Raw genomic sequence first — 125,461 nt, forward strand, 5'->3', positions numbered from 1 at the left:
TACTTGTACTGTAACACTTAAAATGTATTTGCTTACAATTGTAAGTCGCCCTGGATAAGGGCGTCTGCTAAGAAATAAATAATGTAGCATTGCAATTTACTATTTAATTAATTAAATAATACAATATTAACATTAATTGTGAATGTATAGCGGGAATGTTTCCAATAACAACAATAATAATAATATAATAATATTTTCAATAACAACAAACACAGGATTCATTTATCTTACAGTTGAGTTCCCATAACAAACTGCATACTTAAGTACTGGATCCAGATTCAATGTAGACATAAAAATTAAATATTAGTTAATAATAACAGTTGATACTTTAAGTTTTTCCAAAAACAAAAGAATTAATTTATTGAAATTAAAACAGAATTTATTTTTCACTTAAGTCTCAGCAGGTTTGATGGACAGTGAACCTGAGAGAGTTGGACAGAGACCCTGATAGAGACAGCGAGACAAGAAGAGAAAGAGAGCTGGCAGAGACACACAGAGAGAGTATTGTGAATACTGTCACTTTTTTGTTCCCATGTCAAGCATCAATTATAAATTAGCAGATGCCTTTATCCAAGGCAACTTACAGAGCCTTTATCCAAGGTGACTTACAGAGACTAGGGTGTGTGAACTATGCATCAGCTGCAGAGTCACTTACAACTACGTCTCACCTGAAAGACAGAGCACAAGGAGGTTAAGTGACTTGCTCAGAGTCACACAATGAGTCAGTGGCTAAGGTGGGATTTGAACCAGGGACCTCCTGGTTACAAGCCATTTTCTTTAACCACTGGACCACAGAGCCTCCATGGATTTTAAACCCTAAACAAAATAAAATAAAATTATTGTCAGGTATAATTAATCGTGTATTGAAATCAGTGCAGTGCAATGGCACCCATCCCACCCTCACTGCAAAAAAAGACATCTTGTCATTTTTTTAAACTTAAGGCCCCTGAAAATGGAAATGAACAACCATTCTTGAAAAAGAACTGTGAAAATACTTCTGCAAGCACCAATGCCCTGCAGTCAACAGTAAAAGACAGACTTGCAGTGGCTCCTACCCCTATGGACATGACAGTGGCAGCAGCTCCCATCTGCACACCAAAGGAAGTCCTTTGTGCTCTGACATAACCAAAAGATTGTTACACAGGATTCACCTGTTCGTGATGGGAAAAAAACAGCATCTCCACAGCTGTAGATATTTTATTGTGCAAAGTGGAACAGCCAATCCAGCCTCAACTGGATTCATATCCTGCTACAAATGGTCACCGTTTCAACAGTAGATGGTTCTCATTGTACCCCTTTGTTGAATACTCAACTGTACAGGATTCTGTGTTTTATTTTCCATGCCGTCACTTTGCAACAGAAAGCACAATTGGACCAGGAGAACAATTAAACAACAGAGCATTCATTGAGCGTGGCTTTAAGAAATGGAAGGATTTTAAGAAAGTGTTACAACAACATGCACTCAGTACTAGGCACCAGAGGGCTTTCATTGCATGGCAAGACTATATGAAGACAAAGAGGACCAGTTCAGCATGTGTTGTAGACTAACTCATTTCCAGTCGACAGGCTGCCATAGCTGAAAATCGACGGCATGTTGAAACACTCTTAAAAATAACGATACTCATGCAAGACAGGGTATTGCTTTTAGAGGGCATGATGAAAAACAGGACTCCAGTAATAAAGGCAAGTGTACATTCAGTATTTGCTGCGTAAATAAATGAAAACATGAAAACTGTAAGACTAGCAGTGTATCGGACATCCCAAAAACATCTGTCCAAAATAATTGTATATTTTTCTAAAAACATGATCAACTTTATTCACACCCTGTAAATTGAAATGAAATGATTTTGGACAGATATGTTTTTGCAATATCCAGTACTGCTAGTCTTACAATTTTTATGTTTTCATTTTATGCAATAGTGAAAATATACTTGCATTTTTTTTTTTTTTTTTTTTTTGCTAAAACCAGCTTTCAGTTACATTGCATCTAGGGTATGAATAATTTTGGCTACTACTGTATATTATATCCTGAACAAATATGAATGTAAAAAAGCCTTTTTTCATTAGTGAGTCTGCATACCACACTTTAAAATTCGCTAGTTACTCCTGTGCTGGTAATTCATATTGTAATTAGTTTGGTGTGGTTTATATAACAAAAAACAGTACATTATCAGAGAAAATGCTTACGTAATAAGGGACACGCTGATTTGTCAAAATATTGCCAATGAGAAACTGGGAATAAGTAACCAACTTCCCGGTGGCACTGTGTTTTTAGAACTGTACTTTAATGTCAAAGCTGTCAAGTTTCTAAAATGAATGGGGATGCAGGTACATGTTGCAACAATTCTGTTTGCCAGTAAGAGAAGTAAATCACTGAAGGAACCTCCCTCAGGTCACAGTGTACTCCCATAACAGGCAGATAACTTCAGTGTGCAGGTAGCTCTGTTACCTTTACAGTATGAAGATGCAGAGGTTGGAGAAGAGATTTCTTGGTCTCATAGTCGTAGTTTTACTACTAATCGGAGCCTTTTTTTTTAAATATGAGGGAGATCTGGATTATCTAGACCGGTGAGTTACCTATGTGTGTGTGTGTGTGTATATATATATATATATATATATATATATATATATATATATATATATATATATATATATATAAACATTTAACAGTGATAAAGGCAGGAGCAGATTCATTTGTGTACTACCTATCTGTCTACTATCTGTTTTTTTTAGTTGTAATGATGATGTATAAACGAGATAAGAGTTCCTCACAATCCACTGTAGTGTGTGTGGCTGGGCTGGATCTAGACTGGATCTATCAGCACTATTTAATTTATGGGAGAAGGATACGTCACCTCAGTGTAGGGAGCAGAGCCTTTACTTTTGCTGTGAGGTGACGTTTTTTTCAGCGCGAGAAATATATTACTTTTAAAACGGGAAACATACAGAGGACTTGGATAATTAAAGACGGCGCTTTAAAGGCATACATATGTGGATGAGGCAGCGACAATCTTAATTTCACCACCATCAAAAATAAAACAAGGGAGCATATTAAATTATTTATGCAGGAGCCACTCTGCACAGCAAAGCAAACAACAAAACAAAAAAAAACTGACAAGTTTATTATTATTATTTATTTATTATTATTTATTATTATTGATTTCTTAGCAGACGCCCTTATCCAGGGCGACTTACAATCGCAAGCAAATACATTCAAGTGTTACAATACAAGTAATACAATAAGAGCAAGAAATACAATAATTTTTGTTCAAGTGTGACAAACCACAATTCAATAATACAGCAGATAATAGTGATAGTTACATCAGGATATGATTAAATAGTGATAGTTACATCAGGATATGATTAAGTACAAAATACTACAGGTTAAACACTTGGCAGATTACAATATTCTGAAGTACAGGATTAAATGCAGTAAAATAGGGGGCAGATAAGAGCAAAATAAAGCACATTTAAATGAAGGGTGATAGTGTCCCAGGATACAACAGAGGAGTTCTACAGGTGCTGTTTGAAGAGGTGAGTCTTAAGGAGGCGCCGGAATGTGGTCAGGGCAAGTGCGTGCCAGAGTGGAGATGTGCTGGGAATAAGAGAGGCAGGGGTCCAGGGTGACTCCAAGGAATCTTAGCGGAGGAAGAGGGAGAGAGTGTGGTAGATTCCAGAGGAACAGAGATAGAGAGATCAGAGGAGGGGGAGGAGGAGGGAAAGAAAAGGAGGTCAGATTTAAACGCAGTTTAAACGCAGTTAAAGTTTAAACGCAGTGGCTTTGATAAGCATACACAAAGACAGAACTAACACCGTGAATGCTGGAAAAAATATGGACATGTTTATAGCAAAGAATTAGCGCAGAGAAGCCGACTCTGGGTGTGCTAGCGAATGTTTCTACATTCGTCAGCTATAGAATAGCATAGCATAGCATTTGTTGCCATTTCATGCAATTTGTGTCCGAATCCGTAATTAACTGTCTGCAGATCTTATAAAACAGCTAGCCTTTAGGTAGGCTATTAAAGCTAAAGAAATACTTTATAGACAGCTGTTTAATATTCTTTATCAATAAATTATTTATCAATGTAAATGCTGTACATGGTCATTTTTCTTTTTGTTTTGTTTTACAAAACAAACACTCAAAGTGTTTTGAAGTAAAATAAACGATATTTGTGGGATCTCACATTCAGATAACAAGCTCGCTGTTATTATTATTATTATTATTATTATTATTATTATTATTATTAGTAGTAGTAGTAGTAGTAGTAGTAGTCGCAGTAGTAGTCGTAGTAGTCCTATTTAAGGGCCTAGTAGGCCGGACTACACCGACTGCCCAGTGGCAGCAGGTGCACCAGCCGCCCAAAGGCGGCCGGAGAAATAATTCAATTTAGCACCCCTAAAATAGGGGTGCCAACAAGGACTAGGCCTTAACTAATAAACAGAAAACCTGGTAAAAAGGACTGTAAATTAAATGTTTATAACAAAAGGGGAGGTGGAACAGAGCACGCCCCCCAGAGCCCACTGGTCCACAAAAGATGTCATGTCGCCAGCAGACTCCGCGTGGGCGTGCTCCAACTTAACCCGGGGTCGGGCGAGGGCCCTGAACATGGCCCCACAATCAAAGAGACCCTCCCCGATCATCTTACGCTTCCTGGTCTTGTAGATGGCGAGTCTAGCAAGAGCCAGGAGCAGATTCACGAGGAGGTCCCTCTTCTTGGTGGAGCCACGAACAGGGTGCCCGAAAATGAGGAGGGTTGGGGAGGAACAGATTCCTCAGCAGCAGGAAAAACGGCTGCAGCCTGGCGCACAGAAAATAAATATGAGCTACCGACTCGGACTAACCGCAGAAAGGGCATGCGGCGTCCGAGTCGGTAAAGTGACACAGGATCTCTCCTGACGCGAGCGCTCCGTGCAGGACCCTCCATCCCAAATCCCCAGCTCCCCTGGAGACCAGCAGGGAGTACAGGGCCTCCCACTGGGGAGTGACGCCCTCCGGTGGTCGGAGGGTCTCCCGCCAAGCGGTGTCTCGGCGGGAGTGGAGGGTGTGGAGCGTCATCGCGTACAGGATCCTCCTCAGGTTGTTCTCGAGGGGAGGCCGAGGGGGGGTTCGGGCCTTGGGTTCGATCAGCAGGACCGGAGAGCCGGGGGTAGGGGGGGGGGGATGGAAGATTTCTTAGCAGACTCCCTTATCCAGGGCGACTTACAATTGTTACAAGATATCACATTAGTTTTACATACAATTACATTATTTTTACATACAATTACCCATTTATAGAGTTGGGTTTTTACTGGAGCAATCTAAGTAAAGTACGTTGCTCAAGGGTATAGCAGCAGTGGGATTGAACCCACAACCCTCCGGTCAAGAGTCCAGAGCACTAACCACTACTCCACACTGCTATCTATCTATCTATCTATCTATCTATCTATCTATCTATCTATCTATCTATCTATCTATCTATCTATCATTGCTTTCGTATGACATAGAACATTGTCCTATAAAATTGTATATTAGAGGATAAACGACAAAGCTCTGCTGAATACAGTAACAACCAAGTGCTGATGGATCCATAACCCACAAAAGCAAATACTTCCTAAAATTAAATAAATAAAAAGTAGCTCCTACTTTTGTGATGTTCTAATTGTTTCCAAGTAACCTGACAAAGTTATCTGTGTTGCAGCTCTGGCCTCCCGTTTAACTTCAAGTGATTAAACCAGCATTTCATTTCAAAAGAGCAAGGAGTGTAAACAATACTTCAGAGTCGTTTTCAAGCAACAGCACAGACAGAAACAAATAAATGATATGGTACACAATAGGGCTGTCAATTAAGCCTCAAAATAGCAATCGATTAATTGGGCACACAAGTAAATATCGACGATTGTACCGCCCATATACATTTTGGCTCTCTCCCCGCGACGGTATTATTTTAATATCATTGCTGTTCAGTAAAAGCTTGTGCACAACAATTGAATACGAGAGGTAATTACGCGCTAGTAGCGTCAGGAGAGAAAAATAAAAAACAACAACACAAGTTAGAATTTTAGACCCGAATAGACACGTTTTCTTTGTTTTGACTCGGTACTGATCAAATAAATTCCTGGATGGGACAAATAACATGACAACGAACGTGTTGCAGATATGGACTTCATTAAAGAATGCTGGATGCCCTTGGGTCACTGAGTTTTGGGACTGTTTCTAATCGGTGTCCACAGCTGTATAACTTGGCAAAGCTTTGCCTTACACTTCGTTGCTTTTACCTATAAAACGCCAGGTCTGGCTGTATTCAGGAAAGGCTGCTTAGTTTCTTTATGGTCTGCTGTGTTTTCCGATCGGAGTTCCATCTGCGACTTGGTAAGTTGGCCGTGCCGCTTCACCCAGTGCAATTTAATTTATTTGCTTAATGGTTTGTTGATTGAACGTGCTTTTTAAGCTTTTTGCCTCCTGTTTGCTTTTTGCCTCCGTTTGTTTAGGACGGGCATGTCTGTCTGTGTGCACCGTCTGGAGGTATTCTTTGTGTTTGTGTGTGTCTCTCTCTATATAAACATTGTTAGTTATTAATCTTGAGGTTGATGTTTTTGATACTGTACACATTTTAAATGGCACGCATAATTGTGCTGAAGTGGAAAGTAAATATTAACGTGATAAACATTTACATTGCAGACTATTTTATATTATTTATAATGACTTTGCCGAATAGAAACCGAATACGAGTGTTTCCAAAGAGATTCCTAAATACTGTCTTTCAGCTATTCGTAGAAGTACTTGCCGACTGTCTTAATAAAACGAATTTTGTTTAAAACTAACGAAAGTCGTCCATATTGCTATTCATAAAATGATCTGAGAATACCGGCGACTGTCTCAACGCACTTTATGAATGGGTATCCATCATTAATGGTGAGAATAGTTATTTTATTATTATTATTTTCGTTTTGTTTTGCAACGCCTACAAACACATTTCCATAGGGACACATAACATTTCCATTCTTAACTGCAGGACCAAAAAATAAAATAAAATAAAATAAACAAAAACTAAACAAAAAGCACTGTAGGAGGACATTTGAATAATACTGTAATTCTCTAATAATAATAATGAGTATATATTTATATTAATACAGATTTGTTTTCAAAATAGGCAGTGTTAATCACGGGTATGTCAAACTGTATAACAGAGCAAGTGTAGTAATAAAATAGGTCTTTAAAAAAAACAGTCTGCCGAGGCTGTCGTTAGTTTAGACTTGACTATAGAAAGCGTTTAATAACTCCTAGTTATCGACAGCATTTTGCTGTCTTTCACTCTTATGAATAGCAGGTTGAAGCTCAGTACCGATGAACTATATGCTAATGAGGTAATCGTTAACCTTTCTCTCAGTTTGTTAAAAACATGTCTTCATAAACGAAAATCGCTGGGGCTTAACAATGCATCTGAATGATCTCTTATGAATAGCAACTGCCGTTAAATAGGTGGCTGTGGACGAAATCCGATCATGTACTCCTGTTTTCTCATTTCGACAGGCGTTGACCCTTTATGAATAGACTCCTTAATTTGGTGCATGCGTCCAAAGACAAGTAATTAAGTTTTAACAATGAATCTGTGGAAGGTGAGGAATTCACTGTCACATGAGACAGAAATTTGCAGTGCTAAACACCACTTGGGTGCACTATTTGTTTATGTCCACAAGGTGGCACTGCTGTCCTATTCCCAGCAATGATAGAAGACTTCACAGAGTACCTTGGGTACACACACAGGTGCACGAAACAATAATCAAAACAGAAGGTACATAGAAAAAGAGAAAATAAAACACTATTAACAAAACTACAAAATAAAGGTGCTGCACTATGCAGCGTTTCTCCAACTGTCGCTACCCGTACTGCCCGAGACTCCGTCCTACACTCCACAGTTCCCTCAACTGCTTCGCTTAAAACTATACTTTCGGGGGTCTGCTCAAGGTTTCCCCGCTACTACTATATTTCTTGTCTTTTCTTGTTTTGTTGTGTTACATGTGGCTGCACTGTTCTCCGTCCGTCCGCAAAGCTTCCACTGGCTCGTGTACGTCCTATAGGGGCAGATCTGAGGGAACAACAGAGCGTTATTTGTAGGTTCAGCAATACCCCAAGGCCCGCCTCTCAGCCACTCGGAGAGAGGGAAATCCAACACACCCTCTTCCCCACCTCTCCGTGTCATCGCCATGACTGACAGGCGGATCTTACGAGGCTGCTGCCCTCTTCCTGCAGCACCATGCATACGTCAGGCAGTCAGCACAGATCTCCCGTTACAGAATCCTATAGGTATTCTGTTTTAAAACAGCAGTTTGTCAGTCCCAGACTGTTGTGAAAAAGTATATTTATTGCAAAAGCATTTTATTGCAACTCTGATACCATTCAGTGAGTGAAAATTGTAGAAGGGGTACAGTTTTTTTTTTTTAAAAAGGTTGAAAACCCCTGCTCTAGATAACATTATTATCATGTAAAAACTACCAATTTTAATATATATATATATATCTACAGACGTGCTCAAATTTGTTGGTACCCTTACAGCTCATTGAAATAATGCTTCATTCCTCCTGAAAAGTGATGAAATTAAAAGCTATTTTATCATGTATACTTGAATGCCTTTGGTATGTCATAGAATAAAGCAAAGAAGCTGTGAAAAGAGATGAATTATTGCTTATTCTACAAAGATATTCTAAAATGGCCTGGACACATTTGTTGGTACCCCTTAGAAAAGATAATAAATAATTGGATTATAGTGATATTTCAAACTAATTAATTTCTTTAATTAGTATCACACATGTCTCCAATCTTGTAATCAGTCATTCAGCCTATTTAAATTGAGAAAAGTAGTCACTGTGCTGTTTGGTATCATTGTGTGCACTACACTGAACATGGACCAGAGAAAGCAAAGGAGAGAGTTGTCTGAGGAGATCAGAAAGAAAATAATAGACAAGCATGGTAAAGGTAAAGGCTACAAGACCATCTCCAAGCAGCTTGATGTTCCTGTGACAACAGTTGCAAATATTATTAAGAAGTTTAAGGTCCATGGAACTGTAGCCAACCTCCCTGGGCGCGGCCAAGAGGAAAGAGCTGAAACTTGCAGTCTGGAGAAGGCACCCATCAAACCTGAGACAGCTGGAGCAGTTTGCTCAGGAAGAGTGGGCCAGACTACCTGTTAACAGGTGCAGAAGTCTCATTGAGAGCTACAGAAAACGTTTGATTGCAGTGATTGGTTGTGCAACAAAATATTAGGTTAGGGGTCCCATCATTTTTTTTCATGCCATTTTCATTAGTTTTCTTATTTACAATATTATGTTGAATAAAAAATCAAAAGCAAAGTCTGATTTCTATTAAATATGGAAGAAACAATGGTGAATGCCAATTACTTTGGTCAGTTTCAAGTTATTTCAGAGAAAATTGTGCATTCTTCGTTTTTTGTGGAGGGGTACCAACAAATTTGCGCACGTCTGTATATATATAATACATATGCAGTATTTCTACAAATAAATGAATGCAATTTAACAACTACACCAACATATTGAAGCAGGATATATATTAGGGGTTTGAACACCCCCCTCCCCCCGAAATGAATTATTCAAGGACGTGGAGCAATAAACAATATCAGCCATGTGCAAAAATCTCGATCCCTCACCAGCACCCCTACCTTTGACTGAGGAACCATGTTCAGGATCCTTGTCACCAGGGAGGGTCTCTTTGACTGCGTAGTCCACTGGTGACATGATGGCTTTTGTTGACCAGTGCGCTCTAAGTGGCATGCTCTGTACCGTGTATTTTGGTTCATTATTACAGTTGAACATTTAATTTACAGTATGTAAACAGTGTTTTTGTTTTTAAATTAGTTAATGGACAGTCTTTGTTAGCACCCCCTTTTGTTTAGGAGGTGCTAAGTAGAATTATTTTTATCAGCTATGGCATTGGCCATACCACCTTGAATAAGCCTAATCTCGTCTGATCTCAGAAACTAAGCAAGGTTGGGCTTGGTAGTACTTGGATGGGAAATCACCTGGAACACCAGGTGCTGTAGAAAGCTGATATAGTCCCCCTACTGGACATTAAATAGGACTGTTCCACCAAGAAGAGGGACCTCCTGGTGAATCTGCTCCTGGCTCTTGCTAAACTAGCCATTTACAAGACCAGTAAGTGCAAGATCACCAGGGAGGGTCTCTTTGACTGCGGAGCCATGTTCAAGGCTGTGGCCCGGTCCTGGGTTAATTTAGAGCATGCCAATGTGGAGTCCACTGGCGACATGACTGCTTCTGTGGGCTCTAAATGGCGTGCTCTGCATAGTTACTTTTGGTTTATTTTTGAATTTATATATTTCATTTATAGTATTTAAACCATTTTTTCCCCCTTTAAAATTAGTTAGTTGCCAGTTTCGTTTAGGGGTGTGTGACAGCAAAAGAATGAACCTTGGTTATAAATGTCCTTCCTGGCCTGTGACGGCGCTGTCTAAAGGAAACAGAGTGCCCCGGACTGGGTGGTCTGACAGTTCATTCCAGGAAAAGGTGGAAGTCGGCTATCTAGAAAGGGAGTGGGGCTACGGTACACCAAGTCATCGCCCCAGAAGGGAAGTGATGTGGCAACCACGGATTGGAGGAGAACTGGTTAAATGGCACACAACCGCTCTAATTTCAGTGCTTGGGCACCGATGAAATGATCTCTTTTCTTTGTTGTGTCAAGGCAATAAGTCGTGGTGAAATCAAATATTTTTTTCTGCGTCTTCAAGCAGTGTTGCCAATTTAGCAAATTTCTCACCAAATCTAGTGACTTCCAATAATGACTTCCAAGTGAAATCCAATAATGCCCCATCCCATTTGAATACACAAGGAACTTCAATGCATCCTTTGCTTAGCAACGGGCTCAGCAACCACAAACCTGTTCCCAGTGGAGACCATATCGCCCCCCCCACCCCCCCCAGCATTCCTGTTCTTCCAGATTTAGGACTACACCACTGTCATGATATGGTTCTGTAACATGAACTCCCGCACACATGGCACAAACCTTGGCCACAAGGAGGTCCTCCAGCCTGCCATCACACTGGATTCCAGCAGATCCAATTATGTTTGTTATTTATTTATTTTTTAAACTGCAGTCCTGCTCTGGGTCACAAGGGGCACTATCACACTTCCAACACCACATGTGACATGGTAGCATCACGGCCCAGGCTGGCTACCGGCAAGAATTAGACCCAGCCACAGAAAGCGGCAGTTTTAAGCGCATGTTTATTTAACAAAATAACAGAAAACACAGGAACAAAAAAGACATGGCACAAGGGCCAAAATAAAAGGTTTAAACAAAATAATAACTATGTGTAGGCTGGGCATTAGCCTTCGCTACCACGTTCACAAACAATATAAAAATCACAGCACAAACACTCATCCAACAAACAAAGGGTTTCTGCATATTTTTATACATGTGGCCACACTTATGATTGCTGGCAGGGACAGATTTAACCCCATCCTAGCCAACCTTACATTCCCACACACACACTATTTACAGCAGGACTTCTGCTCTGCCACAATCGCATAAACTTTTTTGGGGTCGTTAGAAACTCCTCCATAGAACTCTAACTTGCATAAGCTGTACTCACATTGTGCCTTGTTGAGGGTGAGATTCCTTACCTGCAGTCTCTTAAATACAGCCTTCAAGCTCCTGTGTTGCTTTCTCTCTCTCTCTCAACACAACAGTTCATAACTGCCTAAAAAAGCTAATCTCATCTCGTCATTACTTTTTATAGTGCATGCATATGTTGTTTATGGAAATATTGTAAAATATTCATTTTAATTTCCCCTTTCCACCATTAAAATAGGTATGTCATGGTGGCTCCCATTTCAAAAAACCAAGACAAAACAACTTTAGGAGAAAAAGCAGCCGCTTCTTTAAGATCTACAGTGATGAGCCTGGAGCCCCCTCTCAAACCCACTGTGGAAAAGCAAGCCACGCCTGTGAATGTGCCCAAATCTATGACAAAGAAGTCTACCGTAGAAAAGCTAAGACCACAGACCCCAAAGAAGCCCTGGAGGATCGAGGACTTTATACTCTACCCCAAGTGGGACATAGAGGAGGACTACCACCGGGACCCTTCTGCAAAAAAGACAGTAAGAAAAGTGTTGGCTTGATGGTTCTTACAAATTCTTATTTCCAATGTAAAATACAGTGATGTTCTGTAAGGGTGATGGGTGTAAGGAAAATGCATAAGAAAAGCAGATAACTGTAAGATGATAACTGTAAGAAAAAAATCAGCACTCCTGTATGCTTGTTGGAGCTGGTGGCTTTTATTAACTGGTCATGGTGGTTTAAGAGCTGGTAAAGCTTGTTCAACACTGTCAAACAATCATTTAAAAATCCCTTTACTGTAAATCTCTAAAGGCAATCAATTGTTGTCTATACACCTTAAAGTGAGCATGTCAATGCGGTTAACATGCTCACTTTATACCAGCTGTTTATAAAAGTCACCAACTCAACAGTGTCTCAAGTGTCTACCGGTACTGATGTTTTATATATTAAAATAGGGGCTCCCTATTCATGAAATTGAACACTTAAAATGAGGGGTGTGCAGAGAAACCATTACTCATAATCGTACTCGGAAAGCAACACTACAGATGCTCTCATGATGTCACTAGGAGGAGTGACAGGGCCGAATGCAGGAAGAGCTATGAAATTTTCACTCTGACAGTGACTTGACAAGTTTGGTATGATTAATATTGTTCCACGAATCAAAAAGCATCATGAGATGGAAATACACATCCTAATCTCCTGTAATCCTGTTAAGTCTCGTGTTAATTATGCTTATCGCATAACTTCAGAACAAATAACGCAGAGCCAATGAAACTCATATAAGATAATGTAACAAAAGTGCACCACTCAAGGTTTGTTGCCCCTTTAAAAACAGACCCAGGACACAGGAAATGGAGGTTTAAAGCGCTATTGCGCTATTTTTTTAAATAATAACAAAAACAAAAATAAACAAAACAAACACCTAGCTCGTTCTTATTTATTTCTTAGCAGACACCCTTATCCAGGGCGACTTACAATTGTTACAAGATATCACATTATTTTTACATACAATTACCCATTTATACAGTTGGGTTTTTTTTACTGGAGCAATCCAGGTAAAGTACCTTGCTCAAGAGTACAGCAGCAGTGTTCCCCACCGGGGATTGAACCCCCGACCCTCCGGTCAAGAGTCCAGAGCCCTAACCACTACTCCACACTGCTGTTCTTGAGCACTAACGAAACACCACACAGGAACCTAACTATAAAACAGGACAGCTAAGCTGTTTACCTGTAACACAAAAACAAAAGATTCAAACAAAACAAAACCAGACAGGTTTCCACTACCTTTTCTTGTCATTCACTTGTGCACCCTAACAAGCAGACTTTCCACATAGCAGCCTCAAACAGACTGTCTGCTTTCTTTAAATACCCTGCACCTGATAGGCAGGTGCAGGGGATCATTACTAATTAAACAATTAACAAAATGAAATTAAACAATTAAACAAATGAAGGCTTTTCAGCCTGTGACCTTCTGGGAGATGCAGTCCTTTTGTTTCCCCCAGGACTACACTCTCACAATAAAAACAAAACAAAAACAATAACCAGGGCACAGAGTGATATCAATGCTTTTCCACAACTGTCAAAAGTATGTTATTAGGAATTTCACAACATACCTCTGAATTCTCAAAACAGGGGAATATGTTTTTACTGTACATTCTGTATAAATATAAATTACAAGTACAATGTGTTGAGATATACACATCTCCAGACTATCGCTGATAAAACCACTGAAATGTCAACATCAAGCAGAACTCTGTGTAGCTTATGGTGCTTAAGATTATAGAATAATATCCTGCTGCTGGAAAGTATTTTAATACAAAGGTACTTCTCTTATTATAATTATAGCAGCTACAACCTCTCTCTGAAAATGGCATTGATTTTGAGTTAAAAATGGTATATCTTTTACCAGACATACAGTATTTTGTTTTAAATTAAAGTTGTACAAATGTTGCTGAAGTTTTATTAATATTACAGTGAAACTAGTGATTCTGATGATCGCATTGTTTTTCCGAATGTATAATAAAATAGTCGGTTGTTTGTGTGCAAAAAATAGCAGGCTAAACAATACAAGTTTAGATGCCCTGAATGGCTTTCTCTTGTTTGTTCATTTTCTTATGTTCTTATATTCTAATATATAAATCACTGGATTTTTACATGGATTTTTTTCACAACAAACTGTTGCAAACTTTATTTTGGTGTAAAAGACCTTGATAATTCTATTCTGTGGGGTTTTGAAAATTAGTACATTTACTGGACAGAAGTATCTTAACACTTACACAGTTGACATTTTAGGAATTTCTCCTTTCCAACCTTATCTCACATCCCTAACCTGCTACATTTTCTCAATGTTTCTGTTACAGACCTGCCCAGAGTCTATAAGGTCCAGGTCTGCTGAAATTGATTGGTTTAAGCAGCTCTTCATCCCTGACATCAGCCTCTTCATGCACAAAGAGCACTTTAATGATGAGGAGTGGAAGAGGCTGGAACATTTCAACCCTCCGTATGGATGGATGGGGACTAATTACACAGGTGAGGAATGAGCTTGGAAATGGTTCCGTCACACCTAGGGCCTTCCTAGGGATGGTCTATAGTCATACTACCTTGATTTGCCCACTTGGTCTTGGTTAGTACGTTGATGGATGACCTGCATGAAATACCAGGATCTGCAATGCATGACGTTGTCACGATTCTGAGATTTCAGATTTCATATGTACTCTTTTTATTTGCTCAGCACACACTCTTAACTCAGGGGAGACTCTTAACTCAGGGGAGACGTTATGAGGACAGTGTTCATGCACTGGACCCACAATATATCCAGATAACTTTTAATAATCAAGAAATTCACACAGACTCATGTATTAAAATTTTTACGAATCAGAGTATAATTAGTACTCATTCAGTTTATTAACGGTTAAATATTGGGATTTCAAAATTCCCCCTAAATTGAAAGTAATTCACGTATAAATGAGCTCCACCTTTGCTGAGATTAATCCTGCTGTGGTGGAATTGCTTGGGCGCAGCAAACAATTCACACTGATCAGCCGCTTCTGATCAGATCTTAATGAACGAATAGCTAATTTATCGATAGAGCAACGAGATGATGATGCAATTGTATTTGTAGAATAATATGGGCGATTTAATTTCAACAAACAGAAAAAAATAGTGACTGGCTGCAATTCATTCTTAGTATAATACAATTATTTGACGCGCATGCCGGTATTTAAGCACCATTCTTAATTGTAGCTAAGGATGGTTCATTTACACTTTCATTTATTTCGATTTAGGGGCAAGTTTGAAATCCTGTTCTGTCTCACAGCGTCCGGTTAATCTGGAGCCACATGGTAACCCTACGTTATGTGTGCGTGCAAACACTATTTTTATATGTGTTATATATGAGAGATGTTTTTAATATGTGACATCATCTCTAATTGATTATATTTAAATTAAAAGTATGTGTTTCTCTTAACCCCATATTGTGTTTCAGTATGTTTTTAATGAGTCAGTTTTGATTCCGTATACTAATGTCTAACAGAGTATTTGACAAAAGATTGCCTCATACAATATTCAACTCAATTAGTTTCATTAGGTTTAAGTGGTTACTAATTTTCATTACAATTATTTATTTCTCAGCAGAAGCCCTTTACCAGGCTCTGACCTGTATCTGACTCTGAAAATCTGCTTCTGCAAGCAGTGCAAGAAGGCCCCCTCCTTTCTTTCATAGCCCTTACATCTTGATAAGAAAAGAGGCCCCCTTCTCAATGCTGGGCAGCAGTTTCTACCAAAGAACCACGTTACAATGACTCCATATACCAGCATTAATAACCTTAATACAGTGGATTAATAACAAGGTACATTATAGTATATTATTACAAACTAACACAAAGAACATAGCATAATACCTTTATATTGTGTAATTTAATGGATATTATAATGTCTAAATACTTAAAACATATTATTAATCCTATGAAATCAAATTGATATTTTTAGTTTCAAATATTGTTCTGTCTAAAAAAGGGTTAATCATTTATTTTACTAATTTGCAATACCTGGCCTTTGTGTCTAATTTCTATTTCCCTGACCATTATAAACTACAAACAGTGTCAGTTAGCACTTAACCTCTTTTAACTATAAATGGCATTATAAGATAGACTTTTAATTAATTCACTTCAGTTTAACAGTCGCTCCTAGAATTTATAATATCACTGTATTTCTTTGGTGATGCCCTCTAAGATTTGAATGGACGGTCCAGTTTATAAAATCCAAATACAGGCCAGTTTTAATTCATTAAACCTTTATGGTATTATAATGACTGAACTAAGTTTGACCCTGTCCTTTGTTCATACAAAATCCAGATGAAACAGGTTTTTCTTAGGACCTTGGCTGTTATGTTTTAACGTTGATTAATATGTTGCAAAGAATCCCTTTCTAATCTTGTCTTTGAAAACATAAATATAGGTGGGATTAACATCCACTTTTTTAGCCGAAATTGTGCCTTTTATCAAACATCATGCTTTCTGAAGATAAGACATACAAGCAGTAAATCGTTATTCTATATTTTCTTAAAAACTCCAAGGTTGTCTAAATACTTAATTGATGTCTTGACAAAACAACGATTGGACTGACCTATTTCATGGAGCAAGGGAGCCATCTACTGGCGATACAAGGATACTCTCTCTTTATCCTTCCTTCAAAAAAAAACCTAACCCTTTATTTTTTATATCAGAAAGTACATTTCATATTTGAAATCGTCTAGTACATGTCCAGCATATCCGCACGTTCCCAGCAGGATTCAAACTCTGTACCAGGTTCAGCTCTAGTTGGTTCTGCAAACACCATAACAGGTCCCTTGAGCCAAAGTCTCTCATCACAGGTGTGGATACTTAGACACGTTTAACTGTACATATTATTTCTATACATTTCATTTTGTTCACATGGAGTCACTTTGCAAGGTATGCCCTCCATCCAGAATACTGAAGGAGGGCAAAACTCACTGTTGTTCATATTTTCAGGCACCCAATTACTTATAACAGTATAGCAGCGTCTTTTGGAGAAATTATATTTATTAAGAATTAGGGCTGTAACGAAGTGTACCTTTTGACCTTCGAAGGTTCGGCACACATTACCGAAGGAAGGTTCAAACATTCGATGGTACTCATTTGCATAACTCACTGGTGACATCACCATAGCTTTTTGTTTATATTTGATTGAAAATCCTATTATTTTACAAGTAATCTATATAAATGGAATAAAACATTCCCATGTAGTTTAAAAATATGTTATATAGAACAGTAATCATGTTTTTATAATTTCAACAAAAATAAAAATACGCATTGTTTATTTACACGTAATTGAAGATGTTTGTGATACATACAGTAAGCTTAGATTGCACAACTGCAGTGGACTGAAGCAAAACAAAGCTTTATTTAACAGTCACCGTTCCAAGCAGGTTATCAGTCACATTTTACTACTGCTAAAAATATTAATACTACTACTAATAATATGAACTTACACTTGTCAAGTGACCTTAGAGAGAGATTAGTTATATCTCCAGGATACGAGTCGCTTGCACAGTTTTGCATTCAACTTTTTTTTTTGGTTGTCTGGGCATTTAACAAAAAAATCCCAAACAGCAGAGAGGTTTTGAGACATTTCTTTCAATACAGCTTACGCTAAACAATGCTTTGCTGTCATGTACACTAGATATTCAGTACATATTTTACTGAAGCACTACAACCGCTATAACTACAACCGCTATAACTATAACTACAACCGCTATAACTATAACAAGGAGGCTGTGTGGTCCAGTGGTTAAAGAAAAGGGCTTGTAACCAGGAGGTCCCCGGTTCAACTCCCACCTCACCCACTAACTCATTGTGTGACCCTGAGCAAGTCACTTTACCTCCTTGTGCTCCGTCTTTCGGGTGAGACGTAATTGTAAGTGACTCTGCAGCTGATGCATAATTCACACACCCTAGTCTGTAAGTCGCCTTGGATAAAGACGTCTGCTAAGTAAACAAATAATAATAATATTTAATGCTTAGCAACCTACACGTAGTTGTCCTATGTTTTTTCCGTTGGTCTTGCGTTTTTTCGTTTTATGTATCACTACAGACCCACATCTAAATCGATTATTTGGAAAAAGGAAGAAAACCCATTCACAGCAATTTTCTTTCTAAAATCAGGAAATCTCTGATGGTGGCCGCTCTATCCAAATCCAGCAGATGAAATGGCTAAAGAAATCCACCCGGTATCCTGTTTTATCCTACCGACATAGCGACTCTTCAATGTCGACCTTCCATATCAGCCGCAGCAGTACAGTACTCGATCGTGCAGCTACTGTATCCAGTATTCTGACTGCTAGAGAAATTTCCAGTGCGTCTTTGTAAAGATTGACAAGTTCACAGAATCCTGAAAACTGTTTGTAAAGGTATTTTCTTTTCTGTTGCAATCCAGTACTCAAGCAGCAGCAGTGCCGCTCCCCCAGCTGGTTCAAGCCGCCGACATTTTACTCTCAGTCTGCGTTACAAGATCCAGTAGCACAGATTAGCTTTCTCCTCTTTTATAATCAAAATAATCTTTATATCTGGTACCAGCTACTATCAAATCCGATTTGTCAGGAATTCAACACCAATGTCTATCACTTCTCCAACTATACTATCAATCCCAGTTGTTCGTCTCCTCTTGCGAGGAATTTACAAGTGCTCTCAGTTTCCACCTTCTCGCCTGGCTGTCTCTATAGTCATTCTAGGCAACTTGATTACTTCCTCCGTCAAGGCTGCTTTTCTCCATTTGACGATTTAACTATGGAAATCATATGCCTAACAGTATTTGGGGGTTTTGAGATGCTCCAAATATTTAGTTCCTTCTATTTCCAGCTTTCCTAGTCTACGTGTCCGCTGCAGTAACCTGAACCTCATTCAAGATTCCTATTTCATCTTATTCCTTCAAATTTCAAAAACGGATTGGCTGCACAAAGGAGAATGTTTAATGTTTTCTCTCTTTTCTTCTTTTCTACATGCATTTGTGGTTCTCCTTTTTTCTTCTCATAAACATCTTCAGTGGGGAACCGGGGGTCCATCCTTTCCACTTTCTCCAACCCTTTGTTAAGCATCGCTTCATTTACCTCATAGAGGAGGGTTCTCCGTGAGTCAGAGGGGACCCCCGGCCAAACCCCTCCTTTAACATGCATGATTCCTTATCGTCTTCTCTTCTCATATAATGTGTTAGCTTGGTTTATATGAATAATATGCTTTTCTTCAACATTTTAACAAGAATGATGTCAGCCTGCTAAAATTATTAAACATCCTGACCGGATCCTGCAATAGGTCATTTAGCAAAACTACACTTTGTGGTAATTCTTCAGAAGAACATCACCAGACCACAACTGTCTGCTCGTGATACTGCAGTTCCAGGCAACACCATGGTCTTCAGTTAACGGAAAGTCTGTTAAATGTTAATCTCGAAGCACAATCTTCTTATTTTAGCAGTTCCCAAAAAAATTCAATGTGTTGTTATTCTAAAAAAAACAGTTAGTTGGAAAGTACAGTGCAAAATTCAAAATTATGCAACTCACAATGTTGGGGAGAAATTTGTTTATGTGTTTAACTTCACTTAACTAATTCGCAAACAAGGTAAAATACTATTTGATGGGTGATTGAGTGTGTGAATGCTTGCAATCAGTCGAGATGGCATTTAGAAATTTTGTATTTTCTAATGCTGACAGAACAGCAGTCCAGTGCACTATTGCAGGAATGATTTATCTTGCAAGGTACTCCTTGTTCACCCAGACCTGTGTGCAGCAGCTGGTTAGTTGAGAGTTCATAATGCTGCAAAGATCACAAGACATCAGTGATGTGGCCGCCACAGGACCTGCACTATTGTTCTAAGGTGACCTCCTTTGGTCTGAAATCATGTTACTAGTCTTGAGTATTCATTTTCTGTGTCCTGTTCATTTTTCTTTAGAAGTCAAACAGGCTGTGGAATTGATACCTAGGCCAAAGGAACAGAAAGTCCTGCTCAGTCCCAAGAGGAATGACGGTTGTATCCGCTGTGCTGCTGTTGGGAATGGAGGGATCTTGAACGGCTCTCGGAAGGGTGCTGAAATCGACTCGCATGATTACATATTCCGGTACGAAGTGCTCTAAAAGCTCAACCAAGACTATATTATCTCATAGAACCATCAAAAACTTAATTATAAATCTTATTGATCACCTGAGCTTGTCAGCTTCCATGTGTTCATTGTTCCATTAGTAGATGCCCTCTAATGCTAAAAGGACTTAGACTCTTGAAGCTCACTTTAAACAGTGACTTAAATTATAAACTCTCTAAAGTAATCCTGTTCAGAATATAATGGGCCTTATTTCCAAAGCATTTACACCAGTCTTTAATTAACTGCTATTTTTTTTAAAGGAGAACAAGTCATGTTAATGTTACAAAATAGTTCTAAAAAAAGTATTTGAAAATTCTATTTAAAATTAAATAGAAAATGCTGCTTTGTAAATAGTTAAATATATTCCAGCCCATCCTTTATTAAAGGTTTGCATATGATTATGGTCTGTTTCATGAAAAATATCTTATATAACATAATACAAAAAAAAAAAAAAAAATAGAAAGACGTAGGTTTATTTATTTATTTATTTATTTATTTATTTTTAATTGTAATTAATTAAAGACTGGAGTAAATGCTTTGAAAATATGGTGCAATATGTCTTCATCCACAATGTGTGTTTTTTTTTTGTATCAGGTACCTTTTTTCATTCTGTGGATGTATGTTATGGTAGTCTGCATTTTCATGATGCTAGTGTCCATGACAGGGATGTACGTTACTGATATATACCTAAACAAGCTTAATATCCTATCAATCAGGAGAAAAGGAGCAACTTCCATAATGCCAAGCACAGCCTGGTTTATATATATGGGGTGGGGCACTCTAATAGGATAATAAATATTGGGGGAAAATGAACAAAACTAAAAGGGTTTAGAAAGACTTTTGCTGTAAATGATTTGAAATGCCTGCCAGTCATCTAATGTTCTAATGCAGAATAGAAACACAGTTGACGAGTGTTTAACAAAAGCACACTTGTCTCTCATTTATCAATCATGGATTTGTATTATTATGCAGACCAATTTTTGAAAATGTATTTTATTAATAGAATAACTCAATTTGTCCTTTTTAGCGTCACCTAGCACACACTGTTTATATTTATATAAATACGCATATAGACCGATGTGTTTGTGTTCCTGCAGTGTGAACGGGGCTGTTATCAAAGGCTTTGAAGATGATGTTGGAGTGAGAACCTCATTTTATGTCCACACAGCTCAAACCATGCTCTCGTCTCTCGGGGATTATAAGGAAGGTTTTACCAACGTACCCATGGATAAGGTAAAGATCGAGACTTGATACTAAAAACTTAAGGTCAGATATTCAAATGAGATGCGAGTTTCGTACAGGCGGAGTTTCAATCCAGTCTTGAGAAAAAGTTGTGCCTGAGAGTGAAATTTAAAACGGGCATTGCAGGAGAAAAAAATACTCTTGCTTTTTTTTCCTCAAGTCTGAAGGCTGCAGAGTTGAGAATAATTATGCAAGTCCACCTACAAGTGCAAAAGTCAAAAAATGCTTTCCACAAATCATAATGTTGGGGACAAATTGGTTGCACTTGTCTGACAAGTGTGATTGAGTGTGTGCATGTTTGTAATTGGTCAATATGGCATTTTGAAATGTGTTATTTTGAATGCTGACTGAACATCAGCAACAACAAAAAACTAAACTTTAAACCTAAAAAAAACTTTAAAATAAAAATAATGAAACCTGTGTGACAAGTTTGTTCTCATCCATGCAATAATGACATTTGAAAAATAAAACACTACTGCACTATCGTTGAGTTCACAAAGCTTTGTTTAAATAAAGTTGTTTAGAGCGAAAAAATGAAAATGCAAGCATAGTTGCTTAAAAGTTACATAAATTCGCAAAATCGTTGAATATCTGGACCAATAAACTTGACTTTCCGGATTTATATAATAAAAGGGTTCTATTTAAAAGCTTAAACTCATGGGTTATTTTAAGACTTTTTTTTAGGTCTAGTATTCATGAGAAAACATCAAGAATCTGAAACTATAATGTTGATGCCTTTGTGTGGGATATACCATTTATATATTGAGAGTGACATTGTGGGGGCTGGAGTTATCCTACAGGTCCAGCTTTTCATTATATGTCAGACAGAGGGAACCAAACCACCTTTTAAATCAGACTGAAAGAGCAGGCTGGTATGGGCATGCAATATGATCTGATGTTATCTGATGTATTTGTTTTGTTAATAATAGTTTAAAAGCATCCCTGTCACCTCAATACAGCTCAAGAATGATGTCTACTCCCACATATGTCTGGTCCTCCAGAGAGTCGTTATTAAGATGGCCCCCTGATTCTGGAAATAAAACTGCTATTCATGAATCGTGTCGAGGCTGTTAAGGAGTTTAAACAGTGATTTATAAAACTGTATTTCATACATAGACTCTCTTTAGTGAACCATTCTTTATTTAACTCAGAAGTTAAAGGTTAGGGTCTAGTTTAATATACCTTTCTGGGATATTCATGGCAAAGAGCAAAGACATAGTCATACGTTAACAAAACTGTCCGTTTTAACTGTGCTGGGAAATAACCCTGGATTGAGACTCTGTGAGCTATACTGAGGCCATAGGGGTTCATTAAACACAAGCGATAGCAGAACAATGATACAAGTAATCATCTGTAGAATGATGCTGAATGCTGCAATTGTGTGCTGCTTTAAAACAGACTCTGTTCACTTTGCCTTTTGTAGGAAATAAAATACATCATGGTTACAGAAGATATGAGGGATTACCAATGGCTAAGAGCATTACTGCTGAATACTACGGTTTCCAGAGGACCCTATCTTGAAATGAGGTAAGGTTATTATTGTTTCTTTATGAAAATAATATTTTTTAACCCTTTACACTCCAAGCATTTACATTAATTGGTTCCCCCCTTGTAAAAAAATGTTATGTCCTAGATGCATTATTGTTGTATAAAATCAAAAGACCAAAGTTTCCTTTCATATTATGAAAGTTATCTGGAATAAAAATGCTTCAGAGACTCTTACAGATATGAAAATGTGGAAAAAAATAAAAACACAGATGTTGGGATGTATACAAAATTTCAGTCCAATAGGACAAAAAAAAAAAGAAATACGAAAATAATGTGCGAACATTAGTGTTTTTCAGATTTTTACCAAAAAAGTGCCTTACAGAACATAAGTAACAAAGTAACTATATACAAGAAAGAAATCAGTATATATACATGTGTTTTGTAAAGGATAAAAACCTTATTTGTTGTGCCATTTAGAAAAACAGTTTCTGTCAACAGTTCTATACAGAGGCACAATCACAGCTTTTACACTTCCAAGGCGTTCTGATGTTCTTCGCTTCTGTTCTTCTGCAATAAGCACAGTTTTGTGAAGCAGTCTCACCTAACTCTGTAACTGGCTCTGGCAAGTGATGTATGTCATAGGCAAATACCTGTGATGCTGTCTGCATGGAATGCAGTTCAACTGCCAGTTCAAAACCCAAAGTTTCCAAAATAGCTCACAGATCTCTTTGTGTAGAATGAATCTATTTACAGTAACAATATCAACAAAATGAAACAACAATGTTTTGCAACATTTTTTGTAACATCGTATTACCCTGCTTGTTTGTGTTATCACAATTTCTTTGGACACTATCTGGAAAAAAAACAAATTGAAATAAATCAGAGTGGTCTTCACGGGTCTACCCAGACCCGAGGACTTGAGACCCGGGTCCAATTGTGTTTACTCAGTAATACACAAACTGTCGATTACACTTAAAGAGGCTCTCTTTGGTACTAAAAATAATTGTTTATAATTCCTGTTGCATGGATTGGCTTCCCCCAGTAGCACATGACATGGCTTGCAGAGCGCACCTGCAGTCACGTGACCCATATCGAAGGGGTTTCTTTTAGATCATTCTTAAAAGTCAGAGTAATGGATTTGTTGATGAAGGACGTGAAAGAGAAACTTAAGAAAAACGAATTCCATGAACAAAACCTCACAGAAAAATGCAAGTCTGCAGTGTGGGAATCATTCGTTGTTATTGTGGACAAAGAAGGGAAACAAGTTTTGCAAAACACAAATTTTACATCTCAATTCCATTTGCTCCTGTATTAAGTTTGTAATAAAAACACGCATTTACAAGATCGTTCATTTGATTTTCACATAACATATTTATCTTTGTAACTTTTGCACAAACATATTATATATTTAATGTTACAGTCCTCTGTGTAGGTTCATGATGGAATAAACAATGTCTGTAGTTCAGCCAGATTTCCAGGTTGACTGGATAAAAAACACAGCTTTAATACTGTATCTAGTCAGTGCATATACTAAGCTGGGGAAAGGAAAAGCGTTCCGCTGTTTTTTTTTGGGCCGGGTCAATAACAAGAATTTTATGTCGGGTTGGGTAAATAATTGTCAGTTCGTGTTCAGGCCGGGTTGATTAATTTTGACCCATGAAGACCTCCACTGTTGTTCCTCATAGCATCCAACTGGTCCAACAGGTATTTGCACACTGCCTGGGACTGTAGGTGTGGATGGGTCCTCTTCTACATTTCTCAGCTCCAGTCTGGGTCTCTGTAATTATATGTGTAAAACAATCACATTAGATAACTTATTACAAATTATTTTGGTTTTGTAACAATTGTATATTTACCAAGTACTATCCTGGGATTTACAAATTGAGATCCTGACATTTTTGGCAACACACAATTGTAACGTCATAATCATTATTTACTGTGGCAAATAAGTGCTAAGTAATAATAATATAATTAGAATTAAAATAGCACACCAATAGATAAAATAAAAAAAAAATGTTACTTAGAACTCTGATGAGACATTGATTCCCTGAGAAATGGCCTCCTCCTCTTCGTCAGATGATGGCAAATAATTGTCAAAATGATCCCTTTCTGACTGGTGAAAAAGCATTTCTGACACTTCTGCTTTAAATTCCTGTATTGAAGTACCAGCTTTTGTTTTCTGGGCTTGTTTTGAAGCCATATTTTTAAAATAACAAACTAAGTTCTCTCTCACTGAACCCTGTTGTTCGATTGCCTGTATATTCCTTATATGACAACCTGTGGTGTCTTGGTTAGGCTTGATGAATAGTGAAGCCTCGTCTTTCAAACAAGACCAGATCTGTCGATTTCCGATGTTCCAGCCTGAGCTATTGAAAGGAATGTAAATGGGTGCCGGAGGTCGCAGCTCAAAGGAATATCCACAAGAAACTTAGGGTTAGGGTTAAGTGCCGAGCTCAGGAAGTGAAAGGTGGGAGTGCATTGCAAGTGCCCTGGAATCATCTGATGCCCCGAGGACAGTATCTAGTGGATAGTCCTTTCCGCTGCCCAGCGGTCAAAATACAATGAGGTGGAAGTGGTTTGCTTGTGTAACTTTCTTCATGTGTTTTTTTTTTTTTGTTGCTTAGGCCAAGGTCGTATTTTGGGACGGATTTCACACCAGAAAACTATTTGGTTGCTCACCCTGATTTTAACAGATACATTAAAAACAGGTACATCTTTTTTGTCTTTATGTGTCTTTCTGATCTTGTGGTGACATACTTTTCAAAAACACTTTTTAACCACTATGTACCTGAAGATTTTAAAATGATTTTGTTCTGTTTTAATGATTAATATATATCATTACAAAAATGATATGTGTGTCTAAGTATGTTCTGTGAGAGAGACAGATAGAGAGGATACATCTCCAATGTTTACTGAGCGGTTATTTGAATGTGTGACTAGCCAAATATCACACAAGACCCAGAGCTACTATAGTGTTCTGTCCAAAATGATTTTAATAAACAGATTTGTAAATACAAACCACAATGGAATACAGAAAAATGACAATGGTGTATAGATACAATATTTGGCCTCTCTCCGGCTGGGCTTATCGCTCTATAGATATTTTGGGGTGATTGAAGACCCCCACATATATAACACTATGTAATTTTTGTTCCTGGGTAGTAAGTGTTATTTCCTAATTGCTTATGCCTCAAAAGTATAGAAAATGGCTATTATTCCCCACAAACTTTGCTTTTGTGACCAGGACAGTGATATTTTGAAATTTACCTATTTCCAATGAGAAAACGGGCGAATGTGTCTTTTCGTTCACATAAAGTCAGAAAAAAACAACATATGAATCCAAATTAACATGTATTTATACTAAAGTAATACAAAAATGACTACAAATGATTTAGAAGTGAGTAGTTTTTCGAGATTTACGATTATACTGTAAATCACTTTCACGAATCAGCCCCAAATGTAGTCTCCCATCATGTTCTCGTTATACTGTCCTTGGTAGCGGCGTTCAAAGTCCAGTATATCCTGGTGGAAGCGCTCGCCTTGCTCCTCCGAGTACGCTCCCATGTTCTCCTTGAATTTATCAAGATGAGTATCAAGGATATGGACTTTGAGGGACATCCTATAGCCCATTGTGCCGTAGTTCTTCACCAGAGTCTCAACCAGCTCCACATAGTTTTCGGCTTTGTGATTGCCCAGGAAGCCCCGAACCACTGCGACAAAGCTGTTCCAAGCCGCTTTCTCCTTACTAGTGAGCTTCTTGGGGAATTCATTGCACTCCAGGATCTTCTTTATCTGTGGTCCGACGAAGACACCGGCTTTGACCTTTGCCTCAGACAGCTTAGGGAAGAAGTCTTGAAGGTACTTGAAGGCTGCCGACTCCTTATCTAGAGCTCTAACAAATTGTTTCATAAGGCCCAATTTGATGTGCAGTGGTGGCACCAGCACCTTCCGGGGTTCCACCAGTGGCTCCCACTTGGTGTTGTTCCTCCCCACAGAGAACTCGGTCCGCTGTGGCCAGTCCCGCCTGTGGTAGTGTGCCTTGGTGTCCCTGCTGTCTCAAAGGCAAAGATAGCAGGGAAACTTGGTAAAACCGCCTTGGAGACCCATCAGGAATGCCACCATTTTTAAGTCTCCTATGACCTTGATGCCATCTCAGAAAAATGCAGATATGTATCCACTTAGGCAGCTGGAACTAAACTGAACTGGTGGGCTTAAGGCCCCTGTATTTATACTACTATTTATATTACTGGAAAGTTCTAGAAAGTTCTAGAAGTTACTCCAAGTTTACTCAGCACTGAATCTATCGGGAATGTTCTGGAAAATAGGTAAATTTCAAAATATCACTGTCCTGGTCATTTTCTATACTTTTGAGGCATAAGCAATTAGGAAATAACACTTACTACCCAGGAACCAAAAAAAAAAAAAAAAAATTGTTACACGGTGTAATCCTGGGGGCAGCTTTAAAGGCGGATAAGTGGGAGGTGAAGGGACTGGCTTTCATCCCAAACTATCCCTAACAAGCACCATATCTTTGCCTTTTTTCACTTGTTTAGTACAGTAAAACCTGTCTAATCCAGCCCCTCTGCATACCAGCACTGTCTAATCCAGCACAATATTCCGGTCCCAAGCAACGCTGGATTGGACAGGTTTTACTGTACTGTAAATGTTCATTGGCAATGGCATTTAAGTATTTTTTCACAGACCACAGCCAGCTTTGGACTCAAAATATCAGAATTATGATACAAACTATTCAGGATTAATAGGTAGCAGGATGTTGTAAGGAGGCATATGTTGGATATGTTGTGTGTAGATGTGTTGTGGTGTTTGCTGAGTAGCAAGTGAATGGTTTGGAAGTGTGGGAGATGGAGCTGCATTATTTTATAGGGACCCCCTGATATTTACTCACAGACCACAAAGGCTGGGAACCTCTGCTACTGTAGAAAGTGACTCAGAGCTGTTTCATCTGACTTGCAGGTTCTTGAAATCAAAAACTGTTGAAGGAATAGATTGGGCCATCTACAGACCAAGCACCGGAGCCTTCGCTCTGCTCCTGGCTCTGCACCTCTGTGATGTTGTAAGTACGATTGGGAATGGGGGATACCCTGGTTCCTTGGGTCTGCTGAGATACACAAACACAGACAGCTTAGTCATTGTATTATACACTATCCTCCAGAAAACTGGGACAGATAACCAAATGTAGAATTTACTTGTCCCTCGCCTTGCTTTCTAAAAATAGAACCCCAAAACACACATATACCAACTCGCTGTTCTGAACCATTTCTTTATTTATCTCTACAGGTCGATGCCTATGGATATATCACAGAAGACTATGCCAAATATCCAGACCACTACTATGACAAGACAAAGACAAAAACTGTGTTTTACGGCAATCACGACTATGCATTGGAAATCAAGGAGTGGAAGAAACTGCATGATACTAAAATCATGAACCTGTATCAAGGGAGATAGAGAACATTCCTATTGACATTTTATTAGATACGTGTTTATAAGGAAATCTGCTGTGGCAGGTATATCCATTACAGAAAACCATGTGTTTTTTGTTAGATGGTAGAAAACTGTTTTAAAGTTTGCAAAAAAACCTGCTCAAAGTGAATAACTAGTATTTACGTAGATTAACACTTGCTATTTTTTATAATAAAAAGTCACCCGTGACTTTTTGAGATATGAATACATGTACCATGCTGTGAAGTTATATAACACTAGAAGGTTTTAAAGTAAAATACATTTGTATGTCTTGTTAGAATTCATGTGAACTAAGCTTCAAATATCACTGTCATTGCTTTTTAATGGTCCACTTCCTTCATGGTGTTTACAATCATTGGGGTAGTTCTGGGTTCTGTTCCGATATTGAGTTATTACAATTTTTTTTGTATAAATTTAGAATCTCCAATTATTTTTACCCCCAATTTTCTCCCAATTTAGAATGCCCAATTATTATTATTTTTCTGCTTCACTGCGGCGATTCCCCATACGGCTCAGGGACCTGAGGCTCAGTGGGCGTCCTCCGATCCCACGAGCCAATCGCGTCTTTTTACACCCAGGAACTTGAGAGCGGATGTCCGCAGGCTACCGGCCTCTGGAGCACAAAGACCAGTCCAGAAAATCTCCGTCTGACTCAGATGAAGAAATTCTCTTGTCTTCTGGCCCTCTTCCTTCAACAAATAGTCCAGTGCCACTTTTTTTTTTTGGCCCATCGACAAACTTTTTCAAAGTCTTTTCAAAAAGGATTGCCCATTGAAGCAGGGTGTGATCATCCTGCTGTAATTTGTTTCATATTGCAATTCCATCAGACGAGCCTGTCTGTCCTCCTCAAAGACTCAGCAGAAATCCAAACTAGTCAGTTCACGTGCCGCCCCCGCTACTTTGCAAGCTTCTCTTCTCCATTTGTGTCTTTGTTTCTTTTTTCAGGTCGACATTGTCAATACCTTTTAGAATTTTGAATGCTTGAATCAGATCACCGCATAGTCTTCTTTGTTCAAGACTGAATAGATTCAATTCTTTTGGCCTGTCTGCATATGACATGCCTTTTAAACCCAGGATAATTCTGGTTGCTCTTCTTTGCACTCTTTCTAGAGCAGCAATATCCTTTTTGTAGCGAGGTGACCAGAACTGAACACAATATTCTAGATGAGGTCTTACTAATGCATTGTAAAGTTTTAACATTACTTCCCTTCATTTAAATTCAGCACTTTTCACTATATATCTGAGCATCTTGTTGGCCTTTCATTATATCCCATATGATATTTATAATGCACATTTTTATTGCCTGCGTGCAGTACCTTACACTTTTCTCTATTAAATGTCATTTGCCATGTGTCTGCCCAGTTCTGAATGCTGTGTAGATCATTTTGAATGACCTTTGCTGCTGCAACAGTGTTTACCACTCCTCCTATTTTTGTGTTGTCTGCAAATTTAACACGTTTGCTTACTATACCAGAATTTAAGATATTAATGCAGATTAGGAATAGCAGAGATCCCTGTGGCACTCCACTGGTTACCTCGCTCCATTTTGAGGTTTCTCCTCTAATCAGTACTTTCTGTTTTCTACATGTTAACCACTCCCTAATCCATGTGCATGCATTTCCTTGAATCCCTACTGCGTTCAGTTTGAGAATTAATCTTTTATGCGGGACTTTGTCAAAAACTTTCTGGAAATCTAAATGAACCTCTCTCTCTTCGGATCTATGCTGGCGGCCCCGCCCCACCGTGGGAAGAGAGCTGCTGCCTGTCTACTGAGAGCAGGGCACTTGTATGGCAAGGACTGGCCGACAGTCAGTGATAACCTTGCCTTAGCTCTATTTAAATCCGTCACAAAGCTTTGTCTGCTGAATCGGTCTTTACTCCTCGTCTGCAATCAGGCGCCCCTCCCCCACTCCCCACTCAGCACCCTCTCCCACAGAGCCAGCACAATTTACCGTTCCATCAGAAGATCCTATCCTGGATCTCCATCAGGTACGTTCAGCGTTTTAAAATACCTATCCAGCCCATTACAAAGTCCATTTCAACCAGTGGCGGCTCGTGATTTTGACTGGTCACAACATGCTCCAACGACACTTCTGTACTGCAACTCTTCCACCGACACGTCACAGACCATGGTTACCACAGCAACCATGTGGAGGCGAGTTCAACTCATCGAATTGTGACATCTAAATACTGCAGGCTCATCTTGTGGATCTACTTATTTATATACACAACTAACTGTTCTAAAAGATGTATTGAATATATTCATTATTCAAATCTAAAAAGAATATGCAAATGTTGTTATAATTAGACAAGGATTTTAATCACAATAACCAAATATATTCTACCCTGCTTCACTCAAGCCAATGGTTTTAATTCCAGTCACAACCTCTAGTTGGCAGTATAACACCACAAGTACTATGGTTTGCTATCACTGTGAAGCTCACACACTCCAAACTTTTCTATCCATTCCAGCAGTTCGTTGTGACTCTGAGGGATTCTCAGGAATTCCCCTCCTGCCTCAGCCTTTTGCCTACCGATATCAACTGACATTCTTCAGTTTCAATTCATTCCGAGTGCGTTGTTAAATTCATCAGTGCTCTGCATCACTTGGTGCTCATCGGTGCAGGGAATTTAACAACAGTTTGGTGAATCAACATAGCTGATAATAATAATAGAAAGGCTGCTGCTGCGGCATGCAAGGCTGTGGTTGACCTGTGTGAGCTGAAAGCTTATTGGGACGAAGGTTTAGTTATCTTTAACTGACTAATTAGGAGCTAGCTTGGTGTTACATTACAATATAGAAAGCAGCTAGCCTGCAACTGTAAATATTTATAAATATGAATATATTAATGGATACACTTTCAAATACAGTTCGCCCACTTTTTGCAACATTGTAACATATTTGAAGTATAAAAGGACAAATCCCCTTCGAGGACCTGGTCATGAAGCCACGTGCTTATCAGCTTTCTGAGATGCTCAGAATCTACCGTCACATTAACTTCTAGCTTCTCTGCAACAGGCATCCATTCCTGCGTCCTCTATCCTCTTCCCCCTATGGGTTTGCATCCGCATCCAAGAGGCCACAGTGGGTAGGTGTCACAAAGATGGCCAGAGTGGGTTGCGTCAGACCAGAAAGGAATTCAAACACAGACAGAGACGGTGGTGATGATGAGCTGAGTGCAATGGCTGCACTCAGCGTTTAATAACAAAATAAAAGGTTTAAACAACGGAATACAAAACAGGACACGGCACTTGCGCCAAAATAAACAGACATACAAAACGGACTAACACTAAACAAACGGTGCACGGACAGACAAACAAACACGGTGAGAACAAACACTTATATTTACGATCTTTACTTCTAATTACTCCTTTCTCTCTCACCCGTTCTCCTCTTCCGAACACCCAACCCCGACTGCATGCTACGTGTCTCTATATATACTGTTGTGCTGGGATTCAATTACTAATTAATTACTCACTTGAATCCCAGCACGTGAATTCATTACGTGAAACCCCGTGTTCACATATTATATTTAACCAGCACGTGAAGTGATTTGTGCTCTCCTCGTGCCTAAATACAAATCTACACTTTTTAAATACACGTGAAACACAGACCCGTTTATATCCCGTGTACCAATGACTATAAACCAACATTAACACACGCACGCAACATACAACACAGAACACACAAATGCACACAGGGGCGGGGCACTTTGCCACAGTAGGGGACTAACATTTTATGTTTTCCAGGTCTCAAGGGTCATCAAGAACAGCCTTCAGTCAGCAAGGTTCCTGAAAGCAAGACTGAGACTTGCTTTCCTATCATTCTTTCCCCCTTCAAAGTAAATGGCGCTCTTCGAACAGCTATAAATCATTTCCCCTCACGACTAACCAATGCACCCTGAATCTTCTCTCCACCTCCTTTTCTATAGTATATGATCGTTTGATGCACTTGATAACATCTCTCGCTTAGAAACGGCAGCCATTACATGCTAATCAGTAGAGCACCAGCTGCAGCGCTCGCCTCTCCCGCTGCTTCAGCCACGCCTGTTCTTGAGCAGCCAATCTTGACTTCAGGACACTCTGCTGTTTCAGTAGTTAATTGCAGTCTCTCTCTTCTCAACTGAGATGCAATATTATTGAAGGTAAAGATGTTAATTTGGTCTTGATTCTTATTGCATTTCTGGATCACAGGGTAGTTGACTGGAGATCTGTCTGTTACTCTAAAATCTCGGGATCCTTGGCTGTGTAAAAAATAAAATAAAAAAAAATAAAAAATTACTCTTGGAGAATTGTGCTTGTTTCTGTTTTCTCCTTTGTGAAGTTTGCGCTCACCGACAAAAAGAACTAGACTAGATATCTCTGTTAGATATGACGGTATAATTATCATACTTTTTATTTGTAGCATAAAGCTTTTTCAGCCAAAGCAGCTTCTCCGTTAGCATTGGACAATACACGGATTGACTGGTCTCAGCCTGATCATGATCTTTAATAGATTCTTCAGTAGTCTCTATTCTAACACTTGCGGTTTGTGCTTCCACCTCCCTTTCTACCTCTGATGAGGAGACTGAAGAGGAGGCTGCTTTTGGACACAGCCTCAGATTATCTTCCCCAGCTCTCGACAGCATTTTTTTTTTTAGGAATTGTGCATCTGCAGTTTCTCTGATTCATTCTTCAGCTCCACCTGATTTTTCAACAAGCAAAGATTCTCATGGAAGACCCACCTAACATTCCGGTGGTAGACAGCTCTACAATAATTTCAATTCCTCATTCAGGTTCCATCTGCCCTCTTTCATCTAAATGACATTCACTTTATCCTTATATCTCCTCCATCAACCTCTCCAGCTCTCTCATTCAATCCTTTCAGCTCTCTCTCCTATAGCACTGGAACGGCCATTCTCTCTTTTACGAATGCTACCCCCCATGACCTCTCACTCTATACCGATGCTTCTTCTATCGGTTTGGTGGTATTCTCTTAAATCAATGGTTCTCAGATGTCTTTTGGAGTTTTTTTTTATAAAAATATTTATACAGGTCAGCCCTCTGAGAAGCAACATGAAATGTAACCAGGTGGAATGGGGCGCAGCTGTCTCATTGCTGCATGGCTCTTCACAAAAAACTGCTTGAATTTTGAACATATTTTACAAACCCCCCCAAAGACAAAAAAAAGTGGAAGATAATGTTTAGAGCTCTCACACTTGGCAGCGGTTCTGTGAAGAAGGAAGTGATGTCAGTTCTTCCCTGGTGTATTGACTCTGTTAAACACGAACACATTTACAGTCCATATTGAGTCAGGCACGCTCAATGGGGTTTGAATGCAGATGAGGGCAGCACAACACTGTCTGCTTTCGAAGAACCTGAAGGATGAAAAGCAGAGCAATGCTGCAGTGTGGGAATGTCATCCTGTAGAGGTAGACTTAACATATTGTTTTGCAATTGGGATCAATGGGTGACCAAACTTGCTGGCCATGATTGAAATTGAAATCCATGCAAAGGCTGATAAGAATGTAAACCAGGAAAATCCACATCTCCTCTCAAGCAAAAACCCATTAAGTCCAGAATCCAAAACAGCTGGATATTTGTATTTAACGTGTCAAGTTATATTGATGCTGCACAGTGTGCAGGGTTGTTGCTGCATCAATTAAGAAGTTGCACAAACAAGAACTGGTGTTGGTACATTCTGTAAATAGGTTTGCCAGCAAACTGCCTGCAATCTGGATCTGTCCCAGCTCTACCACAGAGTAACAAACAAGGCGGTTTTGCTCAATGGTTTATTACCGTATTCCTTTGAATTTAAGACACACTTTTTGGAACATATTTTGCTTCTAAAAAATATCCTGCGTCTTAAATTCAAGTACAGTATAGTGATGCGCGTATTACAATTGTAAACAAAAGACATGACCACCCGAGTACACAAACAGGAACATGACTTGCTGCCGAGAAAAGACGAGAAAGACATCACTGTCCGAATACACAAGCAGCAACATGACTTACTGTTGAGAAAAGACAAGAAAGACGTCACTGCCCGAATGCACAAACAGCAACATGACTTACTGCCGAGAAAAGACAAAAGAAAACGTTACTGCTCGATCTCAAATCATCCATGGACATACAGGCAGCCATTTTCAAAGAAGCGTCATTAGCTTCCTCAGGAATTCAAAGAGAAGCTTTTACAATTTCAGCATTTCTAACAAACAGTACCAGCTTGGACAGATCGGAAATGCTGATCAGACCCCGAATTTTCGACATGCCAAGCAATACCACAGTTCACAAATTGGGAGAAAAACAAGTGTGTGTAATCATGACTGGAAATGAGAAGCAGCACATAATTATAATGCTCTGTGACAGCAGACTGCCTCCATATGTGTAATTGAGGTTGTATCTTTGTAAATGCATATTTATTTTTTCCTCAAATTGAGGGTGGGAAATGTGGGATGCATCTTAAATTTGAGGGTGTCTTAAATTTGAAGGAATACAGTACTTTATCTGACTTCTGAATGGCCCTACACAGGGGTGTGCAGATGTATTTGCTGTTTGCAGGTTGTACTAAAAAACAAACTCAACAGCCATTGTTTAATTTTGTCTTACAGAGCCGAAGGAAAGACTTAAAGCCCCCCACCCCCATCCCCTACGCCCCATTTTTGTTGAGACGAGGCCTCTTCAGGACTTCTTGAAGACTTCTCTCCGCACAGCTTGGCATTCACTGTCGCTGGCAATGCCACCTCGCTCCACAGAAGTGAAAGGCTGCTGGACCATCTCACAGCACAATATCAAATCTTCCTGATATTTACAACAAATGTCACTTTTTTACATTGTAAAAAGATACCTGTATCTCTATTTTTTCCATTATTGAATCTAGTTGTCTGCATGCCTGACTGAAAGCATTTGTTCCACCATGTATTCACGTATTAAAATCTTTTCATTCTCCTCTGAATGTATTGCTGTGTGGCGGAGTGTCGCGCCCCTATTTATTATTATTTGTATTTGTTTGCGGCGCGGATAAAAGCGCTGCATCTTTTGGTATTGTTTTTTATATTTATAATTTAAAAACCCTGTGAGGATACGTGGCTGATCAGCTACTGATTATTTAACTAGCTGACAGTCGCGCATCCTTACCAAACGCGTGCAGACTGTTAACCCCTCGACCAGAGTATAAGAACCTGCTGTCCATGCTGCAGAGTGGAGTGTACAGAGGAGAGTACTGGGAGCGGAGAGAGCGAGCGAGGAGAAATAACTACATTTAAAAACGACTGCTAAACAGTATTTGTTTATTCGTTTGGCCCTCGTGCCCTTTGGTTTCTGTTTTGTTGTTTTGTTTATTTAGTTAATAAAAATCAGCTGAACGCCGTTGCGTTCAGTTTCACCAGCCCATTCATTGTTTTGGTTCAGTTACTTCCTGGTCCGTGACGTCACCACACCTCACCACTGCAAGCCAGCCTGCCACATGCTGGTTTTTTTTTTCCCAGGGAGGCTGAACATTTAGAGTGAACTTTGAACACATTATTTTGTAATTGATTTTGTTTTTTGTAGCTAACATAATAATTCCATAAATGTTACTGTGTATTTCTGCTTGTTATATGGTTGTTATGTGGGTCTCAAATGTGCAGGTTCTGGATGAATGCACAATAATATTTCAGGGTCTTGTTTTTTTCTTTAGTTTAAGAGTTTATATTCTCGTTGGATAAATGTTATTATTAGTCTGCTTAACTGACTCCCAAATATATTATTTTGGTTTATGGTATAGTAACTGTGGTCATCTGAATACATGCAATAAACAAAAACTATATATTTAAGAATGAAAAGCCATAATGCAAATGGTAGGGTCATATGGGTATAGTTCATAGTATGTGCTATACTGTACTACCTGAATTATGACAGCCTTAAGTACCAAGAAATCTAATGTTTATTCCAGTTTAACGCTTGTGTGTCTACATTTCCTTGAGGTATTTTAAGGTTATGTCCTGAACATTTTGTTTTTATTGAATATTTTTTTATTGTCAGTGGTTTTTCTTTTGCCATTTTCCTACAGATCAACACGCTTTTCTATAGATTTCTTACATTTCCAACAGATCTGTAAAACTAGCAATACATTTCTTACATTTTCTGTAGATTCCTATAAACATCTATTGATTTTGATAGGCTTGATTTTCAGTAAGGCCAGAACCACAATGCCCTAATGAAATAGGTTTTTGAATGTGGTTCAGATTCTAATCAGTACTTAGAACAATCACTATACAATCACTGAACAGGGTTCACATTAGGGTACTATACATACATATCTCAGTACTGTAGTTGGGTTTAATTGTACCACATTATAGCGCCACAGGGTGTACACACAGAATTGTAACTGCAATGTATCCTGATTTATTGCACTATATCCTGTAATTGTCTAAGAATAAATATGCTTTGTGTCACTGAATAAACAATTTTCTGGTTTATTGCCTTGGTTTATTGACAGAGAGCAAATTAATCCTAGTCAACAATCTCCCTCCTGACCTGTGAGAGCACAGTGTAACAGGAACAGAGTGCCCTGTACTGGTTTGGATGTGTCAGTCATGGATTGGAGGAGATGTGATTGCACTTGCTACCAAAGTGTTTTTCGTGTTGTTTTTGTCTATCTATTAATAATTGTATTTGTCATTGTTAGATGGCTAAACTATCTGGGAGCTATCGCTAATCATCAGCATGAATCTTGGACTGCACTGCACTAGTGTTTCACTGTTACTGTATAATTCACCACTTACACAAGGAGCACTCACTGCTGGGATTCGTGACCGTGTCTGTGTATAGTGTGCAGTATTATTATTCAGGACTGAACCCCATGGTTTTACTGACTTTACACATTGCTCTGTATAGTCAGTATTATTATTTAAAAGCAAATAATAAAGCTTTGTTTTTCACCATTGAACTGTTGTTGGACTGGTGGTGAGCACTGCATCACCTCTACACCCGTGCTCTGTAAACCACTTTGCCACAGTGTTGCTGTTATTTTTCCTGAGGCTACTGATTTACAGTATACAGGGCTTTGAAACACGTCTGTTCGGTCTCCAGTAAGTGGCTTCTAATGACTCGTGCAGAAGCAGCATTCTTACCATTGTCTTGCATTATTCCCTGCAGCTCAGAGACTGCACCTATCCAATTATTGGAATGCCATTCTCCTGGCCAGAGGCCTAATGGTCCAATCTAACAGTTAAAAACATAGTTGAAACAAACATCCCTGGATTAGGAGAAATAAGCCGACACAAAGTAGAACAATCTAACATGAAATGTATATTTGTTTGAACTCTGTAGCCCTTTTATTAATTTCTTCATAATGTTATCTAATTGAATGTGGAATTACCACAGTGCCCAAGATAGGCGTGGTGCATATTCTCTGAATATAATATTAATACCTGAATGTGTATTAGAAATGTAACTGGACTAAGTAATGAAATCTCTGTCTTGAAGAAAAGGGCCCTTTTCCTAGCAGACATACTGAACTGTGTGACCACTGAACTAGGTGACTGGGGGTAGGTGGTGTCTGGACTGGATTAGGCTGAAAGGACAGTTGAATTATGTACAGATAATTCACAACTGCAACAACAAGAGTTTTAACACAAGGAAGACATAAAGTATCCATGCCCCGAGAGGAAAAGGACATTAAACAAGCAAAACTAAACATTTTGCACTCCACATCAATTGCTAAACGAGGTGCTGTCACTCTGCTAAGCGAAGCTGAAACTCCGGAACTCTGCCTAAGAACAGGACCCAAGAAGAGGAAGCAAGCTGCAAGCAAGTCAATGACCAAATGCGACAAGACTGAGGCCCGGCTGGAGGACTGCCGTAGAGTATTATATAACAAACAAGTCTGGGTTTGTTGTACACCTAAAGCCACAGCATCCAAAAGAAACCGTGCCTTCTACCTGCATAGCTAAAGATTCAGCGAAGAGGAGAGAGTGGATGGGCACTGTTGTGGATCCTATTCGAGGATGGAAGGCTTTGTTGCAGCTGTTTGTTGATCCTAATCGGGGATTGAAGACTTTGTTGCTGAGTTTCTGATTTCTATCGGGATTGAAGACTTTGTTGCTGAGGAGAGCCTTTTATAGTGTACACTTCAACAGATTGAGTTTCCCACCCAGCTGACCAAAAAGGACCATTGAGCAACACATTTACATAGAATTGAACTATTAATTATTTAGTTTGCACACCTTGCGTGTGAAACAACTTTTAGTGAAACTTGATGAAGTAACTATAAGTAAGTATAAACTTGCTATATTCTTAATCTGTTTACCATTAGTAAACTTAATGTGACTGTAGCAGGGCGGGAGTAAAGCCCTGCGCATAATTAAAGGGGGCAGGACAAAGCCCTGCTTGTAAATATATGTATTGTTTATTTTAAAACGGGTGTTTGTATCTTGTGTTATTTAAAAAACACTTTGTGTTTCGTTAAAACACAGTGTATTATGATTTAAAAATGTGTGATTTAAATGCATTTTGTGTTGATTTAAAAACACAATCTTTTGTTATTGTTTGGCAGTATGGATGGGGAAGCCCATCCACAAAACTTGTGCAGAAGGTGACCATCTCCAGATTAATGAAGTGATTAATTTATTGCTAGTCTGGAGATGGCCACCGGTATATAAGCCTGCAGCTTTCTGAGCTCATGGTGGGTGTTTGAGAGGAGGAACGGGTATGAGAGAGAGCATGAAAAAAGTTGTTAAAATATAACAATTGCTACGTGTGCTGGAAGCACCAGCACGGTACTTGTTTATTTGTTTGTTGGTATCAGTGGGCGAGATTTGTTTTGCTTAAACTTTTATTCCTGCTCTGTGAGCAGTGTGTGTTTTTTTTTGTTCAACCTTTTTATTTATTTTTGCTTAATAAAAACGGTGGCGCAGTGCGTTTTTTTCACCCGAGTACCTGGCTGTGTATCTGTCAGCTTCTGTATCTGATCTGAGAACGTCATCCCCACTCGGATACCCAGGCACAGTGATAAGATTATCTGCACCGTTTCAGTTTAGGCTGTGTGTGTGTGTGTGTGTGTGTTTGTGTGTGTGTGTGTTTGTTTGCCTGTGTGTCAGTGTGTGTCAGTGTGTGTGTGTGTGTGTGCCTGTGTGTCAGTGTGTGTCAGTGTGTGTGTGTGTGTGTGTGTATGCCTGTGTGTGTGGGGGGGAGGGGGGTGGCTATGTGCCCCGCCCCTGTGTGCTTTTCTGTGTTGTATGTTGCGTGTGTTAATGTTGGTGTATTGTAGTTGTCTGCACGGGATATAAATGGGTGTGTGCAGCACGAGTTATTTAAAATGAATAGTTGTATTTAAGCACGAGGATTGCACATCACTTCACGTGCATTTAAAGTATTTAATATGTGAGCACGAGGTTGCACATAATTAATTCACGTGCTGGGATTCAAGTGAATAATTAATTAGTAATTGAATCCCGGCACAACAGTATATATAGATGCACGTTTTACTCACTCGGGGTTGTGTGTTCGGTGAGTGGAGAACGGGTGTGGAGAGGAGTAAAGTAAAATAAAATAAAGTAAAGTAAATTAAATTGATAGTTGTTTGTACTCACCGTGTTTGTTTGTCTCTTAGTCCACCGTTTGTTTGAGTGTTAGTCCGTTTTGTTTGTCTGTTTTATTTGGCCTCAAGTGCCGTGTCCTGTGTTTTGTTAAAACCTTTTTATTTAAAATAAACCGGCGCAAACAAGCGTCTTCATCATTTCATTTCATCTGTCCTGTTTGTTATTCATTTCCTGGATCTGACGGCACCACTCAGCCAGCCGTGTGACAGGGGGGGTTAGCAAATTGCTAGATACATGTATGTGTGAGGATAAGCATTGTCATATTTCACTGGCCTTGCTAGCTGCTTGAATGCAGAGTTAGAGCTTTGACTTGAGTATTCTGCTTAGAAACTAAGAGATTTACTTTCTGGTTTCTGTTCAATATTTGTGTACTTAACAGTAATGAAATACGGAGTAAACATTCCTTGTGTATAGTGTTGTGTATGTGTGTTCATAGTAAATCCTCGATCCTGTAACACGTCAATTACATATTTTTATAAGAGAACTAATCAACCTAGATAAACATTTGACGTGTGCAAAAACCGCCAAATTAGACTCAAGCAGCCCTGTAAACATGTGATATCTACAAGTTTTAAAAGCCACTATTGCTAACTTGGACGCCCTTTTTATTTGCTAATAGTTCCTGTTGCCTAATCACTTTATTGTAACTTGGCTGTTTTAGTACACATGAAACGTACATGTGGAAACAAACCCTTTAAAAAGATCATTCCTACATCGTCGGTCCCAGTATTGTTTAGGCAATGTATTATTATATGAAAACTTTCTATCAGACCAATCACGTAATAGTTAAACAATGTAAAAGACTAGGCGCTATGGGATCAGAGCTCCCCAAAACTGGGGCCAAAAGAAAGGTCCTCCACCAATCTGTGCTGTTTGTGTTTCAGAGTGCAGAGAGAGCAGCTGACTGCGATCTTCAAACTGCTGGAGGAGAACAAGACACCTTTGGAGAGATGTCAGATGTAGACGTGGAAGAACAACTGAAGCTGTACGCCATTTAAAAGGAACTGTTCTACCTCTTCTCTTCTTTTATATTCAAATGATATACAAATATTGAGACATACGGATGGATACAACTGGAAGAACACTGGGTCTTTATTTTACTCCTGACTGCCGGCAATGCAACCACATTGAACAATGTACCTGGAAGACATTGAGAAGGACTTATAGTCTAAACATTTGTCATTGAATTTATTACGTTTCTTTTAGTATTTTTGAGAAATGTAGTATCTATGTCCCTTTTTAAACTACCAGGACTACATTTTTCCTTTTAAAACTGTATGAGATTGTGGCAAAGTAACAGACGCAGAGGTGATGCAGTGCAGAAATAATCACAAGTGAAAACTGTAATCCAATTTGGAAATGTTATTTTTATTATTACACAAATCCTGGTCTGACGACCAAACAATAATCCTCCGGCAATACAACCCTTGGTGTAAAGCTCGGCAGGAAAATAATAATAATGATTTGCAAACAAAACAAATAATAACACGTTATCCGCTCCCACAATACTACTAACACAAATCACCGGTCCGGGTGCGTGCAGTGTGCTCAAGGTGGGTGATAACAAATAACAGTGACTGTGGTGTTGTTGTTCCAGGTAGTGCTGGCCCAAGGCGACAGCTCCGGAGACGTGTTAGCCATCTAGTGAATTTACAAACAAAACACAATTACTAACAGTGCTACAACAAACAAAATACTCACAAATACTTTTTGTTTCTTTTTGGGAACTCTCCCGGTCCTTCCAGTTCCGTGCGTTTCTGAACCCAAGCGAAGGAAAAGATTTACAATTCTCCGGCCCACTTTATGCAATCATGCATGACCCCTTGGTAAACGATTACAGCTGACTCTATTGCCTGCAGCTGCTACCTCGTTTACCTTCCGGGCAACGGAGCCTTGTCTTTTTCCAGGCTGACTGACTTTCCGATCCAGGAAATGAACTGTCAGACCAACCCGCCCAAAGCCTTTCCCTTTCGCTTCACAGGTCGGGAGGGAGATTTACAAATGATAAGAATCTTTTAATCTGGTCAAACCTAAGTCAGTTTAGGTCTGAGTTGTAATTCATGGGGCGGGAGCCAGGCTATCTGTAGGGATGTCACCTGATTTCTCGGAGAGCCGCCCACAGTTAGGACCAAGCCCTCGGCAGGACGAGATCCACGTTGTGGTGAAGTCACCGCCACAGTTATGTGAGACTGAGTCGTGGTGAGGCAACCTCCAAGGCTGGGCGCACGGCACCCTCAGGAACATAGAGTTAGTAAAGATTGAAACACATAGAAAAGTGGTCCCCGTCTCTTGGGGGACCCGACATACACAAGGAATCCCAGTCTCTTGGGCGATCCGACATATGAAAGAGGGGTCCCCGTCTCTTGGGGGGGGGGGGGGGCGTACATAAATAGAGGCTCAAGCACCTGAAAGGAAGTAAGAAAAGGGAGAAGAGCTGAGAGCTGCCCTCGATGACATGAATTATAGACTTCCAGTTGGGACGGAGATGCCCCCCCAGAGAACCTGAAATGAGAAGAGAGCCTTGTGTTACGAAGGGAGAGCTCCTACAGCAAGGTTTAGCAAGAATAAGCTTAGCCCCTCAGATTGCTAGGGTAGTGATAGGTCATGAGATGCTAAAAGGTTGGGTTTGGCCTGGGGTCCCCTCTGACTCGTGGAGAACCTTCCTGCTGAGGTAAAGGAAGCAGAGCTTAACCAAGGGTTGGAGAAAGTGACAGACCGGGTCATCTGTATATACACAGCTGAGAGTGAAAAATTGATGCCTGTGTATCTCCAGAGAATAAAACAAGGAGTTTTTTTATTTTTTTATTTGTTGGTGGAACAAGTTGTAAGGAAGGCTTTTCAGGATTGGTACTGATCAAAACAACCTATTTATTTATTGTGCCTACACTTCACAGATAATTCATGTAACAGCGCTAAACACCCGTGCCTGAAACTGGTAAAGATACTGTATATGATGTGATTGAAAATGTGCGAGGCAAGTTTTCTGATGTATATGTGCTAGATAAAGAAGTTAGCATTGATGAGGATTTGAAGTGCGTCTTCTTTGAAATCTATCACACAAAAAATTATTTCTAAAAAGTGATATGCCTGCACAAGTACTATAATGCTATTATAATGCTGCCATTGTAAAAAAATATGTTATTTATTCTATATGATGCTGCCATTGAAAAAAAAATGATATTATGTCGTGATCTATATAATAATGCTACAATTGTAAACACATTGTTGTTATTTTGTTATTTAAGTTATATTGGAATAATATATTTCTGCTTTCATAATAACAATTTAAAAGTTTTTATTTAAAAAAAAATAAGGCAAAAATTGTTTTGAAAACTGTCTAAATTGCTTATTTGAGGGATAAGAATGAAAAATCTGTAAAAACAAAACATGGAAATTGCCAAAATAAAAGGGATGCTGGGTGGTTAATGCTACTAATGCTTGATCCCTGTTGTGCTGATAAATCGATGATGAGATGCTTTTTTCCTGACATTTTTTGAGTGACGATGCCAATGGGGTTAATCCTGAATGGGGGAGCTGCAAACGGACCGACCATAAATCCTTTTTAAATCTCTTTTTGAATAAGAGGTTGTACTGTCTTGGGCTCTTGAGTAGCAGAATTGAGGTTTCTGCTTTGAAAGGAGGAGGGAGGGATCTGACTGAGTCTGGTTGAAAACCCGTTTTTTAGATCGTCAAATAAATAGTTAATGAGTTTGGTGTTGACTGAGAATAAGGTATCTGTGAATGGTTGCATGAATGTTTTTATTTCATTGAAAATTTGAGAATGTTCCTGTTGAGTTTCGCTGGCTGGACCGACTGCCTGACAGTGTGATGACATGCTGGCAGCTGGAGTTGCTTGCTCTGAGACGGTATGCCTACTCTCTGACCTGGGCCGCTGAACAGCTGAGCGCGGCTGGGGAGTTGTCTTGGGTGGAAATATAGGTTCTACTGAGATTGATTCAGAGTAAAAAATGAAAAAGGATTCTTGATTGCTCCCTGCTCGCATTTCACTGCCGTTTTTGATGAGGGTCTTTATGAGCTTGTTGAAAGTCCAGTCCTTAAAGTATAGATGCTCAGGAAAGATATCCTGAGTTCGTAGCCGCTTGAATCGGCGAGGATTAACTTCTTGAACAGTGGGTAGTAGTATGGTATCCTGCTCGGGAGGCACTTGTTTGGGGATGTTTTGGATAAGCCTGATAGGGGGAAGAGTGGTGGGGTGACGGCTCTTGGATTGACGCTGTCGGAAAATGCTCTGAATCGGACATGAAGTTATCCTCCAAATCCTCCAAATCCGAGGAAGAGATGTGCGGTAAGTACTCCATCCTTAATTTTTTCTTTATTCTTTACAGAGAAAGAAATTGCTGGGGGTCTTGCAATCCGCTTAGGTTCACAACCAAATGAAAAAACACAAGACACTGTGTACGGTGTGACTAATGATTTAAATAGGAAGTAGATCTGATTGATGAAAGGATAGGGTGGAGCCTAGCTCACACACCAATAATGACGCAATTCACTGCACCAGTACTTCCTCACACACAGAGACCTACGCTTCGAGGGGAAGTCTATTTCCAGTGGACCCCAGGGTGGTGATACAATTAAAATAACTCAAACAATCTGTGGCTTTTTTAATATATTTTAATGTCACGGGTGGGGTGACCTGAGATAACCTTGACAATAATACCTATGTAGCTGACAACTATGCCACCTTGTTTTTAATAAGGCAAGGACCTTAGTAACTGAATGATAATTATACTCTCCCGTTCAGGTTCTTTGATCCCCAGGTTCCCACACACACACAATGAAACCATATCGGGTAAAACAAATTTTATTGTTCTCGACAGGGTACTAAAAACACAGTACAAAAAAAGATCACTAGACTAAAATCGAAAAAAGGACCACACTAGGGAATGCCAAAAACAGAACAGAAAAAAAGCAAAAATCCACAGCACACTAAGGCAATCCCCTCCTGTCGGTCACTGGCTCCGAGAATAAAATAAAAACATAAAAACAAGGTCCACGTAAAACATCAGTGTCACGGACGTAACACAAAGATGGGACGAAACAGAAAGAAATATTCCGGGGGTAAATCCCACGCTCCCGGGGTCTCCCCCTCCATCCACCATCCACCGCTGTCCCCGTTGTACCTGGGAAGGAGGAGTGAAGCAGGAGGAAGCGTCATTAACTGAAACACAGGTAAGTAAATCACTACTTCCACCCAGAAGCTCTGGTCACTTCCCTTCAGCCAGTCTTTCACTTTACGTTTCTCTCCTCTCTCCCACGTTCCTACCACGCTCTCAGACCTCGCCCGGCCCTCTGTGTACTGCCACCACGCCCGACCTGGGAGCTGGACTGGAAAACCTGGAGGTGAGGTAAGTAACACGCCATAGGCCTCGAATACACCCAGAAGGGTGGTACGGGGCCGACCAGCGTAGGTAAGTAGTTTCTTTTCTTTCTGCAATAAAAAAAATAGACTAGGAATTTGTCCATCTGTGTAAACGATAACACAAGTAATCCTTTCTTCTTATTTCTTTCAGCACAGGTAGAATTCAAAATATAACCCCTCTCCCAGATCCGTGGGGAGAAAAACCCAGGTGTCCAAAAGCTGGGACACCAACCAATAACCCTTATCTTGTTCCAGAAACAATCCAATAACAAAAGCGAGTGAACAAAAGAAAACAGAACAAATTAAAGTGTCCAAATGAAATCAACAATAAAGTAACAAAAAAAAAACGTGAATGAGAATCCCTTTGTTTTTTTTTTGTTTAGATAAGATAGCTATGTTGGTTATCACATATGATAACAGCCACAAAATGCAGCCTTCCATCCTATACTATCCCGCACAAAAAAGATAAGAATAAAAAAAAATAGTTTTTCCAAACCCGTTGGATCCAATGATTGAAACTCTGGCCAGTTCCCTCAGCAGCGTTCCAGCCAGAAGAAAAATAATCCAGCAACCAGTCGATTTCCCAAGATGATTCCTCCAAGGCTACGCGCTTCTGCCTGCACGCACTCCTGTTGCCCTGTCCTGTCCTGTCCAGTCCTGTCCAGTCCAGTCCAGTCCAGTCCAGTCCAGTCCAGTCCAGTCCAGTCTTCTGTTTCCTGCCTCCATGTCTCTTGCTTCCTGTCTCAACTCCTTGCCTTATATAGTCCCACCTGGAGCGCCATTGGCCGTGGCACTAACCCGGCAGGGCTTCCTGTTGCTAGGCAGAACAGCACCCTGTCCATGAATCAGCACAGCAAAAAAAAAAAAAACAGCAGGGGTTTAAGAGGAGCGGATTCCACACAATTTAAAATATACAAAATAAACACCCAGGAACCCATTAAAATTCATCACTTGTGACATTAACCGCTAATATCTTTGTCATACTTTCAAAGTAAAACTAAACAAATTGTATTTTGAATGTACAGTTTTTTTTTGTCCACATCTCAGCAGGGTTTTTTTCAACAAATTCCTGATTGTTTTGACATTTTTATTCACTCATCATAGGCAAATCAACAAGGAAATCAACTCTACCTCAGGAATGTTCTGCACATCACAGTATATCAAGTTCATGCTCCATCCTGCAACAATGCAGATACTTATATTATAAATATATGCAATCTAACCGTTTTATATGTTACATATATGCATCACTGTGGCAATGTGCCCCGCCCCTGTGCGCATTTGTGTGTTATATGTTGTATGTTACGTGTGTTAATGTTGGTGTATAGAGATGGCTGCACGGGATATAAATGGGTGTGTGCAGCATGAGTTATTTAAAATGTATAATTGTATTTAGGCACGGGAGTTGCACTTCACTTCACGTGCATTTAAAGTATGTAATATGTGAGCACGAGGTTGCACATAATTAATTCACATGCTGGGATTCAAGTGAATATTAGTAATTGAATCACGGCACAACAGTATATATAGATGCACGTTTCACTCACTCGGGGTTGTGTGCTCGTGAGTGGAGAACGGGTGTGGAGAAGGAGTAAATAAAAGTAGAATAAAGTAAATATAAGTTTCTTTCACTCACCGTGTTTGTTTGTCTGTTCTGTTTACTGTTTTATCGTTTTGTTCGTCTATTTATTTTGGCGTAAAGTGCCGTGTGCTGTTTTTGTTTAAATCTTATTTGTTTCATTAAAACACTGAGTGCTGCTGCGACTCAGTTTCAACTCCACCCACTACTGTCTCTGTGTATTCCTTTCTGGTCTGAAGTCATCCACTACAGCCTGCTTGTCACAATCACATATCCATATATTGATGTACATATATTCCTAATATGGTTTGAAATATAAGAATAATAGAAACATGCATGACCAATATTAATGATATCATGCAACTTGATTAGTATGCCATATAAACATTGGTGATGCACTAAATAAGGAATACGTAAAAAAAAATGTACACAAAATGTTGTACACGTTTATATACAAAATGTGAGTCAATGCACTGAAAAATTGATTTTTTTTCTTTATTAAAAAAGAGATGAAGTATCGAATTTACGTCTACTTTTTAATTCATGTTTTGATCAGACACCAGAAACATTTTTGTAAATAATATAACATCACTATTTGCTTAAGGCTGGATTTTAAACTGTGTACATGAAAACCTGCAAAGTATATATCAAACACCCACAGGGCATATGAGACACAAGATACCTTAGTTACACAAGACACAATTAAAGCCAGCGTAGCACCCATACCATCTCATTGTAACATTATACTAAGGAACAGCCATTGAATGAATATTTGATATTCTATAAGTTACTTCAATACTTTGAGCTTAAGAATGATGGCAGGGAAAGATAAGCCTTAATTGTCTCTTCATTTACTAATCCATTTAATACACGTTTACTCTTTAATTTGTCCCTTTTTAGGCTTTTTGTTTAATATATTGTTCAGATACTAAACAAAAGAAACCCTGCTGCTTTCACCACATCCTGCATCAAGTAAATAGCCCATGGCAACTGCTACTTAATATTAATCCTTAAAAAAAACTAATGCATAAATTTCTACAGCACATTTGGCAAAAAAAAAAACCATTCTCCACTCCAGTAAGAATGGTACACCCTGTCACATGAGACGGACATGTCTGGGTTATGCATTCTCCAGTGCTGCGCTGAACACTTACTGCATTTTGTGTTGTTATTGTTTCATTAATCTAAATGTACACTCATATTTTATTAAATGTCCAGTTTGAACAGACTTTTATGAAAAGATATACTGTATTATCCATTACTTTCTTGGATAATGGATAATATATCGAGAATAATATACGGGTCAGAATATATTACCACACAATAATATGTCTCAAATTGGTTTTGAGCCGTCATGCACGAGTGGCCATGAGAACTGATCCACACGAGTGCATTTGAAACAGAGCTTGTGTGATTTGTTAATTGTAATTTTGTAATTCCTGTTTTTCATTCATTAAGCTCCACAGCTGCTTGCGTGAAACACTGTTTCACAACTGCACTGAGACCCGCTACAAGCTACACAAGTATTTGTAAACTAGAATGTTCATATAATTAGCGATTGATAGATAAAGCAATGGATTTCACTGTATGAATAAGAGAGCCATGTGTTATAAAAAACAAGCTTTGTAGCTGAAGAGCTCTGTGTGTAGCCTTAATTACAAGCTTGAGGCAGTGTCTTTTTCTCTGCTTATTTTTGTCACCCATCTCAACAATAACATTTCTGCCTTGGCTGCTCACAACATATTTGAAATGTAGTTTATTGATCCGTCTGTGTTCTAGTATCCATTGTGCACTAAGATACTCGCTGGCACGCAAGAACAATCAAACAGATGTTTTTAAAAAACAAGACAGACTAAAACCCAGGCGCTAGGACTAAAACCAGTTTGGTGTGTCTGATTCACAGCTCTGCTGGTGTGCTTGTAGCAGAGATTAGAGGTGACCCATTCAGCTCAGCAAGATAATAAAATGATCTTCTAGATAGATAACCTTCTAAAGTATATTAACTCCATTTTTAGAACTGTACTGTAATGCTGTCATGTTTTTTAAATGAATGAGAGATACAGGTAAATGCTGTCACAAATCTGGCACTGCAACAATTCTGTTTGCCAAAAGTAAATCCAAAAGGAACCTCCCTCAGGTCACAGTGTACTACCACAGCGGCAGATAACTTCAGTGAGCAGGTAGCTCTGTTACCTTTACAGCATGAAGTATCAGAGTTTGAAGAAGAGATTTCTTGGTCTCATAGCCATAATTTCTATAGTAATCATAGCCGCTTTTTTCAAATATCAGGGAAATGTGGATTATCCAAACTGGTGAGTTACCTTATGTGAGTTACCTTATGTTACCTTATGTGTATTTGCCTTTATGGTAACACTATTTCTCATATAGTATAGGCTCTAAGTATCATTGATTTTTCTTTTGTATCTTGACTTTTCGTAGCTTTTTGTGACTTCGTATGTATTAAAGTCATTTTCACTTCCATAAGTTAGTTTCATCCCTGCTGTGGTAGTTTAGTTCATTTCAAACTACTTTCGTATGCGAATGTACGAAACTCAATGTAATATCAAAGTTTCGCGCATACCCTTGATGTATGATCATTTTTTTCTGATTTACGGCTTTTAGTTACTTTAAAATAAACCAACAAAACACATTATTTATTAATTATTAAATAACAATGGCAATAAATACATTTTGTTTTGGTTTATTTGATATTTTAAGGTGCTTTATTTTAAACTTCACATTAATAATGGAAGGGAAACACGTAAACAAACCATTGCAGAGTTCTTTAATTAAACAAACTGAAATCTTTTCTTCTCAGTAATTAATTAGTGCATAAACAACTGAAATACGATGAAAAGTATTTACCATAGGGCTCTGGTGTTTGATTGATCATCCATAGGGCTCTGGTGTTTGATTGATCATCCATAGGGCTATGGTGTTTGATTGATCATCCATAGGGCTCTGGTGTTTGATTGATCATCCATAGGGCTCTGGTGGTTGATTGATCATCCATAGGGCTCTGGTGGTTGATTGATCATCCATAGGGCTCTGGTGTTTGACTGATTATCCATAGGACTCTGGTGTTTGATTGATCATCCATAGGGCTATGGTGTTTGATTGATCATCCATAGGGCTCTGGTGTTTGATTGATCATCCATAGGGCTCTGGTGGTTGATTGATCATCCATAGGGCTCTGGTGGTTGATTGATCATCCATAGGGCTCTGGTGTTTGACTGATTATCCATAGGACTCTGGTGTTTGATTGATCTTCCATAGGGCTCTGGTGTTTGTAGTTTTAGCTGGCCTATTATATATTATTAACTTACAGTTAACAGAAAATAAATAATGTACATTAACATGTACAAAACAAACAGTCCTTAAAATAAAGCGTGATCCTTTGCCACTTGTTTGCGATCAAGCCTTCCTTGTGTACGTCCCACAAAACTAGTGGCAGGTCCCTGTGTGATCTGTGGTATTAATGTTTGAAATTGTCTCTTTACTTATTCACTTATTGGATGGCTTAAAATCCCCAAAGATGATGCTTAAAAAGCTGTGTTTAAAAGTTTTTGTGTAAAAAGTGAACCAAATCATTTTATGCAGAGTAAAAGTTTAATTAACTGCCTGCCTAAAACTATAGCAAAATGCTAATAATGTACAAAAATCAATGGCTGTTCTTTTGATAACTCTCTGGATTGCATCTACTGTGAGCTCAGTTACTAACATGTAACAGTGGAGTGGTATTTTAAACTTGTTTTGATTGTTTTTATAATTGTTAGATTGCTAGATTTTGGACACCAATAAGGTTCTGAGTTGTATTTAGATAACATGGAAACATACTTTGTTCCCATTCAAGGGTGTTAACTAAATAAATATCAGATTATTATCACTAGTTGGATGGAGGATTTCACTTGTATGCAAATAGCAACTGCCTGGGAATAGTTATACAGTTTTAGCAGCTTATTTCCATGCTTGGTGTGTCAAACATCTTCACCACCAAGGGCTAAAGCCTTTTTTTTTTTTTTTTAAACATATTTAGTTCTAATTAATATGGCAGTAGACTTTTTGTTTTGGTCAAGTCTGTGATAAAAATAGACTATAGAATCAATTTATGTTTCAGAAAAACCGAATTGCAATGGTATGATTTTCTTTAATTACCAGTTGTATTTACAGTATATACTGTGCAAACTTAAAGAACAACATCAGTGTACCTAGATGTTTCCACCTTGCTATCTGAAGAAGGTGGAAGTCAAAATGCTTTAGCTAATTATTAAAATAATGAGTTATCATGTCAATCTCATCTTGTCATATGTTGTTATAGTGCATGCATATGTTGTTTATGGAAATATTGTACATATTCATTTTAATTTCCCCTTTCCACCATTAAAAGTAATAATCCTTTTTCACCTCCGCAATATTGCCTCTTTACGTCCTTTTCTATCATCAGTAGGTGCAGAAAGGTTAGTTCACACACTCATTAGCTCGAGATTGGATTACTGCAATGCTTTGTTCTGTGGCCTTCCTAATAAAAAAAATATATATGTTATTTATACTTCAACATGTCCAGAATGCTGCTGCTCGTATCCTAACAAGATCAAAAGTGTGTGATCATATTTCACCTGTACTATGTCGACTCCATTGGTTGCCTTTTAACTTTAAGATTGATTTTAAAATTGCAATGCTAACCTATAAAGCTCTAAATGGCACCGCTTCTTCATATATTGCTGACCTGCTTACTCCCTGTGTCCCTGCTCGCAACCTGCCTTCCTCTGTTGGTTGTCCCCCACTCCAGACTGCGCGCTCAGGGTGACGGGGCTTTTTCTGTTTATGCACCCAGACTTTGGAACTCCTTGCCAAATTATATTAAAAGTTGAGACTCTCTGCAGTTTTTTTTAAACTTCTTTAAAGACTTTTAAATTGGCTTTTAATTGTATCTAACGGTACTTTTAACTTGGTTTTAACTGTACTTAATTGTACCTTTTCTTTTTGTTTGTTTAAATCTTGTAAAGTGCCTTGGGATACTTGCTATGAAACGCGCTATATAAATAAAATGTTCTTGTTGTTGTTGTAAATCCAACAATAGGTATGTCATGGTGGCTTCCATTCCAGAAAAGCAAGACAAAACAACTTTAGGAGAAAAAGCAGCCACTTCTCTAAGATCTACAGTGATGAGCCGGAAACCACCTCTCAAACCCACTGTGGAAAAACAAGCCACGTCGGTGATGAGCCTGGAGCCACGTCTCAAACCCACTGTGGAAAAGCAAGCCACGCCGGTGATGAGCCTGGAGCCACCTCTCAAACCCACTGAGGAAAAGCAAGCCACGCCGGTGATGAGCCTGGAGCCACCTCTCAAACCCACTGAGGAAAAGCAAGCCACACTGGTGAATGTGCCCAAACCCATGACAAAGAAGGTGACCAAAGAAAAACCCAAACCCATAACAGACAGGGCTACCATAGGAAGACCCAAACCCCAGACAAAGAAGTCTACCATAGAAAAACCAAGACCGCAGACCCCAAAAAAGTCCTTAAGGATCGGGGATTTTCAACAGTACCCCAAGTGGGACATAGAGGAGGACTACCACCGGGACCCTTCTGCAAAAAAGACAGTAAGGAAAGCTAAGAGTGTTGGCTTGATGTTTCTTACAAATTCTTATTTCTTTGTAAAACAGGGATGTACTGTAAGGGTAATGTAACCTTAGGAAAAATACATTTGAAAGAAAACAAAAAGACGTTACACCATATCATAGTGTTTGACCGTTGACCTTGGGGTGTAACCCAAAAAATAAAAATCTAAAAAAATTACCAAGAAAAGGTCAAGGTCTCGGCTTTGTTTGTGCAAGATTTCAGGAAAGTTATATTTTTGGTCTGCTTTGAAAAAATCCAAACCTAACTTAATAATCTTCAGATATAAACACATTTAATGTGAACAGATGACATGTGTAAATGAATAACACATCATTGTAGGGGGAAAAAGCCAGCACCTTTTATTCCAGGTGAACAATTACTTTTATGCAACACAGGTCACACCAGTCAATGACCTACCTGGGATCTCGGCCTAGCAGCCCCCTGCACCACAGCAGTTAGGGTCTGGCGTAGGAGATCCATCATTGCTGCAAACTATGAATGTTACCGAGGTTTTATTCATATTACAGTGAAGTTATTGATACTGATGATTGCACTGCTTTTCTTTTCAATAGATTGTATAATAAAATAGCAGGCTAAAGTGTTTATGAAACACACAAAAATGAATAACTTTGAAAAAAGGCTAAAATCACCAAATACACCATAGTATGAAGTGAAAAATATATAAAATAAAGTGTGTTTTTACATAGTGAGTCCTAGGGAAAACCATTATTCAGAGTGGATGTATGTAGGAATCCAATGCCTGCAGCTCTGCTCTCCTCTGAGATAATGATTATATATATATATATTGTAAAGGATTGCATTAAAAATATGGATTAAAAATAGACCCAACACGACAGAAATGGATTTTTAAGCGCTGGTGCGCTATGTTTAATGAACAAAAAATAAACAAAATACAAAACAAACACATAGCTCTGTACGAGCACTAACTAACACCCAGGAACTCCCTGACTAACACGGGACAGCTACGCTGTTTCCCCGTCCTCACAAAACACACTGGTTTGAAACAGCACTTTACCTCACGACTGCCAGGAAGCAGAGCACCCCTTTCTGCCTCCTTCTCCTCAGCAGCCTCGAGCAGACTGCCTGCTCTCCTTTTAAACACCACACCTGGGTCTAATTCCCCAATAACGCCCAGGTGCGGATGATCATTAATAAAACAATTAAACAAATTTAAACAATAAACCAAAAAGTGCATTCTCACATGTTTCTTTTGCAGGGAGGTTTTAACCCCCTCCCTGCTGTCTCTCACAACCCGCTATCTTACAATATATATATATTGGAAAAATTATTGGAACCCTTGATAAAGATGAGCAAAAAAGACTGTATAAAATAAATAATACCAGTACTGAGCTATATTGTAATTTTCCAACATGTAGAATATATTTGACTTTATTAATGATTCAATGGAATCAACCAAAATTACACATTTCTCAAATTATAAATTTATTTCCAAAAAAAAGTGTCACAATTATTGGCACCCTTGTTTTCAGTACTTTGTGCACCCTCCCCTTGCAAGGATAACGGCACTGAGTCTTTTTCTATAATGTTTAGTGAGATTGGAGAACACATTGGGAGGGATCTTAGACCATTCCTCCATGTAGAATCTTTCCAGATCCTTGATATCCTTCGGTCTGCGCTTATGGACTGCCCTCTTCAATTGAAACCACAGGTTTTCAATGGGGTTCAAGTCTGGAGACTAAGATGGTGTGATGGGGTGCAGCCTATTTTGTGGTGGTTTTGTGTTTTTTGTATTGTTTAGAGTGAGTTTGGGGTGTGGTTGTGGCAATGTGCCCCGTCCCTGTGTGCATTTGTTGTATATATGCGTGCGTATGTTAATGTTGGTGTATAGATTGGTACACGGGATATAAACGGGTCTGTGTTTCACGTGTGTTTAAATTGTATATTTGTATTTAGGCACGGGATTGCACATCACGCACGTGCATTTAAAATATAATATGTGAACACGGGGTTTCACGTAATTAATTCACGTGCTGGGATTCAAGTGAATAATTAATTAGTAATTGAATCCCAGCACAACAGTATAAATAGATGCACGTTTAGTCACTCGTGGTTAGGTGTTCGGTGAGTGGAGAACGAGTGTGGAGAAGGAGGTAAAAAGAATAATAAGAATAATAATAATAATAATAATAATAATAATAAGGAAAGAACTGTCTCACTCACCGTGTTTCGTTTGTCTGTCTGTCTGTTTACTGTCTAGTCCATTTTGTTTGTCTTTTTATTTTGGCGTGTAGTGCCGTGTCCTGTGTTTTTGTTGTTGCAAACCTTTTATTTGTTAATAAACGCTGAGTGCAGCCATTGCACTCAGCTCATCACAACCACTGTCTGTGTCTGTGAATTCCTGCTTCTGGTCTAACGCCACCCACTCCGGCCGTCTTTGTGACACGTGGTGTCCTGCGTGGGATCGACAGCGCCTCCAGGACTCAGGCCAGAGCAGGAACCGCAGTTTGGATTTAAAAAAAGAAAAAAAAAAAAAAAAAAAAAATGGCAGAAGACGCCATCAAAGTGCGGGACTGGATGCTGGAAAATGCTGGGCTGGAGGCCCAGTCTATCCCAGTAGTCGTCCAGTTCCTGCAGTTTATGGACAGAGAGCGATGGGAGGCATATGCGAGGGAACAGACCGTAAGCACCTGGGAGGAAGGTGTGGGGTTGGTCCTCAGCTACCTGGAGGCAGTTATAAGTGGAACAGCAGCCCAGGTAGCAGGTCCACCAGCAGAGGAAGAATGCCTGCTGTCCCCGTCTCCACCAGCAGAGGAAGAATGCCTGCTGGTTTTGCCTCCACAGCCCAAGCGGGAGGAGCCTGAGCGTCCACAGCCCAAGCGGGAGGAGCCCGAACGTCCTACGCCTGAGTGGGAGGAGCCCGAACGTCCTACGCCTGAGTGGGGGGAGCCCGAACGTCCACAGCCCAAAAGGGAGGAGTCGGTGCGTCCACAGCCCAACAGGGAGGAGTCGGTGCGTCCACAGCCCAACAGGGAGGAGTCGGTGCGTCCACAGCCCAACAGGGAGGAGTCGGGGCGTCCACAGCCCAAAAGGGAGGAGTCGGTGCGTCCACAGCCCGAAGAGAGGGAAGTCGGGGCTTCCACAGCCCTAGGACCCAAGCTGCCAGCAGAGGGTGAATACCTGCTGGTCCCACCTCCACCAGCAGAGGGTGAATGCCTGCTGGTTCCACCTCCACCGCAGTGGGAGGACTGCTTGCCCCTCCCACCTCCACCAGCAGAGGGTGAATACCTGCTGGTTCCACCTTCACCGCAGTGGGAGGACTGCTGGCCCCTCCCACCTCCACCAGCAGAGGGTGAATACCTGCTGGTTCCACCACCGCCAGGAGCAGAGGAGCTGGAGCTGCCTCTGCCTCCACCACCGCCAGGAGCAGAGGAGCTGGAGCTGCCTCTGCCTCCACCACCGCCAGGAGCAGAGGAGCTGGAGCTGCCTCCACCTCCGCCAGGAGCAGAGGAGCTGGAGCTGCCTCTGCCTCCACCACCTCCAGGAGCAGAGGAGCAGGAGCTGCCTCTGCCTCCGCCACCACCACCGCAAGGAGCAGAGGAGCAGGAGCTGCCTCTGCCTCCGCCACCACCACCGCAAGGAGCAGAGGAGCAGGAGCTGCCTCTGCCTCCGCCACCACCACCGGAAGGAGCAGAGGAGCAGGAGCTGCCTCTGCCACTTCCAGGAGCAGAGGAGCAGGAGCTGCCTCTGCCTCCACCACCGCCAGAAGCAGAACAGCAGTCACGGGGAGTACGGTGGCCGGAGCCCCAGAAAGGGGAGCTGTCGGCCACAAAGAAGGGGGAGGAGGTCTGGAGACCACCAACCCCAGCAGCAGTTTCGCTGCCAGAGATCGTGGGGGAGGTCCGGAGACCTGCTCCCACTGCAGCTTCTTCGCTGCCGGCAGTACTGTGGTCGGAGCCCCACCAAGGGGAGCTACCGGCTACGAAGGAAGGGGGTGAGGTCAGGAGACCAGCATCCTCTGCAGCAAGTTCGCTGCAAGCATGGACCAGCAGGCTGTCAGCCGTGCCACTACCGGCAGGGGTGCTGACAGCATTGCCAGCCAAGGGCCCACTGAAGCCTCCCTTCCCAGCCCGAGACTTTGTCCTGGACTGCTGGATTTTTAAGGGGGGAGGTGGCCGTTGAGGCCATGTGTGCTGCGCACAAGGGGGGGTATATGTGGCAATGTGCCCCGTCCCTGTGTGCATTTGTTGTATATATGCGTGCGTATGTTAATGTTGGTGTATAGATTGGTACACGGGATATAAACGGGTCTGTGTTTCACGTGTGTTTAAATTGTATATTTGTATTTAGGCACGGGATTGCACATCACGCACGTGCATTTAAAATATAATATGTGAACACGGGGTTTCACGTAATTAATTCACGTGCTGGGATTCAAGTGAATAATTAATTAGTAATTGAATCCCAGCACAACAGTATAAATAGATGCACGTTTAGTCACTCGTGGTTAGGTGTTCGGTGAGTGGAGAACGAGTGTGGAGAAGGAGGTAAAAAGAATAATAATAAGAATAATAATAATAATAATAATAAGGAAAGAACTGTCTCACTCACCGTGTTTCGTTTGTCTGTCTGTCTGTTTACTGTCTAGTCCGTTTTGTTTGTCTTTTTATTTTGGCGTGTAGTGCCGTGTCCTGTGTTTTTGTTGTTGCAAACCTTTTATTTGTTAATAAACGCTGAGTGCAGCCATTGCACTCAGCTCATCACAACCACTGTCTGTGTCTGTGAATTCCTGCTTCTGGTCTGACGCCACCCACTCCGGCCGTCTTTGTGACAGTGGTTCAGTGAGTTTGTGTGAGGAATGTGTGGAATGTGCCTGGGCGAATTGCCCAATTAGCCCAGGCACCTGTATAAAAGGGAGTGGTTGGGTATGTTAGTGGGTGAGTGTTTGTGAGAGTGAGAAGACCTGTATGAGAGAGTGAGTGGTTATTTTTGGTATAGTTTGTTTAGAGTCTGTTTTTGTGTTTGTCTTTTTGGTTGGCCATTGTGCCTTTTGTTTTGTGTATTTTGTTTAATTAAAAGTCTTTTATTTTCCCTGCAAATCCTGACTCTGAGTCTCCTTACCCCGGTCAGCCTGTCACATTTGGTGTCAGAGTGGGATAGCGCCTCTGGAGACTTGGAGCAGTAGTGCAGGATTTTTGTTTTGTTTAAAAAAAAAAGGGAAAAAATGGAAGAGAGGATGAGGTGGAAGATGGACCGGGAAGCAAGGGACAGGGAGGAGGAGGAGTACATCAGGGCCAGGTACCCGAGGAGCTGTAGGTCACCACTGTTGTGCCCCCTCTGTAACCAGCAACATCAGTTTGCCGCCTGTCCCTTCCGGTACTATGAGGAGCCCGAACATCCACAGCACGAGTGGGAGGAGCCCGAACGTCCACAGCCTCAGTGGGAGGAGCCCGAACGTCCACAGCCTGAGTGGGAGGAGCCCGAACGTCCACAGCCCGAGTGGGAGGAGCCCGAACGTCCACAGCCCGAGAGGGAAGAGTCGGTGCGTCCACAGCCCGAGAGGGAGGAGTCGGTGCGTCCATGGCCTGAGAGGAAGGAGTCGGTGCGTCCATGGCCTGAGAGGGAGGAGTCGGTGCCACCTCCACCAGCAGGGGAAGATTACCTGCTGTCTCTTCCTCCATCGCCGCCACCAGCAGAGGGAGCATGCCTGCTGGTTCACCTGCTGCTGCCGTCCCGAGAGCTAGAGGGGGAGGAGCCATCGCTGCCATCCCAAGAGCCAGAAGGGGAGGAGCCATTACTGCCATCTCCAGAGCCAGAAGGGGAGGAGTTACAGGCTCAACCCCCTGAATTTTTCTGGGGGGGAGAAGGGCAGGATGCTGGTGTCCCCCAGCAGCCTCTATTCATGCTGCTGAAGGAAGCATGGCGCACACAAGCCCAGCCGCCACGACAGAGGGAGCAAGCACCGCCACAGCCTCCCTCTGAGTGGCCAGCATCAGCCCCATCACCACTGCCGAAGGAGTCGGCAGCCTTTCCGCCACCTCCACTGCCAGGAGCAGAGCAGCAGGAGCTGCCTCTATCTCCGACACCTCCACCGCCAGGAGCAGAGCAGCAGGAGCTGCCTCTGTCTCCTACACCTCCACCGCCAGGAGCAGAGCAGCAGGAGCTGCCTCTGTCTCCACCACCGCTAGGGGCAGAGCAGCAGGAGCTGCCTCTGTCTCCACCACCGCCAGGAGCAGAGCAGCAGGAGCTGCCTCTGTCTCCACCACCGCCAGGAGCAGAGCAGCAGGAGCTGCCTCTGTCTCCACCACCGCCAGGAGCAGAGCAGCAGGAGCTGCCTCTGTCTCCACCACCGCCAGGAGCAGAGCAGCAGGAGCTGCCTCTGTCTCCACCACCGCCAGGAGCAGAGCAGCAGGAGCTGCCTCTGTCTCCACCACCGCCAGGAGCAGAGCAGCAGGAGCTGCCTCTGTCTCCACCACCGCTAGGAGCAGAGCAGCAGGAGCTGTCTCTGTCTCCACCACCACTAGGAACAGAGCAGCAGGAGCTGTCTCTGTCTCCACCACCGCTAGGAACAGAGCAGCAGGAGCTGTTCCCGCCTCCGCCACCAGAGGGAGAGGAGCTGCTGTTCCCGCCTCCGCCACCAGAGGGAGACGAGCTGCTGTTCCCGCCTCCGCCATCAGAGGAGCTGGAGCCGGCTCTCTGGCCGGAGATTCCTGCACTGTTGGCCACGCCCATGGATGCCTGCCTCGCACCGCCCAAGGATGCCTGTCTCGCATCGCCCAAGAATGCCTGCCTCGCACCGCCCAGGGATGCCACAGCCACTCCGCTCAGGGATGCCACGTCTGGATCACCTGGGGTTGCCTGCTGCTCCGCATCGCCTGGGGTTGCCTGCTGCTCCGCATCGCCTGGGGTTGCCTGTTGCTCCGCTTTTGTTTCTCCTAGGGTCGCCGAGGGTCCTGCTTCGCCTGGGGTTGCCGAGGGTTCTGCTTCGCCTGGGGTCGCCGAGGGTCCTGCTTCACCTAGGGTTGCCTGGTGCTCCGCATCGCCTGGGGAATCACCAGTTACGAAGTACGAGGGAGAAGTGGAGCTCCCGCTGCCACCTTCATGGCCAGGGGCTCCCCTCCCGAGTTTGCCTCCCGAGGGTCCGCTGCCGCCGTCGCCTCCCGAGGGTCCGCTGCCGCCGTCGCCTCCCGAGGGTCTGCTGTTATGGCCCGGGGCTGCCGGACTATCTTTGCTTGGGACCACCGGACTGCTTGTGGGCCAGGGGAAGCCTCTGCCCTCTCCCCAGCACCAGAAGAGACGATTTGGGGACTTTAAGGGGGGAGGTGGCCATTTAGGCCATATTGTGCTGCGCACAAGGAGGGGAGGTGTGTGATGGGGTGCAGCCTATTTTGAGTGTTTGTGAGAGTGAGAAGACCTGTATGAGAGAGTGAGTGGTTATTTTTGGTATAGTTTGTTTAGAGCCTGTTTTTGTGTTTGTCTTTTTGGTTGGCCATTGTGCCTTTTGTTTTGTGTATTTTGTTTAATTAAAAGTCTTTTATTTTCCCTGCACATCCTGACTCTGAGTCTCCTTACCCCGGTCAGCCTGTCACAGATGGCTATTGCAAAATGTTGATTTTGTGGTCAATTAACCATTTCTTTGTGGATTTTGATGTGTGTTTGGGGTCATTGACTTGCTGGAAGATCCACTTGCAGACAAGTTTCAGCCTCCTGGCAGAGGCAACCAGGTTTTTGGCTAAAATGTCCTGGTACTGGGTAGAGTCCATGATGCCGTTGACCTTAACAAGGGCCCCAGGACCAGTGGAAGCAAAACAGCCCCATAACATCAAAGATCTACCACCATATTTTACAGTAGGTATGAGGTTCTTTTCTGCACATGCATCCTTCTTTTGACACCAAACCCACCGCTGGTGTGCATGGCCAAAGAGCTCTATTTTTGTCTCATCTGACCATAGCACCCGGTTCTAATCGAAGTGCCAATGCCATTTAGCAAACTCCAGGCGCTTACGTTTATTGGTTTCTCTCAATAAAGACTTTTTTCTGGAAACCCTTCCAAATAGCCTATTGACATGGAGGTGGCGTCTAATTGTAGATTTGGAGACTTGGTGATCCCAAGATGCAACCAAGATCTGTAATTCTCCAACTGTGGCCCTTGGATTTCCCAGGGGGCAAGATACACTTGCGTCCTCTATCAAGCAAGTTTACCACTGTTCCAGTGGTTTTGAACTTCTTAATTATTGCCCTAATAGTGGTAAGTGGTTGTGGCAAAGTGGTAATGACGTGCAGGTGAGTGCAGTGCAGAAGAATCACACAGACAGACGTTGGTACAGGTGCAAGGGTGTTTATTTATTTTTGTAAATGTCCAGAGCCTCAAGGCAAAACCTGTAAATGATAATAGTGCTGGAAGTGATACAGCGGCGTGTATCACTTCTAATTTATAATCCCGCGGGTTTGACCCGCAACCCCAAAGTCCCGTTCCGACACCCACACTAAACACGAACACAAAAGACAGTGCGTGATTCAAGTGCTAAAAGGTGCAAACACAAAGACAGTTGGTAGTGAAAGGTGAGTGGTGAAGTCCGGGTTTTTCGCTGGCCTGCGGCTGCAGCTCCGGATCGTGCTCAGTAATCCTCTGTGACAAATAACACACAAGACACACAGTGTTAATACACAGACACAGAACACTCACGGTTTCCTCACAGTACGGGCTCCTTCTCGGTTATTTAACTTAACCATATGCAAAGGAACAGATCACTCAAGCCATGCCCCCTATTTATACCCTCGCCCATGACCCCGAGGTTAACGAGCGCATCCGCTCCTCCAGTCCTCGGATGCCACGCCGCTTACCGTCTGGGTCACTGAGCTCGGGTGCCATGGCTCCGCCCCCTTCCGAACTGACCGACTTCCATCTACCCTACGGAATAAATTGTCGTGCCATTTCATTAAGGGTACTCTGTTCCTCGTATACCGTGCTCTCACAGGTCGAGAGGGAGATCTAACACTAAGACTCATTCGATCTCTGTCACATATCCCACCGCTCAGAGTGGAGCCGAAGGAACACTCGGCTAAACCTACCTTTCCCATTACTCCCCCCTCCCGGGAAAAATAATCCGCATTTTGGTGGTCTTTCCCTGCACGGTGTACCATATGGTACATGAAGGGCTGCAATGCCAGATACCACCGAGTTATCCGGGCATTGCTGTCCTTCATTGTGCTTAACCACTTGAGTGGGGCGTGGTCAGTGACAAGATCAAATGAGTGTCCCAGCAGGTAGTATCTTAAAGAGTGAGTAGCCCATTTCATGGCCAAACACTCTTTTTCGACGACGGAGTAGTTGCGCTCCCGAGGGAGCATTTTTTTACTTATGTACAGAACAGGGTGTTCTACTCCGCCTACCATTTGAGACAGGACTGCACCCAAACCGACATCCGAAGCATCGGTGTGGAGGATGAATCTCTTAGTGAAGTCTGGAGTGATGAGAGCAGGGGCCTGGCAAAGTCTCTGCTTAACAGTATTAAACGCCCCCTGACATTCTTCTGACCATTTAATTAAATTTGGTGCGCTCTTTTTGGTGAGGTCAACTAAGGGATTAACCACTGTGGCATACTCGGGGATAAAGCGGCGGTAATAACCGGCTAACCCCAGTAGCGACCGCACCTGAGCCTTGGTTTTGGGGATTGCCGCGTCTACCAAGGCCTGGACCTTGGAGACAACAGGTTTCACCCTGCCATTCCCCATTACAAATCCCAAATATTGTGTTTCTCTTTTGGCAAACGCACATTTTCGCAAGTTAGCTGTCAGCCGGGCTGCCCTTAGAGACTGAAGGACGGCTGTGATCTTAGCCAAATGCTCTCGCCAGGTGGAGCTGTAAATGACCACATCATCAATATACGCTGCCGCATATTCACGATGTGGGTGTAAAACCTGGTCCATCAGTCTCTGGAAGGCAGCAGGCGCACCATGTAACCCAAACGGCATGGTTGTAAAATGAAACAGCCCCTCTGGTGTTGAAAATGCGGTTTTCTCTCTAGACCTACGAGTTAACGGGATCTGCCAATATCCTTTCGTCAGATCCAGAGTGGAGATGAACCTCGCCGTCCCCAGTCTATCTAGGAGTTCGTCGACCCGAGGCATGGGATATGCATCAAACTTGGCAATAGCGTTTACCTTGCGGAAATCAACGCAGAAGCGGTTGGTGCCGTCCTTTTTGGCCACTATCACAATTGGACTGCACCACTCGCTCCTGGAAGGCTCAATCACCCCAAGTTCGAGCATGTCCCATACCTCTTTGCGAACGCCACTCCGTCGACTTTCCGGGACCCGGTAAGGTCTCTCTCGCACTGTGACACCTGGGGGAGAGATAATGTCATATTCAGCGAGGTTAGTTCTACCGGGCGTGTTAGAAAAAACATCGCTAAATTCCTCAATTAACCTACGTAGTTCACGTTGCTGATCAGGAAGTAACTGTTCCCCCATCGAAATGTTCTTTGTGCTAGAGGGTTCTAGCTCGGGCCCTAAATCATCCTCTATATTGCCTGGGGCTATAAATAACACCTCTCTTGCCTGCCAGGGCTTTAATAAATTTATGTGATAAATTTCTTTTTTGTTACGGCGATCGGGCTGTTTAATTTCGTAATTCACCTTTCCTATAGCCCGAATCACCTCATATGGCCCTTGCCATTTAGCACATAGTTTGGATTCCGCTGAGGGAAGTAGCAGCATTACCTTGTCTCCAGGTCGAAAGGTTCGGATTAATGCATTTTGATTGTAATGCTGCTGTTGTCGATGCTGAGCCGATCTGAGATTGTCTTGGGCCAAACGACCGACCAAATCTAGGCGATCTCTCAGTAGGAGCACATGCTGCACTACATTTTTGGACGAGCCTTTGTGCTCCTCCCACCCCTCTCTCAACAGATCGAGGATGCCGCGAGGCTGTCGGCCGTACAAGAGCTCGAAGGGGGAGAACCCTGTCGAACTCTGCGGCACCTCTCTCACTGCAAAAAGGAGGTAGGGGAGAAGCGATGCCCAATGTTTTTGCTCCTGATTCACAAATCGTCTCAGCATCGCCTTTAGAGTCTGATTAAAACGTTCCACCAAACCGTCCGTCTGTGGATGGTAAACCGACGTTCTGATGGGACGTATTTTTAGTAATTTATATACCTGCTGTAGCGTGTTTGACAAGAAATTAGTTCCATGATCAGTCAATATCTCGTTGGGGATCCCTACTCTTGCCATAATCTGCACTAGTTCTTTGGCTATCGCAGCAGCACTAGTGGACCTCAATGGAACTGCCTCTGGGTATCGCGTTGCGTAATCTACCACCACTAATATATGCGTATACCCGGAGTCAGAAGGTAGCAAAGGGCCGACTATGTCCACTGCGATGCGTTCAAAGGGGGTGGAAATAATCGGCAGTGGGACCAAAGGGGCGGGGCGCACTCGACCCGGCGCTACTCTCTGGCAGTCTGGGCATGTGGCTACATATTTCGACACTTCTTTATAAACACCTGGCCAAAAGAATCGAGCCAATATCCGTTCCCTTGTCTTGTCAACTCCGAGGTGCCCCGCAAAAGGGATATCATGCGCCAGCCTCATGACCTCCAGCCGACAAGACGGGGGAACCAATAATTGTGTTACAGGATGTCCTGTGCCCGCGGCCAGGTTTACCCTATATAGTAATTGCCCCTTGATAATGAAGTGTGGAAATACTAGTGCCCCAGCGCCTTCAACATCCTTACCTTCAATGGACCGGACCTGTCCCCGAATGTGCACCAGTGATGGGTCATTGTCCTGCTCCCACACTAGGTTCACATTCGAGTGCCACATGTCCGGTATATTGAGCGGGGCGGGAGTAACATCTGCCCTTGATGGCCCAGTAACCTCGCCCTCTCGGTCACACTGCGTTCCGACCCCCTTTGACTGACGTTTTTCACCGTTATAACAGGCTCCCACCAGCCCCCAGCCTTGTCTCATTAACGCTCCCTCCCATTTCCGCAGCCTTCTCTCTTTGTTTGTTTTTTTTGGCCGGAATAGGGAAGAGAACATTTCCGCTTGAAAGGGAAAAACATTACCAATTATTTCCCCTTCTACTTTTTCTGCCACATTTGCGTGTATGGCCGGGACTGCCCTTAATTTCAATAAATCTTTATAGTTGGGCCAGTCCCGACCCAGAATAATGGGATGTGGTAACCTTTCCGCTACCCCAACTACCAGGGAACGTTTCATCGGACCGACCGATAAATATGCTTTTAGTGTGGGGTATGTTGCCGTGTCTCCATGGATACAGGAGATCGCCACCTGACCTTGTGGCTGCCACACCATACCGCCCAAGAGAGATGCTCTAATTAAGGTCTGACCACACCCTGTGTCCACTAATGCATGGGTCTTCACATTTCCAAAAATCACCTTAACAATACAAGGCCCCTCCCGACCATTTTTCCCTCGCTTACCCGCTTCAGATGCCAGATTACAGACGGCCACGTCACACTCCATCGCAGATGGGCATGACCTAGCCTGATGTCCCGGCTGGCGGCACCTAAAACAGGTAGGGGGAAAGGAGGGCACAGTATTAAATGGTCTGTCCCGCTGCTGGTATGGCAACGGGGCAGGGGCAGCACCTCTACCCCCGCTGGGGGCCAACCTTGGTCTCCATGAAGAGGAGGCAAGGTCGCCCATTGGGGTTGGTGCTCTTGGAGGTCGTTGAACCGGTCCTGGTGGTGGGGCTGATGGAGCAGAGAGAGGAGGTGGGGCTCGGCCGCTCCGTTGAGGTGGGGTGAGTAGCCCGGTCTGGGCGGATACCAGGGAGTCCTCGAAGTCCTCAGCGAGCTTGACTGCCTGTTCCAGGGTGTCGGGGTTGTGGCGCCGTATCCATCCTTGGGTCTCGGCGCCGACCACATGACAAAACTGCTCAATAACGATGGCCTCCCCCATCTGGGCAGTTGTTTTTAGCGCCGGGGTGAGCCAGTGTATCATGTGGTCACAGAGCTTCTGCGCGACCACCCTGGGGCGTACGTTCGGGGACCTCCTGTACTCCCTGAACCTCACTCGGTGCGTTTCCTCCGTAATATTCAGACGGCGGAGAATAGCCAGCTTTACCAGGTCATATTGAGCGGCGTCGTCATCCCCCATTGCCTGGTATGCTGCCTGCGCTTCCCCAATCAGGCAGGGTCCCAGCTGGCTTGCCCAGAACTGTCGGGGCCATGACGCGGTGGTAGCCAGCCGCTCAAATGCCACCAGGTATGCCTCTGGATCATCATCCGCCGTCATTTTATGCGTCCTGGCTTTGGGCGCTATGAAGCCGCGCTCCGCTGATGCTGTGGGAGGTATTGCCAGCCCGACCCTCTCGATCAGCGCGGTGTACCTCTCCTCTCTCCGTCTTTCCTCCCCCTCCCGTCTGCTGTCCAGCTGCTCCAGCAGCGCCGACAGTGTGGCGTAGTCCATCTCTTACTTCTGACGACCACGTGTGGCAAAGTGGTAATGACGTGCAGGTGAGTGCAGTGCAGAAGAATCACACAGACAGACGTTGGTACAGGTGCAAGGGTGTTTATTTATTTTTGTAAATGTCCAGAGCCTCAAGGCAAAACCTGTAAATGATAATAGTGCTGGAAGTGATACAGCGGCGTGTATCACTTCTAATTTATAATCCCGCGGGTTTGACCCGCAACCCCAAAGTCCCGTTCCGACACCCACACTAAACACGAACACAAAAGACGTGATTCAAGTGCTAAAAGGTGCAAACACAAAGACAGTTGGTAGTGAAAGGTGAGTGGTGAAGTCCGGGTTTTTCGCTGGCCTGCGGCTGCAGCTCCGGATCGTGCTCAGTAATCCTCTGTGACAAATAACACACAAGACACACAGTGTTAATACACAGACACAGAACACTCACGGTTTCCTCACAGTACGGGCTCCTTCTCGGTTATTTAACTTAACCATATGCAAAGGAACAGATCACTCAAGCCATGCCCCCTATTTATACCCTCGCCCATGACCCCGAGGTTAACGAGCGCATCCGCTCCTCCAGTCCTCGGATGCCACGCCGCTTACCGTCTGGGTCACTGAGCTCGGGTGCCATGGCTCCGCCCCCTTCCGAACTGACCGACTTCCATCTACCCTACGGAATAAATTGTCGTGCCATTTCATTAAGGGTACTCTGTTCCTCGTATACCGTGCTCTCACAGGTCGAGAGGGAGATCTAACACTAAGACTCATTCGATCTCTGTCACAGTGGTATATTTAGTTTTTTAGCTATTGTTTTGTACCCATTGCCTGATTTATGAAGGTCAACAAATTGCCTTTCCCCATGGTGATGGATGACAAATGGATTTCATATGCGTGTTACCTCATTTTTATACCCCAGTGAAACAGAAAGCCATGGAAGGCCACAATACAGTTCCTTAAGACTGAGATGAACTTAAAGAAGTAGAATGTTAATGCAGATTTAATTTTGTTTGATTTTATTTATAAGAATCTTTAGGGGTGCCAATAATTCTGACACCTATCTGTTTGAAAGAAAAAAATGTATTACTTTTTTTAACCAGGAGCTGATTCAATGCATTTTTTAAGTGTCATTGCACAAGAAAACCTGGCAAAGGTTGGAAGATGGAGGTCAGTCAAATCCCTCCATATTTTGTATTTAGGATAGTTATAAGGAACTATGATTAACCATATAATATAAGATTTCAGATGTTTTTAGTTTCTGAGATCTGGGAGCCCCCCTAGTGGCCATCCAAAATATACATGTTCAGATCTTAAAATTGACTGATTTCATACTACTGTTGTGACAATTCTAAAAAAAGGTATGACTTCAGCTCCTGCTTTTAATGTTAGTATCAAAGGAGATCTCCAACCAATAGCATTTACAGCCCTGGTCTTTAAGTTATGGTGGTAGTATCGGCTTTCAAAGTTCGGATAAAAATCTCAAAACATATTTCTGAAAAATTGGCTCATATTGAAGGGAGCAGGATGCTCACTTACAACAACTCTAAGAAAAAAGCTTGGCAATTTTGAATAAAGGCATGTGCCCTCTTTTAATAGAAACATTAACATACATGGGATGTTAATACAGTGAGGGCTTTACAGGGGGCTCTTTGGGAGGCACTTTTTGATTTTGGGAAGAATACACATATCTGAATTAAAGGCTAAAACTGGGTGTGTTGTGGGTAAATATCTTACAATTCAAATTAAAATCACTTGTGGTCATGACCTTTATTTAGAAATATCAAACGAATAGCTTTGGAATCTTCATAGTGGTTTCAAGAATGCTGTGATAGTGGTGTACCAGGGTGTTACAACAGTCATTCTGTATCCAAATGTCATTACACCTTAACATAACCAAAGTTGGACCTTTTAATAATTTCAAAGGCACCCCACATCACATTTTTACATATTATAATAATTGTCAACCCATCATGGGTAGCAACACACTAAAATAGACTCTATAACATTTACAGTCACTGAAATTATGACGACATGATTTGTTGAATGTTTGCTGCTTGTTTTTTATTTTTTTTTTTTTTTACTAATAAAACCTTTGTACCCTTGACCATCAATCTTTAAAATTGAACAAACTAATAAATAACAGAAATGATGGACCATCTGTCTATCAACCACAGACAACATAGGTATGCAAATTCAGTCCACACATGAACATGTGCTAACAAGAGTGTCCAAGGAATTTCTTGTTTTAGGTCCTGAAATTGGGAGATGATAATGGTCTGCAATGTCCTTTAACTGCTTCTGTTTTAGAGTCTTTAGACCTTTTGTCTTGGCTAAGTGGCAGAGATTGGTTTGACCATACATGAGAGGGTGACTAATGTTAATTTGGTCATAGACTGCCTTGTGCAGTGTATGCCAATCCTCCTCCTCTCCCAATGCCTCCAGCTCTTGAGGGTCATCATAATCATCAGAGTCAGGTGTTTGTTGACGCCTCTGTGCAGTGGCTAGTTGTGAAAAATAGCCACTGATTTGTCTGGCTGTTCTCCACTCCTCTGTTTTGAAAAGCAGTTGTCCTTTGTCATTTCTGGTAGGATTGGCCTTTTGGCCAATTTTGGCCCCCTGATTGAAAATGTCAAGCAGATACTTTAACATTTTCTGACATTTCCTGACCTTTCATAGTTGAGCATATAGCCCAGCCTTCCTCTTTGGATTTGCTTGGGATGGTGGATTGTCCTATTGACAATTCAAAGCTGAATTTCTCTGGTCCAAACTGAGAAATTCCGGATATAGCTTGAGCCCACTTCTTTCGAATTTTATCAGTGGATTTTAAGTGGATTCCCTCTCCGTTTCTCGACAATGTTGTCCAACATCCATGTGCTCTTCCTGCTCTTCACTTGTTGCAAAGCCTGCCACACATCCAGTTTCAGGACACTGAAATAGTGTCTTTGTACCCAGTCTTTTGGATGACATTTGTCCTTGAAATGAATGGGAAGGACCAAACGGTTGACTTACAGTTAGCGATGTGGCCTCCTGTGACATCCGTGGGAATCTCTGGTAGAGGAATAACCCCTTTGCCAATGTTGTAGCCTTTCCATGCCCTCACACCTTCTTCTTCAAACTGGAAGTTATTCAATGCCCCGATTCCCTCCAACCTCTGCTCTCTATGCTCTTTGCCTGCCATCACCTCCATAACCGCTATTCTGCAGCCTTTGATACCACCGTGCGATTCTAGGGCTTCTTTCATGTCCTCTGCAGTCAGAACATTGCGTTTCTCACTCACATACCGTCTAATGTGCATTTTCATGGATGCAATCTTTCTGTCACAAATGTCCTTTCCAGCTTGAGGGTCTGAGAAATCATAGCGTGAAATGGATATGCCTGTCCTTTCACCCATAGATGGCAAGGATAACAGTAATGAAGCACTGTGATAACAGCCAGCATTGTCTGACCGTAGGAATGTTGTAGACATTGAGGGATTCTCAGCCTTGATGGTTGACAGCACATGCTCTAGAATAGAGGCAACAGAGAACCAGTCTTGCTTGCAGTTGTTGAACACATGGACAAGGCACTCCACATTGCATTTTCCATCTTCTCCTTTGGTGATGACCGCTAACACATGCCAGCCCCTCCCACGCTTCCCAAAGAACTCTATCATCTGCTCTCTGTATCGCATAGGCAATAGCTTCATTGCCCAATCCATGATGATCAGAACAGAATGGTTATTAAGCTGCTCTAGCACAACTTGCTTTGCAAACTCCTGATTGACCACACGCAGCAAGTGAGCCTTCCAATGGTGTATAGCAATTGACGACTGCTCAAAATCAAACTGAATATGACTTTTCTGCTCCTCTGTCAGAAACCCTTCCTTTCTCATCATGTTTTCCATCTCTTCAAGACAGTTGTCTATCTCAGAACATCTATCACAATCAGCATCATGGTTGTGGTTGCATTGTATAGCAAATGCCTCCTTCCCTTTCTCACTCAGAGCAAATGCGTTTGCCCGATTTCAGATGTTGTTTTATAGCCATTGCCCATGCTGCTGGGGCCCCGTTCAACATGAGAACATCAACAACTTCAGAGAGCATGTCAAGAGCTTCAGCTCCATCTGTTGTGATATAATCCAGACCTTGTAGTGACTTTTGCTGAAAGCAGCACATACTTCAATCATTTTGAACAGTGTTCACTCACAGAGAGGTTCAAACCAATGCTTTTGTAATGTTGGATATATTGTTGGGTTATCCTTGAAGGTATTAGGGTCCGTATGGCTGCAGGAATGATGACGTTTTCTCCGGAGTCAAGGTGTAAAGTTTTGGTTCCATACGCAACATCCTGAAGAAGAGGAGGCCTCATCAGGAATGCTAGAAAGTGGTCAGTCTTAATTGGGTCAAGGCACGTCCTGTGTATTTGCTGCCGTTCTACTGGTTTTCCTGGCCCTGCCACTGATGCATATGCTCTAGCCCGATCAATGTGCCACTTTGTTAATCCAGGGATAAGCTCTTGTAACTCATCAACAAAAAAACAGACAAGAGTTGTAATCTGGTATGTGACATTTCTGCTTGGAGGTAGGCCTTGATCAATGCGATAACATCAAGGACTATCAAGGAGATAACATCTCTCAATGACTCATGTGGGAGAGGTTTAATCAGTCACTCAATCTACCATGAACAAAGAATATACAAATAAGTGAACAGAATATTAAACAATGTATGTGGAAGGCCATAAAGTTAATTAAATAAAAACCTTGATCAAATTTGATGGAACAGCCCCTGGAATGATAAAAAATAAATCATATTTTGATTTAATTTGGTTATGTTAAGGTGTAATGACATTTGGATACAGAATGACTGTTGTAACTCCCTGGTACACCACTATCACAGCATTCTTGAAACCACTATGAAGATTCCAAAGCTATTCATTTGATATTTCTAAGTAAAGGTCATGACCACAAGTGATTTTAATTTGAATTGTAAGATATTTACCCACAACACACCCAGTTTTAGCCTTTAAATCAGATATGTGTATTCTTCCCAAAATCAAAATGTGTCCCCCAAAGAGCCCCCTGTAAAGCCCTCACTGTATTAACATCCCATGTATGTTAATGTTTCTATTAAAAGAGGGCACATGCCTTTATTCAAAATTGCCAAGCTTTTTTCTTAGAGTTGTTGTAAGTGAGCATCCTGCTCCCTTCAATATGAGCCAATTTTTCAGAAATATGTTTTGAGATTTTTATCCGAACTTTGAAAGCCGATACTACCACCATAACTTAAAGACAAGGGCTGTAAATGCTATTGGTTGGAGATCTCCTTTGATACTAACATTAAAAGCAGGAGCTGAAGTCATACCTTTTTTTAGAATTGTCACAACAGTAGTATGAAATCAGTCAATTTTAAGATCTGAACATGTATATTTTGGATGGCCACTAGGGGAGCTCCCAGATCTCAGAAACTAAAAACATCTGAAATCTCATATTATATGGTTAATCATAGCTCCCCTGTGGCAGGATGACAGAGGTTTGAGGCTCAGAGACAGTGGAAGGGGCAAAATAATGATCTTTATTAAACAAAAAAATAATCAAATAAATAGGCACAAGGGCCAACAAAAAGGTTCAAACAAAAAACAGAAATGTAGGCTGGGCATTAGCCTTCACTACAGTTTCTCTCTCAAAAAACTAACCAGCACAGCACAGCACACCAACAAACAAACTCACCCCAAAACTCTTCTCCCACAAAGGGTTTCACCTGCCCTTTTATAGTCTGTGGCTGGAGCCCAATTAACTAATAATTAACAATTAAACACTTAAGGATCCAGCCACATTCTCACATGTATTTTATAGGGAGGAATTTAACCCCCTCCCTGCCAATTCAAAACAAGAATCACAAAAACATAATGAAAAGAGTAAAAATAATAATAACAAAACACAAATTATTGGAGCGAGCTGGCACCCCATCACATCCCCATACCTACCCTAAATACAAAATATGGAGGGATTTGGCTGACCCCCATGTTCCTGATTTCCCAGATTTTGCCTGGTTTTCTCATGCAATGACACATAAAACTCTGAATACAACTTATAGCAAATTACTTATGAATTATTATGAATCATTTGTTTGTACTCAGCAAAGGTATACTTAAAATCTATGACCCAAATGCACAATACAAATTTAGATGCCCTGAATGGCTTCCTCTTGTTTGTTCATTTTCTTATAAATCAACAGATTTTTTTTCACAACAAACTGTTGCAAACTTTATTTTGGTGTAAAAGACCTTGATAATTATATTCTGTGGGGTTTTGAAAATTAGTACATTTACTGGACAGAAGCATCTTATAATTAACATTTACACTGTTGGCATTTTGGGAACTTCTCCTTTCCAACCTTATCTCACATCCCTAACCTGCTACATTTTCGCAATGTTTCTGTTACAGACCTGCCCAGAGTCTATAAGGTCCAGGTCTGCTGAAATTGATTGGTTTAAGCAGCTCTTCATCCCTGACATCAGCCTCTTCATGCACAAAGAGCACTTTAATGATGAGGAGTGGAAGAGGCTGGAACATTTCAACCCTCCGTATGGATGGATGGGGACTAACTACACAGGTGAGGAATGAGCTTGGAAATGGTTCCGTCACACCTAGGGCCTTCCTAGGGATGGTCTGTAGCCATACTACCTTGATTTGCACACTTGGTCTTGGTTAGTACGTTGATGGATGACCTGCATGGAATACCAGGATGTGCAATGCATGACGTGGTGTTGGTGTCAGAGCAAGTCTCCATCACAGCAAGGGCCTCTGTAAAGGTCTTCATGAAAAATGAAAATCAATGCAGGACCACTGCATTTGTGACATGCACTACATACATGTTGTATCGCTTGCAAACAGTGAGCTATGTCTTTGTGATGTGGCCACCACAGGACCAGCACTATTGTTCTAAGGTGACCTCCTTTGGTCTGAAAGCATGCTACTAGTCTGGATTATTATGTGCCTTTTACCTGATAGAGGGAGAAATTCTTTGTTCAAACCCCTGTATCCCTGTAGCCTGATCTTATTAGATTTCAGAAGCTAAGCAAGGTTACCCCTGGTTAGTACTGGAATGGAACCTGCATGGAAATCAGGTGCTGCTAGAAGCTAGAAGTGGTGCTGGTGGCTTAGTGAGAATTAATTTCCTGTCCTGTTCATGTTTCTTTAGAAGTCAAACAGGCTGTGGAATTGATACCTGGGCTAAAGGAACAGAAAGTCCTGCTCAGTCCCAAGAGGAATGACGGTTGTATCCGCTGTGCCGCTGTTGGGAATGGAGGGATCTTGAACGGCTCTCGGAAGGGTGCTGAAATCGACTCGCATGATTACATATTCCGGTACGAAGTGCTCTAGAGTATTTGCTAATCCAGGGTAGGGTCTTAGAGTAGTTCTGTTAAAGATACATGTTTCAGCTACTTCAGTAGAAGAACCGCGGGGCCATTGTCAGCTCAACCATGACTATATTTGATCTCATAGAACCCTCAAACACCTGAGTATAAATCTGATTATTATTGTCTGTTTCAGGAAAAATATCTTCTATAACAAAATACAAAAAACAAAATGGAGTCTAAGGCAATAGTTGCATCTGATTGAGAATATGTGGCCTGACTTTTCAAAGTTAGGAAGAAATACAGGGCTGGTGTTACAAAATGAAAAACAAAACACACTGAGAGTGCTTAAGAGAACTTGAAATATATAACTTAGTTGCCTGGCTCTAGTTTTGTCAAATAAATAGGTTTATTTATTTTTTAATTGTAATTAATTAAAGACTGGAGTAAATGCTTTGAAAATATGGTGCAATATGTCTTCATCCACAATGTGTGTTTTTTTTGTATCAGGTACCTTTTTTCATTCTGTGGATGTATGTTATGGTAGTCTGCATTTTCATGATGCTAGTGTCCATGACAGGGATGTACGTTACTGATATATACCTAAACAAGCTTAATATCCTATCAATCAGGAGAACAGGAGCAACTTCCATAATGCCAAGCACAGCCTGGTTTATATATACTGTATGGGGCGGGGCACTCTAATAGGATAATAAATATTGGGGGAAAACGGACAAAACTAGAAGGGTTTAGAAAGACTTTTGCTGTAAATGATTTGAAATGCCTGCCAGTCATCTAATGTTCTAATGCAGAATAGAAAGGCAGTTGATGAGTGTTTAACAAAAGCACACCTGTCTCATTTATCAATCATGGATTTGTATTATTATGCAGAACAATTTTTGAAAATGTATTTCATTAACAGAATAACTCAATTTGTCCCTTTTTTAGCATCACCTAGCACACACTGTTTATATTTATATAAAGACAATATAGACCGATGTGTTTGTGTTCCTGCAGTGTGAACGGGGCTGTTATCAAAGGCTTTGAAGATGATGTTGGAGTGAGAACCTCATTTTATGTCCACACAGCTCAAACCATGCTCTCGTCTCTCTGGGGTTATCAGGAACTAGGTTTTACCAACGTACCCATGGATAAGGTAAAGATCGAGACTTGATACTAAAAACTTAGGGTCAGATATTCAAATGAGATGTGAGTTTCGCACAGGCAGTTGCAGGGATTTTTTCAACTCAATTCAGCCTTTAGAAAAAGTTGTGCCTGCGAGTGAAATTTAAAATGGGCATTGCAGGAGAAAAAAAAAAAACAACTCTTGCTCATTTTTTATTTTTATCACAAGTGTTTTTTCCTCAAGTCTGGAGGCTGCAGAGTTGAGAATAATTATGCAAGTCCACCTACAAGTGCAAAAGTCAAAAAATGCTTTCCACAAATCACAATGTTGGGGACAAATTGGTTGCACTTGTTTGACAAGTGTGATTGAGTGTGTGCATGTTTGTAATTGGTCAATACGGCATTTTGAAATGTGTTATTTTGAATGCTGACAAGTCAACAGCAACAACAAAAAATGTTTAAACAAAAAAAAAAAAAATCTGTTTGCTGTCATCCATGCAATAATGACATTCGAAAAATAAAACACTACTGCACTAACGTTGACCACAATTGGGAGCTTTGAGCTCACAAAGCTTTGTTTAAATTAACATTAGTTGGAGTTGTTCAGAGCGGAAAAAAATTAAAAAACACAAATAAATACTGCAGCTAAATATACAAAAGAATGTGATTTTTTCAGTCAGGAAAGCTTTTGCCATAGAGAACAATAATTATTAAAGCTTACACAACAAATACTACGTTATACATATTTCCAATCCATCTTTGGCCTTCGAGGTACCCCTGCCCATAATGTAGTTTGCCTATATTGGAGAGGCTGACTGTAGGGAATCCATGGGCAGGGGAGCAGGATAGCTGCCCTTCCCATTAGACGAAGCTGAAAAACAGATGGAGGCTGGGCAGGAGGTGGCGAACTCTGACGTACAACAGGGAGGTGAGATACAAAGCACTTTCTAGCTGATCATTGGACATGTTGTTTATTGAATGCCGAACTTTGACGTAGCACCTTCCACACAGATGTAATGCTTCTCACATTTTCCTGTGCATTTACCACACACTGCTCTTTCACATTTGGCACAGATATCAGGAGTTTTATTTGTACTGCATTTAGCTACCTGGTATTGTTTTCTCTTGCGTGTCACTCGGTGCAGCACTGAATCCAGGTTGAGCTGCAGTTGCCTGATGCTTTGCAGTTTTCTAATCAAAATGCTCTGTGGCTAACTGATATTTTTTCCGTTGTATTCCTTATACAAAACGAAGGAATTGATGGCTGCCAGGTCCAGTACATTGTAAAAAACAGCAACTGGCCACCGGTGAGAACCGGCTTTCACTGAGTACTGACATGCCATCTGGTCTAAAACGTCCACTCCGTACTTTGTGTCACTGTAGAAATCCAGTCTCCGTTTTTTTTCCTGTCAACAGTCCCGATGGCAACTGACGTATGAAGGGAGCTCAGAATAATTACATTCTTTCTCGGCTTGCACTTGTAAACAGTTGTCAAATTATTGATTTTTGGCATTGGCACAAATACATAAAGCAAAACCATTAACAAAAAATAAATAAATAAAAGTATTAACACTAGGATGTATAATTTTGGATTGTCACATTGCCTGCAATGTTGTGTGTTGCAAGTAAATATAGTTACTTATACAAAAAAAGATTTATTAACGTAAACATTTTGAAAACTGTAAATAACTTGTTGAAAGAAACTCTAGAACAAGCAGTCATTCCTAACTAGACAAAAAATAAATCCAAATCAAACACTAGGGCTGTAGCCTTTTCAATTTTTAATCACTGGAAACTATTTACAAATAACCTTCCGTTATCGTCTGTTTTTGCTTTGCCAAGGACGAACTGCAGAATTCTGGTTTGTTTGGGCACACGTGAACTTGCAGCAGTTTTTTTTTCGGGTCATCCAACAGGTCTCCGTACACCCTGCTTTCTGTTAGAAGATGCTGAGTCTCTGCAGTCGTTTTTCTAGTTTTTGTTGACACGCCTGACGAGTAGTATTTCGTTTATGTTTTAACTGCGAATGTCCACCTGCACACGTACCTATTTTTGTTTAGCAGGAACCAGGAATATTCTTATGACGTAATATGAATGAGAGAGACCAGGGTACCCCGGATTACCACGTGGTATATATTGACCAATCAGGTTAAAGGAAAGCTCTTTCTAATCATTTTCTAATCTCTGTTAAAGGGACCGACTCTGAAGCAGGCCCTCCACCGGTGGATTTGGGAGATATTTTGAAACTGAGAAGTTTTAAACTCTTTTTTTAAATATCATGTATATCCCGTGGAACAGTAGAAACAGCATATCTGGGGAGTGGGTGAATGCCGGGTGAAGTTGTCTGGATGGGGCACTAAAACAGTGTAAGCGTCTTCAAAAATATACCACCGCATTACAGCCTCTGTATTAAAAAGCATTACATTATGAGTTCATACTTCTTTAATCATGTCATAGAATTGGATGTTTCTGATTTAGTGCCCCGTTTGTACAGGTTTGTCTTGGATGCATTTAATGTATTAAAAAATAAATAACAATAATAAAGAAAACCCATATAATAAAGATTTTGAATATTTACTATAGTACTATAGTCACAGAGTAATCATGTGGTAGTTTTTAATACATTTCTCATTATTTAGTGCCAAATCGTTTTATTTTGTTTTTCCCTTTCAAAACAATTTGCCTTCATTTTTAAGACGTTGTCCACAATTATTATTTTTAATCAGTACAGTTGCCCTTTGTATGATTTTGAACGCTATCAGCTATTATCTCACCTCGTATGCATATACACCTGAATCAGTTGGGTGCAGTCTGAGTTGTGATTCATATCATGTTTAGATAGTTTAAAGGCATTCATTATCTCAGCCTTGCGTTATCTGGCCCAATAAACTTGATTTTCCGGATTGAGATAATAAAAGGGAGTCCAGAGACTCCCGAGAGTCGTTATTAAGATGGCCCCCTGATTCTGGAAATAAAACTGCTATTCATGAAACGTGTCGAGGCTGTTAAGGAGTTTAAACAGTGATTTATAAAACTGTATTTCATACATTGACTCTCTTTAGTGAACCATTCTTTATTTAACTCAGAAGTTAAAGGTTAGGGTCTAGTTTAATATCCCTTTCTGGGAAGAAGCGCACTCATATTCATGGCAATGAGCAAAGGCATTGCCATAAGTTAACTGTGCTGTGTCTGTTTTAACTGTGCTGGGAAATAACTCTGGATTGAGACTCTGTGAGCTATACTGAGGCAATGGGGGTTCATTAAACACCAGGAAGTGATAGCAGAACAATGATACAAGTAATCATCTGTAGAATGATGCTGAATGCTGCAATTGTGTGCTGCTTTAAAACAGACTCTGTTCACTTTGCCTTTTGTAGGAAATAAAATACATCATGGTTACAGAAGGTATGAGGGATTACCAATGGCTAAGAGCGTTACTGCTGAATACTACGGTTTCCAGAGGACCCTATCTTAAAATGAGGTAAGGTTATTATTGTGTCTCTTTATGAATATAATATTTTTTAAAAAGCGGTTTGCTTGTGTAACTTTCTTCATATAGTTTTTTTTTTTTGTTGCTTAGGCCAAGGTCGTATTTTGGGACTGATTTCACACCAGAAAAGTATTTGGTTGCTCACCCTGATTTTAACAGATACATTAAAAACAGGTACCTCTTTTTTGTCTTTATGTGTCTTTCTGATCTTGTGGTGATATACCCTTCTAAAAAACATTTGAACTACTATGTACCTGAAGATTTTTAAATGACGAGCCCAATAACACACAAGACCTGGAGCTTGTGTATGGAATGCATAAAAATGACAATTGTGTATAGATACAATGTTGGGCCTCTCTCCCACTGGGCTTATCGCTCGATAGATATTTTGGGGCAATTGAAGACCCCCACATATATAATCCTGGGGGCATCTGTAAAAGCGGAGAAGTGGGAAATGGAGGGATGTTGATTCTGGTGTGGGCATTGTTGTGAACGTGATTGGAATACTGGGAATGTATATGCTGAGGGAAGGGACAAAGCACTTCGATAGGGGCTTGGCACGGAGGCTGTCTCTCATCCCGAACTATGCCTACTTAAAGCAACAACAAGAAAACCTGTTTGCCGGCAGAAAGCGCCTGAATGCTGCATGCTATGGGAATGGTTTAGACAGGCTAGTGTGAATAACAGGTACAGAGTTGCTGAGGCATTATTGTGTTTATTATACTGTAAGTACAGTAATAATTATTTTTAAAATGTTCACCTTTTTTAGGTACAGTATTAGATTTTTTTACAGTAACGCTGGATTGGACAGGTTTTACTGTACATGTAAATGTTCATTGGCAGTGGCTTTTAAGTATTTTTTCATGGACCACAGCCTGCTTGGAATCAAAATATCAGAATTATGCTACAAACTATTCAGGATTAATAGGTAGCAGGATATTGTAAAGAGGCATATCTTGGATATGTTGTGTGTAAATGTCTTGTGGTGTTTACTGAGTAGCAAGTGAATGGTTTGGAAGTGTGGGAGATGGAGCTGCATTATTTTATAGGGACCCCCTGATATTTACTCACAGACCACAAAGGCTGGGAACCTCTGCTACTGTAGAAAGTGACTCTGAGCTGTTTCATCTGACTTGCAGGTTCTTGAAATCAAAAACTGTTGAAGGAATAGATTGGGCCATCTACAGACCGACCACCGGAGCCTTCGCTCTGCTCCTGGCTCTGCACCTCTGTGATGTTGTAAGTACGATTGGGAATGGGGGACTGTGACAGGATGAATGATGTGGTGGAAAAGACTGCAAATGTCCAAACGTATTCTCCCAAATCAAATAATTTAATAATCCAACAAGAACAGAAATATTCACAAAAATAATACACCTTCATACCAGAGATGGTAATCGGGGCAAAACAAAACAAGGTCCACGTTCCAAAAATAACAAACAAAAAGACACTCCTTAACCACATTCCTCCGTGCACGAAACTGCGCTCTTTCCAAAGGGGACAGTGGTGCATGCGCTGTGCTGTGTTGTGCTGTGCGATGAGGGGCGTGCTCTGGGGTTAATGCTGGCTCTGTAGCGACAGCCTCCTGTCCTCCTGCTCCTCTATGAAAACACAAAAACAACACGTAACAAAAACAAACTTACACCAGCTCCGGCCGGTCAATTATTGTCTCAGCGCAAGGAGAGGTACTGACGTAGCTGCTTCCCCTTTGTACCCAGAAAACTCCTCCCTGCAATCAACGCGTCGCCTGGTTTCTCCAATAGAGGGCTGCCCCGCAGCTGACAGCAATGGAATCGTCCTGAGTACTTGCAGCTACGCGCCCCTCCTAATATGGTCACCTTCCGGTTTCCACCTACCACCGAGGTGGCAGATCTAGGAGGCAGCTTACCTTCCCCCTTACACAGCGCCCTTTCTAATCGGGAGGGAGATTTACAGCATCGATCCTTTCTCTCTCTATCACAGGAGCCCCTGGTTCCTTGGGTCTGCTGAGATACACGAACACAGACAGCTTAGTCATTGTATTATACACTATCCTCCAGCAAACTGGGACAGATAAGCAAATGTAGAATTCACTTTTCCCTCGCCTTGCTTACTAAAAACGGAACCCCAAAAATGTTGTCCACACAGCACCCAAAACACACATACACCAACTCGTTGTTCTCAACCATTTCTTCATTTATCTCTACAGGTCGATGCCTATGGATATATCACAGAAGACTATGCCAAATATCCAAACCACTACTATGACAAGACGAAGACAAAAACTGTGTTTTATGTTAATCACGACTTTGGATTGGAAATCAAGGAGTGGAAGAAACTGCATGATGCTAAAATCATGAACCTGTATCACGGGAGATAGAGAGAACTACCACCAGAACTGGGGGTTACATAATGCGTTACTGTGATAATATTACTTTTGTCAATAACAAGGTAATATAATGGGAGTAAGAATATTACAGCTACTTTCTGCAAAAAATAAACAAATTTGTCTCATTACCTTGTAACACTGTTACATTAAATTGAAAGCTTTAAATGAGAAAAACAACAAATAAATACATAAAGTGTAATATCCCTTTAAGAGGAGCCATTGGGCTCCAGTACCTTCCCATTCCGCCTCCAGGTCTGTCTACAGGTGGCCAAATTATTAGGAAAACAACCTGTTTTTCACATTTTTTTTCCCTTTATTAAGGTCAGGTGGTCATCGGGGGAGGGGTGTGTTTGTTCTGTGTTTGGCAACAGAGTTAGGTTTCTGGCTGCTCTGATTTTAACCAAACTCATCTACTAAAAAAAAAAGGTTATAAGGTTCTTTTAGGAAAAAAGAAAGTATTAAAAGTACTAAAAACAAGTTTTAAAGAGTAGTTTGGTGACATCCTCCTTTTTCTGTTGGATTACAACAGAAAAAAGTTTTGGATGGGCAGCAACCCCAATGATTTTCTACACTAACAGCTTCCCTAGACCTGGTGAGATCTAACCAATCTTTTTTTTTTTCAAGATTTTGGATTATTTTTGTTTTTTATTGTTTTTTCTTGTTTTTCAATTTGAGGAACTACAGCAACTTGACTATTCTGTTCGGGACTGTGTATATATTTGTGGGGTGTTGGTCTGGGGTTATTTTCGGTTACTTGTAAATGTTGTATCTATATCGTTAATGTTTCTGTACAATACACTTGTTTGTTGGTTGATTGAGCTGTGTCCGGAATCTATTTATTTTCTGACAGTATTCCATACATTTTGGAAACCGTTACAACCTTTTCTCTGTTGTACACCTACATTGTTTGTACATGTGTGAACAGGCTGGCTGCTGGGTATCTCAGGCCAGAAAATGCAGGACACAGAGTGGTGAGTGAATTGCGCTGTTGTGTCACTTTATTATAAATAAAAGATTTAAACAAACAAAATGGCACATTGTCCAAAATAAATAGACAGACAAACAAAAGTGATGAACCAAAACAAGTATCGTGCAGGTGCTCCCGCGCGAGTAGCAGTTGTTATATTTATTATTTTTCTCCTTCTCTCTCCTGTTCTTTTTCCCTGAACACACCATCCCTGAGTGAGTGATTCATGCATCTATATATACAGCTGTGCCAGGATTCAATTACTAGTTAATCATTCACTTGAATCCACGTGAACTAACTTGTGCAATCCCCGTGCCCACATACTAATACACATTTTATCTGCACGTGAAGTGATTGTGCAATCTTTGTACCTAAATACAAATATACTATTTAAATCACCCTTGCTACAAAACCCACACTCCATGCACCAATACATACACACCACATAAAATACAAAAATACGCAGAGGGGCGGGGCATCCCGCCACAACATGAAAAATGCAATTACAGTTGTAGTCAAAAGTTTACTTACCCCCAATGGAAATGTATCATTTCTAAAAATTTCTCGAAAACAAAGAATTTTAGGAAAAATCTTTTGGTAGCAAAAGTTTTGCTTTTGTGGATGAGGAAAAAAAGTTCCAAGAAATTTTGCAAAACTCCAAAAATGCTAAATCAAAAGTATTCATACCCTTTGATGCTATGATAGTATTGTCTACAAGGTACTAGAAATGTCAATATGATAATGCAGAACCTAATTCCAGAAAAGTCTAGAAAATGCTGGATTGTAGGTGAACATTCTTAGAGGGTATAAAAGGGTTAGGCATTGCTGCCATTACCAATAAGTCAATATGGGAAAAAGTAAAGAGCTATCTGAAGACCTTAGGCAGAACATTATTTATTGTCATAAAGCTGGAGAAGGATACAAGATGATTTCTTAAGCATTTGAGTATCCCAATTTAAACTATTGTTTCTATTATGAAGACGTACAAGACTCATGGTACTGTGTCACAAGGATGGCTGTTGAATGACGTCACAGACCTGGAAGTAACACACAGACAGGCAGTACTGGGGTTGAAACTGAGGCACTGTGGCGTTCAGTGTTTTATTGAATAAACAACACAAAATAAAAGGTTTAACAAAACCACAAAAGAAAAAGGCTTGTTGGCCACACAAACAAACAGACAATAAACAATAACAAGCATCATGCTGGGTTATAAGCCAGCACATTTTAGCAATTGTTATTCTTTTTTTTCAATCAATTTACCTCCTCACTCCACTATCATTCTCCACTCTGAACACTTCAACCTATGCAGGTAAATTGCAGGTCTTTTATAATATGGCCAAGGGATTAACTAGCTAGTAATTATCTTATTACCCCATAGTCTGCACAAGTTTAATAAGGATGCATGACTGTTAACTAATTAACTAGTCAGTAGCTGATCAGTCACGCATCCTCATAAGGTTTCTTAAAATACTAAAACAATAACAGATATTGCCTTGCTCAAAGTCCCGGGCCAAGACCAGGCGATGGCAAGCAGGCCTCCCCAGGCGATGGCAAGCAGGCCTCCCCAGGCGATGGCAAGCAGGCCTCCCCAGGCGATGGCGAGAAGGCGACCCCAGGCGAAGCAGAGCCGGCGACCCCAGGCGAGGCAGAGCAGACGACTCCAGGCAAAGCAGAGCATGTCCTCGGGAGGCAACGGCTGCAGCGGACCCTTGGGAGGTGACGGCTCTAGACCCCTTAGCAGTGGTGGTTCCGGACCCCCAGACAGTGTTGATTCCAGATAAAGGTAAAGACAGCTCCGGGCCCTCCTGCAATATAAAAGGGAGAGACAGCAGCAGCTCCGGACCCTCCGACAGCAACAGCTCTGGACCCTGGCCATGAAGATGGGAGCGCCACTTCTCCCTCGTGCTACATAGCTGACGGCTTCCTTTTCTGGGGCTCCAGCCCCAGACTTTCCAGCGGTGTAAAGGCTGCTGCTGGAGTTAACATCCCCTTGGGCAGCGTCGTGACGACATCCCTGGGCCTTATCTTTGAGGCATCCCCGGGTCGTGTCTTGGAGGCATCCCCGGGTGGTGTCATGCAGGCATCGCTTGGTGGTGTCGTGCAGGCATCCCTGGACGGTGACTTGGAGGTATCCGTGGGCGATGGCAAACTGGCATCCCGGGGATGGTGATGGTGGCTCGGCAGCCCTAGGCGGTGCAGGCTCGCCAGCCCTAGGTGTTGTGGGCATGGCATACGGGCATCCCAACAAGTCGTGTCCTCCTTTCTCACATCGCCTGCACCAGCCCGGTGGAACCTCAGAGCATTCCCTCCAGTGGGGATCTTCCTTCCCGCACAAGGTGCACCAGGGGAACAGGTTCTCTGGCTCCTCTGGCCACTGTTGCTGTTGCTGCTGGGGCAGTAGGAGCAGTAGTCTACCTCCCCCTGCTGGTGGTGGAGACCGATGCAGCTCCTTCTCCTCCCTTTCCTGATGGACAGGGCAGCGAGCTACATATTGCCCACCCCTGCAGATGGGGCATAGCTGTGGTGGTTGTCCGAGGGGGTACCAGGGACAGTTCACGTGAGAATGCCCCGGCTCAGCACAGCACTGACACCCGGGTTGCTGTTCCACCGGCTGGTGTTGCAGCTGCTGCCTGCTTTTGCCGTTCTTTCCCATTTATTATTTTTTTTTTTCAAAAATTAAAAAATTTCCAAAAATAATAAAAAAAATCTGCGAGCAGTACTGTCTCTCTCCTAGTCTGTGATCGTGGCACTGTATCCCACTTCTGTACACCATATGTGACAGGGTACTTATGGCATGTGTGTGGGTAACCACTTATATGCGTGACAGAGACATGGGAGTTGGACTTGATACGCCGGCACAGGCGCGCAGGATTTATTCACACACAGAACAGAAAAAGTAAACAAATAGGTCATGTGACGCTACCAGCGATGGTAAGAACATAAGAACATAAAAAAGTTTACAAACAAGAGGAGGCCATTCGACCCATCTTGTTTGTTTGGTTGTTAGTATCTTATTGATCCCAGAATCTCATCAAGCAGCTTCCTGAAGGATCCCAGGGTGTCAGCTTCAACAACATTACTGGGGAGTTGGTTCCAGACCCTCACAATTCTCTGTGTAAAAAAGTGCCTCCTATTTTCTGTTCTGAATGCCCCTTTATCTAATCTCCATTTATGACCCCTGGTCCTTGTTTCTGTTTTCAGGTCGAAAAAGTCAGATCACAGCATAGTCTGAATAGATTCAATTCTTTTAGCCTGTCTGCATACGACATGCCTTTTAAACCCGGGATAATTCTGGTTGCTCTTCTTTGCACTCTTTCTAGAGCAGCAATATCCTTTTTTGTAACAAGGTGACCAGAACTGAACACAATATTCTAGATGAGGTCTTACTAATTCTTTGTAAATTTACTTCCCTTGATTTAAATTCAACACTTCTCACAATATATCCGAGCATCTTGTTGGCCTTTTTTATAGCTTCCCCACATTGTCTAGATGAAGACATTTCTGAGTCAACATAAACTCCTAGGTCTTTTTCATAGATTCCTTCTTCAATTTCAGTATCTCCCATATGATATTTATAATGCACATTTTTATTGCCTGCATGCAGTACCTTACACTTTTCTCTATTAAATGTCATTTGCTATGTGTCTGTCAGCTATGTTGATTGGGGAGGTGTCACAAAGACGGCCGGAGTGGGTGGCGTCAGACCAGATGCAGGAAATAAATAAACAGAGAGATGTGGTTTGGTATAAGCTGGGCGCGTGATTGCGCTCGGCATTTAATAATTAAACAGAACAGCACAGAAAATAAAAGGTTGTAAACACAAAAACACGGGACACGGCACTTGCGCCAAAATAAACAGACATACAAAACGACTAAACACTAAACAGACGGTGCAGGACAGACGAACAAACACGGTGAGTACAAACAAAAACACTTATTATATTTCTTACGATTTTACTCCTTCTCTCTCACCCGTTCTCCACTCTCTGAACACCTAACACCGACTGAATGAAAATGTGCATCTATATATACTGTTGTGCTGGGATTCAATTACTAATTAATTATTCACTTGAATCCCAGCACGTGAATTAATTACGTGAAACCCTGTGTTCACATATTATATTTTAAATGCACGTGCATGATGTGCAATCCCGTGCCTAAATACAAATATACAATTTAAACACACGTGAAACACAGACCCGTTTATATCCCGTGTACCAATCTATACACCAACATTAACATATGCACCATACATACAACACAGAACACACAAATGCACACAGGGGCGGGGCACTTTGCCACAGGAGGGAATAACACATTGATACATGATTTATGATGATCCGAGCAGTTTTAGAGCCCCGTCCGGACAGTTTTGACTCCGATCCTGCTTTTACCCACTCGCGGAAAAAATCTCCTTCAGCCTAAAAATAACATTAAACATTGCCAGGGCAGGCTTAGAGTCTCTCAGTCCAAGTTTTATCCAAGCAGGTACTGGTAAAACAAACGTACATTACTCAAGTACTGTAATACAGTACAGTATACTGTGAGCTATACATGTTAGTTATCAAGGCAATATTTGATGTCAGGTGAAAAATCAGACGAGCATCAGGAGATCATGGATCAGATTTCTTCCGTTTTTTACATATTGTATTGTAGTACAGTACCATTAGTACAATACTGTTTTGGTGCCGATTCATTTCTTGTGCCTCGCGAAAATAAGGTCACGCTAAGAAAAGGGGTTTTACAATACAGTAATTTAATAAACACTGGCTTCAGATATGTTGTAAAAAAAAATTAAAAAATCTAACATGATCCGCCTCATTCGTACCCACAGAGTTTGTATGTTACATTACAGGCTAATGAAACCCCAATCTCATGCATGAAAGAACACCAAAATACGGATTATTTTTCCCGGGAGGGAGGAGTAATGGGAAACGTAGATTCAGCCAAGTGTTCCTTAGGCTCCACTCTGAGTGGTGGGATATGTGACAGAGACAGAATGATTCTTGGTGGTAAATCTCCCTCCCAACGCTGTGTAAAGGGAACAGAGTGTCCTGGACTGGATGGCCAGACAATTCATTCCCAGGGTTAGAAGGAAGTCGGTCTTCTAGAAAGGGAGCGGAGCTCCGGTACACTAAATCATCGACCCGGACTGGAGGAGCAGTTGCGCTTGTTAACCAAGGGGTCATGATTGACAGTACAAAAGGGGACGTAGCGAAGTGATCTGTTCCTTTGTAAAACCAGGAAAACCTGTGTTGTTTTCGTGAGTGTTTTGTTTGTTTTTGTTGTGTCTAAATATATTGTTTGTTGATATTAGACGGCTAAACACGATCCGGAGCTGTCGCTAAAGGCCGGACTACACTGCACCATTGTTCACGATAAACTGTATTTGCACCACGAACACTAAAGCACGCACTGTGGACTTGTGATTGTGTTTGTGTTACGTGTGGGTGTTAAAGATCGGGACTATTATTATTTCAGGACCAACCCATGGATTAAAACAGCGCAATACACGCCACTGTATTGCCTGTTCTCATTTTTATTATTTACTGCCGTTTGTCACTTTTGAATTGTACATATAAAACACCATTGCACCTATACACATATATATATTTTATAGTTCCTTATTCGCTACCATTACGTGTCCCTAACGTACAGTTTTGCTGATTCTACATTCATGGATATTTGGCTTGTTTAGTAAAGTTACCAGTATATTCTAGGATTGGAAATGTCCCTAAAAGGAAGAATTTGGGTTATGCGGTCAAAATAAAATGAACAGTATGCTATGTATCCTGAAACTGATTTTGTTAAAGATTTGCAATGGATAATCTTGGACAAACTCATTGTTTTAGGGGGAAGAAATTACAGTGGTACACCGGCCACATTGCTCAGACCTGCTGGTGACTTTATAAAGTTGTGATCAGCAACCCATTTCCAACTGGCTGTGGTTGAGACGGAAAGATTCTGGCTGGGGACAGGTAAGTAAGCTGGGCTGAGTTGAGTGGGGGACGGAGGGGGGTGATGCTGGGACGCCAGAATCACCGTCGAGCCCTCTTGAGGTGTCGTGGGCTAGTCGACGAAACACTGAGGATGGAAGGTGCCCACTTGAAAACCCCAGAGATGTACCCTACTTAGCTCAATCCAGACGGTTGTCATGCTGATGCGCTGGGGAGGCCTCACTTTGGTTGATCCCCGGAGCCAGCATCGCAGCCGTTGTGTGTGCTGATGCGCCAGGGAGGCAAAATAAGCTGATCCCTGGAGCCAGCATTACACTTCAGCCATTAACACCAGACAGAAGGATATCTACATCATCATATGGAAGGAAACGTAAATGGATGGAGACGCATATGGATCACATTAGTTTACTGTAAAGCTACGTCTTAGTTGGTGCTTATCTTGGCGAGAGCCGAGTTCAAATCAGCATGAAGTTTTAACATCTACTCTCGAAATCATGAAGATCTGGATACGTCCAGTGACTGCTGTGAATAGTGCAGCTGGCAACAAGGGAAAGACCTTGTGACAGCCTGGAGAGACAGCTGACAGGAGGAAAGAGACCCCATTGGGGCTGGTAAGGGTTAGCTACCCTTGTCGGCAGTATCCAGCTCTGTGTTTACAGGATGCTGGAGACACCCGCCCAAGGCTTCTAAGAAATTAAAGAGAAAAATACCCCTAGAGTCTGCGAGAGCGGGGGCGGAAGATGACTCAACGTTGGACAACACGGTTAACGACTTAGGAACGGAAACGGATATGAGTATGGAGAGTACTTCACAAAAGACTAGTTCAAGATCTGCAGTTAACAAAGACATGGAACTCCAGGTTTGTGTCTGCGGCTGGAGCAAGGCGACAACGGTCAGGGGTTTGAAGATTCATCAAGGGAGAATGAAATGCTTGAGGGAGAAGGGACAAGGGCCTCGCATTGATCAGTACTTCTTACGAAGTCAGTCAAGTCAGTCGAATGAAATCCAGCGACAGGAAGCAAACCACAGTTCGCAGGATATCAGCACCCCTGTCATAGATGTGAGGAGGACTTGCATGGAAACAGTTAGTGATGAACCTAATGATCCTTGTGAACCCGGTCAGACAAACCAGCATAAGAGAGAAAAGAACCTCAACGGGCACAAGCCTGGAGTTAAATGGCCAAGAGCTTGTGAGAAAACTGCATGGGACACAGTAAACACAGATCTCTGCGTTGCATTGGAAAGATTAAGTGGAACAGTTGAAAAGAAGCTGGATAAATTTGGGGACATCATCTACGCATATGGAAGTGAGAGGTTTGGAGTTGAAAAAAGGAAGGAAAAAGTACAAACTATTCCTGGAAAGTCTAGACGGCAGCAGGAGATTGAACGCTTAGTTAGAGAAAGGAGACAGCTGAGGAACCAATGGAGAAGAGCAGAACAAAGTCAGAAGGAGGGACTCAATCTCTTACAAAGGGTCATAAAAGATAAGCTTGCAACATTGCGCAGAGCTGAGCGCCTACGGAAACGCTACAAAAAGAAGGAGCGTGCGAGAGCTAACTTTTATAAAGACCCATTCAAATTTGTAAAGAAGTTATTCACCAGTGAGAAGAATGGCACACTAAAAGCATCTAAGGTTGAGCTGGAGAGATATTTGGAGGAAACACATACAGATTCAAAAAGGCAGGAGCCTATGTCAATTCCGTCAGACATCCCACCTATCAATCCACCAGAATACCATGGAGGACTGTGCACCTAAGTGGAAAGAAATAGAGCAAGCTGTGAAAAAAGCAAGGGCTTCATCATCTCCAGGGCCCAATGGAGTTCCGTACAGAGTGTACAAGAGTGCTTCAGGAGTTCTACGAATTCTGTGGAAATTGATGAAAGTGGCATGGGAAAAACAGGTTGTACCAAGAGCATGGCGCCGAGCAGGTGGAGTCTTTATACCTAAAGAAAAAGATTCTACAAGCATCAGTCAGTTTCGTCCCATTTCCCTATTAAACGTAGAAGGCAAGATTTTCTTCAGCATTATTGCTCAGAGATTGTCAGCTTACCTATTAAAGAACTGCTTCATTGACACTTCAATACAAAAAGCGGGCATTCCAGGTTTCCCAGGATGCTTAGAACACATCAATGTGATCTGGCAACAAATTCAATCAGCTAAAAAGGAGAGGAAGGAGCTCCATGTGACATTCCTGGATTTGGCTAATGCATATGGTTCAGTGCCACATGAACTACTTTGGGCAGCATTTGATTTTTTCAGTGTACCGATGACAATAACAAATTTAGTGAAAGCCTATTTTGGAGATTTGCAATTCAGTTTTTCAACTTCAGAATTCAGCACTACATGGCAATGCCTAGAGGTTGGAATAATGGCAGGATGCACCATTTCTCCACTGGCTTTTACCATGGCAATGGAAGTAATCATTAGGGCATCAAAATGGGTAGTAGGAGGAGAGCGCTTGGCTTCTGGAATGCGACTACCACCAATTCGAGCATACATGGATGACATGACAACCATGACTACAACAGTAGCCTGCACTAATCGATTATTGGGCAAATTAACCAATAACATTGAATGGGCACGAATGCAATTCAAGCCCACTAAATCAAGGAGCATCTCTATAATTAAAGGCAAAGTAGTAGATAAAACATTCTTCATTAATGGTGAGGCAATACCAACAGTGTCCGAGAAGCCAGTGAAGAGTCTTGGGACATGGTACGATGGGGATCTAAAGGACACAGTTCGTGTGGGAGAAGTTAGACAACAAGCAGTGGAAGGGTTGAAGAGCATAGACAGCTGCGCTCTACCAGGTAAACTAAAACTCTGGTGCTTTCAGTTTGGTCTACTGCCGAGGTTGCTGTGGCCACTGACTGTGTACGAGGTTTCTTTGACAACAGTAGAGAAGCTGGAAGCTTTAATCAGTTCATACATCAGGAAATGGTTGGGAGTTCCACGCTGCCTCAGCAGAGTGGGACTTTATGGTAAAGGAATACTGCAGCTACCAGTCTCTGCTCTAACCGAGGAGTTTAAGTGCGCCAAGGTCAGACTGGAAATGACATTAGTAGAGTCACGCGATAAATGCGTAAGGGAGGCAGCACCTGTGTTGAAAACTGGAAGAAAGTGGGCGGCAAAGAAAGCTGTGGAAGATGCAAAGGCTGCCCTTCGAATTGGTGATATCATGGGGCAAGTTCAGCATGGAAGAGGGGGTCTTGGTTTCAGTTCAACTCCTCCTACATGGCACAAGGCGGCCCCAGCTCAAAGAAGGAAGCTGGTAGTCAACGAGGTGCAAAAGCAGGAGGAGAGGATGAGGTGTATAAAGGCCATTTCCCAGGCCAAACAGGGAGAATGGATGAGATGGGAGAGTGTGGAACAACGCAAGATTGGCTGGCAAGACCTATGGTCAATGGAACAGAGCAGGATCAGTTTCCTCATCAGGTCAACATATGATGTTCTCCCATCACCACAGAACCTAAACCTCTGGGTAGGAGAGGATCCCTCATGTCCTTTGTGTTCATCACCTGCAACATTAAGGCACATTTTGACAGGATGTAAGGTGGCTCTTAGCCAAGGACGGTTTACTTGGCGCCATGACCAGGTGCTGCGATGTTTGGCCTTAGCATTGGAAGACAAGCGTAACATGACCAATAAGTTGCCACCTGTTCCATCAAAACATTACACACAAAAGACAACATTCCTCCGCCCAGGAGAGCAACCACCAAGAAAAGGTGTTAAAACCAATCCTCGCCCAGGACAACTGGAAGCTGCTAGAGACTGGAATATGCTGGCAGACGTTGGTCAACGGCTTATTTTTCCACCTGAGATTGCCACCACTAACCTTCGACCAGATATTGTCTTGTGGTCTGGATCAGCACGCCTTGTTCACCTGGTAGAGTTAACAGTGCCATGGGAGGACGCTGTAGATGAGGCGTATGAGAGGAAGAAACTGCGGTATGCTCAACTAGCCACTGAAGCGGAACAGCGAGGATGGAGAGTTCGGGTTTACCCAGTGGAAGTGGGTTGTCGAGGATTTGTGGCACACTCTACAACCCGGTTTCTCAGAGACGTCGGATTCAGTGGCCAAGAGTTGCGTCGCACAGTGAAGAACTTATCTGAAGCAGCAGAGAGGAGCAGCAACTGGCTGTGGTTGAGACGGAAAGATTCTGGCTGGGGACAGGTAAGTAAGCTGGGCTGAGTTGAGTGGGGGACGGAGGGGGGTGATGCTGGGACGCCAGAATCACCGTCGAGCCCTCTTGAGGTGTCGTGGGCTAGTCGACGAAACACTGAGGATGGAAGGTGCCCACTTGAAAACCCCAGAGATATACCCTACTTCGCTCAATCCAGACGGTTGTCATGCTGATGCGCTGGGGAGGCCGCACTTTGGTTGATCCCCGGAGCCAGCATCGCAGCCGTTGTGTGTGCTGATGCGCCAGGGAGGCAAAATAAGCTGATCCCTGGAGCCAGCATTACACTTCAGCCATTAACACCAGACAGAAGGATATCTACATCATCATATGGAAGGAAACGTAAATGGATGGAGACGCATATGGATCACATTAGTTCACTGTAAAGCTACGTCTTAGTTGGTGCTTATCTTGGCGAGAGCCGAGTTCAAATCAGCATGAAGTTTTAACATCTACTCTCGTGTAATGGAAATCAAATATTGATATATTGAAAACAATGTACTTACTGAAAATCAAGAAACAAAAGACTAGACTTCAAATACTGAAAACATGCACTAGTAATATAATATCTGTGTTAGCTACATGCACTAGTAATATAATCTTTGTGTTAGCTACATGCACTAGTAATATAATCTCTGTGTTAGGTACATGCACTAGTAATATAATATCTGTGTTAGGTACATGCACTAGTAATATAATATCTGTGTTAGCTACATGCACTAGTAATATAATCTCTGTGTTAGGTACATGCACTAGTAATATCATCTCTGTGTTAGGTACATGCACTAGTAATATAATCTCTGTGTTAGGTACAGTACATGCACTAGTAATATAATCTCTGTGTTAGGTACATCCACTAGTAATATAATCTCTGTGTTAGGTACATGCACTAGTAATATAATCTCTGTGTTAGGTACAGTACATGCACTAGTAATATAATCTCTGTGTTAGGTACATGCACTAGTAATATAATCTCTGTGTTAGTGTCACAAAGACGGCCAGAGTGGGTGGCGTCAGACCAGAAGCAGGAAGTAAATAAACAGAGAGATGTGGTTTGGTATAAGCTGGGCGCGTGATCGCGCTCAGCATTTAATAAACAGAAAATAAAAAGGTTTGAAACACAAAAACACTGGACACGGCACTTGCGCCAAAATAAAGAGACAAACAAAAACGAACACACACTAACAAACAGGGACGAACAAACACGGTGAGTAAAGCAATATTTACGTTCTCTCTTTCTTTCACTTTCTAGTTTCTCCTCTCTCTCCCGTTCTCCACTCACCGAACACCAACCACGACTGAGTGAAAATGTGCATCTATATATACTGTTGTGCTGGGATTCAACTACTAATTAATCATTCACTTGAATCCCAGCACGTGAATTAATTCTGTGCAACCCCGTGCTCACATATTACATTTAACCAGCACGTGAAGTGATTTGTGCTCTCCTCGTGCCTAAATACAAATCTACACTTTAAATATACGTGAAACACAGACCCGTTTATATCCCGTGTACCAATCTGTACACAAACATTAACACACACACGCACGCAACATACAACACAGATCACACAAATGCACACAGGGGCGGGGCACTTTGCCACATATACCCCCCCTTGTGCGCAGCACACATGGCCTCAACGGCCACCTCCCCCCTTAAAAACCCAGCAGTCCAGAACAAAGTCTCGGGCTGGGAAGGGAGGCTTCAGTGGGCCCTTGGCTGGCAATGCTGTCAGCACCCCTGCCGGTAGTGGCACGGCTGACAGCCTGTTGGTCCCATCCTGCAGCGAAAAAGCTGCGGGGGCAGGTGGTCCCCCGACCTCCCCCTTCTTCGTAGCCGGCAGCTCCCTCCTGTGGGGCTCCGGCCACAAGAACTCCTGCAGCGAAACTGCTGCTGGGGAAAGTGGTCTCCAGACCTCGTCCCCCTTCTTCGTGGCCGGCAGCTCCCCTTTCTGGGGCTCCGGCCACCGTACTCCCTGCGGAGGTACGGGCAGCAGAGGCAGCTCCTGCTCCTCTGCTCCGGGCGGTGGCGGAGGCAGAGGCAGCTCCAGCTCCTCTGCTCCTGGCGGTGGTGGAGGCAGAGGCAGCTCCAGCTCCTCTGCTCCTGGAGGTGGTGGAGGCAGAGGCAGCTCCAGCTCCTCTGCTCCTGGCGGTGGTGGAGGCAGAGGCAGCTCCAGCTCCTCTGCTCCTGGAGGTGGTGGAGGCAGAGGCAGCTCCTGCTCCTCTGCTCCTGGAGGTGGTGGAGGCAGAGGCAGCTCCTGCTCCTCTGCTCCTGGAGGTGGTGGAGGCAGAGGCAGCTCCTGCTCCTCTGCTCCTGGCGGTGGTGGAGGCAGAGGCAGCTCCTGCTCCTCTGCTCCTAGTGGAGGAAGCGGTGGAGGTGGCGGAGGCAGAGGCAGCTCCTGCTCCTCTGCTCCTGGTGGTGGTGGAGGCAGAGGCAGCTCCTGCTCCTCTGCTCCTAGTGGAGGAAGCGGTGGAGGTGGCGGAGGCAGAGGCAGCTCCTCTGCTCCTGGCGGCGCTGGCTCCCTCCGCTGTGGCGGCTGGGCTGGTGCGCGCCGTGCTGCCTTCAGCAGCATGAATAGAGGCTGCTGGGGGACACCAGCCTCCTGCCCCTCTCCCCCCCAAAAATTTCCAGGGGGTTGGGCCTGTAACTCCTCCCCTTCCGGCCCTTGGGGCTGAACCAGCAGGCATTTTCCCTCTGCTGGTGGCTTGGGTCCCAGGGCTGTGGAAGCCCCGACTTGCCTCCCTTTGGGCTGTGGACGCACCGACTCCTCCCTTTTGGGCTGTGGACGCACCGACTCCTCCCTTTTGGGCTGTGGACGCACCGACTCCCCCCTCTTGGGCTGTGGACGTTCGGGCTCCCCCCACTCAGGCGTAGGACGTTCGGGCTCCTCCCACTCAGGCGTAGGACGTTCGGGCTCCTCCCACTCAGGCGTAGGACGTTCGGGCTCCTCCCACTCAGGCGTAGGACGTTCGGGCTCCTCCCACTCAGGCGTAGGACGTTCGGGCTCCTCCCACTCAGGCGTAGGACGTTCAGGCTCCTCCCATTTGGGCTGTGGACGCTCAGGCTCCTCCCGCTTGGTCTGTGGACGCTCAGGCTCCTCCCCATAGCTGCGGAAGGGACAGTGGGCGAACAGGTGATCCTGGTCGCAGAGGAGGCACCCCGGCGATGGCTTGTTACATCGCCGTGGATGCCTGGCCCTTAGGCGGCACTCCTCCTCCCTGTCCTTCACCTCTTTATCTGGTTCCTCCTCCTCCTCACCTTGGAAGGGGCAGATCGCCACCGTGTGTCCGTAGACTCCACAGACCATGCACCAGCCTTGGTCCTCGAGGCCCCCGAGGAGGTCCTCCAGGTCCCAGCAGCCGTCTCTCCAGCCTTCCATTTTCACTTTTTTTTTTTTTTTTTGAAACCAGTCCTGTGGTTTTTTTTTTTTTTTTTTTTTTTTTTAAACACAAAACCCCCTCTCCTGGTCTGACGCTTGGAGGCGCTGTTATCCCACGATGACACCACGTGTCACAAAGACGGCCAGAGTGGGTGGCGTCAGACCAGAAACAGGAAGTAAATAAACAGAGAGATGTGGTTTGGTATAAGCTGGGCGCGTGATCGCGCTCAGCATTTAATAAACAGAAAATAAAAAGGTTTGAAACACAAAAACACTGGACACGGCACTTGCGCCAAAATAAAGAGACAAACAAAAACGAACACACACTAACAAACAGGGACGAACAAACACGGTGAGTAAAGCAATATTTACGTTCTCTCTTTCTTTCACTTTCTAGTTTCTCCTCTCTCTCCCGTTCTCCACTCACCGAACACCAACCACGACTGAGTGAAAATGTGCATCTATATATACTGTTGTGCTGGGATTCAACTACTAATTAATCATTCACTTGAATCCCAGCACGTGAATTAATTCTGTGCAACCCCGTGCTCACATATTACATTTAACCAGCACGTGAAGTGATTTGTGCTCTCCTCGTGCCTAAATACAAATCTACACTTTAAATATACGTGAAACACAGACCCGTTTATATCCCGTGTACCAATCTATACACCAACATTAACATACGCACGCAACATACAACACAGATCACACAAATGCACACAGGGGCGGGGCACTTTGCCACAGTTAGGTACATCCACTAGTAATATAATCTCTGTGTTAGGTACATGCACTAGTAATATAATATCTGTGTTAGGTACATGCACTAGTAATATAATCTCTGTGTTAGGTACATGCACTAGTAATATAATATCTATATTAGGTACATGCACTAGTAATATAATATATGTGTTAGGTACATGCACTAGTAATATAATATCTGTGTTAGGTACATGCACTAGTAATATAATCTCTGTGTTAGGTACAGTACATGCACTAGTAATATAATATCTGTGTTAGGTACATGCACTAGTAATATAATCTCTGTGTTAGGTACAGTACATGCACTAGTAATATAATCTCTGTGTTAGGTACATCCACTAGTAATATAATCTCTGTGTTAGGTACATGCACTAGTAATATAATCTCTGTGTTAGGTACATGCACTAGTAATATAATCTCTGTGTTAGGTACATGCACTAGTAATATAATCTCTATGTTAGGTACATGCACTAGTAATATAATCTCTGTGTTAGGTACATGCACTAGTAATATAATCTCTGTGTTAGGTACAGTACATGCACTAGTAATATAATCTCTGTGTTAGGTACATCCACTAGTAATATAATCTCTATGTTAGGTACATGCACTAGTAAAATAATCTCTGTGTTAGGTACATCCACTAGTAATATAATCTCTGTGTTAGGTACATGCACTAGTAATATAATATCTATGTTAGGCACATGCACTAGTAATATAATATCTATGTTAGGCACATGCACTAGTAATATAATATCTGTGATAGGTACATGCCCAAGTAATATAATATCTATGTTAGGTACATGCACTAGTAATATAATATCTGTGTTAGGTACATGCACTAGTAATATAATCTCTGTGTTAGGTACATGCACTAGTAATATAATCTCTGTGTTAGGTACATGCACTAGTAATATAATATCTGTGTTAGGTACATGCACTAGTAATATAATATCTGTGTTAGGTACAGTATATGCACTAGTAATATAATATCTATGTTAGGTACATGCACTAGTAATATAATATCTGTTAGGCTCCAAATACGGGACCAGGGTGATTAATCAATAAAATCATATTGAATTGAGGCTTGTTAAATACAAGCCATAAGAGATGGATTATTGTTGCATTTAATTCTAGTGACTTCATTAACTATGCCAACATGCCTGATATCCATCGGTGAAGGGACAGTACAGTAATACATAATGATTAAGGGAAAGAAAACTGACTGTAAAATTAAGAGGAATTTGTTAATTTACAGTGCCTTGCATAAGTATTCACCCCCATTGGACTTTTCCACATTTTGTAGCGTTACAACCTGGAATTAAAATGGATTTAATTAGGATTTTTTGTCACTGATCTACACAAAATAGTCCAAAAAAAAAATCTACATATTTTTCAAAATTATTTACAAATAAAAAACTGAAAAGTCTTGATTGCATAAGTATTCACCCCCTTTGCTGTGACACCCCTAAATAAGCTCTGGTGCAAACAATTGCCTTCAGAAGTCACATAATTAGTTGAATGGAGTCCATCTGCGTGCAATTAAAGTGTCACATGATCTCAGATTAAATACACCTGTTTCTGGAAGGCCCCAGAGTTTGTTAGAGAGCATATCTAAACAAACAGCATCATGAAGACCAAGGAGATATCAAAACAAGTCCAGGATAAAGTTCTGGAGCACCAATCAGGGTTGGGTTATAAAAAAATATCCCAAACTTTGAACATCCCCCGGAGCACCGTTAAATCCATTATTAAAAAATGGAAAGAATATGGCACAACCGCGACTCTGCCTAGAGAAGGCCGTCCACCAAAACTCAGTGACCAGGTAAAGAGGGCATTAGTCAGAGAAGCAACCAAGAGGCCAATGGTAACTCTGAAGGAGTTGGAGAGATCCACAGCTGAGATGGGAGAAACCGTCTATGGGACAGCTATAACCCGGACGCTCCACAAAGCTGGGCTTTATGGAAGAGTGGCGAGACACAGCAAACATGTGGAAAAAGGTTCTCTGGTCTGATGAGACCAAAATTGAACTTTTTGGCCTTAGCACGAAACGCTATGTGTGGCGCAAAGCCAACACTGCTCATCACCCTGAGAACATGATCCCCACGGTGAAGCATGGTGGTAGCAGCATCATGTTATGGGGATGCTTTTCATCGGCAGGGACTGGGAAACTGGTCAGGATTGAGGGCAAGATGGATGGAGCCAAATACAGGGAAATTCTAGAGGAAAACCTGTTTCAGTCTGCAAGAGACCTGGAACTGGGGCAGAGGTTCACCTTCCAGCAGGACAATGACCCTAAACACACAGCCAAAGCTACACTGGAGTGGTTTAAAAACAAGAACCTGAATGTCTTAGAATGGCCCAGTCAAAGCCCAGACCTCAATTCAATTGAGCATATGTGGCAAGACTTGAAAATTGCTGTTCACCAACGGTCCCCATCCAACTTGACAGAGCTTGAGCAATTTTGCCAAGAAGAATGGGCAAAAATTGCAGGATCCAGATGTGCAAAGCTGGTAGAGACTTACTCAAAAAGACTCACAGCTGTAATTGCTGCCAAAGGTGCTTCTACCAAGTATTGACTCAGGGGGGTGAATACTTATGCAACCAACAAATGTCTTTTTTTTGTTTAATTCACTTTTGTGTCACAATAAAACATATTTTGCACATTCAAAGTGTGGTAAAAATCCCAATTAAATCCATTTTAATTCCAGGTTGTAACACTACAAAATGTGGAAAAGTCCAAGGGAGGTGAATACTTATGCAAGGCACTGTAATAAATTGGATAATTCACAGATACGGGCCGCATTTCACACCAGAAAAGTATTTGGTTGCTCATCCTGATTTTAACAGATTCTTTGTCTTTTAGTATTTTCATATTTTAGCCTTGACTGTGTTCCATGTTTTTGAAGCAACAGCTAAGATTATTCCTGTTTCATGATCGGGTGGTGGGGAATTACCTCACTGATATATACACTGCCTGGCAACCTGAATTAAAGTTGCGAATTAGACCATGCGATGTGACATGTCAGCCCTGCAGCACTATAAAGCTGTTGGTGCAGCACAATTAAAATGTGGAAATATCTAACAGCATTCGAAGGAGACATAATAGCCGGGGGAATTCAAGCAGGTGAAACACTACCAGTCATGTTGGTTAGGCTGCTCCTCATCAGTGTATCAGCAAAACCAAGCCAAGACAGACATCTGGGACCACAGACAGTTAGTGATGGGCAGAGTGAAAAGATAGTTAGGAAGCTTGTCAAGTCTGAACATCCCTAACGATGGCCCAACTAGATATTAGGTACAGGTCCTAATAGAATGGCCAGGCTGTCTGAAACATAAGAATAAACTTCAAACCCTCTTTATTGACCAGGATTCAAGAAATGTTTCATGAATACCAAACATTCAACAAAGCAAGCTTTTACATGTATTTCAAGTACAGTATCATAAGATGTCAAAAGTGACTCTTGGCTGTTTCATTTGACCTGCAAGTTCTTGAAATCAAAAAGATATGAAGAAAAAGGTTGGGCCATCTACACACTGGCTCTGCACCTCTGTGGTGTTGTAAGTACCTGAGGATCTGAGTGGATACAGGGTTCCTGGGGTACTGCCCATGTCTTTTACTCACTGCGCTTGTTTTGGGGATAGCCAATATATGACCCGCATATTTTAATATTTGAACACTCCGTCAGCAGCAAAGGGTGAAAATGCACACCAGCGAACATGAACACCATCTCATAACTCTAAACACGGGATACCCTTGTACTGCTTCTAAAATGTATCTACTCTCCTCCTGCATGCTGTGCCTGCTTTTCCTTTTCCCTCTAACTACTGTCCATTCCCTGCCTGGTCCCCATATTTAGTGGGGCCACCTGCAACTCCAGTTGGGAGTCTACAAACTGCTCTACTGCTTGATTACCCACTGCTGGTCTAGCAGCTCTGTCAGACTAGCTATCAGATCATTGTACTTGCTTTCTGCTCTGCAGGTAGTGCATAACCTACCAAGATGTTCCTCTGTACAAAGACCTGCTAACTCTCCTGCCACTAGATCTTACACCCAGTGAACTGCACCAAATTGACTTTTTTTTAGCCAGGATCACTGTCTTTATTATGTTTTCTGCTTGTAGTGTCACAACAACATTTACAATTGTCCCTGGTTTTAGATATTAATTGATATGTTATTGATAGTTTCTTAAGTGCTTTTTGGTTTAAATAAATAGTTGATAAATCTGGTAATCAGATATTAGGTTTTATTTAAATATATATGGCTAAACAGTAATACTGTATAATGCTTATTATGAAACAAGATTAATGTAGTAGGGTCACAGAGTGAAAAACAAAAACAAAGAAGTAAGTGTTTCTAAACATAACAGTTTTTTCTTTTTAATTGTCAAATTAAAAACTACTCACTAAAGGGCTTGCAAGGGGTAAAAATAACAATAACAGTAGTATATTTTTTATATATAAGTAAATTAAATAAGGTAATAAAAATTATAATAAAGGACTAAGTTAAAATAAATACAATTTCTATTTATAATAGGTAAGTAAACATAATAAAATAAGTTAATAAAATAATAATAAGACTAAGGTAAAATAGATAACGTTTTTAATTAAAATAGGTAATTAAAAATAATAAAAACATAAAATAATGTAATACAAATAATAATAATAAGCCTAAGGTAAAATAAATAACATTTTTAATTAAAATAGGTAAGTAAAAATAATAGAAACATAAAATAATGTAATAAAAATAATAATAAAAGACTAAGGTAAATAATTACAAATGAATTAAAATAGGTAAGTAAACATAATTTAAAGAAAATGAATCAACAGCCCCTGATCACTATCCACGGATCAGTAGACTTTAGGAAGGCAAACAGAAATCACCAGAAATACATTTTAGAATAGGAAAGAGATACGTTTTGAAAGTTAAAATTAAATAAATAGTCTCTTGCCCTGTGCTTCTCCTTTCCAGAATCCTCTTGGTAAAATGGTATCGGCGAGATTTAAGTAATCTCCAAAAGCTTAAAGTAAGAAACTAAGGGACTGAGTGTCTTTGTGCTTTGCACATTGGGTGACAGAGACACTGTGCTGTGCGGAGCTTTGTGGTCCTCTTTCCCACCCAAGTTATCATGAGACGACGTTTTGTACCATTAGAGACAGGGTAACCATAAGATTACATAGCAAATTGCAGGTGTCTGCTGGCCACCATTGATTCGTGACTACCCAGACAGCACAAAGTAGCTTGGTCAATTATTATTCCATAAATCTTAGCCACGTTGCACTTCCATTAGATACATAGGTCTCAAATGGGCAGTTTGGGACATATATTACAGCACACATGCATTGTCATTTTAAAACGTGATATCTGGTACTACTTTGTGTTAAAGGAAGTTTGCACTTGAACTTCTTAAGTAATTTCACCTCAGCCTAACCAGGGATTTCTTTAATCCAGTGCAGTGCCAGATGTGCTGTTTTAAAATGAAAATACATGCTTGCTGCACATTTGAGACTGCATGTGCGTGGCTGAGAGAATGTTTTTGGAAGTATTTTGTTAGCTACAATAACTTTAATTAGGCAGCAAATAGAAATTCTCTTGAGTTGAGGCTCCAGTACAGCAAAATTATCTACACAGATTCAGCTTAGTTGTATTACTGTTTATATATTGTAATAGAAAGTTCACAATAAAGTTAAATATCTGACTTAAATTTATATTAAAATAAACATTTGGACAATAAATAAGAAATAATATATAATAAATAGATTTTACAATCACTAAAAATGATTCAGATATAGATGCCTAAACCAATGGTAAACGTCTTTGTATTTAATCAACAGTGTCAATTTAATAAGCTATCAAAATATTCAAATGGTACACCAAGAAGTCATTGTTCTGAGCCAATTTTCCTTTAATCTCTACAGGACGATGCCTATGGGTATATCACAGAAGACTATGCCAAATGAAATCCATTTGAACACTATGTCAGGGCCTTGACTTGTGTGGAGTTTCAGCAAAGTTTCACTGCAGCGTGCATGAAGATGCAAATATAAGTGGCTTTATTCAAAACAGAACAGAACATAGCATTTGTATTTGAATGAATCTTTGCAGAATTTGCAAAACAGTGCTAGGATCACCATATTAGTTTTTAAAGCACTGGATCATGTTCTATCACATGCTGTTATTTGTTTCCTACCTTTATGCCTACAGTAATGTGTAGGTTCTTCACAGATTAGAAATCTTACACAATGTGTAGCATCGACTTTGTACAGCATTTGGAATTTTGTCGTATTACGGTCATCCTCACTCATTTTGTGGTGCTATGGTCATCCTCACTCATTTTGTGGTGCTATGGTCATCCTCTCTCATTTTGTGGTGCTATGGTCATCCTCACTCATTTTGTGGTGCCATGGTCATCGTCATTCATTTCGTGGTACCACGGTCATTCTCGCTCATTTCTTGCACTTTTAAAGATACAATGCCATAGTGACTGCTGTAAAGATTCCTTCAAACATTCGGATTCATGTGATGGGGTGACTGCCACTGAAGATATTAACATTGCATGCATTTTTTTATTCCTGCCTTTTATTTTGCTTGTACAGATTGTATGTGTCAGGATAATGTAGCAATGTGAATTTTGTGAGAAAGATATTAATATTGTAACAGCTGTGCGTGTGGGTTGCCAGCAGGTGTAGAATGAAGGGCACTGCAGGCAGATTTCAGGTTGAAGGCAGTTAGAACCACCGTTTATTTCTTTTAAAATAGGATCTTTATCTCTTGGAAAATGGATAACTCTTGCATTCACACTGTCATTCACACAGTGCTGGAATGGCATGCTGTACTCTTTCAGTCTGCTAGGATGGTCGCTCTCTGGGAAGGCGCGTAGACAGCCGTCTAACAAGCAGTCAGCGGCTGTAGCGGTGGGTGGCGTCTTGCTGTCTCTGGAGGTAGTGCGGGGCTCTGTGCTCTCTCTCTCTCTCTCTCTCTCTCTCTCTCTAGAGTACTTCAAACACATCACAACAACAATAATAATAAGAATAATGATATACATTTATATATGTATTCTATAACTTTTTTTTTTTTTTTTTAATTATTATTTTTTTTCTCTTTTCCTCCCTGTGTGAGGAGCCTCAGTGTCACTCCCTGTCCCTCAGGCTGTGGCAGGCGCTTGTGTACTGGGCTGCCACTTCTATACAGCTTGTGTGCTCACCGAGGAGGATGGGGAGTTTTTCTGGGTCTGGCAAATCTGAGAAGTCTATGCAGAGATTTTGTATTTTTGGGAAGAAGGCTTCCCTTATATTCTTATATTTTGTGCACTGCAGTAAAAAAGTGTATCTCTGTCTCGACCTGATTGAGCTGACAGTGATCACACAGCCTGTCCTCTTTGGGCAGCCATGTTTGCCTGTGTCGGCCCTTCTCGATGGCCAGGCTGTGCTCACTGAGCCTCTACTTTGTTAAGGTCTGTTTCTGTTTACTGTTTTTTTATTATTATTATTATTATTTATTTCTTAGCAGACGCCCTTATTCAGGGTGACTTACAGGTATTCAGTCAGGTATTCAGCCAGGGTGTAGTGTCTTTTTAGGGCCCGATAGCATCCCAGTTTGCTTTGTGTTTTAGTGTGTGTCCCAATGAATAAGATATTCTTGTTTGTTTTGTGCTATAATTTGGTTTACTCTGATTGTATGTGTTAGAGTGGAGCTGTCCTGAAGCTGGTTGGTGTTAGTGTGTTAGTGTAGTGAGCTTCAGGACCAGCTGGCTGAGGGGACTCTTCTCTGGGCTCTGCTCTTGGTATTGCAGGGCTTTATGGTGGTAAGAGTTTATGTTACTATTTTTTAGATGGAGCCAAAATTTAATTGCTCTTTTTTGGATATTAATCAATAGTGGGGATTGGCCTAATTGGCTGCCCTCCACTATATAAAACAACACAATAACAATGCAATAACCAACTATTTACAAGCCCCCCTCACAGTCTTGAAACCAGTCCCGGTAGTGCCCGCGCCCGTTTGACCCAGTGTTACAGTATTTTCTGCTATGAGAGAAAATGGTACATGGCCATGTGTGCTGCGCACAAGGAGAAATTGTGTAGATTGTGTTGTGTTTTGTTGTATGTAGTGTGCCCTTGTTGGTGTATATTGGTACACAGGATATAATGAGGCTGTGGAGCACGAGTGATTTAAATTATATATTTTAGGCACAAGGATTGCACAATCACTTCACGTGCAGATAAAATGTGTATTAATGTGTGAGCATGGGGAGTGCACAGATTAGTTCACGTGCTGGCATTCAAGTGAATAATTAATTAGTAATTGAATCCTGGCACAATTGTGTTTGGGAGTGGAGAACGTGTGTGGAGAGGCGGTAATTTAATAAGAAAAAATATGTAACAATTGCTACTCATGCTGGTTTTGCAACCAGCATACTATTTGTTACTGTTTATTGTTTATTTGTTTGGCCAATGTGCCCTTTTGTTTGGTTTCAGTGTTTTGCGTTTTTGTTCAACTCTTTTATTTTGCAATTAACCGGTGCAACAGCACAATTCACCTTTCACCTCTCAGTACTCTTCCAGGTCTGATGTCAACAGCTGCCCAACATTATAGAGATTATGACTCTGGTTCTTTCATAAAATGTCTTTGTTGTATTTTTCTTCAAAGTCTCATCGGACTGGAATAAACAATCCTTTCAGATCCTTAATGTCAAAGTAAGTACTTTCCAGGAGATATGAGCAATCTGTGTTTTATTTGAAGTGATTCTTATCAAAGTTAATTTACCTGATATGAGTATGGTTGTGGAATGAGGGTGTTTTCTGTGTAAGGTAATGGCTGCTTCAGCACTGGAATACATGATTACTGTTCATCGTTTAGCTCCTGTAGTCTGGGTAAAGGGTGGATAAGAACAACCAAGCCAAGCAGACAGGTGCTTGGACAAAATATCCTTTTTGATTTCAGCATTGCCTTCAAGAGATCTGGAACCACTTTAACAGGTACATTTATAAGAACCTAGATACAAAATACTCCAAGTGAGCAAGTGTTGATATTTGTGCACTACCTGCCTGCTCAGGGGTTTAGTTGAACTCCAAATACAGAGACAGATAGAAACACACGGAAACTACTGTGTGTCACAATGAACGATGCAGCTAAACAAACCTGTTCAAAATAAAAGCAAAACCATTCAAAAGATTCTGGTTGGGTGTCCATCTGATCTGGCCTCCTACTGGCCAACAGGAAAGACGAGACCTCACTCCGGCTTGGTAATGCTGAGCCATTGCTGTTGCTAGGTAACCCCTGTAAGCCTGCTATTCTTTATAGCTGAAAGGGGTTCTTTCTCAGAGTCTGTGAAACGCACCCCCAGCCTCTTGGCTTTGTCTGACCACTAAAGGACCCAATGAATACAATTAAAAAAAGAAAGAATAAGAAAAAGTTAAAGCCAATTATAAATGCTCGACTTCAATCTATCTACCAGCCATTTCAAATGCACAGCAAACAGACTAGTAGAAACATATTAGACTACAACACACATCAGGTGTATAGATAATATTTAATACTTGGTATTCTCAAACAGGACTGCATTGTCCTCTGATGCAATTGCCCAACTTCTTGTACAATCCATTTGCTATCCTTAAGTAGCATCATAAAGAACAGGACGACATGAAAGGCACTGGCAGTACATTACAGTCTAGTGTTTATATAGATGTAATGGACTGACGGAGAGCTTAACGTACATGTGTTAAGGATACTCTGACAGAGAATTCTCTTAGATTCTGAATTCAAATTGCTCGTAAACACGCATAGCAGCTAATGCACAGGCCACCTCAATGTCCCTTTACAAACACAAATGAAGCCTCTTGCTCTACCCTTCAGTTATCTGTCAGTATTGGATCTTATATGCTCTCAAGTTAGACAACATGGATCATCACGTAATTAAGCCATTTTCCATTCTGTACACGACAGCTGTTGAGAGCTGCAGCAGCCGGAGCCATTTGTGGATCCCTTTCCAGACTGCTTGTTCAGGTTCATCAGAAGAAGTCATGTGGACAGCCTTACTAAGCTTTCGCAGAAGTGCAAAGTCCTTGCAGTCTAGTCGTATGCTAGCACTGTAGACAGTGACTCAACAAAAATATGAGCCCCTGGCGACATGACAGGTTGTGCACTGTTCTCTAATAATCTCCTCAAGTACATTGTGAGGCATGAGACAAGGTCTCGTCGAGATTGCAAAAAGGCTTCCAAGATAATTGATTCACATTGTAGTTTGCTATGATTTAGCTTCATTCCTGCCAGGGTTTGACAAATTCGTATTTATGAAAAAAGGTGAATAAGTGGCTTGAAATCCTCAGCCAACAGTAATGGCTACGTGAATTCACCGTTAGAAGCAGTTGACTCAGACAGTCTTTGATCTTCAGAGAAGAAGAGCACCTCAGACACTTACTCATGCGTTACCAGCTGGGACGTCACATGAAAGGTATCTGTAGCGTAATAGATGAAAGGTACCTGAAGGATAATAGATTAATTACAAGGGTATTGTCATATTTGCATCACGTGAATACTGATATGTCACATTAATTCACCAGATCACTGCTCAAATTGGGTTATGATGAATCTCTACATGGAAAATGTAGATATTAAAAAATAATTTTACCTATTAACCATGGAGGTGAATGGCCCTGTAGGACTGGAGTTGTTGCAGGGGAACAGGTTGATGGTTACAATCTGGTGTAGCAGCTGGACTTGCCTGGATGTGAAGACTCAAATAGAAAATGACATAAAAAATGAATCTAAACAAGAACACAAGGTATGACTTTATGTAACTATGGTATTTTATAACCATACCAAAGTTGCTGTTTAAGGACAGTGATTTGCCTTTCGACTTACAATTGGCTACCAAAAACACCTGTTTCAGACAGTGACACTGAGTACTGCCATATTGTCACTGTCAGATTAGCATCTGAACTCATGTGTGTCTCTCTTGCATCTATGTAATGTGGTGGTTTGCAGATAAACACACAATAATTCAAACAAAAAGCTTTGTTCTATTCTTTACTGAAGTATTTCCAATATGTCTTGCATGTAAACATACTGATGTTACAAAATAAAACAAATGAGAACTATGACCCCATAAGATCAGAACGACTTGCCTGAGCAGATTAAATCCTACTCTAATAATATTTTTAAAAGCAGGCTAAAGGTTTTTAGTATTTTTTTATGGGTGATGGTGATGTGCAAATGTGCTTAGATAATAAAAGGAAATTAGGCACTTTTTTGATTGCTCGAAAATCTTTTTTTTGTTTGTTTGTTCGTTTGTTTTGGTATTATTTATATTGTTTGTAACAAAGTGAATTGCATCTTTAAAAATGCTTTATATACGAGAAAAGACTGTGGTGATCATCCTGACTATGAGGGTGGGGGAGAAGTTTATACTCAGCCCATTCTAGTTTGCCTGCAAGGTCACTTCATTTCAATGGTGCCAAGTCTGTCTGTTAGTTTTAGTTTCCCCTACTATGGCTGTAAATTCTAAATTAGAGTTACCTGTGTGACGTATATCAACAATATGTACATATTAGAATCTCATTGAGCCTGAACAGGTGTGGTAGTTTGCTCAAAACCCTCACGCAAAATCAACGTACTGTAGCGTTTCACACAGTAGGCAGAAGAGAAGGAGACAACACGCTGCTTTCAGGTTCAAGCTTTATTTATGTTATCTCTCAGCCCCCTACAGAGCCCATTGCTCTAGCTGCTTGCCGTGGAACCATACAATGAGCGTGCAACGCCCCCTTTTATACTAATCAGGTGCCGGAGCAAACAGCTATCCCATTGGTCCCCAGCCGCACACTAGGACCAATGGGCACACACAACCAACAGCCAATGACAGGGGTCACACCATGCGTGCAGGATAAATCGCACAGCCACAGGGACAGAGCGAACTCGCAACTACAGGTAATACAGATGGGGGGAGAGGAACACAATACAGCGGTATTAACAGCACACAGACAGTGGAAACAAGAGGGAATACAGTACATAAACATAATATACAGATCGCTACATTACCCCCACCTTAGCCTTTTTGACCCCAAAAAGTTCACAGGGCGCCATGCAGCATATGACTGTGATCAGCAACCTCCACCCCTGAAACACAGACCCGCTCCCCGCATGTCCGGTTTTCCCCTCCAAGGGCTTTGGAGGATGGACCGGCGGGCCGTGCTATGCGGAAGGCAATCTGCTTTCCTCCTCTGGCCTGAGTGACTCTCGGCACCCTAGTATCAGGGGCTCCCTCTCAGACAACAAGGGTTCTCCCTCAGGCGGCGGCAGATCTGGGCTCTTCAGCAGCGGTTCTCTCTGCTCCTGTCCCTTGGTCGCACCCCTCAGGCGGCAGCAGCGGCGCTCTCTCAGGCAGCGGCAGCGGCGCTCTCTCAGGCAGCGGCAGCGGCGCTCTCTCAGGCAGCGGCAGCGGCGCTCTCTCAGGCGGCAGCGGCGGTGGCACTCTCTCAGGCGACGGCAGCGGCGCTCTCTCAGGCAGCGGCGCTCTCTCAGGCAGCGGCGCTCTCTCAGGCGGCGGCAGCGGCGCTCTCTCAGGCAGCGGCAGCGGCGCTCTCTCAGGCAGCGGCAGCGGCGCTCTCTCAGGCAGCGGCGGTGGCACTCTCTCAGGCAGCGGCGGTGGCACTCTCTCAGGCGACGGCAGCGGCGCTCTCTCAGGCGGCAGCGGCGGCGGCGCTCTCTCAGGCAGCGGCAGCGGCGCTCTCTCAGGCAGCGGCGGTGGCACTCTCTCAGGCAGCGGCGGTGGCACTCTCTCAGGCGACGGCAGCGGCGCTCTCTCAGGCGGCAGCGGCGGCGGCGCTCTCTCAGGCAGCGGCAGCGGCGCTCTCTCAGGCAGCGGCGGTGGCACTCTCTCAGGCGACGGCAGCGGCGCTCTCTCAGGCGACGGCAGCGGCGCTCTCTCAGGTGGCGGCAGAGGCACTCTCTCCGGCGGCAGCAGCAGCGGCGCTCTCTCAGGCGGCAGCGGCGGTGGCACTCTCTCAGGCGACGGCAGCGGCGCTCTCTCAGGCAGCGGCAGCGGCGCTCTCTCAGGCGGCGGTGGCAGGTCTACCATTTCACACAATGGAAATGGTCCAGGCTCCCTCGTTAACCTCCGGGAACGGCCGCCCCTCCTCCGCTTTTGTTTTTGGGCAGGCAGTAGGTCCTCTTCCTCCTGGAAGGGGCAGCACGCCACTTGGTGCCCGAACTCCCCGCAGGCAAGGCACCAGCCTTGATCCTCCAGGCCACCGAGGAGATCCTCCAGTCTGCCATCCCACCGGTTCCGTGATGGCTCGGGGTCGTACCACACCCACTGGTCATCTCCGTCTTCTATCTGCTCCTGCTCAACGCTGGATTACTTCTTTTTTCATCCCACTTCTGATACCAGCGTAGCGTTTCACGCAGTAGGCAGAAGAGAAGGAGACAACACGCTGCTTTCAGGTTCAAGCTTTATTTATGTTATCTCTTAGCACCATACAGAGCACATTGCTCTAGTTGCTTGCCGTGGAACCACACAATGAACATCACACAATGAGATACTGCACCACCTTACAAAGGTGTTTTCATAGTTATGAGATACTGCACCCCCTTACAAAGGTGTTTTCATAGGGAGGCAAAGGGAAATCCAAGGGCCACAGTTGGAGAATTACAGAACTTGGTTGCATCTTGAGGTCACCAAGTCTCCAAATCTACAATTAGACGCCACCTCCATGCCAATAGGCTATTTGGAAGGGTTGCCAGAAAAAAGCCTTTATTGAGAGCAACCAACAAACATAAGCGCCTGGAGTTTGCTAAACAGCATTGGCGAAATATGACACAGGCCCGGTTTTTGGGATGGAACCACATAACAGTCTCGCGTTTTGATTGGTCCATGTCTGTCACATGAATACGTCATCACACGAGTGGAAAAGCGTGCAGGCATTTTTAACATTGTGATCAGAGAGAGAGATAGAGTGATCTGCGTTCCACAACCTTACCATTAAAATATAATGTGGTATTACGCTGTACTGATATAACAAACTATGGGTAATTACTTTATATGAATTATCATGTTATGCACGAATGTAATAATTGGCTTTCTGTGGTGGTGTACTTTTTTCTTTCAAGTAGCATACATCTAATCATTTTTGCAATATATTTTAATATAAAATGTATACACTATTGCAGTTTTGTTAGAGGATACATTAGTTTATCTCTAATGTAATCACAGTTGTACATATAGACTGCACCTGTTTTCATTTACGTCGCAAATTCTGGGCCGCTTTGCTTTTCAGATAATGTCCCAAATTCTGGACCGATTTGGTTTGCAGATAACGTCCCAAATTCTGGGCCGCTTTGGTTTTTAGATAACGTCCCAAATTCTGGGCCGCTTTGCATTTTCGAATTCAGCCCAGTTTTGGGGACTCAGCTGACAGCTGAGTTTCTAAGTCATCCATGCACAGTTTACCATAAGCTGGATCGTGAATTCATTTGAGAGTAACCCTCAGTACATGAATCAAAGTTAATGTATTTTTTACTCTCCCCAGAAATCTTTTTTTTTTTTTTTTTTTTATGAAAAAACATAAATAAAATGTAAATGTTAAAAAAACATATTTCTTATTACATGAAGAAACTACATTGCACTGAAATAGATACATGCAAATTAATTAAAGCAGTCATTTTCCTTTATTAAAGGCTAATATTAAAACACATTTTTGGGAAGGAACATAGTATTCCGAAAAAAGGACATCTCATTTTCTTATGTAACGTCCATCAATATATTGTAGTGTTTCAGGTTCTTTTTGGACAGAAATGAGACTGCAACTGTGAGTAGATGAAGGCCGTTTATTTTTACAATAATTAAATAATCACAAAATGAAATCATAAAGTGTGAGAAAGGAGACTGGGAGTCAAAAGTGAAAATAAATGATTGTAGTAATTTTTCTTTTACCCTACCCTTCCCAGTCTTTTCCCCGCCACTCTTTTGCACAAAACCTACACTCCAATTCCCCTCCACACACGTGTACCACCATGCAACCCCTGCACGCACACACCACCATGCAACCCCGGCACGCACACACCACCATGCAACCCCTGCACGCACACACCACCATGCAACCCCTGCACGCATACACCACCATGTAACCCTTACATGCACACACCACCATGCAACCCCTACATGCACAAACCAATGAATGTAACATGCCCAGTTTCGTAGCAATTCTTTGCAAAAAATATTTTCAGGGCGTTCAGGGTGTTCAGCCTCATTCATGTTTATGGCAGGGTTGAAAAACACATTTCAGGCATATCTCTCGAACCCGAGCACGTAGAACCACCATTCAAAGTGATATAGACTCAGGGGAGCACCCCAAACCACCCCCTAAAACAGTGTGGTGGTTCACCCAAAAACTCATGTCATGACGAAAAAATTCACTTTGCCAAGCCGTCCTGGCATCTGAGCCATGAAAATGGTGACTCCGCAAAAAAATCAAGTTCCTAACCCCCACAGAACCCGAGATACGCCCTGTCAAAAATGTCCAAAACCTACCCTTTTCGGGGTCATCTCCATGACCCCGGGGCCTAGAAACCAGGTTGAACTTCCTAGGGTCTGGGGGCCCACAATCACAGGGAGCCACCCGTTTTCAAATGCTACATTTTCAACAAATTTACACATTTTCAGCATGATGGCATGTCAAGGTCCAATAGCTTTTGAGCTCCAGGTTGGCAAAAAAAGTCTAAACTGGTGTCCTTTCTAGCTGGAGACACATCGCTTGGAGGGATCGACAGGGGGCCCGGGGTGGACCCCCGTACCGATTTTCAAATCTCGGGGACCCCTGGAACCCGAGATATAGCATCCTGAAAAATGTCTATGGGAAATCCCATTATAAAACCCCTTTCAGGCAACGCCCACCATCTGGTGGTGGGGTGGCGTATGAACCCGTGGCCGATGTCTTTCTTTAGCTAAGACTCCTGTGCACGCAAATAGTGCCCTTCTGAGTTTGTTGGCCCAGGGGTCGTGGAGATACGGGTACGATAAGAGACCACCCCCTTCCCTACGGCAAATCCATTTATAAAAACACCATCGGGGTAAGGCTCGGCCAATGGCGGTCGTGGGTCGTACGAACTCGAAGGAACCCAATTTCTTTAGCTAAGACTGTTGTGCATCTAAAGAGAGTACTAGCGAGTTTGTTGGCCCAGGATTTGTGGACTCATGGGGTATGATAGGAGGACCGCCCCCCCCGACCGCGATTTCCTATAGCAAAATACATACAAAAAATGTCCATTATATATAAGACCTGAAATGTGCACATTTTGTAGTGTATTTATGCAACATAAGCACCAATTTAAGTCCATTCCAAGTGTTTTGTGATCACAGTATCAGCTTGAGAGTATCGGAACATAGTTTTGCACCAAAAGCGAGCAGAGGCAAAAAAAAAGCACTATATACCCTATTCTTTAAAATATCACTTTGCAGTGCAAATTTGAGGAACGCAACCACTTAGCAACTTGAAAATTGGGACTGCAATTTAAAGGCCTGTAGTGTCAGACTGGTAGTGCCTAACTGATTGAAGGGTTTGTGGAATGATTCCTGCAAAGACTGATTTATAAGAAAAAAGAGAGATTGACAAACAGCATATTGCTTTATATGCAAAAACGGGCAACTACAAGAGGGTGTCAAACAAGCTGTGAATGTCCTAGGAGGCTACAGATTATTCTCCATTTTATTGTAACTGAGGTACCGTTCAGTTGAGCGAAAATTGGAAAGGGGTACTCGAGCTGAAACCTCCAGATAGAAGGGGTACAGTTTCAAAAAAAGGTTGAAAACCCCTGACCTACAGTATAAACTGTCAGGAACAGATAAGGGAAATGTTGACTAATACAATACAATAGGATTTATTTGAAGTTGTTGAAGGGCACTGGTCTCTTAAACCCAGAAGTTCTGATAAACCCCTACACCTCACTATATATTGATGGACATTACATAAGCAAATGAGATGTCCTTTTTTTTTTGGTATACCATGTTCCTAAATGTTTTCTGGGAAGAGTAAAAAATACATTAACTTTGATTCATGTACTAAGTGTTACTCTTAAATGAATTAACGGTCCAGTTTACGGTAAACTGTGCCTTCATGACTTAGAAACTCGGCTGTCAGCTAAGCAGAATATCTCAAAAACTGGCCTGAATTCGAAAATGCAGAATTTGGGACGTTATCTAAAAACCAGGGCAGCCCAGAAAGTGGGATGTTATCAGAGCAGCCCAGAATTTGGGACGTTATCTAAAAACCAAAGCTGCCCAGAATTTGGGACGTTACCTAAAAACCAAAGCGGCCCAGAATTTGGGACGTTATCTAAAAACCAAAGCGGTCCAGAATTTGGGACGTTATCTGAAAAGCAAAGCAGGCCAGAATTTGGGACGTGAATGAAAACAGGGGCAGTCTATATGTACAACTGTGATTACATTAGATCGAAACTAATACATCCTCTAACAAAACTGCAATAGTGTGGAAGACATATATTTGATATTAAAATATATCGCGTAAAAGATTTAGATGTATGCTAAAAAGTACGCCATTACAGAAAGCCAATTCTTACATTCGTGCATAACATGATAATTCATATAAAGTAATCGCCCATAGTTTGTTTTTTAATGGTATATTTTAATGGTAAGGTGGTGGAAAGCAGATCGATCTCTCTCTCTCTCTCTCTCTCTCTCTCTGATTACAATGTTAGAAATGCCTGAACGCTTTTCCACTCGTGTGACGACATATTCATGTGGCAGACATGGACCAATCAAAACGCGAGACTGTTATGCGGTTCCATCCCAAAAACCAGGCCTGTGTCATACCTCGCATTGGCACTTCAATTGGAACCGGGTTCTATGGTCAGATGAGACGAAAATAGAGCTCTTTGGCCACGCACACCAGCGGTGGGTTTGGTGTCAAAAAAAGGATGCACGTGCAGAAAAGAGCCTCATACCTACTGTAAAATATGGTGGTGGATCTTTGATTTTATGGGGCTGTTTTGCTTCCACTGGTCCTGGGGCCCTTGTTAAGGTCAACGGCATCATGAACTCTAACCAGTACCAGGACATTTTAGCCAAAAACCTGGTTGCCTCTGCCAAGAGGCTGAAACTTGGCCGCAAGTGGATCTTCAAGCAAGACAATGACCCCAAGCACACATCAAAACCCACAAAGAAATGGTTAATTGACCACAAAATCAACATTTTGCAATGGCCATCTCAGTCTCCGGACTTGAACCCCATTGAAAACCTGTGGTTTCAATTGAAGAGGGCAGTCCATAAGCGCAGACCGAAGGATATCAAGGATCTGGAAAGATTCTACATGGAGGAATGGTCTAAGATCCCTCCCAATGTGTTCTCCAATCTCATTAAACATTATAGAAAAAGACTCAGTGCCGTTATCCTTGCAAGGGGAGGGTGCACAAAGTACTGAAAACAAGGGTGCCAATAATTGTGACACTTTTTTTTGGAAATAAATTTATAATTTGAGAAATGTGTAATTTTGGTTGATTCCATTGAATCATTAATAAAGTCAAATATATTCCACATGTTGGAAAATTACAATATAGCTCAGTGCTGGTATTATTTATTTTATACAGTCTTTTTTACTCATCTTTATCAAGGGTGCCAGTAATTTTGGAGGTGACTATATATATATATATATATATATAGAGGCTACTAACAACAAAACACTGACTAAATAAAACGAATAGGCTAAATGTATTAAATATAGCTGTTTTTATTTATTTACGCAGTTATTATAAAATCTGGTATATGTACGTATCAATATTAAACTGTTTATTGATATGATTGTGTTACAGGGGACAGTTTTCAGCGTTCGTAGCTGTTTTGGTCTTGAAAGGGAGTGTTTTGAACTTACGCTCATTAGAGTGTTTTATACTGTGGAGTGTTTTGGGCGTCCTACACGGGCTCCCCCCTTCCCCACCCCCTTCCTCCTACCCCTCCCCCTTCCTCCCCTTCCTCCCCTTCCCTCCCCATCTGAGCTGGGAAGCAAAGAGTGAAAAACACAAAAGGTGTCAGTCGTTAAGAATGATGTTTCATTTAGTTTAGTTTTAGTTTTACACTCAGTGGCAGTAAAAAGGGTTGATCATTTGATGCAGGTATAGGAAAGCATTTGTTATTAATTTATTCACTTTTCAGCTGAAATTCAGTCATTAGAATGCATCAAGTTTTTTTGGTAGTTTGTAAGTGGAGAGTGTGTTTTTTATTATGGGTTGGCGTTTTGACCCTTATGGGTTTTCTCTATGGACACTACTTTCTGTCGGGTTTTGAATTCAACGGTGGCGATAACCTTCTGCAACGGTAAGTGCGTGAATAATTGTGTACTCTTCTTATATATACACAGTAACAATACGCATGGTTACTGTGGGTGCGCCACTCAAGAAAGGTAAACTGCATAGCCATTGTATTGGATACATGCAGTGGTCCTGCTAGTTTGGATAAAAGATGAAAACTTCTACAAGGCAGTATTGATGCAGTTTTTATTTTGTTTCCAAGGCCCACTCCAGCGTGCATTGTTCATGTAGCTCGGCTCCTTTTTTTAATTATTCCTGTTGGAATTTATTCTGGTTTCCAGACCTTTCGTAAAACGTGTAACCTTTTGATTTCTGTTGTACAAATTCTTTATTGTGCTGTGGATAACACTTGTTTGGGGATCTAATTCAACCTACAGTGCAATGGCCCTAGCAGAGGACAGTCAAACCATAAAATAGCAGTAAAAAAGTAAACTGGATATATGTTTCACATGACATTTAAACCAGCTTTAGAAACGTTAAGAAGTTTCAACACGACATTTTGTATTAGTTTATCGCTGTACCAAAGTATATTATATAATTAACGCTTAATTGCTAGCTGTGTCTATATTGCTCCAAGGCTCTAACTTTTAAGTTGTTTTCAAGGAAATTGATATTTATTCATCAAGTTTAGCGGCACGCCTTTGATCCAACAAACACGTGTAAAGACTGGTTTTCAATAGAATAAAAAATCTAATGTGCGTCTGCTACAACAAAGATTGTACGTGATGTAATTTAATTTGAAAAACATGTAAACGAATGTCGGTTGAATGAAAAAGTACTTTGAATGTTTCAGTGTAACACTTTGCCAACATCGACTTGTTTCGCAAGACCGTACTTGCGGGACATTCTTTAGGTTGCAAAGATGAGCCAGACACAGCATAGGTGATTTCTCTTCATCTTACTGGTTTACAGAATCAATCGCTTTAAATTACGTGTCTGAAATAGCAGGTAATTGCCATTATAGTTTGTAGCCCATAGTCAGTCTAAGCTGTAATTGCTTACCTCAGCTAAGCTTTGGTACCAGAATCTCAAGGAAGGCGTATAGCATTTGAACTTTAGTGTGGGGCTGGATAGTGTTCCGTTCATAAAAGGCTACAAAAAAAAACCACGTTTTTAATTTTACCAGAAGCCTGCTATTTTACTGACTTCATTTTCAGACAGTTTCTTACTGCAGCTCACCTGAAGTGTTGGTGTAGGACACACCCGTTTTATCACAAGTTAGAACAACATGTTATTTTATTTGTTTATTTAGCAGACGCCTTTATCCAAGGCGACTTACAGAGACTAGGGTGAGTGAACTATGCATCAGCTGCAGAGTCACTTACAATTACGTCTCACCCGAAAGACAGAGCACAAGAAGGTTAAGTGACTTGCTCAGGGTCACACAATGAGTCAGTGGCTGAGGTGGGATTTGAACCGGGACCTCCTGGTTACAAGCTTGTTTCTTTAACCACTGTTGTATGTTTTCACTGTTATAAAACACAGCCCCACCTTGCTGCTTTGGTTCATACATAAATGACTGCTAGAGTTTACTAAAACTGCTTCTTCATATGGACCGCATACATCAACCAAATATTAAAAACAATTAAATACCTTCTGTCTGTATAGTTTGTGGGATAGATATGGATTTCCTTTGTTCTCCTCTCCTGAGGAATGCAAATCATCAACAATGCAGATATAGGGGAGGCATCCATACCTATGCTAAGAACATTGAGTATCTGAATCTGGCTGTGAAGGCATGTGCATGTGTTTGCCACAGTTGCATTTTTACATGGTTTAAAGTTAAGATCGCTGAGAGGGATTACCCACACACTTAGTTTGAGTTACTTAAAAGTGTTTGCTGCACAAGGACTTGTTAATCAGAACTAAAGTTTTCAGCCACACTTTACAACTGCTTCCATGGTTAGTTTTCATTGAGCTAAGGCATCCCCTGACACTTAAACACAATTTGTCAGTGTTTTATCTCGGGTGCAGTTCAGCTGACTTTCTTTGCCCTGAGGCAATATGAGCTTCCCTGCATTTCCTTTGAGAACGCTTTGAGAAAAGCCTGGGGTGAACACCCCCTGGAGATGGGGGAGGGTTATATTCTACGACCAACCAATTCCAGTTTGCCTGCAAGGGCACCTCATTTCAATGGTGCCAAAATGTCTGTTAGTTTTAGTTTTGTGTGTGGGACACATTTCTAATTAAACAAGGATGTCAGGAACACACATCCCCCACCATTGTAAATTCACAATTCGAGCTATCGGTTGCTGACCATGACACATGCCAACAGTGTGTACAGAACAGAATGGTTTAATACAAATTGGATAAGTGGTATTTAGATGTCCTAGATAAGCCAATGAAATGTTGGCATGTTGAATTAAGTTCTGATGTTCTCAACATGCCTGTAAATTAAGTGTGACAGACCCCCACAATCTGATATTCCAAAGATCCTCTAAATAATAAACACCAAGTTTCCACATCGTTGGCTACTACATGCTTTTTTCACATTCAGATAGATGCAAAAATGTAAAGTGGGACCTACCAATGGAACGTTGCTGGCAGTTTTGTATCCCTGTTGCTTGGGATAATTAAACCACTCCATCCATCAAGAGATCTTAACAATGGAACCCCTCCTTGAGCAAGTGGTAGTCATATGAGGCAGATGAAGCAGTTTGGTAACTGCATCACCTTTCTGTCTCGCGGTGGTTCCTAGCATCTTGTTGCTTGTTGTTTGGGCCTCCACCTGTAACTTTCATTGCCCTTTCAATGCCCTTTTGTGTATACAACTGCAGGACACTAGTTACAGTAGATGTTAGTCCTTGGTTAGTGGAAGATTGTTGTCAGCAGTTTGCTTGCAAATGATCTGTTGAATTGCATTTCGTAATGTTTGTGTGTTTTCAGTGCTGTAGGGATTGCATTTGGCAGTCAGTCTAGAGCCCTGCAACATGGCGAGTAGGAGAGGGCCTTCGTTGACAGTTTACTACTCTTCTCGTAGCCTGGCAGCAGTACAATAATGTCTCGACCCTCAAATGTCCAGCGCTTGAGATTTTTGATCTTTAAAAGAGGTAAAAATGATCGCAAAGCCATTTTCTTGATGGGCCTTCATCTTTGCATTCTGTCTGCCTGTGTTTCTTCACAAGACAGGGCTGCACGAATATGACGACCCTCTGATTGACTTAACATCTACAACTGTTCAACACTTTATTGCGCTGAAGATTACAACATTTGAAGACATTGAGAAAGTCTTTTAGTTAATGTTTGCCATGGAATTTTTGTTTCTTTTAGTATTTCTAAATGATTGACTAAACCGACTGTGGTAACTAAATACTGTATACCCAGTGTGGGGTTGAATGCATTACTGCAGTTAATTTTTTCGCTTACAAGTACAATATGTAACATGGGTGCACAATTAAATGTTAAGGGGGTCAACTGGGGCCTGGGGTAAAATAGTCAATGGGAGATGTGGCACTTGCAAATGTTTTTGTCAGACTTGAACCAAAGTGTTGATGAAGTTCATTGTAGAAAATGATGATTTTAAAAATAAGTGGCAAATATGATTCAATGCCCAAGAATCCATGTGGTGAAAAATACGTGGATGTTCCGTGAAACGGTCAACAGCTACCCTGGTTTTACAGTAGCAGTTTTGGAAGTCAAATTTGTATTTCATATTACTTTGTTTAATACATTCGTTTTAAGATGTTTTATAGTTGTACTTGTTATAAATGAGTTTTTAAAAGGTTCAAGGGGGCTGGAGGGCTCAAAGCTGGGACAGAGTAACGAAGCTGAAACGGGACATCGAAGATGTCGTCACAGAAAGCAATTAAAATAATGATACATGAGTTATACAAAACCTCTTAAGATTATATCATATAATGTAAATTGTCTAAATAGTCCTATTAAAAGAAAAACAAATTTCAAAAACTTAGGAAAGTGGGATATATTGTTTCTACAAGAGGCACATTTGACAAAAACCAAGCATGAGAAACTGGCAAAGGTTGCCTCGGCTCAAGAATTCTACTCCTCATACAAATCAGCAAGGAGAGGGGTGGTGATTTTAGTTAAATCACATGTCTCATTTCCGTTTGAAAAAGAGTAAAGCAGATCAGGAAAGAAGATATGTAATGGTAATGGGGGGGAAACAGCAGATGTAGAGAACTCTATTGAATGTATATAACCCACCAGAAGGAGGACAGGAATATATGAGTAAAATTATGAATTTGCTTGCTGTTGAAACTAAGGGTTTAACAATTTTAGCTGGGGATTTAAACTTAATAATGAATGTGAAACTAGACACCCAAAGTTACATACAACATAAATGGAATGGAGCTTCATGGATGTATGGAGAGCTATGAATCCTAAGGTTAAAGATTTTACATTGTACTCTGCACCGCATGGGGAAATACACTAGATTATATTTTTATGTACAACATAGGACAAATCACTCCAGTATCAGTGACATTGGATATAGATTAGAAAAAGGAAAGACATTATGGAGATAAACAACTCTACTTCAAGATAAGGAGTTTAGTGGTAAATTGAAACAATAATTAAATGAATATTTAAATATTAATAACATTCAAGAGGTAAATCATATAATTATTATTATTATTAGTATTATTATTATTATTATTTATTTCTTAGCAGACGCCCTTATCCAGGGCGTCTTACAATTGTTACAAGATATCACATTATTTTTACGTACAATTACCCATTTATACAGTTGGGTTTTTACTGGAGTAATCCAGGTAAAGTACCTTGCTCAAGGGTACAGCAGCAGTGTCCCCTACCAGGGATTGAACCCCCGACCCTCCGGTCAAGAGTCCAGAGCCCTAACCACTACTCCACACTGCTGCCCTATGGGAAGGAGCTAAAGCAGTTATTAGGGGGAAAATAATTTCATATGCAGTATTAAAAAAAAGGCAAAGGGAAATAGAGGATAGAGTTAGAAAAGCACATAAAGAAACTGGAGAATTGATTTGGGAAGGCTGAAGACATTGTGTAGACTAGAAAGAGCGAAGGCGGCATTAGAACAGGTGGTAACAGAAAAGGTTGAGAGAACTCTCACATTCACTAAACAGAAATATTATGAAAGCGGTCCAAGAGCAGCAAAGAGTCTAGAGTTTAGACTCAAAAAACAAAACCAGAAATCTTGCATTACATCAACATTTATACAGCAAAAACGAAGAAAAGCTTCAGTTTTAGACACCCTGTAGTTATCTCCAAAAATGTAATTTACGCAAAGTAACAGAGGATCAAATAAGCAATTTCTCACCAGTTACTGAAGGTGAAATTAGAACGACGATTAAAACGGCGAAATGCCCAGGTAGCGATGGATATACTAATGAATTCTATAAGGCACTACAAGAACAACTAACCCCTATTTTAACTAAAGTATTTAATTGGGCCTTAGACAATGGGGAATGGGCTCCTACCTGGAATAGTTCAGTTATAGCAGTGGTACATAAGGCAAGGACCCCACTGACTGCGCATCAAGCCTGTTGCCTTGTTAAAGAGACCAGAAAATACTTACATCAATTACAGCCAGTAGACTAGCAAACATTGTTCCAACGATTACTAACCCAGACCAAACAGGATTTGTACCAAATAGATAATGTCAGACGGACTCTTAATATTATGAATTATGCAGTAACAACAAATATTAATGTTGACTCATGATGCGGAAAAAGTGTTTGCCAGGGTGTTATGGCCTTTTATGTTTGAGACATGTAGACAGTTTCGTTTCCATAGTGATTTTATACGACGGCTACAGGCAATGTATAAACAACAACCACCAAACGCAGGAGTAAGAGCTAATGGAACACTGTCAGAGTTTCAGATTATCCAGAGGAACAAGGCAAGGAGATCCCTTTATCTCCCTTGATTTTTGCCCTCGGTATAGAACCATTAGCAGAAAGTATAAGACAACAGAAAGATGTAGAGGGAGTTTATATAACAGGAGAAACACACAAGTTGGCTTTGTATGCAGACGATGTAATTATATATACCTTAAAACCGGTAAAATCCATCCCTATTCTGATGGAAACTATCACAGCATATAGTAATCTTTCAGGATATAAATTAAACAAAGAAAAATCAGAAGCTATGGTTATAGGAGAATCTTTACCTCAAGAGATTAAAAATAAATTCCAGTTAAAATGGGATCAGATTAGAATTAAATATTTAGGGATTAAAATCCCCAAATGTCTAGAAAACTTGTACAAAAGTAATTGATATACTAGAAAACCAGCTGAGGCAGGACTTAAATAAATGGAATTTGATGTCGCTCTTGCTCTTAGGAAGGATTGAGACAATATGAATGAACATGCTTTCTAGATTTGTTTTTGTTTCAGGCATTGCCTAATCCTATTGCATTAGATAAATTCAAACTATGGTATGAACTTCTCTAAATTTGTGTGGGATGGGGAAAAAAAACAAGAGTAAAATTTAAAACACTTAAACTCCCAAAAGAAAAAGGAGGATTAGCTCTCCCAAATGTACAAACTTATTTGTATGCAGCACAGCTTAGATCTACAATGACTTAAATGATAGATCTGTAAAATGGAGAGGAGTATAAATCAATGTAGGAAATGAATACTCACTTAAAACAATTCCCTTTATTAACAGAAACAAATACATAAAAGATTGTTGGGTTATTAATACACTTAATATATGGAAAATGGTTTGCAATATGCACAATTTAAAGGAAGACTTACTGTTAAGAACAATAGCATGGTCGTTAAGAGGCTTAAAGTCTGTCTCGTATAGAAAATCATTTTTTGGCTTTGGGGTTGTACTTGGTTTACTTTCACATTGAGCAAGAAATGAAATCTCCATGATCAATGTTAGACCCCTGAGAGACATAAAACTATCAATAATTCCGGAAAATACCAACAACGCACCGGAGATGCACGAAGTTGACATGACGTCACTAGGGAAACACACACCAGGAACAGATGAGAGATATACATGGCTTCAGACTACGAAAGCGATCATTACGAGTTTCTCCGGCGTTTTGAGTAGTCTGTATTGCAATAAGGACAGCGGGAGTGTGGTGTGTAATGAAAGAAATTGTGGGGAGGAAGATTAAATTGTTTGAGGCCTGATTCTGAACAGTTCTGAACCTCCAGCAGAGAAAATAACCACGCGGGCATGAGGAAAGTGAGCGACACGCCCCCTTGTCTGCAGGTCGGCAATTCTGAATGTTGTTCTTGTACAGTTAACCCTGGCTAGCAGTTCATTTATGGCAATAAAAAGTGTATTTCCATGTTTGGTTTGTTGTACCATTGATGTCTTGCAAATAGTGTTTACTGTTTCCCATCCACTTCAGTAATAAAGCATTGTTTATATTACAGGGCCGAGATGTCTTGCATGGTCATGTATAGCTCTTCAGCTTCATTCATGAAATTAAATAGGCCTAACCTCCTTGTGAACTGCACGTTATTATTATTTCTAGGCAGACGCCCTTACCCAGTAATGTGCATATGAACATTACCTAAAAGATAACATTTAAAATCGAAAGCTTACCTAAAAAAGCTGGATGAGTGGATTCATTCTTTTGATTTCTGCATCAGAAATCTTGAGCATGCAATGTGTTTGTACTGGTTTATAGTACTGTGACCTTATTGTTTTTATTAAGTTGTCTAATTATGATGATAATATCTGACGTCTGAAAAAACAAATGCAACACTTGCAGAGAACTGATTATGTGGATAGCCTGGTAGTAGGGACCTACCTAAACCGCGATTTCCCGGAAATCGTGAAATTGAGGGGTCACCGCGAAATTCACCTCTTAGGGGCCAATGCATACAAACAAGTACAGAGAGGAAAAAAAAGATAACTTGTTTAAATGAACTATTGCACAACGCAAGCGACGCAAACTACGTGTCTTCCTTCTGTAGATAGCCCATTTTTATTCCTTCGCCATCCCGTGTGCATTGCACTTAAGCAAAAAACAAACAAACAAAAAATGTCCACAAGTAACATTTACAAAATAAATTCCCCTAAGCGGTTAACGTTCTTGTTTACTATTCAAATGACAAAGTTTTAATCAGCCTATCAGTGCGTCTTTACTGCTTTTATGTGACCTGTACTGTGCAGTAGGGGGTGGGACAAGGTTGGTGCTGCATTGTTTTGATTTGGGTTGCTAAAATCTAGTTTTCAGCATTGGAGGTAAAATAGTAGAAATGGACGACAAAGAAAGCAAAATATACTTCGGCTGATGATCGTTTCAAGATATTTCCCAAATAAACTACATGCAGACTGAGGTAATTGTTTTCCATATCTTAATGTGTATTTGGAGAAAATACGATCGATCGCTATTTAGCTTCAGAATCACACATTAAACAAAAGGCTACTACAGAGGCTACTGAACAGAAAATAAACAGCTTTCAGAAACCAAACTGGAAAGTCAGCCCAGACAAGAAGTATTCCTGTCTGCAAGTTAAATCAGCACTGAAACGATCCAGCACAGCCACCTCGCTTCAACCTGCTGTTACAGTTGGAATTTTAGACCCAAATAGCCACGTCGTCTTTGTTTTGACTCGGTACTAATAAAATAAATTATTGGATAGGACAAATAACATGACAACGAACGTGCTGCATACATTGCCTTTATTAAAGTATGCCAGATGCCCTTGTATATCCGAGTTTTTGGGCGGTTTCGAATCGATTTCCACATCTGTATAACTTGGCAAAGCTTTGCTTAACTTCCAACCAATTCAGTGGATGCAGACGTGCAGTCTCAATGTATGGGCAACTCAACTGCAGGGGGATGCTGCATACTCGCCTTTAACAAATGCCAGCACTGTTTTAGTAAGGAAGCAAGTACCACTATTTTTAGGCTTTATAGTGTTCTGAAATACTGTCTACTAAGGTTTATTTAATGTTTAAACATGTCCGCAAAATGTCAGCGAAATCCAAATTTTATTCCGCAACATACCCGTGAAAAATACGTAAATTTACCGCGATTTTAAGTAGACCCCTACCTGGTAGTATTGAGCACTAGTGCACAGGGTAAGAAAAAAAAAAAACTATGGTTATCATTTTTATATCTGTAAAGTGTCTTATAGATGCAGCTATTTAAAAATGTATTTGATAAAAGTAAACTGTACAAAATTGTTTAATTTAAGACTGGTAAAAAAAAATATTGCGGTTTCTAAATGGTTCTGCTGTTGTCAGGGGAAAATGAATCAATGGTCACTTGATGATTGTCTTGTGAACAGCTGTCTTTGTAAAGGTCTGCGTGTGTTTGTGAACTTGTGTACGAGTGTCTTGCAAAAGAGAAAAAATAAAATTTGTACCTGCCGGAAACCAACAAACAAAAGCTTTAGTCTCCGTGTTCCGTGTTGTACGAAGTGATCATTGTATTGTGCACTGACAAACTCGTTGATTTTACTGTCACGGAATACGGTACTTTTTTTTTCATGAAATGCATTCCCTTGTGCCTATCTGAGGTGATATGTATTTTTGACACCGTTTAACCATCGCGAAATAGGCCTGTATGTATAATCGTTTTGTTTATGCCATAGACATATGCATGCATGTTTATGGTTTGTGGTTCCCCTAGTGACGTCACAGATGTCAAGATTCAAAACCAGGGCTTTTTGGCGGAAGCACTCAAAACAAACTTTAGTGCTGTAACTAAGAAATTTACAATCTAAAGTAGAAATGATATATATTTTTAGAACACTATTGTAGTGTAGTTTAATAAAATAATCAGATTGTAATGTGAAATAGGTGACCTATGGACTTTAAGTCTATACTGTCAATTCATTAACGAAACTGGAGTTGTATCATTTGAATACTTGGTTAAGGAGTTTGGCATACCTCACTCATTTCTGCAGGTATTTACAAATTCAAAGTTATTTACAAAAAGGCTTACATCAGAAAAAAAATAATGAAAGAAGTCGACCCACTAGTGAAATATATAATAGTCCAAAAATAACAGCACTGTAAAACATTTCATATCGGATATATACAGAATACTGTAAAAACAAAAAAAAAAACAAATTTAGGGCGAAATCTAACTGGAAGGAGGTGGGTATCCCTATCACAGCTAAAGACCTTGGAAGACGTGTGTTTAAACCTACATAAAACCACTAATTCATTATCATGGCGAGAATATGCATGGAAAGTTCAAATTTGGTTCTTTAAGACCCCCTTGTTACAAACTAAATCTAACAGATCTTTCAGCCCAAGCTGTTGGAGAAGTTGCGAAGAATCTCTGGCGCTCCATACACATCTTCTGGTTATGTAAAATTATACAAACCTTTTTGGGGAATGATTCTTAAAATATCCCAAATTTTTATGGTAATTAAAGCTAGACCCAAGATTTCTGTTACTGGAACAAACACCATTAACACTAAGAACAGAAGCATCATATCTAAAGGTTTGTAAGAATTGCAGCCTTAAAACAAATTACTAGAAGTTGGTTAAGGCCCAACACACCAAGGGTTCAATGATGGAAGGAGTTGATGAATGAAATAACTCTCATGGTGAAAATTACTTCTAGAATTAGAAATCAACAACATATATTTGAAAATAGATGGTTAAAATGGAAGATTCAGTATGTAGAAACAATGTCCCTGTAAATTGTAATGTGAGCGAGATGCAGC

General features: G+C 41.5%; 4 protein-coding genes across 5 annotated transcripts in view; 3 read left to right on the forward strand and 1 right to left on the reverse strand.

Annotated features, from left to right (window-relative positions):
* Positions 1-2,419: 2,419 nt before the first annotated feature.
* LOC117423268 (alpha-N-acetylgalactosaminide alpha-2,6-sialyltransferase 1-like) lies at positions 2,420-28,724 on the forward strand. 2 transcript variants are annotated; one of them, XM_034038795.3, is made up of 9 exons: positions 2,420-2,568; positions 11,820-12,108; positions 14,428-14,596; positions 20,030-20,195; positions 21,314-21,449; positions 22,882-22,985; positions 25,571-25,654; positions 27,921-28,020; positions 28,245-28,724. In XM_034038795.3, the coding sequence occupies exons 1-9, from the start codon at positions 2,459-2,461 to the stop codon at positions 28,413-28,415; spliced, it is 1,329 nt and encodes a 442-aa protein (XP_033894686.3). In that variant the 5' UTR covers positions 2,420-2,458; the 3' UTR covers positions 28,416-28,724. The 2 variants fall into 2 exon arrangements, with proteins under 2 accessions (XP_033894686.3, XP_058845946.1); XM_058989963.1 differs by lacking the exon at positions 2,420-2,568 and adding an exon at positions 5,714-6,349.
* Positions 28,725-49,137: 20,413 nt separating this feature from the next.
* LOC117422896 (alpha-N-acetylgalactosaminide alpha-2,6-sialyltransferase 1-like) lies at positions 49,138-81,121 on the forward strand. Its single transcript, XM_058989964.1, has 9 exons — positions 49,138-49,262; positions 52,031-52,553; positions 72,407-72,575; positions 73,164-73,329; positions 74,338-74,476; positions 77,823-77,926; positions 78,026-78,109; positions 79,075-79,174; positions 80,124-81,121. Exons 1-9 carry the CDS (start codon positions 49,153-49,155, stop codon positions 80,292-80,294), a joined length of 1,566 nt encoding a protein of 521 aa, XP_058845947.1. The 5' UTR covers positions 49,138-49,152; the 3' UTR covers positions 80,295-81,121.
* On the reverse strand, positions 60,924-65,717 carry LOC131697935 (zinc finger and SCAN domain-containing protein 21-like). Its single transcript, XM_058989965.1, has 2 exons — positions 64,998-65,717; positions 60,924-61,180 (listed from the first exon to the last, which is right to left on the reverse strand). Exons 1-2 carry the CDS (start codon positions 65,674-65,676, stop codon positions 61,170-61,172), a joined length of 690 nt encoding a protein of 229 aa, XP_058845948.1. The 5' UTR covers positions 65,677-65,717; the 3' UTR covers positions 60,924-61,169.
* Positions 81,122-114,532: 33,411 nt separating the features above from the next.
* st6galnac2 (ST6 (alpha-N-acetyl-neuraminyl-2,3-beta-galactosyl-1,3)-N-acetylgalactosaminide alpha-2,6-sialyltransferase 2) overlaps positions 114,533-125,461 on the forward strand; it is a 26,946-nt gene continuing 16,017 nt past the window's right edge. Inside the window, exon 1 of the mRNA XM_034038127.3 lies at positions 114,533-114,870. Within this exon, the coding sequence (XP_033894018.1) occupies positions 114,728-114,870 (143 nt within the window). The 5' untranslated portion in view covers positions 114,533-114,727. The remainder of the gene's footprint in view (positions 114,871-125,461) is intronic.

Source organism: Acipenser ruthenus, chromosome 17 (genome assembly GCF_902713425.1).
Source record: "Acipenser ruthenus chromosome 17, fAciRut3.2 maternal haplotype, whole genome shotgun sequence".
NCBI classification, from domain to species: Eukaryota; Metazoa; Chordata; class Actinopteri; order Acipenseriformes; family Acipenseridae; genus Acipenser; species Acipenser ruthenus.

Bases quoted from the DNA above. Each gene is read 5' to 3' on its own strand.
- LOC117423268 (XM_034038795.3), top strand. From the start codon at position 2,459: ATGAAGATGCAGAGGTTGGAGAAGAGATTTCTTGGTCTCATAGTCGTA. The intron at 12,109-14,427 runs GTAAGAAAAGTG...TTTCTGTTACAG, and splicing joins ACCCTTCTGCAAAAAAGACA to ACCTGCCCAGAGTCTATAAG. The intron at 14,597-20,029 runs GTGAGGAATGAG...ATTTTTCTTTAG, and splicing joins GATGGGGACTAATTACACAG to AAGTCAAACAGGCTGTGGAA.
- LOC117422896 (XM_058989964.1), top strand. From the start codon at position 49,153: ATGAAGTATCAGAGTTTGAAGAAGAGATTTCTTGGTCTCATAGCCATA. The intron at 74,477-77,822 runs GTAAAGATCGAG...TGCCTTTTGTAG, and splicing joins CCAACGTACCCATGGATAAG to GAAATAAAATACATCATGGT. The intron at 77,927-78,025 runs GTAAGGTTATTA...TTTGTTGCTTAG, and splicing joins GGACCCTATCTTAAAATGAG to GCCAAGGTCGTATTTTGGGA.
- LOC131697935 (XM_058989965.1), bottom strand. From the start codon at position 65,676: ATGGGGGATGACGACGCCGCTCAATATGACCTGGTAAAGCTGGCTATT.